The 121,896-nt window shown below is 43.7% G+C and overlaps 1 long non-coding RNA gene across 1 annotated transcript; it reads left to right on the forward strand.

Annotated features, from left to right (window-relative positions):
- Nucleotides 1-53,066: 53,066 nt before the first annotated feature.
- On the forward strand, nucleotides 53,067-116,529 carry LOC119512439. Its single transcript, XR_005212379.1, has 3 exons — nucleotides 53,067-53,093; nucleotides 115,013-115,027; nucleotides 116,059-116,529. It is a non-coding gene; the product is annotated as an uncharacterized LOC119512439 (long non-coding RNA).
- The last annotated feature ends 5,367 nt before the right edge of the window (nucleotides 116,530-121,896 follow it).

Consider the following 121,896-nt stretch of genomic DNA (forward strand, 5'->3'; position numbering starts at 1 on the left):
AATTCCAAGAGTCTACAAATATTTTTTATATATTGTTTTTGAATGTAAAATTCCAGTCCATCTAGCTATTTATTTTTGTATACTGTATAAGGATTTAATTTGAATTCCATATGTATGGATAACCAAATGTTTTAACGCAGTTTACTGAATAATCCTGAAGTTGTGACCTTTACCATTTACTAAATCCCTATATGTAATTGTGTCTGATTTTATATTCTATAACTGGTTCCACTGATCATTTGTTTCTTTGTCAGTACTACACTTTTAATTGATATTTGGTACAGTATGACCATCCTCATTCATCTTATTTTTGGTACTTTTCTTGCCTATTCTTATTCTTTTATTTTTATTATTATTTTTTTTAATCTTCATTTTATTGAGATATATTCACATACCATGCAGTCATACAAAACAAATCGTACATTCGATTGTTCACAGTACCATTACGTAGTTGTACATTCATCACCTAAATCAACCCCTGACACCTTCATTAGCACACACACAAAAATAACAAGAATAATAATTAAAGTAAAAAAGAGCAATTGAAGTAAAAAAGAACACTGGGTACCTTTGTCTGTTTGTTTGTTTCCTTCCCCTATTTTTCTACTACTCCATCCATAAACTAGACAAAGGGGAGTGTGGTCCTTACGGTTTTCCCAATCCCATTGTCACCCCTCATAAGCTACATTTTTATACAATTGTCTTCGAGATTCATGGGTTCTGGGTTGTAGTTTGATAGTTTCAGGTATCTACCACCAGCTACCCCAATTCTTTAGAACCTAAAAAGAGTTGTCTAAATTGTGCATAAGAGTGCCCACCAGAGTGACCTCTCGGCTCCTTTTGGAATCTCTCTGCCACTGAAGCTTATTTCATTTCCTTTCACATCCCCCTTTTGGTCAAGAAGATGTTCTCCGTCCCACGATGCCAGGTCTACATTCCTCCCTGGGAGTCATATTCCACGTTGCCAGGGAGATTCACTCCCCTGGGTGTCTGATCCCACGTAGGGGGGCAGGGCAGTGATTTCACCTTTCAAGTTGGCTTAGCTAGAGAGACAGGGCCACATCTGAGCAACAAAGAGGCATTCGGGAGGAGGCTCTTAGGCACAATTATAGGGAGGCCTAGCCTCTCCTTTGCAGCAACCGTCTTCCCAAGGGTAAAACCTACGGTAGAGGGCTCAACCCATCAAACCACCAGTCCCCTATGTCTGTGGTCATGTTAGCAACCATGGAGGTGGGGTAGGCCAATAACCCTGCATTCTCCACAGGCTCCTCAAGGGGGCACTACATATTTTTTTCCTTTTTTTCTTTTCCTCTTTTTTTTAGCCTTTTCTTCCTTTTTAAATCAACTGTATGGAAAAAAAAAATTAAAAAACAAAAAAACAAAAAAACAAAAAAGAAAAACATACAATAAAAGAATATTTCAAAGAGACCATAACAAGGGAGTAAGAAAAAGACAACTAACCTAAGATAACTGCTTTACTTCCAACCTGTTCCTATTTTACCCCAAGAAAGTTACATAATATAGCAACATTTCTGTGAACTTGTTCCTACTATATCCATCAGAAATTAACAGACCATAATCATTCCTGGGCATCCCCAGAACGTTAAACAGCATATCTGTTCTTCTTGGATTACTGTTCCCCCTTCCTTAATTGTTCTCTATTGCTAGTTCCCCTACATTCTACATTATAAACCATTCGTTTTACATTTTTCAAAGTTCACATTAGTGGTAGCATATAATATTTCTCTTTCTGTGCTTGGCTTATTTCGCTCAGCATTATGTCTTCAAGGTTCATCCATGTTGTCATATGTTTCACGAGGTCGTTCCTTCTTACTGCCGCGTAGTATTCCATCGTGTGTATATACCACATTTTATTTATCCACTCATCTGCTGAAGGACATTTGGGTTGTTTCCATCTCTTGGCAATTGTGAATAATGCTGCTATGAACATTGGCGTGCAGATATCTGTTCATGTCACTGCTTTCCGATCTTCCGGGTATATACCGAGAAGTGCAATCGCTGGATCGAATGGTAACTCTATTTCTAGTTTTCTAAGGAACTGCCAGACTGACTTCCAGAGTGGCTGAACCATTATACAGTCCCACCAACAATGAATAAGAGTTCCAATTTCTCCACATCCCCTCCAGCATTTGTAGTTTACGGTTTGTTTAATGGCAGCCATTCTAATCGGTGTGAGATGGTATCTCATTGTGGTCTTAATTTGTATCTCTCTAATAGCTAGTGAAGCTGAACATTTTTTCATGTGTTTCTTGGCCATTTGTATTTCCTCTTCAGAGAACTGTCTTTTCATATCCTTTGCCCATTTTATAATTGGGCTGTCTGTACTATTGTCATTGAGTTGTAGGATTTCTTTATATATGCAAGATATCAGTCTTTTGTCAGATACGTGGTTTCCAAAAATTTTTTCCCATTGAGTTGGCTGCCTCTTTACCTTTTTGAGAAATTCCTTTGAGGTGCAGAAACTTCTAAGCTTGAGGAGTTCCCATTTATCTATTTTTTCTTTTGTTGCTTGTGCTTTGGGTGTAAAGTCTAGGAAGTGGCCGCCTAACACAAGGTCTTGAAGATGTTTTCCTACATTATCTTCTAGGAGTTTTATGGTACTTTCTTTTATATTGAGAGCTTTCATCCATTTTGAGTTAATTTTTGTGTAGGGTGTGAGGTAGGGGTCCTCTTTCATTCTTTTGGATATGGATATCCAACTCTCCCAGCCCCATTTGTTGAATAGACCATTATGACTCAGTTCAGTGACTTTGGGGGCCTTATCAAAGATCAGTCGGCCATAGATCTGAGGGTCTATCTCTGAATTCTCAATTCGATTCCATTGATCTGTATGTCTATCTTTGTGCCAGTACCATGCTGTTTTGACAACTGTAGCTTTATAATAAGCTTCAAAGTCAGGGAGTGTAAGTCCTCCCACTTCGTTTTTCTTTTTTAGAGTGTCTTTAGCAATTCGAGGCATCTTCCCTTTCCAAATAAATTTGATAACTAGCTTTTCCAGGTCTGCAAAGTAAGTTGTTGGAATTTTGATTGGGATTGCATTGAATCTGTAGATGAGTTTGGGTAGAATTGACATCTTAATGACATTTAGCCTTCCTATCCATGAACATGGAATATTTTTCCATCTTTTAAGGTCCACTTCTATTTCTTTTAGTAGAGTTACGTAGTTTTCTTTGTATAGGTCTTTTACATCTTTGGTTAAGTTTATTCCTAGGTACTTGATTTTTTTAGTTGCTATTGAAAATGGTATCTTTTTCTTGAGTGTCTCTTCAGTTTGTTCATTTCTAGCATATAGAAACATTACTGACTTATGTGCATTAATCTTGTATCCCGCTACTTTGCTAAATTTGTTTATTAGCTCTAGTAGGTGTATCGTCGATTTCTCAAGGTTTTCCAGATATAAGATCATATCATCTGAAAAAATGACAGTTTTACTTCTTCTTTTCCAATTTGGATGCCTGTTATTTCTTTGTCTTGCCGGATTGCCCTGGCTAGCACTTCCAGCACAATGTTGAATAACAGTGGTGACAGCAGGCATCCTTGTCTTGTTCCTGATCTTAGAGGGAAGGCTTTCAGTCTCTCACCATTGAGTACTATGCTGGCTGTGGGTTTTTCTTATATGCTCTTTATCATATTGAGGAAGTTTCCTTCAATTCCTACCTTTTGAAGTGTTTTTATCAAAAAGGGATGTTGGATTTTTTCAAATGCTTTTTCAGCATCTATTGAGATGATCATTTGATTTTTCCCTTCTGAATTTTTAATGTGTTGTAATACATTGATTGATTTCCTTATGTTGAACCATCCTTGCATGCCTGGAATGAACCCCACTTGGTCATGGTGTATGATTTGTTTAATGTGTCTTTGGATTCGATTTGCAAGTATTTTGTTGAGGATTTTTGCATCTATATTCATTAGGGAGATTGGCCGGAAGTTTTCCTTTTTTGTAGCATCTTTGCCTGGTTTTGGTATTAGATTGATGTTAGCTTCATAAAATGAGTTAGGTAGTGTTCCATTTTCTTCAATGTTTTGAAAGAGTTTGAGTAAGATTGGTGTCAGTTCTTTCTGGAAAGTTTGGTAGAATTCCCCTGTGAAGCCATCTGGCCCTGGGCATTTATTTGTGGGAAGATTTTTGATGACTGATTGGATCTCTTTGCTTGTGATGGGTTGATTGAGATCTTCTATTTCTTCTCTGGTCAGTCTAGGTTGTTCATATGTTTCCAGGAAATTGTCCATTTCCTCTACATTATCCAGTTTGTTGCCATACAGTTGTTCATAGTATCCTGTTATAATTTTTTTAATTTCTTCAGGATCTGCAGTTATGTCACCTTTTTCATTCATTATTTTGTTTATATGGGTCTTCTCTCATTTTGATTTTGTCAGTCTAGCTAGGGGCTTGTCAATCTTGTTGATCTTCTCAAAGAACCAACTTTTGGTGATATTTATCCTCTCTATTGTTTTTTTGTTCTCTATGTCATTTATTTCTGCTTTAATCCTTGTTATTTCTTTTCTTCTATTTGGTTTAGGATTGGTTTGCTGTTCATTTTCTAGCTTCTTCAGTTGATCCATTAGTTCTTTGATTTTGGCTCTTTCTTCCTTTTTAATATATGCGTTTAGTGCTATAAATTTCCCCCTCAGCACTGCTTTTGCTGCATCCCATAGGTTTTGGTATGTTGTGTTCTCATTTTCATTTGTCTCTATATATTTTGCAATTTCTCTTGCTATTTCTTCGTTAACCCACTGATTGTTTAGGAGTGTGTTGTTTAACCTGCAGGTATTTGTGAATTTTCTAAGTCTCTGATGGTTATTGACTTCTAATTGTATTCCATTGTGGTCAGAGAATGTGCTTTGAATAATTTCAATCTTTTTAAATTTCCTGAGGCTTGTTTTATGTCCCAGCATATGATCTATTCTGGAGAAAGTTCCATGAGCACTAGAAAAGTATGTGTATCCTGGTGATTTGGGATCTAATGTTCTGTATATGTCTGTTAAATCTAATTCATTTATCAGATTGTTTAGGTTTTCAATTTCCTTATTGGTCCTCTGTCTGGTTGATCTATCTATAGGAGAGAGTGATGTGTTGAAGTCTCCCACAATTATTGTGGAAACATCAATTGCTTCCTTTAGTTTTGCCAGTGTTTCTCTCATGTATTTTGTGGCACCTTGATTGGGTGCATAGACATTTACGATTGTTATTTCTTCTTGTTGAATTGCCCCTTTTATTAGTATGTAGTGGCCTTCTTTGTCTCTCAAAACATCCCTGCATTTAAAGTCTATTTTATCTGAGATTAATATTGCTACACCTGCTTTCTTTTGGCTGTAGCTTGCATGAAATATTTTTTTCCATCCTTTCACTCTCAATTGCTTTGTGTCCCTGTGTCTAAGATGAGTCTCTTGTATGCAACATATTGATGGTTCATTTTTTTTAATCCATTCTGCGAATCTATATCTTTTAATTGGGGAGTTTAATCCATTTACATTCAATGTTATAACCGTGAAGGCATTTCTTGAATCAGCCATCTTATCCTTTGGTTTATGTTTGTCATATATATTTTTCCCCTCTCTCTATTAATATCCTTTATTGTACCCATACCGAATCTCTTTAGTACTGAACCTTTCTCCAAGTCTCTCTGTCCTTTCTTTGTTTCTCTGTCTGTAGGCCTTCCTTTATTATCTCCAGTAGGACAGGTCTCTTGTTAGCAAATTCTCTCAGCATTTGTTTGTCTGTGAAAAATTTAAGCTCTCCCTCAAATTTGAAGGAGAGCTTTGCTGGATAAAGTATTCTTGGTTGGAAATTTTTCTCACTCAGAATTTTAAATATATCATGCCACTGCCTTCTTGCCTCCATGGTGGCTGCTGAGTAGTCACTACTTAGTCTTATGCTGTTTCCTTTGTATGTGGTGAATTGCTTTTCTCTTGCTGCTTTCAGAACTTGCTCCTTGTCTTCCGTGTTTGACAGTGTGATCAGAATATGTCTTGGAGTGGGTTTATTTGGATTTATTCTATTTGGAGTTCGCTGAGCATTTATGATTTGTGTATTTATGTTGTTTAGAAGATTTGGGAAGTTTTCCCCAACAATTTCTTTGAATACTCTTCCTAGACCTTTACCCTTTTCTTCCCCTTCTGGAACACCAATGAGTCTTATATTAAGACATTTTATATTATCTATCATATCCCTGAGGTCCGTTTCAATTTTTTCAATTTTTTTCCCCATTCTTTTATGCTTTCATTTTCCATTCTGTCATCTTCCAGGTCACTGATTCGTTGTTGAAGTTCCTCTAGTCTTGTACTATGAGTGTCCAGAATCTTTTTAATTTGGTCAACAGTTTCTTTAATTTCCATAAGATCATCTATTTTTTTATTTAGTCTTGCAATGTCTTCCTTATGCTCTTCTAGGGTCTTCTTGATATCCTTTGTATTCTGTACTATGGTCTCATTGTTCATCTTTAGTTCTTTGAGTAGCTGCTCTAGGTGCTGTGTCTCCTCTGATCTTTTGATTTGGGTGCTTGGGCTTGGGTTATCCATATCGTCTGTTTTTTTCATATGCTTTATAATTTTCTGTTGTTTTTGGCCTCTTGGCATTTGCTGAACTTGGTAGGGTTCATTTAGGATGTGTAGACCAATTGAAGTCCTTATCTCTAATTTATCAGATCTACAGCTTCGTGGAGTACACTTTCTCTAACTAACCAGCAGGTGGCGTCCACGAGCCACCTGTTCTCCACAAGCCAGTTCTCCCCTGCTTTGCCTTTGTGGTGAGTGGGGGAGTGAGTCTTGTGGGGTCCAATTGGTGTACCAAGCTTGCGTGTGTAGTTGGTGTTGCCCGCCCTGTATATGGGGCGTGTTTCTGGGCAGTTATGGAGTGGGGGTGGCTCTAACAATCAAGTCTCCCTGGTGATCCTGGAGTTTTAAAGCTGCTGCAATAGTCTAATCCTTCAGTTCACTCCTGCCACAGTTTGTCTCTGCCACTGACCCACAAGTCCTTGGTATTGGTGTATGGCTCCTGAGACTTGCGAGTGGATCCCTCTTCCAGGCCGTGCAGCCCCTGGTCCTCTGTTGAGGGATGACTGTGCTATGTCACAGGTGAGTGCCATCCCCCCAGGGCGGTTCTGGGCTGCTGGGCTGTGTAGGGAGGCTCCCAGTCTGCTGAAATGATGGCTGAATGGGGCTTTGTTAATTCACACTGCTCCACCTTCCCAACTCTGGGACAATCAGCTGAGGTTGCAGGGAAGGCTAATGTCCACGCCCAGTTTTGTGGAGTGTGCCTGTTATTTAAAGCACTTCCTTCACACTGGGTTGTCTGGGGCAGCTCTGGGCTATGGGGCTGGTGATGGGCAGGAGTGTTTCCTGTCCACCAGGATGATGGCTGTGAGCGGACACCCCTCTTTTCTTGGGAAGTTGTGGTGTTTAGTGAAATTTCTCAGCCACTGGATTATTGCCTTTTGTCTCAGAGCTCTCTTAGTTCTGCTCTTGTCTTGACCTGCCCAAATTGCAAGTCTTTGAAGCTTTCTGTATTGGGCTTCTTAGAGTAATTGTTTTAGAAAAAGAAAAAAGGATTTAAAAAAAAAAAAAGGGGCCCTCCTCACAGATCTAATGGGTTATTGAAATGCTAAGAGACAAAGCAATTAGGGCCATTAAGGAAAGGTCCACAGGGCAGAGAGATCAGCTTTTCTTCAGGATTTGCATATGAGCCTGAGGGCCTGAGCTCTGCCCTTCCCCTTTCTATGTTCACCAGAACTCCAAAAATCCTCTGCTTTTATTTTGGAGTTTTTCGTGCTGTTTTTTTCTATGTCTGTCTCCTCTCTGCTGTGCTGGCTGCTCTCAGATTCTCTGGTGTCTGGTCTCAGTCTATCTATGGTTGGAGTTTGGATCAGTAGAATGAGTTTCTGATAAGGGCTGCCACTGCAGTTCTCCCTTCTCCTTCCCGGAGCTGACAGCCCCTCCTCCCACGGGACTGAGCCTGGCAGGGAGGGGCGCGGGTCCCCTGGCTGCAAAAACTTAGAGATTTCGCTGATCTCAGCAGTTCCACGTTTTCATGAGTGTTGTATGAAGTATGCCCAAAGTCAGATTGGTCTGTGGTGTCCAGTCCACGCAGTTCCTGGCTTTCTACCTACTTTCTTGGAGGAGTAACTAAAACATACAGCTCACCAGTCCGCCATCTTGCCCCGCCTCCTTCTTATTCTTTTAGATTAATTTAAGGGTCAATTTGTTAAGCTAGTAAAAAAAATCCCTGTTTTAATTTTGAAGAGAATTGCATTAGATTTATAGATTATTTTTATGAAAATCAGCATAGCTTTTACAGTTTCACTTATTCTATCCAGGAGATTCAGGTCTCCTTTTAAATTCTTCAGCAAATTTTCTGGTTTTATGTAGTGATTATATATTTCTTGTGAAACTTAGTCCTACGTGTTTTATAGTTTTTTTTTTTTTTTTAATTCTTGTTATTGTGATCTGGATCTTTTTCTCCTATTGTATTTTCTGACTATTACTGCTAGTATAGTGTACAGCCATTGAATTTAGAGTATTTATCTTTAATTTTGCCGTGCTACTGAATTCTCTTTTGACTCGTGATAATTTTTCAGTTAGTTCTCTTGGGTTTTCTTAGAAAGGCACTTATTTATATCATCTGCAAATAATAAGAGTCCTTTCTAATATTCTGTCCTGTCATTTTGTTCATGTCTTCTCCCATTGACAAATGGCACGTTGAATCACCTCTTATGACGTCAGAGACACTTTGACACAGCGTGAAACATAAATCGCTAAATAGTTGTTTTTCCAGAATCAAATAATAGCAGCTAATATATATAAGTGCTTATGTGTGCCAGGCATGTGCTAAGCATTTTACATATATTAAGTTTTTAAAAACTTTTAACAATCTTATGAGGTATTATTACACTCATTTTAATGATGGGAAAACTGAAGAAAAGAGACATCAAGCAACTCACCGAAGGTTGAACTAGGATTTTGGTTCCCAAAATCATACCCTTAACAACTGTTCTACTCTGATTCTATGTGAATAAAATGAAAGCTATTGAAATTTGTTAATTTTTCAGATTATAAAAGTAAGACATGTTTATTACAAAAGATTCAGTCAAAGTAAAAGCTATAAGCAAAAGAAAATAATCTGTTCTCCACTATTTAAAATTTTTTAATTGTAGTAACATATTTACAATGCAAAATATCCTATTTTACCCACTTTCAAGTATACAGTTCACTGGTATTAAATTCACAATGTTGTGCTGCCATCACCACCATTTGTTCCGAAAATTTTTCCATCACGCCAAACGGAAATTCTGCACCCATTAAGCTTTAGCTGCTCATTCCTCCCTCCCTCCAAGCCCCTGGTAACCTGTAAATCTACTTTCTGTCACTGAATTTGCATATTCTAATTATTTCATATATGTGAAATCATACAATGTCTCTCCTTTTGTTTCTGGCTTATTTCATTCAACATGTCTTCAAGGTTCACCCATGTTATTGCATGTATCTGATCTTCATTCCTTTTCATGACTGAATAATATTCTATTGTGTTCATATACCGCATTTGATTTGTCCATTCATCTGTTGATGGACGATTGGGTTGCTTCTGCCTTTTGGCTTTCAGGAATAATGCTGATCATTGATGTGCTAATACCTGTTCGAGTTCTTGCTTTCAAATTTTCAAGGTATAAACCTAAAAGTGGGATTGATGTGTTGTATGATAATTCTGTGTTTAAGTTTTGGAGGAACCACCAAATTTTTCCACAGTGGCGCACCATAGTACATTTCCACTAACAATGTATGAGGGTGCATAGTTCTTTACATCCTCACCAACATCTATCATTTTCTGTCTTTAGTGATAGCCATTCTAGTGGGTGTAAATTATTACCTCATTGTGGTTTTGATCTGCATTTCCCCTGTTGCTACTGATGTTGTGCATCTTTTCATGTATTGACTGGCCCTCTGTATATCATCTTTGGAGAAATCTTTATTCAAGTCCTTGGCCCATGTTTTTAAAAAATTCAGTTTTATTGAGATATATTCACATACCAAACAATCATCCATGGTGTATAATCAGCTGTTCACAGTACCAACATATAGTTGTGCATTCATCACCCCAATCTATTTTTGAACATTTTCCTTACACCAGAAAGAATAAAAATAAGAATAAAAAATAAAAGTAAAAAAGAACACCCAAATCATCCCCCCATTCCACCCTATTTTTCATTTAGTTTTTGTCCCCATTGTTCTACTCATCCATCCATACAGTGGATAAAGGGAGTGTGATCCACAAGGTTTTCACAATCACACAGTCACCCCTTGTAAGCTACAAAGTTATGCAAGAGTCAAGGCTACTGAGTTGCAGTTTGATAGTTTCAGGTATTTAGTTCTAGCTATTCCAGTACATTAAAACCTAAAAGGGTTATCTACAGAGTGCATAAAAATGTCCACCAGAGTGACCTCTCGACTCCATTTGAAATCTCTCAGCTACTGAAACTTTCTTTTGTTCCATTTTGCATCCCCCCTTTGGTCAAGAAGACATTCTCAATCCAATGATGCTGGGTCCAGATTCATCCTGGGGAGTCTTATCCTGCGTTGCCCGGGAGATTTACATCCCTGGGAGTCAGGTCCCATGTTGAGGGGAGGGCAGTGAGTTCACCTGCCAAGGTGCTTAGCTAGGGAGAGAGGGCCACATCTGAGCAACAAAGAGGCACTCAGGAGACGCTTAGGCGCAATTATAAGCAGGTTTAGCCTCTTCTTTGCAGTAACGAGCTTCAAAGGGCAGGCCCCAAGATAGAGGGCTCAGCATACCAAGCTATCAGTCCTCAATGTTTGTGAGAACATCAGCAACAATCCAGGTGAGGAAGTCCAACACTTCTGCATTTTCCCCCAGCTCCTCAAGGGGGCCCTGCACATATATTTTTATTCTCTGCCCAAATTACTTTGGGATGTGTCACTATTTCACACTAACCTGTACAAACCTACCAGATCTCACTTCCTATTCAAAGTTCCATGTAATTGTGGTGTTTGAACAAACTGTACAAGTTTTTTTAGAAAATATAGATCCTACACCAAATAGACATCTCTTACCTTGGTCTTACATGGAAGTTGAAGTTTTAAAAACACGGTATCGTCCTTTACCCTTTGTTGGCCCATTTTTAAAATTCAGGTTTTTGTCTTTCTTGTTGAGTTGTAAGAGTTCTTTATATATTCTGGATATTAAACCTTTATCAGATGTATTATTTCCAAATATTTCTCCTTTTCCATAGATTGTGTTTTTACTTTCTTGACACAGTCCTTTGATGTACAAGAATTTTTAATTTTGAAGAAGTCCAATTTACGTTTTTGTTGTTGCTCGTGCTTTTGGTGTGAAGTCTAAGAAGCCATTGCCTAATGCAAGCTCCTGAAGAAGTTTTCTTATATTTTTTTCTAGGAGTTTTAAAGTTTTGGTTCTTACATTTAGGTCTTGATCCATTTTTAGTTGATTTTTGTATGTGATGTGAGGTAGGGGTCCACCTTCATTCTTTTGCATATGGATATCCAGTTTCCAAGCACTGTTTGTTGAAGAGACTGTTATTTCCCTATTGAGTAGACATGACATACTTGTCAGAAATCATTGGCCACAGATTTATTTCTGAACTCTTAATTAGATTCCATTGGTCTACATGTCTGTCTTTGTGTCAGTACCTTACTGTTTTGATTACTGTAGCTTTGTAGTAAGTTTTAAGTGACTCCTCCAATTTAGTACTTTTTCAAGATGACTTTGGCTATTTGAGCCCCTTACCCTTCCATATAAATTTGATGATTGGCTTTTCCATTTCTGTTAACAATAGTCAGTCTTCCAATCCATGAACATGGAATATCCTTCTATTTATTTAGATCTTCTTTGATTTCTTTTAGCAATGTTTTCTAGTTTTCCCTATACAAATGCTTCATCCCTAGAGATTCTGACTTAGGTCTGGGATGGGACTGAAGAATCGGTCTTTTTCATCAGTACCTGGGTAATTCTGATGGTGGAACTGGTGAGGGAAGGGAGCCTAGCCCAGAGCAGTGTCAGTTTGACACCACCACTAAGCAAGAATTGGCTGATCTTCATGGATATGCTTACTGGATTTTCCTTTTTTTTTTTTTTTTTTTTGAGTTAACTACTCAGAAATCCATCTGTTGCCCTTTAAAGGATGTAGGAAAGCATAGTGTTTAAATGAATGGTCTTTGGAGTCTGGCAGAATTGTACCAGCTTTAGCATTTATTAGCTGTGTGACATTATTGGGTATGTTTGTTTTCTTGTTGGTAAAATAAGAGTATAAATAGACTTGTTTTGAGAATCAAACAAGATAATACATTTAAAGCACTTAGTAAGTCTCAATAAACAGTAGTTATGACCATGGTTATTATTGCTATTGCTATTGTTGAGCAGGCAGTGAACACACTGTATTAACCCAGGAAATGCATAGAAAGGAGGGTGTCTTCTGGAAAGCAAAACGAACACCTCATACCTGGCCTTCATGGATGATTCGATTTCTGAGTGCTTGGTGAATAGCTTTTCACTGCACATCTTCCCTGACAGCCCCCTTAGAAGTCTGCAGAATAGTTGCCTAAGTCTTTGGGCATGGGAAACCTACACAGCACAGCCTGCTTCAATATTTTACTCTGAAAAATCGAGTCTGGTTACCACGCAGTGGAAAGCTAAAGATAGGAATTAGGAGGAGATACTCCAGTATTTTGAACTCTATTTAATCCAACTAAATTGAATCTATTTCTATTCAACATAAGTCTAAAAAGGTTCGATGGTTAATTTCATGTGTCAACTTGGCTAGGTTATGGTGTCCAATTGTTTTGGTCAGGCAAGCTCTGGCCTGATTGTTACTGGGAGCGTATTTCATGGATGGATTTAAATCATTAGTTGATTGCATGTATCTATGGCTTGTTACATCTACCGTCAACAAAGGAGATTGCCTTCAGCAATGAGGAGAATCTCTTCAGCCAATCAGTTGGAGGCATTAAAATGAGAACTGAGAATTTCAGCACTCAGAAAGAAGAATTTCTAACTCTGCTTCAGCCAGCCAGCTTCTCCTGGAGAATTTGTCACCTTCATCAAATTTCCAACTTGGGGCCTGTCCTACAGAATTGGGACTTGCCAATCCCTTGGTCATGGGAGCCAATTTCTTAATAAATCTCAGTATCGCTGGAGAATCCTGACTGATACAAAAGGCAATAATTTCTTGGCAGCATAACTGTTGCTACTTAAGGGAAGATACTTCATTTTAAAGATTCCTCCAAGTTTTCTTGGCAAGTGGAAATGTCTGTGCTCGACAGGTGCTGGGTGCTGTTATTGTCTTTCCTGGGTTTGTTCTTTCCATGGAAACAAAATATCCATAGGGAACAATTGGCTGGTTCCATCCCTATTTGTACTCATTTTGGGGGTTTGGTTTTGTTTGCATTTTTTGCTTTGCTTTGTTTCTCTCTTATGCTTCCATTCTGTATCACTATTACCCATATTTTTTGAAAAGTCAAGATGCTTCATTTGACACAAGGTCTGATAAAATATTTGAAACAGGGACTGTCCTGCAGACTCTGGGACTTTGGGTTGCAGTGTGTAATACCTCACGGAGGGGTCTGAGCAGCCCTGTTCCTCTACATGTCAGGAGTGAGTAAGGGTGCCCTAGGCATGTCTTAACTACTCCATGTAAGGCCCAGAGGCAATTTTTCAGCATCCCTCTCTTGCCAGGGCCTGGCCCTTTCTAAGGCACTGAGAGGGATCCTAGCAATGTGTTCATATTTTTTTTTTTTCTTGTAAAATTGAAAAAAATAAGATATTTTATTTTTTCCCATAGGGAGGGCTTCAAAATTTTGTAAACTTTAGGCCCCACAAGACTTCCTCTCTGGTCCTGCTGGCTGGATTTCACCTTTACATAACCAGATAGTGAGCAGCCTCTACTCCAAACCAGGGCTCACTGGAATGCCAAGGGCCATGTGGGAATCCGAGGAAAGAAAAGCATTCACCACTCAGTCAGCTGCTGGTTGCAGAGAAAACTGCAAACCAGAGCAAGACGAGACCTCCTGGGGAAAAACAAGCTCCAGACTCGGGGTCTGGTGGAAGGAGTTCTTTCTTCAGAGGGATGGGTGGCATATGGCACTGATCAGTTACCTGTTGCGGTGTCTCTGAAAAAAATAATGACCTACTTTAAAATTCTCCTCAAATAAAAATATCATTGCCTATATGCCATGCCCCAACCGCCTCCAAGCCCGGGAGGGGCTGTGTCTTGTCCTGCAGAAAGCTCTGGATGGGTTGTAGCGCCAGCTCCTCTATTAGGTTGCCAAGCAACTTTGGCCAACTCATTAATGCTGTGGCCCTCACTTCGCTCATCTTTAAAATGAAGGTGCTGGATTAGGAAGCCTCACTCTGACATACGAATAATTTTATGGTAAGGAGGTAGACTTTAAATTATTTCTTAAGTGATAAAAGGGTATTATCGCATTGGGAAAATATGATGCATGTGTTGGGTGGGAGGTTGGCATATGGAGAAAAGTTGGACCATATGGGATTAGGAAATTAAAAATGATCTCCTGCTCAGTAAGAGTGCCAAATAGGATCTTCTCAACCCAAGAACTGTCTTCCTTTTAGCAAATGAGAAGACATTATGAGCATTTTGAAAATTAACAGGATTTTTATGTCACATCCAATGCATTATGTGTGGAGGCAGTGATGTGTTAGGTTTTTGGAAGGAAATTTGTATCTAAGACATGGTCTTTGTGTAGGAGATTACAACTAGTTCATATGAAACAATTAGCAAACAAGCCTGATAGCATGTAACCATAACCCATGATTAATGATGGGCTGATTTAATAAATTATGGTGAATCTATTCTATGTAAATATGCTGCAACCATCATATAGAAAAAACCACATTTGTATGTATTGACTTGGAAAGGTGCAGAATACATTAAGTGAAAATAAGTAAGTGATAGAATAATATAAAGAGTATGATCATATTTTTGAAAAAGCAAAAATCAGACTCTAAATAGATGATTCTATGTTTGTGTAAGCAAAGAAAAAATATGGAATGATACACACCAAAATGCTAGTATGAGTTGCTTTAAGAGAATTGGCTCAGGCAGGGAAGGAAGGTAATATTGTTATTATTATTATTATTTTTACCTTTCTATAATTCAGTTTGTTACAATGAACATGTTTTATAAAATTTCAAAAAATTGCATAACCTTTAGTTTCCTTAGGCCTCATCAGTCTGTGGATGTCCGTTGGATCACATAAAATGGTTATAACCAATGTTTCACTGCTTTTGCCAGCCCTCTCTTGTTTTTCCTCCCTGGCCACCTCCTGCCAGAGCAGCCACTCCAGGCTGGGGCCTCAGCTCAACCACGAGGCACATGCCCTCCCTGTGCTTGAGGCTCTGCAGAAGCTTGTAAGTGGTGCCATTTTCCCTCAGATGCCCAAAGTGGGAGCAGCACCTTAGTCCTTCAGGAGGGGCAGGTGCCTTCACCTTCCCCCATCACCCTCTGCTGGGTGGCCACCAAAGAGGTGCTGTTTGGGCTCCTCATGTACATCAGCTCCTCTAGGGGTCCAGCTCTTCTCTGGACCTGCCTGGGCCCCTCTAATGGAGCTCAGCCTCCAGTGGGGACATCCACACACAGTTGTGCTAAATTATGTGGTGGAGGCAGAAAGTCAGTGAAGGGAAAAACCAACTTGGACAGGGCTTCTCAGGAAGACCTGGGTTGAAATAGGGCTGTGTGAGGGACAGGGAGATAGGGGACACCAAATGTGTGAATGGTAACACCAGTGAAACCAAGAAGGTGGAATGAGAGTGAGAAAGAGAAAAGCAGCCCTGACAGCAGGAGCTGGCAAGGCACTATCAGCAAGGCTGTGGTGTACTCCTGATAAACAAACAATTGCATAGAGCATCAACATCAGACAAAGCCACTCTGTGACAGTGATGAAGGAAGACAAGAGCAAACCACACTGTATCAGTGTCTGAACAGAGAAAGGATGAACATTGTCTAAACCACAAAAAGAACCAAACATTCCTCTATCTTGAGAATATGTGTTACTGCTGCTGCTTTACTAATTACAGCTGTAGGCTCGCTTCGTGGCTCCTGCCTTGGAGATGAGAAGTCTCCTGACAGCTTCAGTCCACAGCAAGGTCACTTCCCTTAACCCTCCCCAGTCAGGTAACACAGCCCAAATGCCAGAATCAGTCCTTTTAGCACCCTCTTCCTGAAGGTGTGTGAGCTCCTATAATGCAACAATCAATAAACCCAAATTTCTTTGACTCCAGCTGCCATTCCTGGTGGGTTGGGGCTGGAGAGCACTGGCAGAGGCAGGCACTGAGGTGGATGGGTGCAGTGAAGGCAGAGGCCTAGGGGTTCTTTGCCCTGCCGTTTTCTTTCCCAGTTGTTTTGAGAAAGTCATTTACTTACTGGTATCAATTACTTGACAGTAGGAAAGTATTTATTCACTGCCTGAATGAGCAAGTTGTGTGAGGGCCTTTAAGAGAAGTACTTTGGAAAGTACTGGAAGATGACAGCATGTTGGTGCAGTGGGCACCAGTGAGGAGATGTTTAAATTCCAGGATGCCTTACCAATCTATTCCACCCTCACAGGCAATTGGTGTGAGGAAAAGATGTGGACTGTAGAATCAGTCCTAGCTCTACTGCTTATGGGGTGTGTGTCTTAGAGCAAGTTTCTTAAACTCTCTGAGTGGCAGAGCTGGCATCTGAGAAATGTATATAACTTACCTCACTGGCTTGAATAGCATATGTAATCGCCCAGCAGTCTCTGGCAAATAGGGTAGTAGACACTCAACACATGTGTGCTCTTTCCTCTCCGGGACAACCACTGTAGATTCCTGAACGAGAAGTGGCCTGAGAAGAGTGGGCATTTTAGGAAGATATACCTGATGGTGGTATGCAAGAGGACCTGAGAAGTGCTGGGACATGACAGCTACCTGGGGCGCTGGGCTGGCTACACAACACAGTTGTCCTGGCTGGACATAGACAAAGCATGAATGATGGTGATGTGGCACTGCAGCATGTCCTATACAGCAAGCCTGAGTGGAGTAGGGTAGTGGGTCAGGGTCCCAAGACCACCCCCAGGTTTGATGATTCTCTAAGAGGACTCACAGGACTCAGAATAGAGTTGTACTCAAGGCCACAATTTATTACAGCGAAAGGCTACCAAGCACAATCAGCAAAGGGAAAAGGCACCTGGGGCCCAGTCTGGGGGGAAACCAGGCATAAGCTGCCAAGTGTCTTCTCCCTGTGGAGTCTCACAGGACACGCTTAGTTCCTCCAAAATGAGTTGTGATAGCATGTGTGAAATGAGACCCAGTACCCAGGGTTATAATTTGAGGCTAGTCATATTTTCACCCCCTACCTAGCATGCACTAAAATTCAAGGCTCCTCACATGCACTAAAATTCCAGGAAAGCAGGGGAAAACCATATTGTTTTCATAAATAGGCAAAGTAAGCAACTCTTATCCATTCTGAGAATGGTAGGAACCTTCCCAAAATCCAAGTACCCAGACGCTAGCCAAGGGCTAACCTTACAAGCAGGCCTTTGCAAGGATAGCTGTCAGGCCTGTTATGTTAAATCCTTTATGCACAGATAGAAGAAATGCTTAAATTAGAGACATTTCTAGAAGTACAGCCTAACATCAGGCTGGTTGAGGCATCAAGAGAAAATGCTCTCTGAGTGCAACAGACAGCAATGGAGTGCTCATTTCTAACAAAAAGTCCACAAGCCATAACATCTTCCTCTTGTGGATTGTTGCCAGGGCTTTGCAGTAATCAGAGAAGGTCTGCTTCAAATAGGAAAGAGGGCACAGTTCTCAGCCCATACTTTCTTCTACCTATTACATATAGGTGAGTGAGCAGGGCAGGCCATTCCATTTTAGCCCAAGGGCAAATGACCCCAAGGAGGAGATGATGGATGATGATGTCAAGAGCTAAATTTTGCAACCACGTTTTCCTTACCAGCTCTACTTCTGGTAGCTCTTAAATATTATATGTATATATTAAATTATATATACAATTAATATGTTAAATTATATATATAATTAATGTTAAATTATACATATAATTATGTTAAATTATATATACACATATATAATTAATTTCTTAAATTATATATATACATATATATGTATGTATATATACAGTTTCATAGACCCAGTGAATCTCCAAGTTAGCACATCCCTCACTTTACAAGGAGCCTTTGGATTTGGGATATTTGTATTAATAAACAAACCCCCAGGTGATTTATGAATGATGTTTTAAAAACACAAGACAAAATATGTAAGTTAGCTGTAAGATGGTGTAAGAGAGAGCAAGGTTTTGGTAATAGCACTTTTTCCCAATGATCTGAATAGTCAACTCAGTCACCATTTACTGGGAACCTGCCTTCTGTGAGACAGGAACTGAGGAACATAAGATGACGAGGCTGATCTCTGCCTTTGTAGAGTTTGTCACCTAGTGGGAAGGCTGACAAGTATAATTGACAGTTCTAATCCAGGGGCATAGGAAATGTGCCCAAACTGCTATTGTGATGTGATGAACAGGTGAGTACATCCTCCTGGAAGGAGTAGAGAATTTAAGATGGAGTTTAAAGAACAAAAAGGATTGTGATGTGAGGTGTTCTTCCCTGGGTTTCAGATCATGAGCCAACAGAAACGGACATAATAGTCACCTCCCTGCCCCTCTCCTGCAATTGTGTGAGGCTCTTGGTCCCTAAAAGACTTTCCTTCTCCTGGTCTTTTGTGTCTCTGGCTTGCATGGCTATTGCCTGATGGAAGAATTCAGGAGAGGGTCAACTGCTGTTGAACTCTATTGAGCTCCAAGGTGTCAGAGACCTTAGGAGCTGGAGACCTATTATCATGGGACTGTAACAATGCTAACCAGACACTGGAGAACAATGGTCAGAAAAAGAGTTCACTCATATCAAAAGTGTTAATTGTGCTAGATAACTCATTAAGTTTGCTAAAAGAGAATGGAGGAAATTGGGAATTATGTACATAGGACTAGCCAATCTCTCTGCTTGATACTGTATGACTATACTTTTTCCTGTTTTGAGAATGAGAGGAAGGCAGATGCCTACTTTATAAATATAATGAGAGAAAGACACCAAGATTCACAGACCATATTCAATGAGAGAATCCACTTAACCTATTAAACTACAAGTTGGTGTGAAGTGGAGGGGAGTGGGGGGATCTCCTGGATTCCCTTGCTTTTTGGTTTTAGTGTCCTTTGTAAAATGGGCATGTTAATACCAGCTAGACAGGGTTTTGAGGATTAAATACAGTCTTGTCTGTGAAAGTGCTTTATCCACACCAATATAAATGTCAGCTGCTGCTGTTACTATACCAGAAGATAAGATAACCCTCTCCCGAAGAAGCTTAGAAATATCCCAAATTGGTATTGTCTGTCAGTCAGGCAGTGTGCAAGGATATTTTTAAAACATACAGTTTTATGGGGACCTTACTATTTGTCTAGTTTTTATTCTTTCTTGTCTCAAAGGGCTCTGAATATAAGGAATTTAAGGTAGGTGTTTTTGTATGTGTATTTCCATCTTACGTCAGTAATTTAAAATATTAACATAGTTCTGAAATTCCTTGGGGAAAAAATTGGTTAAATTTTCAGTGTTCTGAAAGCAATACTGGCACTGTGTAAGGAACACTTCAGGCAGACAGTTTACCCCTGAAGTATTGGATATATATCCTAAAACTATTTCAGGGGTCTGGAGAAGTGATTTCCTTCTGAAAATGAACCTATCATTCCCTGAGTACAGGGATCTGTCTAATTAGGAGAAATCTTCCCTGGATGAGATAATTCAGTCTTAGGTATGTCAAGAGTGGATACCAGATTCTCACCATGAGGGGACTAAACAGTAACATCCCCTCTTTACAGAGAACGCATCTCTTGAGAAGTGGAAATACTTCCAGCAAAGAAACTGCTGCACCAAATAGTTCCTAAACAACTCAATATTCAGTCTCAATTTCTGTGTCAGATGCCAATGTGGAAGAGATTTTTAGTGTCATGAGAAATCTATGCACTGATAAGCACAACAGATTTCACACGGAGGTAGCATTAAATAAACTTTGAACTTTAAAACATACTGTATTCATACTAAATGACATGGCATGAGATTTGCGGTTTACTTTAAAATAATCCAGTTGACTGGGGGAGAGGGGTTGTGGGGTATAAGTGAGGCAGAATTGATCATACCTTGATAATTATTGAAGCTTGGTGATGGATACATAGTTATCATACTATTTTCTCTACTTTTGCAAATGTTTGAAAATTTCCATATAAAAATGTAACAACAACAAAACACCTGTATGATTTTCTCTTGCTTGAATGAAAGAAGTAAGGTTTTTAAGATTAATAATTTATACAGCTTGTTAGAGCAGGTAGCACACATAGTAAACATCAAGAATGTTAGCTATATTTTATAGAGAATGTTTTTATATGGAAATTTTCAAACGTTTACAAAAGTAGAGAAATCTAGTATCAACTTATTTAATTATTCCCCATTAATGAAGTTCTGTATAAATTATCCGCATTTCCCAGAAGAGGTAATGGTTATGCAGAGGTTAATGTGGATACAATCAGTAAACAGGATTTGAACTCAGTCATTTTAGACTTCAGAGCCACACTAGCTTCTTAAACGCTCCTCTCCACTGCTGCCTGTATTCATGCTGTTCTGTACCTGTTACATTGTCACCAACAATTCACATATTACAGTTTATTGTTAAGTTGATTTGGGGGTGGTAGATGGAGTGAATTTTTTTTTTTTTTTGCAAGACTGTCCATCAGTTTTGCTGAACCTGCCTGTCAACCTTGGCCCCGGGACCGAGCATTCTACCCGCCCAGCGGGCGGTCACCGCGCCTCTTGGGCCGCGAGGTTGTGCGGGTTTGCTCCAGGCACCCCGCCCGCCTCCGACAGTCGTGTGGCGCCACCTGGTGGCCAGGGACCCCGGAGCGGGATCCTGAAAAGGTGAGCGCGAGGGTCTCGGGGTGGGAGGCGCGGCCCGCCGCGGTCAAGGCTGCGCCCACCCAGCGCCCTCCCCGAGCGCGAGGCTGCGGAGGGCCCGAGGCGCCCCTGCCCCTGCCCCTGCCCCCGCCCCTGCGTGCCGCCCTCGGCCCTGGCGTCCCGCCGAGTCCCAGCTGAGCGGAGGTCCTGAGTCCTTGCAGTCACAGTCGCAGGTCAGGTGGGTCTTCTCCCGCGGAGTGGGCTTCACGAGACGCGGCTGGGACCTAGGACAGGAGCGAGAGCCCCTTCCAGGGGCCGCGCAGGGCGCCGGGGCCTCCCTTCCCAGCCCAGAGGCAGGTCGCACTCGGAAAAACCCTGGCCACCTTGAGACAGGGGGAATGAGGTTGAGAAGGCAATGGTTTTACCGAAGGACTTTTAAAACGAGCTCTTCAACATTTCTAAGCACGTGAAATTCATGCATTTATGTATGAGGTCTATAGGTATGATGTATATTCTTTATATTCTCATCTCTTTCCAGAAAGGATATTAAGGCTGGAAATCCTTCAGATAATCTTGGTTTTCTTCAAAACTGCCTCCAAGGCTTGCGAGGAACCCAGTGTAGTGGCCCCAGGGTCTGGTTTATTTGTGAATGGTTTGTTGCTGTGTTGAGGTCACACTCCTCCACGGAGGGCCGCAGTCCTGTCTGAGGGTTGAGGTCATGGATGGAAACGGCTAGGTCCTGGCCAGCCGTCATGCCTGGGTGAGCTTCGAGCACTCCTTTTTCATCAAACCTAAGTCCAGGCTCAAGGAAGGCAAAAAGTCTCTTTGCCCCCCTTTATTTGACCTTTTGAGTCTACCGTTGGTGGATGAGCAGAGGAAAAGGGACTACAGTGTTTCTCTCTAGGCCTAGAGAACCAGATCCCCTTTGTCTGGCTGTCAAAGGCAGGGCCCCTTCCCAAGCGGTAGGTAGTGCTCATCCTTTTGACAAGACCAGAGGCATGTGCTTCCCAGAGGCAGAGATCCTAACCGGGAGGAGAGTGGGAGAGGCCAAGAGAATGTTTGCCCAACTCTGTATGTACTTTTGCCCGGGTTCCAGCTGCCTACCTAGCTAGGGTGGAATAAGGGAACCTGAAGCTTTCCCTAGAAGGAACCTGGTCCACCCTCTCTCTAGAATGGCCTGTGGCCCATCAGCATGCTGTTAGTTAAAAGGGGATCCTGATGGTCCTGAAACCCTGTTATTGGGTATATACTTGGAAGAACTGAGAGCAGGGACGTGAATGGACATTACAGAGTGGTGTTTATGTTGGCAGTATTCATGATTCACAATGGATGGAGGTGACCTAAGGGTACATCAACCGATAAATGGAATGGTGAACTGTGATGTATATATATATACAATGGAATATTGAGCGGCAGCAAGACAAAATGAAATTGTGAGGTATGCAACTAGGTGAATGGACCTTGAGGACAGTATGTTGAGTGCAATAAGGCAGAATCAAAAAGACAAACATTATAATGCCTCACTAATATGGACTAACTATAATGTGCAAACTCTGAGAATTGAATCTGAGAGTATAGGTTATCAGGAGAAGGCTTATGGTAAAGTTCCTAGATTGTAAGCTCTTATAGCAGTCACATCTATTCATAAGTTGTAATAGTTATTTCTAAATCCTGAGAGGATGAGCCATTTGTGTATAACCTGGTCAGTCCCTGGAACTTCAGGTATCTGTGTGACACCTGAGACTCAGAGCCAGAGTTTGGTAGTTATGAATGTCAGCATTACCCCATACAGCAAATATTAAAGAAGCCGAAAAAGACATCAGACTTTAATTAGAGATATGAACAAAATGTGACTTGGTTCGGACTAAGGTAAACCAGACTAAAGGGAAAAGGCTGATATTGACTGTGTTTTAAAACTTTGACTTCTGTATAAGACCAAAGGAAGAGATGTTTATTTTGAGTAAATGGTCAATTTACTCAAACACTGTGGGGAACTGAGTCTTCCATGTTGCCTGAGGCATATCTGGGGTGGTGGCTTAGAACGCTGAGCCGCAGGCCTGCATAGAATACCATGCAGGCCCGCCCTGTAAAGATGTGTGTCTTGTGACTACCATTGTCTTAAACCTAGATTGTGTGCACCTGATGTAAATACACCTGATGTAAACATAAGTATCTGGTGGGCTCTCCCCTACCTGAGCACCTTTAGCATATACACCAGATCTTCTGAAATAAATAGCTGGCGCAAGGCTGCATTGTCGTCCGCTTAGCACGAGATGCAAGTGGGCCCCCTGCTCCCTTAATTCTTAGCTTTGTGTCCGTGTCTCATTCCTGCATCGCCCTGTCAGCAATAAAACACCATAATTACATGAAACCTTTAATAAGGGGTGAGATCTAGTTGGTTTGTACAAGTCAGCATGGAACCCTGATACGTCCCAGAGTAATTTGGGCAGAGAATAATAAGTATTTGCAAAGCCCTCTTGAGGGACTGGGAAAAAATTAGAAATATTAAACTTCCCCACCTGGGGAATTTCTGATATTCTTGCAAGCACTGGGGACTACCATCGTAGTAGGCCAAGCCCTCTATCTTGGGGCTTGCCCTTATGAAGTTTTTACTGCAAAGGAGAGGCTAAGCCTACTTGTAATTGTGCCCAAGAGTCATCCCCAGAGAACCTCTTTTGTTTCTCAGATGTGGCCTCTCTCTTTAAGCCAACCCTGCAGATAAACTCAGTGCCCTCCCCCCTACATGGGACATGACTCCCCAGGGGTGTAAATCTCCCTGGCTATGTGCAACATGACTTCTGGGGATGAGCCTGCACCTGGCATCATGGGATTGAGAAAGACTTCTTGACCAAAAGGGGGAAGAGAAATGAAACAAAATAAAGTTTCAGTGGCTTGAAAGATTTCAGATGGAGTTGAGAGGTCATTCTGGAGGTTATTCTTGTGCATTATATAGATATCCCTTTTTAGTTTTTAGTGTATTGGAATAGCTGGAAGGAAATATCTGAAACTGTTGAACTGCAACCCAGTAGCCTTGATTCTTGAAGATGATCATTTAACCATGTAACTTATATGGGATGACTGTGTGATTGTGAAAACCTTGTGGATCACACTCCCTTCATCCGGTGTGTGGACAGATGTGTAGAAAAAAGGGAGACAGAAAGTAAATGGATAATAGGGGAAGAAAAGGAGCATGAGATGTTTTGGGTGTTCTTTTTTACTTTTATTTTTGTTTTTAATCTTCTTTCTCTTTTTCTTTCTTAGAGTAATGAAAATGTTAAAAAAATTGATTGTGGTGATGAATGACAACTATATGATGATACCGTGAACAACTGATTGTACACTTTGGATGATTTTATGGTATGTGAATATATCTCAGTAAAATTGCATTAAAAAAGGTATCCTAGATGACAGGCTTGGGAACCAAGAAACAGTTGAAGGAATTAAGTGTGTTTGGTCTGGAGTAAAGAAGACAAGCAAGGGACAATCTCTCTTCAAATATTTGGAATATTTGTGTAGGATTAACAGGCAAAATTGGGACCAAGGAGTAAGTTATTGGGAAGCAGATTTTTGCCTCAATAAAAGGAAAAGCTTTCTAACATTAAAACTAGCTCCCCTGGCTGATACTAATTTGTGCAGAATTTTTAATTAGGTTGATTGTAAATGTTTGGAAATGGATAGAGGGGATGGTAGCACATTACTGAGTATAGTTAACAGCATTGAATTATGTGTGTGAATATGGTTGAAAGGGGAAGTTCAGGGTCATGCGTGTCTCTGAAGGAAAGCTAAAGGGTAAAACATGGGACTGTATAACACAGAGAACTTGGTTGTGGACAGTAAGTCTGGGTAATAGTATAAGAGAGTTCTTTCATGAACAAATGTTCATCACTATTACAAGGTGTTAGTAATAGGGTGATATATGGGGAAAAATACACCTAATGCAAACTATGGACTATAGTTAAAAGTAATATCTTAATATTCTGTCATCAGTTGTAACAAAGGTACCACACCAATGCTACGTGTCAATAATAGGGGGTTTAAGGGGTGTGGGTTTTTTCTTTTTAGAGCAGTGAAAATGTTCTAAAATTGGTTGTGGTGATGAAAGTGCATCTCTGTATTGATACTGAGAGCCGCTGATTGTACACTTTGGATGGATTGTATGGTGTGACTATATCTCAATAAAACTGCTTTAAAAAAAAAAAAAAACTAGCTCCCCTGGAGATATTAAACAAAGTGCTGCGAACCGTGATATTCAAGAGGTACTTGGGAAAGGAACATACCAGTTGAAAGGTGGCCCATTCCTGTAACTCCATGTTACAGGGTTTCTGAAAGTCTTGCTTTCAATATTTTGCCAGTGACTGTGTCTGTAAACAGTCACCTGTCCCAGAAACGCCAGAGCTCACAGTCACTCCACATCCCCTCTAGGAGGCCTCTTGCTTTTGGAAAGAGCATAAAATATTTTGTCTAAATCATGTTCCTGGTTTGTTGGCTCATAAAACGATGGGCAAGGCACTAGGGCTCCATCCAACTCTGAAGATCTGTAACTCCACATTTATCAAATGAAATGAAGTAAACACCCAAGGTTACCTGGTGAAGTGGTGGCAGAAATGGGGCCAGAACCAAGGAGCTGACTTCTCCCTGGATGTTATTCAAGACTTTTGTGAATCCTGACTCAAGCAGGCTGGCTTCCCGTGATGAGATCTGAGATGCATTGCTTGATTTAGAACAAGCTTCCCGTTTATTTCTGTCTGCTCCATTCTGCAGGTCTTCCACTAATCCTTCCCTCCCCTAATGCACCTCCATACTGAATGCTTTTTATGTGTTAGCTTGTGATGCCCCCAGTAGTTTGAGACAGAGCTTGCTTCTGGGTTGAGCTGGTGTTTTTCTGGAGATTAGCTCTCTTCTGTGTGTATATCGACCTTTGGCCAGGACAGGCCCTGTTATAATCTAACGTCCTTGTGCTGGTTGTATATTTGGAGAGTCTGCTGTTGCCTTAGAGGCTTTAAGTCCTTGAGGGTAGGAAGCAGGAATCCTTACCTTGAATCTCTAGGCAGGTAATAAGGTTTTACATCCCGTGGGTATTTGATAAATACGTTGGTGCTTGCTTCTCTGCTTCTACCACATCCTGTCTCAGGATTCCATCATCTAGGGAGTCGTTTCCACCTTGCCGTTCCTCTGCCAAGCCCACCTTCGGGAGACAAGGCTTCCAAAGAGGAGTGTGTCTTCCCACATGTGGCTCTGTTTTAAACTTAATGATCTTATTTGAGTACCTAGATACCATGGAGATGGGCACCATAGAAATAGAAGGAAAGAGCAGGGAGGTGGAACAGAGAGAGGGAGGAGCCAAAACCTCAGGGGGCTGGAAGCAGTGTTTCTGTGGCAGCGATATTTATTTTAAGCTAGCAGTATTACTTACCATGTCCCACGTGCGTCGATAGTCCCACCTTCACCAGAACGTAAATACTTTCTGCTTCCTTATGTCCTTTTACTCTCTGGGTCTAGAGAGGAGTAGAAGTGCTGCATCCAGCATATAGAGATGCACATCATCATCATCATTTCTTACATTTCTTAAATGTCAGTTGACATTTTCAATGCACTTGCACACATATTACCTCCCTCGTTTGATCCTATGTCAAAGCAGATCTTATTCACCCTTATGTTTCTGATGATGATTTTGAGGTTCAGAGACTAAGTGACTTTTCCAAGTCATGTGGCCAGAGCTAAACTCCAGCTCTTCTGTTTCCTTGAGTGGTAGGCCTCCTGATACATGATTGGGCAGTGCACTGATGGGAATCCAGGACAGGCTGGACAGATACTATTATGGATTGAATCATGTTCTCCACAAAGTCACATTCAAGTCCTAACCCCAGGCCTGTGGATGTGAACCCATTTGTAAGTAGGATCTTTGAGGATGTTATTAGTGAAGGTGAGGCCAAACTGAATCAGAGTGGATCGTAAATCCAATATGACTGGAGCCCTATAAGCAGAGGAAATTTGGACAGTAAAAGGAATCAGAAAGAGACAGATGGCCATGTGATGGAGGCAGAGATTGAGTTATGGCTTGCTGGCCAGCCACCACCAGAATGCTGCAGACTTCAGAGAAAGCATGGCCTTGCCAACACCGTGATTATGGACCTCTAGCCCCCCCAAACTGTGAGACAATAAACTGCTGTTGCTTAAGCCAACCAGTCTGTGGTTGTTGTAGCAGCACCGGCAAACTAAGACAGACACCAGTGCATTTGGGATCATGTTATTCAGGCTAGAATGAACTGTGGGAAACTCTGGCACTTCTGCAGGAGGCCCACAGAAAAATATGATCAGCTGCAGAAGAAATTTGCTAATTCTATGTCCTGAGACAAAGGAAGAAAACATAAGACACAAATGTACCCTGATTTCAAGGTTGACAGCAATTCAAAATAGCTCCTTGCCAGCACAAGTGAACTCCAGTCCTCTCAGCTTAATCAGTCTGTGCTAACCCAAACACTGGTCCTAAGAATTGCTGCACAGCTGCCTTCATCCTCCTCAAAGCATCATGGCAGAGACTGAGCTCACACTGAGCCAAATGCAACATGAAATAGAATCCTGCGTATGGTTAGGTGTGTTTCTGTTCCGATTTGCTAATGCTGCCGGAATGCAAAATACCAGAAATGGATGGCTTTTATAAAGGGGGTTTATTTGGTTACAAAGTTACAGTCTTAAGGCCATTCAGTGTCCAAGGTAAGGCATCAACAACAGGGCACCTTCACTGAAGGATGGCCGATGGCATCCGAAAACCTCTGTTAGCTGGGAAGGCACGTGGATGGCATCTGCTTGCTCCCAGGTTGCATTTCAAAATGGTATTCTCCAAAATATCAATGTCAGCTTCCAATGTCTTCAAAATGTCTGTCTCAGCTGCAGCTCCGAGGTCCTTCTATTTGTGAGCTTTTATAAGACTCCAGTGAACGAATCAAGGCCCACACTGAATGGGGAGGGCCACACCTCCATGGAAACATTCAGTCAGAGGTCACACCCCAATCCAAGGTGTCACTCACAGTTGGGTGGGTCATATCTCCATGGAAACAAGCCAATCCCAATATCCCACGAGACTGGATCAAAGATCATGGCCTTTTCTGTGGGGACGTAATATATCCAAACTGGCACAGTTTCCAACCCATTTCTACAATCCCCCTTCATGTATGTCTGATGTTGCTAAACGGTGAGACTTACATGTCCTGCCACTTGTTTCTGGGTCCTTGCCCTTGCTGTACCTACCATCTAGAATGCTCTCTGCTTCCTTCTCCCTCTCACCCCACTATTAATCTCTACATTGCACAATCAGACCTATCCTTTAAGGCCTAGTTCAAATGTCCCCTCCTCCAAAAAGTTTTTCCTGGCTTCCTGTAATTGCAAGTGACCTCTCTTTCTTCCACCCACCCATGACACCACTGGTTGGAGCTAGGGTCTAAAAGTGAGGACCAAAGGTGCAAGGTTGTCCACACTCTCTGTTGAGAGTCACCAGTAAGTCCCCCAAAGTTGGAGCCTGTAATCTCCCCATAAGGCTTACAGAGGGGAGTCAAAACTGGTCTCACAACCACCACTCCAAGCTGCTCCCCCCTCCCCTGGTTGATAGAAGAGGAGAGGATTGAAGAAGGAGAGGGTGGGCTGCTTGTGGGAAAAGAGGCTATTCACCCCCCTCCCTGAAGCCTCTGAAGGGGGTGGGGATCTAAGAGACTCATAAGAAAAAATCAGAGGTGTTTGCAAGAAGGGGAGTCTGGCATTGTACACCCAGATAGTCCTTTGCTTGGCTTTCAGATTTGTTGATCTGCCCTTGGGGTGTGGAGCAGGGACCAGAGGATGGGAGGGAGAAAGTGGGGAAGGATAGCACCAGGCAGAGAGGGCCCAGAACTGCCGCCTTGCATCCTTGGCTCCTGAAGGGTGAGGAAAAGGGAGCCGTGCAAGCTGCCAGCCTTGAAGTTGACCACAGAGGGTAGGTGAGATGAGGTGTTCCTGGGTTCACCCCAGGGAGGAAGGCAAAAGAGAAACATATCAAGGGGCTGTAGCATCCATGCTACCAGATGTAAATAGCCTGGAAGAGGGGCCAGACTCATTTGGGGGCAGTGACCTGGGGAGCTGCCAGGGAGGGGATTCCTTATCAGCACTGCACATCCGGGTCAGCCCAGCCTCACGGGGCCTACAGGTGACCAGGTGGGGACAGCAACCAAAGCAGCCTTGCCCCACCAAGGAAGGAGACATCCACCCTGGAGACACCTTGGAGGGCTGGCCCTACAGAGGGGAGGGAGAGGGGGTTAAAGAGAAGCCCAAATCTAAGCTAGGGCCCCAGACAGATATGGCCTGCATGGGTGGAAGGGGAGATGGTGAGACTTGAAACTTCAGAATTAATAGGACTGACTGAATCTGAAATCTGAAATAATAGGAGGTAACTGGAAGGCTGTGGAAAATGGCAAAGATGTAATTAAGGAAACTTCTACTTAGGGGGAAAAGGGAGGGGATGTCAATTTACACTACTTGGGGTATTTATAAGACCCCAAATCATGTTTTTACCCCAAAGTAGTTTAGAATAAACTGTTCAGAATTATTTTTGATCCTGGCTTATCTCTTCTACCAGTTTGAAATTTTGGGGAGCAGGGTTGGATTTCAGGGATGTCCTCAGCAAATGATTGGAGCAAAGCAAGGAGCATACACTGAGGGTGATTAGGCCAGCACAGTTCTGATGAGGTGGGGTTTAAGTTTTGATGAATGTGGCAGATTCAGTTATGTACCCCAGAAAGAAAAGCATGTTCCTAATCTTAATCCCATTCACGGGGGTGTGAACCCATTGTAAATTGGACCTTTTGAAGATGTTATTTTTAGTTAAGGTGTGGCCAACTGAGTCAGTATAGGTCTTAATCCTATTACGGGAAACTTTATGGAGAGAAAGCCATGGGGAAGGGCCGGAAGCTGGAAGAGACAGGAGAGGAAATTGCCATGTGATGGGAAAGCACAGGAACCCGAGGATTGCTGGCCCTGGAAGGAAGCTGCCTCCCAGCCTCTGACACCATGGGACAATAAATTCCTGTTGTTTAAACTGAAACCAGTTTGTGGTATTTGTAGTAGAAGTTGGGAAACTAAGACAATGGACAAGGCAGGTCCCAAGTAGAAGTGCAGACCGGCGGCTGGCCTGTAGCCCACCTTTTCTCCCCCCACCCTCTTCTCCCATCTCTTTCTCTCTGCTCAGGCCCTAGCTCCTCCATGTGGGCCCCTAACCTGCAGGCTTTCTGCTGGGTGCCCCAGTTCAGGCCAGCTGCACAAGTGCTTATCAGACACCGACTGGGAGCCAGGCCCTGTGCCAGGGGTTACAAAGGAGAGCAAGGCCGAGCCCTGCCCTCACATGTGCAGTCCTGCGGGGGAAAGGAAACAAATGGGAATTTCAGTAAAATGTGATGAGTGCTGCCTTGGGCAATGGTAACCCACAGTAGGAAACAAAAGCAAAGAAGGCACCTACGTTGGAGAGAGGGATGAGGGAAGGCTTCCTGGAGAAGGAAGCTCTGAGGTCATCTTGGCACCTGGTCTGGCCTGCCCTCCTCCACTCTTCAGACTCCAGTGCCACCAGCTGGTGTCAGCGGGAAGAGGAGCCTCCCAGGACTCACCACTGTGGGGGACCAGCTTTGGGAAGAGGGGGGATGTGGAGGGCGGGGTGGGGGGGTGGAGATATAATGATCTAAAGTGTTATCTTTCCCTAATAATGTGTTCACTTTTAAGAGTATGTTCATTTAAGAGTAAAAGGAGCAATATACGGGGCTTATTAATTTATTCTAAAAATTAAATGCTAAAGCAGATTTATTGTATTTAATAACACATATTGTGCTTCGCATGTGCCAGTCACTGTTCTAAGCACTTTACGTATATTTAACTTAACTAATCTTCACAACAACCCTATGAGGTGGGTATTACTACTGCCCCCGCACCCTGCTTTTGTAGATAGGGAAACTGAGGCACAGGAGGCTAAGTAACTGGCCCAAGGTCACAGGGTAGGAAGTGGCAGAGCTGGAATTCAAACCTGTGCTCTTGGCCTTGATGGTTTAATTCTAGATACCAGTGAAGTTTCTCCACTTCAGTCAACTTGCTCAAACAGAATATTTGTTATAAGCTCTTTCCCTTTAAGGCTTCAATTCCTTGCTTGCACTTTCTGAAAATTTCACCTTTGCTTTAGGTGTTTGATGTAGGACTTACCATCAAAGAACCTCAGGAACATCTCTCTTGGGCCCTCAAAGTCACCACTGAGCTTCTGTTGTCCAGATGTCTAGGAGCTCACTTAAAGCCACATTAAAAGAAAATCTCTACTGAGAAAGGGGTAAAAAATAACCACAATACCATTATCGCACTCAATAAAATTAATAATAATAATAATTCCTTAATATCATCTAATACTAGAGTTCTATTTTTTCTGGTTATATCAACACCATCTTTTTACAACTGATTTGGTTGTAGATCTCTTAAATCTTTTCTATTCTATAAAAGAATATCCTCCTTTAAATTTTATATTTGTTGAAAAACTGGGTCATTTATCCTGTAGAATAACTTTGGAAGACTGATGAACATGGTTTAAGGTTGTTTTGTGATTCCCTTTGTCCTTAGGCTCTATCCCACTTTGGATGTTCAGTCAAAATATGCTTCAAAGACGCTTGGAATAATTCTCCCTGTGATTCGGAAACCAGCTTGTTATATTGTTAGTTTCACTTGTTTCAGTGTGCTTTGGAGAGATAGGAGTTGCCATTTCTAAATAAAATTTTGTTTTTTATTAATGTAGAATATTTACATGGCTGAAAGTCAAAGTTATAAAGCAAGATTTAAGCAAAGAAGATTTATCTTCCATGTCTGTTCCCTTTCTCATTTAACCAGCATTCTCTTCTTCTCCCTAGAGATAACTTTTTAAAATTAGTCTTTGCTTTATCCTCCCATTGTTATTGATGTGTGTATGTGTACATCCCTCCTTCCCTTCTAATAAAAAAAGATAACATACTCTATGTACTCTTCTGACTTTGTAGTTCTCACAGTATATTCAGCCCGTCGTCTTATTCCTTTTACAGCGGCATAGCACTTCATTGTATGCATAATTCTTTATATGTTCAATGAGTCCTCTATTATTGGACATTGTTGCTATTTCTAAAAATTCTACAATGACTAACCTTGAGCAAATATCATTTTGCAATTTGGGATAGACTCCTAGAAGTATGATTGCTGGGTCAAAGATAAAAGTCACAAGCAATTTAAAAATTTTCAATTCTTATTACAGAAGCTGTAGGTTTACAGAAATACGCAGAAAATACAGAATTTTTATATACCACTGCACCCAAAGCACAGTTTTCCCTATTATTAACACTTTGCATTAGTGAGGTGCTTTGCTATGATTGATGAAACAGTATTATTTTAATTATACTATTACTATAGCCCATTGTTTACATTAGGATTCCTTTTGTGTTGTGCAGTTCAATATTTTCTTTTTCTTTCAAATTTTCATTCTAGTAACATGTATACAACCTAAAATTTCCCATTTAAACACATTCACATATATAATTCAGTGGTGTTTACATTCACAATATTGTTCTACCATCAACCACCACCCATTACCCAAATTTTCCATAACACCAAACAGAAATTCTGTACCAACCAAGCAATAACTCCTCATTCCCTATCCCTACCCTGGCCTCCAGTCACCTGATTTCTCATTTCTGACTCTTTGAATATGCTTATTTTAATTATTTGATATGAGAGAGATCATACAATATCCTTTTGTGTCTGGCTTATTTCACTCAACATGATGTCTTCAAGGTTCATCCATGTTGTTGCATGTATCGGGACTTCATTCCTTTTCACAACTGAATACTATTCCTTTGTATTTTGTTTACCTAGTCATCTGTCGATGGACATTTGGGTTGCTTCCATTTTTTTGGCAATTGTGAATAATGCTGCTATGAAGATCAATGTGCAAATATCAATTCCTGTGTGTATATACCTAGAAGGAGGATTGCTGGGTTATATGGTAATTCTATACTTATTTTCTGAGGAACCCCAAACTGTTTTCCTCAGCAGCTGCACCATTGTATATTCCCACCAACAATGAACAGGTGTTAACATTTCTCTACACTCTCTCCAACACTTGTTATTTTCCATTTTTTTTTTTAAATAGAAGCAATTCCAGTGGGTGTGATATGGTATTTCATGGTGGTTTTGATTTGAATTTCCCTAATGACTAATGATGTTGAGCAACTTTTTCATGTGCTTTTTGGCCATTTGTATATATTTTTTGGAGAAATGTCTGTTCGAGTCATTTGCACATATTTTAATTGGAGTTTTGTCTTTTTGTTGAGATGTAGGATTTCTTTATATATCTTGGTATTAAACACTTATCAAATATTTTCTCCCATTCTATAAGTTGTCTGTTTACTTTCATGATGAAGTTCTTAGATGCACAAAAGTTTTAAATTTTGATGAAGTCCCATTTATCTATTTTTTCTTTTGTTGCTTGTGTTTATGGTATAAAGTCTAAGAAATCATTGCCTAATGCAAAGTCCTGAAAACACTTCCCATTGTTTTCTTCCAAGAGTTTTATGGTTTTGGTTCTTATAATGAGGGGTTTGGTTCATTCTGAGTGCTTTTTGTATATGCTTTGAGGTAAGGGTCCACCTTCATTCTTTTGCATATGGAGATCCAGTTTTCCCTGCACCATTTGTTGAAGAGACTATTTTTTTCCTCATTGAGTAGACTTGGCACCCTTGTCAAAAATCAGTTGGCCATAGATGTGAAGGTTTATTTCCGAACTCTCAATTAGATTCCATTGCTCTATATGTCTGTCCTTGTATCAGTGTCATGCTGTTTTGATTACTGTAACTTTGTAGTAAGTTTCAGAATCGAGAAGTGTGAGCCCCCCAACTTTGTTCTTCTTTTAAAAGATGGTTTTTGATATTTGGGACCCCTTTACTCTTCTGCATAAGTTTGATGATTATCTAACCTTGAGGGGGAGGAGGCCATGACAAAAGCTAAATGAGAGGTGCAGACAGCGAGGGCAGAGAAGTCACAGTGGGCTGGGCTGACCCAGGAGGCTTCTGGGAGAAAGTGGCTTCCAGCTAGTCTTTGATGGATGAATAGGATTTAGACTGGCTGGGCAAAACAGAGATGCATCCAGGCAAGGACAGTATTGTGAGTAGAGAACGTGGGACCCCCTGAGGGTGTTTGGACAACCAGTTAGGCAAGGCTGGTCAAAGAGGATACTCCTTGAGCACCCAACACTGTTCCACTGTTACCAGGGAGTAAAGTTCTCTGCTGGAGAAATGAAATGGGGCTATCTTCAGCCTCTAGTAGCAGAGAGCAAAGAACCTCTCCCCAGAGAGCACATTTCTGGTGGTGAACTGCTTGCAGATGCTGAAGCCCAGGGGCAAAGAGACTGTCAAGATTTGGATTTGATTTTGCTTTTATTCATTCCGTGCTTGGCTGACATCCATGAGATGGGGTGCCTTGACTCTGCAGCAGGACACAGCCAGGCCGAGGGGGACACAACAATTGCCTTATACCTACTGCCTGGCCTGGCCCTTGGAGGGCTAACACCCAGGCTTGGGTGGGCTTCTGCCTCGTGGGTCTTCTGGGCACAAATCCTCCTCCCACCTGCCTCTTTTTCTTCCCTCTCCCAACCCCTGCCCCCAAGAAGAAGGAACAGCATTCATCTTGGGATGGGGAAAGGGTCATGAGGGAGGGGCAGGCAAGTCTAGTAGCCTAAAACAGCCACTTCACTGCTTGTCATTATTCACTAACAGCCTTATTCCTTTGAGTGTTAATGCTAAAGAAGGACTTCAATTTTCAGTTAATCTCTTTGTTTCTTTGGGTGTGTATTTTGTTGCTTTCCCTCTTCTGTTACTCCCCAGAACCACTTCCAAGCCCCACATGGTGGCTTTTCCTCTGGACTGCCCTTGAGTGCAAAGCCTCCTCCTTCACCTTGCATCCTCTCACTTCAGGGCAGGGTGCTGCCGAATCATCCTCCAAAAGAATTTCCTTAACTTCCTGAGAGAATCCGTTTCCATTTTTAATAACTCCCACTTATATCTAACCTAAAGCTTTCATGCTGCACAATAGAGATTACCTGATGTTGGAGATTGAATCATGTCCCCCACAAAAGGCATGTTCAGGTCCCAAACTTTTGTCCTGTGGGTTCAAAATCTATTTGTAAAAAGAACCTTTGAAGATGTTAGTAGTTAAGGGGTGCCCAAACTGAACGAGGGTGGGTCTTAATCCAGTATGTCTGAAGTCTTCATAAGCAAAGGAAATTGGACACAGTAGAGGAGCCACGGGGAGCACCCAGAAGCTGGGAGTCAATGGAACCTGGAAAAGAAACGAGAAGATGCCTCCAGTTGCAGCGCCATGTGACGGGAAAGTCCAGGCCCAGGGACCTCAAGCATCAAGCCCCAGAATGCCACCATCTTCAGGAAGAAAGTATTGCCTTACTGCTGCCTTGATTTGGCCTCAAAACTGTGAGATGATGAATTCCTGTTCTTTAAACCAACCCACTGGGTGGTATTTGTTTTAGCAGGTAGGAAACTAAGACACCTGAGTACCACCTTTTTTCTTAATTATAGCCTCTACTGCTGCCCCCTCTTAGGGGGCCATGTGGTGGGGTGGACAGAGCATGGAAGGAACACTGGCTCTGTCACTACCAGGCAGGTGACCTTGGACAGGTGACTTAACTCCAAGCCAGTTTCTGCACCTGTGATAACAAGGACAACAATCCGCACCTTCCCTGGTTGTGGCGAGGAATAAATGGCACAGGCAGGGCTCGATGAAGATCAGTTTCTTTGATGTGTTTAAAACTCTCTTTTGATGTAGCCTTAGCCTTCTGGGTTTTGAGTCTCCCAACCTTACCCCTCTTGTTCTCCAACATTTTAATCAGTTCCCCTTTTGAGAGCATTGTCCTTCCCTAAGGCACTGAGCTCACTCCGCAGCCTCTTCTGAGCCTATATGATGGAGATGTTCCTTTCCAGGCAGGGTTTCCATGCCAGGAACTGGCTCTTCAGCCCGAGTAGGCTGCTCCCAGGGGTCAGTGCCCCTTAGACACTGCTTGCGGAACGGGAACGGACAAATGCAACTGTGTTTACGATCTTGTCCTCAGTTACCTGACACCAGTCTCCATGGGAATTAGCAAAAGTCATCTCAGATTTCAGGGTACCTATTTCTATCTGAGGCTGAGCTGTCTATCTTCTCCCTCCACGGACCTCCCAGAAATAAGTGACCCAGCCTCCTTGTGGAATGACCTACAGAAAGCTTGCCTTCCTGGGGAGGGCAAGAGAACTGGGACAGCACAGAAGGGCTCTTGTGAATTAAACAGGGCACACGTGACTGTGAGGAGCCACATCGTTACTCTTTCTGCTGATTTCCCTTTGGGCTAGTCAGGAGCTGCTTTTCTCTCACCTTCATGCCTCTCTTTTGCATTCTGCAACCTCTTCGATAACCAAGATGGTGGTACACAAATCCAGGTATCATGACACATTCCCTTAACCCTTAATTCAGTGACTCCCTCCCTCCCTGATCTTTGGCAGCCACTCCCAGACCCATGTCTTCAGGCTGCCCTCTCCTCACTTTCCCCTATAATTATGACTGATTTTAGCTATGGTCCTACCTGTGGAATTTCTTTGCATTTTATTATTTCAGGACCAAAGCATTAACAAACGAATTTAATGTTTCCAAGCTAAACGGGAGAAGGCCCCAGGGCGACCTCAGCTTCCCTCCTGAGTCCTCTGTGTAGGTATAGACACACCATCCCTGACTTTGTGATTCTGATTTTGGAAGCTTCTCATAAAGGGGGGCAGGGGGGGGAAGGGAATGCTTTTGTCCAATGGATCATTCAAGGACCATCAGCTTATACTGGATACCAGTTCTCCATAAATTAAAAACAAAATTGTGAGATGACACTCATGCTCATAAACAATAAACTGAATACTGTGTGCAGGTGATCAGGACCGTATCAAGTGGGACTTACAATAAAGATGATTTGACACCTATTTAGTGATATTATTTTGTGTTTCCACCAAGCCCCGATTATAATTAGGCATTAAGGGAAAAATACTTTTCAGACTGACTCCTCCATGATAGTGTCTAGCTTCTGATACATCATAGTTTCTTTCTCCAAAGTGTAAAACAGGGGTCCTCAACCTACGGTCCTGGAAGCGGCAGCATCAGTATCACCCGGGACTAGTTAGAAATGCAGATTCTCAGGCCCGACCCCAGACCTACTGGATCAGAAACTCTGATCTGTGTTTTAGCAAGTCTCCAGGTGCCTGTGATGCATGCTCAAGAGAACCACTGGTGTTGAGTAATCCATTAATCGGTTAATAGTCTATTACCTGCTTGGTTTAGAGCACTGGCCTGCCCCTCTTCAGGAAGTCTCCCTGAGAAAACCACATTCTTGCCAGCCTGGTCTCCTTTTAAATCAACTTGCTTTATTTTGCCTGGAGTGGTAAGTTGAGGTGGGAAAGAGGGAACCAGCCTTAGGAATAGCCAGAGATGCAGAGAGAACCTTGGAAGAAACCTGCTTGGGCCAGCTGAGGGCTGCAAGCAGAAGGAGCATCTGCGATTAAGTCCTGCTGAGTGTAACCTGAGGAAAGGGGGGGCACATGCACCCCATGTGCCCACGAGGGCTGCTGGGCCCCACCACCCCAGGGGCAGATTCTTGCCTGTTACGTCTCTCCTCATTTATCAATGAGACGAGAAGAGTCGTATAAACATCTCTTATTGTTGTGTGGTCTGGTTTTAAAGTGAAGCAGGAACAGGACTTATCATAGGAAACATCTCCAAGGATACAGGCTTCCTCCTAAGGGGTGATAAATAGACGGAGAGAAAAAATTGGAATGATTCCTGCCAAAAGGAGATGATACTTACAATGATAATGGTTCCCATGGAGTGTTTCTTGTTATCATTATGGCCACAACAGCTGCTGAAGCTGGGAAATGCCAATGACCTCACTGTATTTGCTACTCACAACACTTTGAGGGAGATAATACTATTATACTGACACATGGGGAGATGGAGGCTCAGATAGGTTGAGTCAACTGCTCATTAGAAGAGACAGAACTGGTGCTTGAACCAAGACCTAAGCAGCTTCAAAGGCCCATGGATTTTAGCCACCAAGCTGGTCTCCCTCCCATGGATTCAACAGGCCAGAAAAATCTTTATTAATTTCCCATGAAATCCTAGCTTCTCCGGTTTCCCCCCATCTCTCCTCTTTAACCTCTTGTCCTTCTCCCCACTTATTCTCCCTGATCTTCTTTAGTTTGTTGACAGTCTTTCCTCCATTCTAACTGTTTTCAGGGGTCTCCATGAGCTGGTCTTTGCCCAATCCATTAGTAATTAACCCTCAAAAAATGATCAGGGACAGATACATGCATTTTTAAAATCTTTATATTCACTCTTGGGCTTGAAAAATAATAGATTCTTAATAATATGTATTCACTGAATGGAAGACCAACTAGTGGGTCCCTCTTGGATGTTGATAGTTTTGGGCCAAGGTGGATATTATAAGTGAACCAGTGGTTTGTGGATCCCCAGAGCAATAATTCTCAACTGAGTTTGGATGGGTTGGCCAAGACTTCTAAGGGCTTTCACTAGAATCTGAGACTGGCTTTTTCGACTATTCTCTCCTGCTCTGATTCTAAATCCCCTGGAATAGGGACCAGGAAATCAGTCTTTTTAAGAGTTCCCCAGAGATAGTTATGATTTGACCATTTTGAGAAATGCTGGACTTGAAGGAGTAAACCACTGGTTTTCTCCTTTCATGCATCTCCAAATCACGCAGCTCTGGAGTTTTGGGATACGGTCTATGAATTGAAATATTAATAAACTCCCTCTGCAGATCCTGTGGCAGGTGGCTCCAGACCCAAATTTGAGAACACTCTTCTAGAGCAGAGGTTTTTCTGATGTGAAAGAGCATTAGAACCACCCTGAGGGCTTGCTGAAGCACAGATTGCTGGGTCCCACCCCTAGAGTTTCTGATTCACTAGATCTGCAGTGAGGCTGGGAGTTTGCGTTACTAGTAAATCCCCGGGCGATGCTGAGGCGGCGGACTGGGGAACCACACTTTGAGAACTGCTGCTCTAGACTAGTCTGTTACATTAAAGAGTAGCCTGACCTCAGACCAGACCAGAGACTTCTCCTCACTCCCAGCCAGATGTATAACAATAGCCCCTCCTGAGATGCCAGGCTTTCTCACAAATCCCCAGCCTCCTTAATTAGCGCAGAGCTCTGCTCCATTAAGGAACAATGAAGTCTTCTAGTTACTCTTTAAAACCAGGTGTTGGGAAACTTAGGCCGAAGGATTCCAGTTATAATGCAGACACTCACCTTGTGAATCACCACAGGGAAGTCATTTGCTTTTCTCTGGCCTATTTCCCCTTGTTTGCCAAATGCAAGTTGAGAAGATGAAATGAGAGAGTAAATTTGAAGACATTCAGAGAAAGTTTAAGGCACAAGATATGAATACTGGCTGTTATTTTCAGTGTCCGCATGGGGAGAGGAGGAATGTGGTTTCTGCTTCTTGGTTTTTCACTAACTTGCTGGGTGATGTGGAGTAAGCGACGAGGCCTCTGTTTTCTCATCTGTAAAGTAGAGGGATTTATCTGGATGTCATGTGCGACCTAAAGATCAGGTGATTTCAATCCTGTCCCCAGCACCCGGGATTGGCTTCATTCTTAGGTCACACTTATACAGGGTTTATTTCTACTTTTCTTCAGATTGTGGTCTAGCTCTGGAGCACCTGACATTCCATTTAAAATATCTGGGATGCTTGGAGGAGGTGGAAAGAAAAGTGTCAGGGTCAGTTAAAACAAAACAAGGCTAAAAAAAAAAAAAGCAAGCAAAACTTGGGCTGCCAGCCTTCTGCAGAGCTGCCCAACTTTCAAGTGTGCCCTCTGTAAGGCCTTTCAGAGACAAGACAATCATTCGATGTCTTGTGAAATCAGATCTGTAACCTGAGAAAAGATGAAATTGCTTTAACTAGCTTGACTCATGTCAGTTTTTATGAGAAGAGAAAAAAAATCCCCTTGAACAAGAGAAGTACAGCAGTCCTTATCTGTCTAGCTCCTGTACAATCTTGTATAAAGCAATGTTGCAACATAATCCTACCACTATTTCCAATGAACTTTCCAGAAATCTGTTCTCTTTTCCAACCCTTGCCGTCATTCTCACCTGAGCTCTAACTCTGCCTCCGTGTGTTACTTACTGGGCAAGGCCAGCTGCTCTCTGCTTTTGTGAAGGAAAGAGTCTCCACTGCATAACTATCCTGACTTAGAGCTGATCCTGACCAGGGTCGAGCCTAAAGGACGCAGGTGAGCACAGAGCAAAGGTAGCCAGGTGTCCCAGCAGAAGACGGTATGTGCGAGGAGGACGAATCTCTGCCTCTACAGTTCACAAGGGGCCGAGGCTCACGGCCAGCCTGGAGAGGAAGGCAGGACAGGGAGCAGGATTCCCGTTTCCTCAGGAAGGAATCTCTGGCTCTGAGAGGTCAAATGATTTCACATAATCCTCTGGGAGTGACTGTTATCCATCTGGCTTGAGACCAGTGCTCTTTGATGCAGTTTGGAAGATCAAAAGAACCAGGGTCTCTTTGGGACTGAATGCAGAGAAGGACCTGGATAATCAGCACCTTCTCGGGGACAGGGAGAGGCCCTGGCTTGCACAAGGTGGGGGACAAGTGAAACGCAGGCGGCTTACCTGGAGCCAGGGACAGAGACCCCGGATGGAGAAGCATTGGTTCGGGGGGTGGCCTGGGGAGTACAGAATTCCTGAGTCCTAGTCAGTCCTTAACAGGAGTTTATTAAATTGAATTCTGAAGGAAGTCTGGTGATCCAAACTAAACAGAATTAGACCCCAAATGGAATCTTTGCAAGTTTTAGCTGCTTATCCATGCTTACTTGTAGTTTGCAGCTGCATTTAAAATCATCTACTGATGACCTTAACATTCATTCTCATTTAAATGTTTGTTAAGTTCTTTCACTTATAAGGGGAGAGCTCCGTTCTGGGAGGGAAAGCAGGCTGTTGGGCAGCAAAGGCTGACAGTAGGGGGCAGGTGGTTGCTATAGCACCCTTAATCTGGGGAGCACTATTTGGTGGTTGAGACGTGATAGGACCATCAGTAAGATGTCACTAGAGTACAACAGGTCTGAAAACTAACTTTTGCATCAGTGTAAGACAGTAAGAGACTATTTAGCCAGGTTGCAAGTTAACAAGGCTCTCTGACATGCAGTTGTATTGTAATTGTCTGTTTACTTGTCCACAGCCTCATTGAGATTACCGGGTACCCTTGGGTGGGGCCCATCCCTGCCTTGGCACTGACGTTGTCTCACTGCTTTATTAGAGTTAGGCATTTAGTAATTATTTGTCGAATTAAATTATTGAATGCAATTGTTGATAGAAATGAGTTAACTTAAATATGCCATCATCTGAATACATTGGTTTCACCTTAAATTCGTTTTGTAACAAAGGAAGGATAAATAAGTATGTTAATGAATACAGGATTGAATAAATAAGTGATCAAAACAGTAAATGAGACAGACAAATAAAAAGCAAATACATCAGTAGCCTCTTATCCTGTCCAGGGAAATTGAGGTTCTGAACATCCCCCACTTGGAAGAGTGTTTTGGGCTCTTCAGAGGTCTCTAGTAGTCGTGACCAGTTTTGATGGAGACCAAAGGGATGAGGGCAAGGTCGTCAGCTCGACTTGGATACGAACCACTCAGTGTTGCTCTGCCCTGCAGCCCAGGCTGCAGCATGGAACCCAGACCAGACTAGTCCTGACAGAATGGTGGCGTGAGCAATCCTGCCTCCTCAGAGATCCTCTTCCTTCCCGCAACGGCTGGAGCTGTGCCCCATGTCCCAGGAGAATGTTCCTGTGAGGATCCCTCGCAGGACTGACCACACCCTGTGCGCCAGCTTCCCCCTCAGTTCTCTCCCTCCGAGTCCCCAGCCTGTGGTATTCTGCTCTGTGAGAGTGAGCAGGGCTGGGCTAGCCTAGCTAAAAGGAGCAGTCTCCAAGAGGCGGAGATGCTCCTGGTGAGGACGCAGAACTGAGAGCCAGAGGAGAAGGCTTTCTGGGAAGATGGGACACCAGATCCTGCCCCTGTCAGTTGTTTATATGCTAGAGACCATCCCAGGCAGTGTAGATTAAACACACACACACACACACACACACACACAGCTTTTCCTCACCAGAACCTTGCTAGACAAATGGAGGAGGCCATCAAATGCACAGGTGATTTTGATAATGGCAGTGTCTAATAAGAGCATCACTTTTTGTTTAAATACTGATTTCCTGATTCTTATATCCTGGTAACTTATAAATTGCCTCTCTTGATCCTCTTTTATGTCCATTAACCTTTCTTTCCTCTTTACCTTTATCTGATGGCACTTCCCAATTCATGGACAGTTACACAGAATGGCAGTTCCTGTGAAAAGCAAGAACAAGAAAATAACTTTTCAATCAATTCTTGTTAGGTGGAAAACACTTGGGATTGGAAGGGCCATGGGGGTCAGTGATCTGTTGCTGCTCCTGGCAATTGAAATAATTAGTTTATACTCTGAAAAAGCTCAGATAAAAACTGTGGGGTCACCTGAAGCCTGGGCAAGGGTGTCAGCACAGGAAAAGGCTAATGACCAGATGGGGTCCAAGTATAGAAAGGACTTTAGGTTCCCGGTGTGCACGCAGCTTCTGATCTCTGTTCTTCTGTGCACTGCACATGGCATCAGGAAGTCACGCTGCCTCTCCAAGCCTCAGTTTCTTCATTTGCAATACAGCAGAAATGTCTGCTTTATCTGCCTTACAGGGTTGTTGTGAAGATAAAATGAGTCAACCTATAGCATAAACTCCACCCGGAGAACACAACAATGTACTTTCGGGAAAATTCAACAGACCCTACTGGCCTGGAAGGTCTCTTGGGCTCTCATGTTTCTTGGTTCATTGGAAAAGTGGTGAGATTGGCACATACCCAACACTCCATTAAATTGGAGAAGCCATTCAGTGATTTCCCCACCATCTTTTCAGGAACTCAGAATGGCCTTATCAGGCATCCTCTCTGGTGTTACGTACATGATTTTATTTTAATTTAATCATTTTAACAACCCCCACAAGGTGGTGTTCTCTTCCCCCTTAGAGGAAGAAACTACTGCTTGGAATAGTTCACTATCATGCCTGAGACCACACAGGGATTTGAACTCAGATCTCTCTGACTCAAAGTGCACTCCTTTTTCTCTCTGCCTGACTGACATTCTACCTTGATGGATTTGGAAATAAAACCTAGACCCTCCCATCAAGCCATCAGAGACCAAAATACCTAAGAGGGCTGCCGATAAATGGGAGAACAGATGATGGGATCTTTCAGAAAGACACCTCGCATCAGGAGCATTTGGTGGGGCCAGCTGGGGGCCTGTGAGAAGCCTGTGTCTACTTTCTCCACCATCGCTCAGGCTGATGCTGCCTTATAGACCCCAAAGCTGGCAGCCCACAGAGCCCGTCCTCCCGGTCTCACGCAGGTCTCTTGAAGTTGTCTGATTGCCCCCCAGGAATCAGGCCAGATGGACATGTCAGGTAGAAGCCTAGCCGGGGAGCAGCGTGTGAGCAGAGCAGGGTGGTGGTTGAGGGGCGGGCTTTACTCTAACTCCCTTTCTTGATGCACTGCGGTCACATCCTTCTGGCCTGCTTTCGGATGTCCCCAAGGCCTTTTCAGGTAGGGAGAGTTGAAGGACAGATTGGATCTGGCCAGCCAAGAAATGACATTCTCTAATCAGGTCAACCAAGCAGCCCCTTGTCTAACCCAGCTGGTTTTTTGTCTTTTGCCTGGAGATCATTCTGTTTTGCAACAGTAAAACTGACCTCCAGCTCTGCCCCTCTGTCCTCATCTTGTTTGATCTAAACAAGCAGGATAGCTATCTCCAGAGTAGTTTTCTCTTGCTGGCGGGTCTCCAGAAGGGGGTGTTGCTGTTGTAAATGTCAATGTAATAGTAAGAGATTTTTGAACTGGCTGTAGCGGTTTATTTAGCCAGGGAATCAGCAAATGGCATCTCCCCCTGCTCAGGCTGCTTGGGAAACTAAGGGTAAGTACTTGTCAATGGATTTTCCTCATGTACAGAAGCATCCAGATTTTCTAGAGATGTGCAAAAAAGAGCCTCATAAAATCCATAAGAGAAGGCATCAAGGTGCTGCATAGAAGAGCATTATACAAAAATCAATTTGCATTTTTCTGCACCAACCAGTTTAAAAACAAAAATTTTAATGGCTAATATTTATAAAAGAACCAAAAAACTACAGGACACCAGAAATAAATCTAATGAAATATATGCATGACCTTTAGAGAGATAATTATAAAGCTCCATTTATTCAAGTATTCTTCAATTGTTAGATATGTTCATAACAAGAAGATTCACTGTCATAAAATTTCAATTCTTCCTGAACTACTCTAAAAATTCTATGTGATTCCAACCAAATTCAGACAGGGGTTTTTAAGGAACAAGATATGATGACTCTAACATTGTGAAAAAGCAAAGCACCAAGAACAGGTAAGGAATTTTGAAAAAAATAAGATGAGTGACTTGCCTTATAAGATTCAAAGACTTATTAAATTAAGACAGCGTGGTATTAGCCCAGAAAGAGACAAATAGACCAACAATATGGGATAGAGAGCCTGAGCAGAGTCCCTCATTGTTCAGACTTGATACATCCCATAGGTGACAGGCAGATCAGGAGAGAAAGGATGAACTATTTAATCAATGGCACTGGGAATTTGGTGACTCACATTGGAAAGAACCCCACAAAACATTAAATTCCAGGTGGAAAATGTGTAAAGCAGAACTTCAAGACTTTGGGAAGAAAATATAGAAAACTGCTTTTAAGATCACAGTAGAGGTAATATCTTCAATAAAACACAAACATTACAAACCATAAAGAAAAATTAGTGGTAAATTTGTCTGCATTAAAGTGTAAAGCTTCTTTTCATCAAAATACAGTACAAAGGCAGAATAAAAAACATAGACACACACACACACACACACACACACACACACACACACACACACACACTCTGGGAGAAGGCATTTGCAGTGTGGCAGCCAGGGAGCGGGCTGCTTGGTCTCCCCCATTAAGAGAGGAGCACCTGGGAGGAGTGTGGGCGCTGAGGCCAGGCTCTCCTGGTCCTAGCCAATGGCTGGGCATCATGGGGGTTCAGGCCGGGCCATTCCTGCCCAATGTGTAACTCCTTCAAAGGGCAAACTTCCTTCTGGGGCCCCCCCATTGGCCCAGCCGAGACTTGATCAGAGCTGCCCTTCAAACCAAAGCTCTCCCCACCAATCCTCCCCCCTTCTCTCTCTCCTTTCACAGGGGTCTGAAGGTCGCCCCAATATTCCTGCTCCCTTCCGCTTTATCTTCACAGGCACTTACCCCAGTTCGTCTCTTGCACACCTTATTCCATCTTGGTGCCTGTTTCTTGGAAGAACTGAACAGGCGTAGTTTATAAATGACAAAGGGTTGGTATCCCGAATGTGTATGTAGAAACAAAGAAAGTACAGATTTATCAGAAAAAGACAAACAACTCAATAGAAAATGTGGCAAAAGACATGCACAGGTAATTCCTGGACAAGGAAATCTGAAAGGCTAATAAATACAGGAAAAGATGTTCGATCTCACTAGGGTCAGGGAGATGTTAATCAAAGAAAAATGGGATTCCATTTTATTTCCATCAGATTAGTGAAAACCAAAAACATTTGCCAAAGTATTAGGGAAGATGTGGAACATGTGCTGCTGAGTGTAAACTGCTACAACCATGTTGGAGAGTAATTTAGTAATTACTCATCTAGTAAAGATAAAGCGGTACTAACCTACTACCTATCAAATCCACTTAAGAAACTCTTCACATATGAGAATGCAGCATTCTGAATATACTGCAGAATTGTTTGAAATAAGCCAAAGCAAAACAAAAAACAGAATAAATGCCCAAGAGAAAAATGGATGAATAAATTGTGGAATAGCCATACAATAGAATGCCATACAGCTGTGAAAATAGATAAACCAAGGCGAAAATGTCCACGTAAGTGAGGAAGTGAAAAACTGAATTTGGCTATTAAAAGTTCTAATAATATTTATTTTTAAATAGTGAAAAAAGAAAGGGAGAAAAAATAGACACTTGAATTTCCTCTGGTCTACAGGAACTAAGTTGGCAAATATTTTTGACGTAATTCCTATTGGCCAGACTAACTCCTAGAGGAGATGAATTATGATTTTGTAACAGTCCTGGCAACTGTTGAAATTGCTGGAAGTTTGGTGGTACTCTCTTAAATGTCTGCCTTGGGCCTGGCATTCAGAAGTACAGACGGGAGTGAGGGGTTTGCTTTGGAATGGGATGTGGGTGGGGGCCGGAGCTGTGGGGTCCCCGGGTGTGTGCCCCTGCTGGGGAGCTGCCTTCATCTAGCAGGAGGCTCACAGCCTGGCAGCTTCCTCACGTGGGCCATCGTGGAATGCTTATTAAGTCACAAGAATCTGGTGCTGGCCTGCGATGAAATTTCAGACAGCAGGGCCCAGCCTCGCCTGCGTGACCTGAGAGGGGAAACCTCTTCTGGATCCCGGCTTTGGAAAACCTCCCAGGCTTTTCTGCCAGGGCTTTGTCCCCAGTTGCCTTCCTGATTTGGAACTGACTGTTCACTGTCCCCTCCCTTCCCATAGGAAAGCTACCACTGTCACCACTATCAAGTCAACTATGTATTAAGCACTAATAAAGAGAAGATCTGGGCTAGGGTTGAGCAAAGGTGTTTTGTATCAGGCCTGGCACCCAAAGGGTTCCCAACACAGGTTTTAATAAAGAGGAGCCTTTTATCTTGTTCAGCTAATATTTGTTAAGTTTTACAATGTAGTTGGGGGACCACATGGAGTAAGGTTTCGACCTTGTCCTCAGGGCACTTAAAGCTCAGAGAAGACAGACTGTGAGCAGGCAGTTACAGAAGGCTGCGATAAGGGCTCAGAGAGATAAGAAAAGGGTACCATAGTGTCCACTGGAGACAGATCCACTCTAAGCCTGGGAAGTCTGAGAAGGCTTTCTGGGGAGGTGACATCCCAGCTAAGCCCGGAAGGCCCAGGACTTAGCCAGGTGTTCTGGGTAGAGGGGAGGGTGGGGTGGGTGTGACTGTTATGAGGTGCACGGAGAACCTTCCAGGCAGAGGCTGGAAGCGAAGGCTTGGAGGGCAGAGAGCAAGGACAAAAGGAAGAAGCAGGACCAAGGACGCCTGGGCCGGAGAAATCCTGGGGTCCGGAAACGAGGCGAGACACTGGGCACAAAAGGCATTCCTTCCTTCAGGGAGTCTATGGAAGACTACCTTCCCTCTCCTTCCTCTTTTTCTCCATCCTCCCTCCCTCTCCCTCCCGCCCCCCACCTCTTATTAAATACCTTGTGATTCTTCTATGCACTTGGGAATTTACTGGTGATTCCAGATGAGAGATGATGGTGGCAGTTGTGTTGCTGGGGTGGGAAGTGGTGAGTGGTAGGCAGAATACATACCCCCCCACCAAAGAAGTCCCAGAACCCATGACTACGTGACCTCATGTGGCAAAGCGGACTTTGCAGATGCCAAGTATCTTGACATTGGGAGATTCTCCTGGATTATCTGCAGAGGGTGGGGGTGGGGGAATCACAAGTGTCCTTAAAAGATGGAAGAGGACAGCAGAAGGTCAGAGTCAACAGAGATTTAAGATGCTGCTGGCTTTGAAGGTGGAGGAAGGGGCCACATGCCAAGGCAGGCAGACAGCCTCTCCACGCTGGAAAAGGCCGGGGGTGGGGGGCAGGATTCGCCCCTAGAGCCTCCAGAGGGAACACAGCCCGGCTGGCACCTTGACTTCAGCCACTCAGTGAAACCCATTTCAGATCTCTGGCTTCCCAAACTGTAAAAGGAATCAATTTGTGCTGTTTTAAGGTACCAAGCCTGTGGAAATTTGTTAAAGCAGTCATAAGTAACTCATACAAGGTGGACAGGCTCAAGAGTGACTCAGACAATATACTGTTTGGAGGGAAGAGGTATGAGAGAAGCCTCACTGGATTTCTGGGTCGGGCATCACGCTGAATTGCAGCCCCATCCCTGGAGCAAGGGCCCCGTTGGAAAGAGCTTGGGGGAAGAGGGGTGTGACCATGCGGTCAGTTTGGGACCCATCAGGTTTGGGGTGTGTGTGTGACTCCAAGGCAGGGATGTCGAGTGAACATCTGCCTGCCAGGGGGGACACTGGCCTGGAGATGAGGCTTGACCTGTGATCCAAGTCCTGGGCTAGACTGAGGTGACCCCTGGAGAGCGACACTGAGAAGGAAAGAGAGCTGAGGGCAGAGCCTGACATTTGAGGGAAAATCTCTTTGTAGATTTTACAGACCCCCAGTGAATTCATTTTTGCTCTGTAAACCTTTCTACTCTTATATCCTCTTTGTCCCCCCAGATCTTATGAAACTTCCTCTTGGGTACAAATAAGCAGACTTTGGTTCTCCACTCCTGAATTCTCCCCCTCATCCCTGCCAATGTCCCCCCAGTCACAAAAGGCCATGTACAGGGGCTTTAAATTGTTCCTGGCTCCAGCCCCAGCCCCTTGCAGCTCCCCTCTTACTGGTTGTGACTACTAGATGCTGCATACAGCTGTGCTGGTGTAGCAGCAGTTGTACCCTGGCCACCTAAGCTAGGCCACTTTCCCAGCATCATCCCTGCTGGCCCAGAAGATAAGCTGCAGATGCTAGCTGGCTGGGCAGTCTCCCCGACCCCCTCCTTCTCTGTCCATCTGGCCCCGACCTGTTCCTACTCTGTTTTGAGCTCTGCTGCCGGCCCTGCCGGGAGGTGGCAGCCTCCCTGACTTTGATCCGGGCATTTGAACCTTAGCTTAATTTTACCATTTCAGGATTAGAGAACCCAGGCCCCTTCCCCCAGCTTTGCTTTTGCACACATTGTTCTCTCTGCCTAGAATGCCCTTCGGAAAAGAACCACCAGATTTGCCTGCCTTAATGTTCAAAGCAGTTCTGCAGGATTTTTGTCCTCTGGAGATAGTTTTGTTTTAGGTTTTATATGGATTGCAACTAACTATTTACTTGTCTGTGTGCTGCTTCCTGATCATGAGCTCCTTGGGAGCAGGGACCCTGGTTTATTCATCTCAGGGTTCCCAGCACCTAACATACTTTTTTTGTTGTTGCACTGAACTGAACCCTTCTGAGTTGCATCTCTGTGTCTTCTCCACTCCGGCAGCTCGGTGAGCTTGTCTATTCCGTCTTCTTGGCAGGTGGAATTTTCCTTGCTTGAGTCCTGACAGGCAGTGCACTAATTAGCAACAGATGACTAGCAGTGCTTCGCTTACATAAGGACACCTTCTCGCCTTCTCCTTCTCCGTGAGCTGAATGCAGGCGTGTTGTAAAAGCCCCAGCAGCCTCCCTCATGTCTTGGCCTCCCTAACAGGTACCTGTCCTTGGCTTCACACATCTTGCTGCCACCGTGAGCCAGACGACCGTCAGAAGGGGACTGCCTCTGTCCTGGGATGTTTTGGCAGGCCCTGATCCACACCAGAGAGCCAGATGGAATGCCGGGCTGGGAGGGGGGCTGTGACTGAGTCTCCAGGGCTCTGAAGGTGGCATTTTGGGGTGGAGGGAGAATTGGTGTGGAGAAATGCTGGGGTAATTGCATTTAAAAATGAAAAGGAAATGGGGAAGCACATGAGCAAACTTAGCTGCGATCCGTCACGTGCCACCCTCTGAACTCTTCTGTTTCCAAAGACAAGAAGCAGCTGGAGCAGGTCTGAGGGCCACTTCCCAGTTGCCTCGCCAACTCAGGCAGCTCTGAGGAGTCAAGCGCTGCCAGAGCCCCATTCTGTTTACCTTTCCGCTCTTTCCTTAGCCTAGAAAAAGAAGGCAGAGTGAGTGGGTCAGATTACTTTCTGGGTCTGTGGTGCCCTCACCCCCAGGTCAGCTCAATGCTGTGCACCATGAGCCCAGAAACATTGAGCTTTAAGTCATGGAAATCCTGAATATTTCTGCAAAGAAAGTTTTGACAACAAATTCTCAAAATAGATAAGCAAATGGCAAAAGTGTAAAATAGTTAAGACTTCTCTAGCTCACTGGGCCTGCCATTCTGCTGAAAGCAGTGGTTTTCAAACATGAGCATCACCTGGAAGGAGGGCTGGTTAAAACGCAGAATGCTGGGTGCCACCCTGATAGTCTTGCTTCTTGTAGGTCTGGGGTCTGGCCGAGTTTGTTTAACAGAGTTCCCAGGTGAGGTTGATGCTGCTGGTCCAGGGATCCCTGCTCTGAGAACCACTGTTCTTTAACAGCTAAAGAAACTTAATTGGAGAGAGATAAAAAAAATAAAACAAATAAGCACAAACAGACCTGAAAGGTGCTTTGTGAAAACCTGGCCTCAGGGCAATCAGATATAGAAGGCTTCCAGGTGCTTTTCATTACCTGTTGTATGAGTTGGCCAGCGTCTTCCAGAAGCTTCCAAAGTCAAGGAGAAAGGGCTTTTCTAACCGGGGTGCCCTGGAGTCACAGCCTTTCCCTGCCTGGCTCCTGTAGTGCTCCTCCCACACGGTGCCCACCGGACCCCACCTCTTGGCACACACTGGGTGAAGAAAATCTCAGGGCTCTGGTCCACCTAAGACTGTGGAATTCAGAGGCTGGAAGCCTAGCTTGGGCTACCAAAATGATCACCGAGTTATTTCCAAACCTTTCTGGTTTCCTGCTTACCCTCACTCCCCCGATCTTGACCTTGGGCCTCATGTCTCCTAAAGCAGACTTGAAAAGCCCATCTTTCTCTTTGAAAAATTCTTCCCCTTTCTCCCCCAAGAGCTTGCAAGCACACACACTGAGTTATTGCTTTTGTCCTCAATTTTCTGGATGAATCAAGGTAATTTTCTGCTTGGGTCCCATGTCTACCCTCTGATGTCACTCCAGTATTACTCTCCCCATAGCTGCTTGAATGGCCTTGGTTCCCTTCCACAGAAACGTCCTGAGTTGTCTCTGCCTTCTCTTCCCCACCTGAGATGACAGCAGCCTGCTCTGTACCTCTGGAGAATTCTCATTCCATCCCCAACTAGCCCCCTCTCAACTCTGATGTCTAAGGAAGTCTCTCTCTCCGCTCAGGGAGATAACCTGGGGTGGGGGCTGCTGTTGTCAATTACAGCACAACTGTCACTCAAATGCCTCTCATTTTGTGCAGGTGCCACCCCCATCCCACCAAGACTGAGTTAAAATTTGGGTAGGGGAAGGAGGGTCACTTACTAATGAAATATTCATCAAGGGGAAAATCAGATCCCTGTTCTCCTTCCCTTACACACACACACACACAATGCAGTTTGGTGATGTTTTTCTTTAGAGCTACATATGGGGTGAGGCTCCATAATCAGTTCTATATTTATGGTCTCTAAAGGTCTTATTGGGGCTCCAGCCACCACTGCTGAGGATCATCTCTTGTGACTACAGGTTGTGTTTTAGTGAGAGAACCTTGAATATGTTGTTTAGCAGGCTGTTTGGGTTTTATACCGGCTCTAATATTTGTTGACGGAAAGAATGAATTGCATTTTTGTGATACTCTGGGCCTTTGCTGAGCTGTATAATGGGATTTGTAATAAGAGTATCATACCTCGTGTAGCCCTCACCTCAACCATCATTGTAAATTTAGAACAACAACAACAAAAATATTGAGGTTAACAAAGGGAAAATTTTAAAAATAATTTTTATTTTATAATTTTTTATTGTAGAAGTTGTAGGTTTACATATAAATCATGCAGAAAATACAGTTCCCATATACTTCCCCCCCCATTGTTTACACTTTGCCTTAGTGTGGTACCTTTGTTACAATTGATGAAAGAATATTATTATCATTATATATTAACTATATTTACATTAGGGTGCAAAATATTTGCAGACTCCACCAAGAAAACCTCAATGCCTGCTCCCCTAACTCACATATGAAGATAGGGTAATTCTGTCCTCAAGGAGCGTGACCTCGTATAACAGGGCCATGCAAGCCGGATAACGGGCTCCCAGTTGGACTTTCTGGGATCGTGACATTGGCGTCCTGGGTAAGCCTTGAGGATGGAGCTGAGCTATTTCCTACCTCTGATCACACGGAGCAATCATTAGGACTTGCTCATGAAACAACTGTTGAAGCTGGGGTGGCAGAGTCCAAGGGCTGGCTTGGAATCTGGTTGAGGGATAAAGGTCACCATGCCATCTGAGCAAATATTGGGACGTGGTCACTGCTGTGTGCAGTTCACAGCTCCTACCACATCTGAGGGTTAGGAAATCCAAAGTCAGACTCAAGGAGGTTGGAGACTGGCTGGACATGAATGTTGCCATTGATGAGACACTGCAGCCAGGTGTGGAAATCCAACCAGCAGCTAACCAAGCACGAGTCACTCAAAATGCAGTGGGCACCCTGTTTCTCTCCAGCCCTCCTGCTCTGGGGAAGACCCTTCTGGGGTCACCTGGATGGTCATCTTTGGAAAGTTTGAGTTAGAACCAATGCAGAAATGACTGAGTGATGCCTGGCAGGGTCTCCAGGCTTTGGGGGCTTGCTTGTTGGGGATGCTTCCTAAGCTATGGCAGTGTAGGGTCCCTGCAGGCTGGGTGCATGCTCTCCCTATTTCTGGTAGAGTCAGTGACAACCGCAGCTCCCAAAAGCTAAAGATATAGCAATAAATGGCTTTGCAGAGAACCATGACCTGCCTTGTGGAAATAAAACTCCTTTTTAAAATTTCCACCTTATTCTGAATTCCAGGAGGGGGATTTCTATGTTCCTGACCAGAAAAATTAAAGGCAAGTGAAAAGTTGGGGAGTACCTTCTTCAAAGCTGTCTAAAGCAAAAATAATTCTTCATGGCTTCCCAAAGGCGTTCTTCAGGCCCTGAGTTGGTTGCTTGACTTCTCCTTCTGAGTCTGTGGCATGGGTATGCCTGTGTCCACCAGAGAAATCATGGCGTGAAGGGTTCTTCTGGGGTCTCACAAATGAAGCAATCTCGAGGTTGTTTGTCGGACAAGTCCTGATAGTTGTCTTGCTTTTTCTAGGTGAGGTGATATGCTGGATATGTCAAGCTTCTCTTCAAGAATGCCAAAGTCCACAGTAAGTGTTTCATTCCCATCTGCATGGGAGGGCCACAGGAGTCCTTGAAATGGACTTCTGGCCAGAGGAATGTGTTGTTCTTAATTGCAATAAACAGTTATTGATCATTTACTGAATGTGAGGACTATTCTAAGCATTTGACATGTGTTGACATAATTAACAAACCTATGAAGAAGGTGCTATTGTGGTCACCCCCATTTCACAGATGAGGAAACTGAGGCACAGAAAGGCTAGGTAATTTGTCCAAGACTGTCTGTCTAGGAAGTGGCAGAGCCATGAACTGAACCCAAACAAGTCAGATTCCCAAGCTGGTATTCTCAATTTCTATATTCTGCTCTCTCATTCCCTTCACTGTTTGGGTATTAAGGACAAATATTTATTTAGTACATTGTATACTCCTAAGTATGACCACATACATGAGCACATTTGAATTCTTTTGCAACATCACCCGAAGGTAGATAGGTTGAATAATATTGTTCCCATCATACAGCCATGGAGACTATGACAGGGGTCAAGCACCTTTCCCAAGGTCACTTTATTTTAGTTAGTAATAAACTACTCAGGGCTCCTCATTTTGAAGAAAATGTTTGCTCTTTTGACCAAAATGAGTTAATCCTATGTGTTGGAGTAGGAACAAGCAGTAACGCCAACACCAGATACTCAGGGTATCTGGTGACTTATGACCCAGCCCTTACCCATGGTAACCTGCTTTTACTCACTTCTTGTGAGCAAAAACGGAAGAGAATGGAATCATCGCCTCGAGGGGCTTTTGCATTACAAGGAAAAGGCAGGCCCAGCTCTCCTCAGGTGATGGGTGTTGGCTGTCAGGTGCCATGGACAGCCATCTCATCATCAGCACAGCCATGCTCCCACAGTTGGCACATGGGAGTGCCCTGAAGAAGCAGAACAATGGTCAGCCCTGTTTACAGGACCCTATCTTCCTGTGGTTGCTCTGGCATGTTCTCTGCAAGAACCTCACATTCACCCTCTTTTTACAAGAGGATCTGAGGATCTGATCTCCATCAATAGGAGGGCCTCTTTTGGATGGAGTTGCCGTCAGCCACCTCCCTGGATCCAGCATAAGGGTTGCTTTTGGCTTTGGCATCTGTAATGGTCCAGCAAGCACTGGCCTGATTGTTACTGTGGGGACATTTCGTGGACTTAAATCATCAGTAAGTTGATTAATCTCTGGCTGATTACATCTACAGTCAACTGAGGAGAGTGACTTCAGTAATGAGAGAAATCTCATCCAATCAGTTGAAGACTTTAAAAGAAGTGATGATTTCAGCAGTCAGAAGAGAGAATTTCCTTTTCTCTTTCAGCCAGCCAGCTTCTCCTGGGGAATTCATCAAAAATGTCATCAGAGTTCCCAGCTTGCAGCCTGCCCTACAGTCTTTGGGTTTGCCCACCCCCACAGTTGCATGTGACAATTCTTATAAAAATCTCATAATGTTTACATATATCTCCTGTCAGTTCTGTTTCCCTAGAGAACCCTGGTCCTGGGCAGGGTTGCAAGGCTGGTTTTATTCCATTACGTGGGACACTATATGGAGGAACTTCACTAAGTTGAAGCTGAGGATTTGCTGGGCACGATCAGAGGTCTGTTAAAAACAAAGGTAGAGTTAGAAGAGTCCTTAGAACCACTTTTTAATTTTATTGAAAATGTAGACCAAATTTAGAGTTCATCCAGTTGCCCTAGGTCACTGGAATCATCTGCGGCAGAGCTGGAAGCAGAGGACAGATCCTGATCTGGGTCCAGCACCACTTCCCACTGTCCCCAGGGGACCTCAGGAGTCTACCAACCGCTCTGCTGGAGGTTTGCTGAGTGCTGCCCAGGAGATAAAAAACTACTGGGACTTTGTTGTGTGCCAGTATTTCCATATCGTCTCTCCTCCCCGCGAATCCCTACTGTCTAATTTGAGATGCTTCTCTGATGCAGACTCAAGACGGAAGGAGCAAGAGGACGTGAGGAAATCCTGCATAACAGAGCTAGGGATCCATCTGCCAGAGAGAAGGATCAAGCAGGTGGGCGGGCATCAGCCACCGCCATCTGTGAGCCAGCGGCCGCCACCGACGCCTGCTCCACTTCCTGGCGCTGTCTCCGGGCCCCCCAGGGGGATGATTCAGCCAGAGGGCTCACTAGAACCTGTTAGGCATGGGACACCAAGTAAACAGCCCCTAGGAATTTGTCTCACTTGAATTTCAGCTCATTTACTTGGGAGCATCTGTCCTCTCTGGTTAGGGGAATGGGGAGTGCGGAGGTGGGGAAGGCTAAGATGACAGTGTCCTTTTGTCTGGAGGAGGCTGCCTGGTCTGCAGATGCAGTGGTTTCTAAAGCTTGTCCCAGGATGCTAGGTGGGGGTGCTGCAGGGGCAGAAGGCAGGGAACCGGGAGACTGAAGAGCAAGCTCTTTTTCTGCACCCCACACCCCACCTCCCACCCCCACCTGCTAGGCTTCTATCTGCTTTAAACAGTGGGCTTCTGCATAAGATGTTGTTTCCAGTGAAGATTCTGTGGCTAAATTTGGGGTGGGATGGGGGTGGGGGAGCAGTGCTCTAGTGGGAAGGCTTAGGATGGAAGAGAGCAAGGTGTTGGGCTCCTACCTTCTCCGAGTGGCTTTTATCGGGGCCACCCTCCTGCCCACCCCAAGTGCCAGAGCTTGGTCATTTCCACTGAGAGGAAGCTTTGCCTCGGCTTTGTCTTCTCTTCCCTCACCGTAAGGAGGTCAGGGTAATGGTCTAGGCAGGCTCCCCTGCCTGGGGAATGTTCTCAGACTTCCCCCATGCTCTCAGGCCAGCCCCACAGCTCACTGTCCTCCAAGCTCCCACCCAGCACCAGGCCCTCTCCAGAGTCCTTTCTCAGATGAGCAACGAGGAGTGACACTAACTGAAAAGATAAAAAGGATGATTAAAATCAAGGTATTATTATCACATAAATTGACAAGGAAAAAGAATGATGGAGAAAGAGGGCAGAAAGGGGGAGGAGGAATTCTGAATCTGTGAACATTTTCGGAGCTATTTCAGCAGTTAACATTTTTACAGTCTAGTCAAACAAGCTCCTTAGATTAAACTGAAAGAGATGTAGAGTTTGAGGCAGCTCCTGCTGGCTGTGGTTAGGTAAAGTATGCTAATCAGAATGGGGTGGGGAGCCAGAAAAGGCATAATTACGCATCTGATTCCGAAGGAGACTCGTTGAACCAATGGGAAGCTTGCCACGGCAACACGCCCTTCTGGGAAGGTCAACATCACCAAACCAAAACTGCTAGCCGACCCGGAGTGTACTCTGATACTCATCTGAGGACTGACAGGTCTCCAAAAACAGGGCCGACACCTTTGCTGACAGCTGAATTCCCAAACACAAGCTTGCTCTCCAAATTCCGTGACGAGCGTAATAGGCCGCCTCCCCCATGCGCCTCCCTGCTGTTCTGCATGGTTATCTATTAAAAGAAAGATGACTTTAAAGCCAACATCCCCTGTAGGTGTTCAGGTGGGGGGCACTTAAGTGATTTGGAGATTAATGACGATGACAGAGAAGATGAAGATGAAGAAGCAAAAATAAGATTATAAGCAGATGAACAAATCCAGATATTTTTTAATGTTGGTTTTTCAGAAGAGCTAGTCTCAAAAAAAAAAAAAAATTGAGGTGGTGGAAGAAAAGAAAATCAGGCCTGATCTTTCTGTTATGATTCTTGTGGACAGATGGATTTCAGCCCAAGGGGATGATAGCGTAGTAATTCAACTCCCTTGTCCCCATGACTAAAAATAAGGGATGATTAAAGAATGGAATCTTAGCTCCCTGTCGTCCTACGCAGCCAGACCTTGTCTCTGGACTTGCAAATTGAGCAAGGTAAGCACACTGGAGAACAAGAATTGCCTTTATAAATATCTTTTGAACTCTATTCACCCATTATTAAGGCAGTAAGGTTGAGGACCATGAGGCCACCATCAGGTCCCTGGGACTGCTCGCTGTCTGTCCTTCTCCATCTGACTGCTTTCTGGGTGGATCAGCATACATGCTTGAAATGACTCCTAAGTCATGTGCCCTCTCCCAGACCATTCGGCCACGTGTCCCTGAATCTTCTGTAGCCTGCCCTCCAGAATTTCTCAGGCTGGATCTCCAAATGCGTCTTGTACAATTTGGAATGGTACCCTCATTTCATTGCATGTTATCTTCCCCTGAGAATTTCTGCTGTGGTGTGTTCCTTGTGTTTTCATTAACACACTCACCTGGCCACAGCCGTGTGGAGGAGCTAGGACCTGTGGACAACTACAACTTCACTTCAACAACTTCTCAGACATAGCAAAATGATTCCAGGAAACAACAGAACCCAAAGAGTGTCTCTCTTTTATGGAGACTGGTCAGTGGGACATACGAGTCCTTAGAGGGAAGTCTTAAGATTTCTGAACAGGGTCAAGACAGTAATATGGCCAAATGGGGGAGTAAATGACTCTGCCCAGGGCCAGGCAGAAGGAAAGGTGAGAAGGAAAGATAAGGGATACAAATAAACCGTGAAATGTCCTGAACCAGGCCAGTGGGAGAAAAGTCAGATTTAACACAATCTCATGACTCTGTGTGTGTTTAAACTGCTCTTGTGCCTCCCTGTACTAAATTCTATGAGTCTGAAATTATAGCAAGTATAGAGTATAAATTGCTCTGTGTTCCACTTGTCTTCTCTTAGAGTTGTATGGTTTGTGATAGTCTTTGCTCCCTTTGGGTTGGCCAAAACCAAATGGCAGAGAATCCTGTGAAAACTGAGAAATGCATTCACTCACCTCTCCTATGAGGCTTTCCTAACCACCCAGGGTTCTACACACACACACACACACACACACACTCACTCACTCTCTCTCTCTCTCTCTTTCTCTCTCTCTCTCTCTCTCTCTCTCTCTCTCTCTCTCTCTTTCTCTCTCTGCAGGACTTGATTATGTACATTGAGCTAATCCTCAGGCAATTTACCACAAATGTTTCTGCTGCCTGGGAAAAAGTAGAAGAGGTGTTAGTGGTACCTGTACTTACCTGAGTAAATATAGTTTTTTTTCCCCAAGGTTTGCCCTGGAAACTAGGAAATTAAATTAAAAAGAAAGAGAAAGAGAAGTTATCCCACCATCTAGAAATCTCAAATAATAAGTAGCACAAAGTGAACTTGTATCACTGGTATACTTAAGTTGTCTTCTTGGCTCCAGTCATTCTGGAGAAACAGGATGTTATCTCTGAGGAGAACAGGAACCCCCACCCCCTATAAGCCTGAGACCCCCACTGGTGGGCTGAATCCATGGGGCCACTCCAGGAGAGAATGGGGACCTACACATAGCTACTGAGGATCGTGGGTTAGACAACAAGGATGCTCATGCAGTGTGGTGTGGTGGAAAGAGCCTCATTTAAAATCCGGTTTCTCTTACCTTCTGGCTGTGTGATCTTGCCCACATTTCTTAAACACTCTGAGCCTCAGTTTCCTGAATTGTCCAAAAGTGACTCCAGATGCTGACGCTAGGTTGCTTGGACATCAAGCCAGTGGTGGTGGTGGGTTTCCCATCTTCTCCCTAAGGAGATGCTGCAGCCAAACTAAGTCCATGGGTCTGATGGTCCTTTCCCTGATGAGAGGTCCTCTAATGTCCCATGGGCCCCAAGGTCCAGCAGCTGGCATTTTCGGTCAGCTCCTGTTAACAGCTGGCAAATCCAGGCTGCCTGGAACACTGTGATGTTTGTTCTTGTACTATGACAAAAAAGAGTGACAGGTGGGGTGGGGGCCTCCATTGCCACATGGACCCACACTGTGGACCCAGCAGTGCTCCAGCCCCTGCACATCTCCCTGTGGGAAGATGGGGGGGTGAGAAGAACCCCGGCTTTCACTTCTTTTGTCTATCTGTAGCTTGATAAGTTTGCCCTTTCCCCAGTGAAGCATATTGCTTAGCCCATGTGTTATGACATCCTGGAATTTGTCTCAAACCCCGGTAATAGAGACCTACCTTGCATGACATCCTGCCTATGGAAACGAGGTTAATAACACTTATCTTAAAGGGTTGTTGTAAAAACCCATTTGACATGCCAGGCACTGAGGCCGTGGCCTGAATAGAAGCGTGAAGTTGTGCCTGGGCCTGGCTGATTCAGGAGATGATGATAAATGCTTTAGCGTTGAGTGCACCATGTGGTGGGAGATAAAGGTGGAGAGGGATAGCTAAGGAACCTATTTATTTCCCTGAGGGTAACTGGATGTCTACAAAGGCTGCTGCTGCTTCTTTTTTTTAATGCAGTTTTACTGAGATGTATTCACACATCATACAAACCATCTGACGTATGCAATCACTGGCTCACGGTATCATCATATAGTTGTGCATACTATATGATCAATTTTAGAACATTTTCATTACTCCAGAAAAGAAATAAAAAAGAAAAAGAAAACCCAAATCCTTCCATACACCTTATCCCCTCCTATTACTGATGCATAGTATTGGTGTAGTAATTTGTTACTGTTGATAAGAGTATTAAAATATTACTGTTAACTATAGTCCATAGTTTGCAATAAGTACATTTTTTCCATAAACCTCTCTATTATTACCTCCTTGTAATAGTGTCATACATTTGTTCTAGTTCATGAAAGAACCTTTTTATATTTGTCCAGTTAATCATGGGCATTGTCTACCTCAAGATTCACTGTGTTATACATTCCTATGTTTTAACCTCTGACTTTCCTTCAGGTGACGTATGTGACTCTAAACTTCCTCTTTCCACCACATTCATCCACCATTCAGCACTGTTAATAATTCTCATAATTATGCTCTACTGTCACCTCTGTCCATTCCCAAAGGTTTAAGTTCAACCTAGTTAAACATTCTGCATGTATTAAATAACCGCCCCCCCCATTCTATATCCTGGTAACCTGCATTCTATATTTTATGTTTATAAGTTTATATATTATAATTAGTTCATATCAGTGAGATCATACAATATTTGTCCTTTTGTGTCTGACTTCTCTCACTTAACATGTCCTCAAAGTTCATCCATGTTGTTTCATGCTTCAGGACTTCATTCCTTCTTACTGCTGAATAATATTCCATAGTGTGTACACACCATATTTTGTTTATCCACTCATCTGTTGATGGACACTTGTTGTTTCCATCTTTTGGCAACTGTGAATAATGCTGCTATGAACATCGGGGTACAGATGTCTGTTTGCATTCCTGTTTTCAGATCTTCTGGGTGTATCTCGAGTAGCAGGATTGTTGGATCGTAAGGCAACTCTATACTTAGCTTCCTGAAGAACCACCAAACTGTCCTCCACCAGTAGCTGTACCATTTTATGTTCCCACCAGCAGTGAATGAGTGTTCCAATTTCTCCACATCCTCTCCAAACACCTGTAGTTTCCTGTTTGTTTAATAGCGGCCATTCTAATAGGTGTGAGATATTATCTCATTGTGGTTTTGATTTACATTTCCCTAATAGCTATTGAAACTGAGCATGTTTTCATATGCTTTTTAGCCATCTGTATTTCCTCTTCAGAAAAATGTCTATTCATGTCTTCTGCCCATTTTTTAATTGGGTTGTTTGTCTTTTTATTTTTGAGTTTGTAGGATTTCTTTATATATTCTGGATATCAAATCCTTAACAGATATGTGGTTTCTAAATATTTTCTCCCATTAAGTTGGTTGCCTTTTCACCCTTTTGACAAAGTCCCTTGAAGCACTGAAGTACTCGATTTTGAGGAGGTAATTTCTTTTGTGGCTTGTGCTTTGGGTGAAAAGTCTAAGAAAGTACCACCTATTGCTAGATCTTGGAGACGTTTCCCTGTATTTTCTTCTAGGAATTTTATGGTATTGGTTCTTATATTTAGGTCTTTGATCCATTTTGAGTTAATTTCTGTATAGGGAGTGAGATAAGGGTCCTCTTTCATTCTTTTGTTAAGGATATCCAGTTCTCCTAATACCATTTACTTTATCTGTCCCAGCTGAGTGGGCTTAGGAGCCTTGCCAAAAATCAATTGACCATAGATCTGTGGATCTATTTCTGAACTCTCAATTCGATCCTTTTGATCAATATGTCTATCTTTATGACAGTACCATGCTGTTTTGACCACTGTGGCTTTATAATATGCTTTAAAGTCAGGAAGTGACTCCCACTTCATTCTTCTTTTTCAAGATGTTTTTAGCAATTCAAGGCCCCCCATACCCTTCCAAATAAAATTGATAATTAACTTTTCCATGTCTGCGAAATGGTCTGTTGGAATTGCTTTGAATCTGTAGTACAAATACTGTGGTACAAAAGCATGAGAATGACAGTCTCAGTCTTCTCCCACCCCCCACCCCTGGAAATATTTCTGGTGGGCAGTGTGAAGACAGGCTGGAGGAGTGGGGAGTAGTCATTTGGGAGTGTGGCAAACTGCGATGCTGCTGCAAATGGAGCCATGATGGTGGGGATGGAGGGAGGAGAAGTAAAAGGATTTGATGACCCCTTACCTGTGGGCAGGGTGGCACTTGAGGGAGCTGTGGAAAGGAAAAGGAAAAGCAAATGATGCTAATAGACATTATTTTTCTTCCTTTATTTCCTTCTAGAGGAACCCAAGGACCTTAGGGTCCTCCCTAAAGAGAGGGCTGAGCAGCTAGTTTTGAGGACCAAGATGGAAGCTCGGCCCTTTGGGTGTTAGAAACTTCCCTTGAGCCCTTTCACCGGCGTGACTGACCCCTTCCTGGCTGCCCACCTGCCCACCTGTCCATGTTGGACCCCAACCTACACTCCTGCCCTATCTTTCTGGACACAGCAGCCATACTGAGCCAGTCTCCTCATCCCAAATTGTGTGTGCCTGACCCCAAATTGTGCTGTCCCTGAGGGGACTCAGACCCAAGAAGATCACTGGAAAGGACCCAGAATGGTAATAAATCATTGGCATTTAGTGGGCTCTTTCTTGAATTAATGTGGTTATGTCTATGGGTTATGTCTTGTTAGTATTCCCATATTCAACTGAGGAAACTGGGACACTTGCCCAGGGTCACCCAGCAATTGTGTGGCGGAGTGGGGTTTGACCCTATGAGAGCACTCCAGAGCTCATGCGCTTGACCTCCGTGCTCCAGTTCTACATGGGTGGGAAGGCAAGTGCAGCGAGGAGAGAGGGGGCCCTCACATACGGGCACCCATGGTGTGCTGGGCTTTGTGCAAGTTCCAATAGCTGATTCCGTCTCCCCCAGCTGACAGATGAGAACCTGAGGTTCAGAGATTCAGTAGCTTAGTCAACATCTGGCTGCACAAGCAACCGTGAAACTCAGAGCAAGGTGTGTTCGTCAGCTGGGGAGACTCGGGTTCACTGTGTGTTAGTTCCGAAGGAAGTGAGACGGTGCGTTTAGAGTCCCGGAAGCCCCGTGCAGGAGGCTCTATTGGAGCACCCTTGAAGGCTGGGTGGATTCTCAAGCCCAGAGGAGTGGGGTGAGTCCTGGGTGAGGGGAAGGGCAGAGCCGAGGCCCAGAGAGAGAAAGTGCAGTGACTGGGGGACTTCAGAGCAGGTTGTTGCTCTTTTATTCTACTCCTTGCTAAAAGGGAAAGAATGCCAATAACCATTATTTTGAAACCTTATAAAATTTATCTAAAAATAGAATCTGTGCTCAGGAAGAAGGGGAAGAAGGGGAATGAACTACTCTTGAATAAAGAGCTGAGGTTTGGCAGAAGAAGCAAGTCTACTTATCTGTATCTGTATCATCTCCATCTCTACCTATAGATAATATTTTCTTAAGTTGGACCAGCTCAGCAAGTACGAAGCATGGTCCACTAATATAAAATAATTAGAATAAGCAAATTGATAGAGTTGGAAGCTACAATACAGGTTACCAGGGGACGGGGTGGTGGTAGGGACTGGTAAGTTAGTGCTTAATTGGTACAGTTTCTATTTGATGAAAAAGTTTTGGTAATGGGTGGTGGTGATAGTAGCATTACATTGTGAACGTAATCAACAGAACTGAATTATATATTTGAATGTGGCTAAAAGGGGATATTTTAGATTACATATATGTTACTACAATTAAAATAAAAAAAAAACCCACATAGGACTATTCAAACAGTGAACCCTAATGTAAATCCTGGACTATAGTTAATAGAACAGTTATAATAATATTCTTTCATCAATTGTAACATGTATAATACTAATGCAAGGCATTAATAATGGGTGGGAGGTTTATGGGAAGTCTATTTTCTGCATGATTTTTTGGTAAACCTACAACTTCCCAGTTTAAAAAAAGAGCGAGAAGTGTAGGGGCACAGGGGACAGGCTCAGCGTTTGTAGCCTTGTATTTTACATATTTGTGGCCATCTAGTTTAATCTCCCAAGGACGCTGTGGAAGGATTAGTGTTCCCATTTTGCAGTCCAGGAAACTGGCTCTGAGGCTAAACAAGTGGCCATCTCTTCTGGACGCTGAAGTCCACAGCCTGCCCCCAAGAGGCATTCCTGGGAGGGGCAGGGAGTGGCCGGTGGTTCTGGGTGTTATTCCCACAGGGACGCACATTCTACCTGCTGTCACTGGACGCTGCTTTCCTGACAGCCCTCAGGTTCTGTTGAACCCAAACCAATGAATTCTTAGTCCTCCTCATAGGCATTATCAGGAGAATCAATATGATATTAAAATGATGGTTGAAAAACCGTGACATCAAGATAAATCACAGCACAATGTCCATCTGTTGGTAGGGAATTAGCCGGCGGCTGTCAGGACATGAGTGTTCATTCAGCGCCTGTGCGCACTGATTCCCAATCGCGACCAGTGTCATAAACAAATGCCACCAACTAGCCGGTCACAGGCTGGATCTGGCCTCCTGGAAGGTGGTTTTAATTTTCTTTTTTTAAAATATTTTTTATTGTGAAATATAACATATATACAGAAAAGTGATAACTTTCAAAGCACGATTTAACAAGTAGTTATAGAGCAAATTTCAAAGAATATTATGGGTTACAGTACCACCATTTCAGTTATTTCCTTCTAGTTGTTCTAATACCCTAGAAACTAAAAAGATTCAGTATTCTTAATAGGATTTGTTAAATCCTATCTTGTGTGTTGCTACTCCTCCCTCTTGTTTGATCACTGTCTCAATCTTCAGGGATATCTGAGCAGTGACCACCCTAACTTGTTCATATTGAAAAGGGGTGTCAACATTATGGGGAACGGGGCTGCATCTGGTTGATGTTGTTGAAGAGGCTGTTGCCTCTGGGTTTTTGGATTTATCTGGCATAGGAACACTCTGGAGGATTTAAGTTTCTGAAAAATAAACTTAGTGAGTGAAATTTTTATAGAGTTTCAGATAGGAAACTGAGTATTCTTTTAAGGACTACTGTTGATTAGGGCTTAGCATACTGTAGCCATTTGCAATAACTAGCTGAAGCTTCTTGTATAAGAGTAACCTCCAAGACAGCCTCTCGACTCTGTTTGATATCTCACAGCCACCTAATTAATTACTGATGTCAGATTGAGTTCACCCTATGAACACTTGTGCTACGGGAGACATGCCTGCCCCAGGACCTGAGGTATGTGTGTTATGTGTGAGCTGGTTGTGGGAACCATGGTATAAAAAAGAGAGAAGAGATTTGGACACATAAATCTTGCTTGCCATTCTTGCTTGTGAGATCTTGGCAGTCCCCAGAGCAAGGCTCTGAATCCCGAGAGCAGAGAGCACATCGTGGCTTCCTGGAGACCCCTACCCCCAACCCCACCATATCCAGAAGCCAGCCTCTCCCTCTGCTCCTCACCACTGGTAGTGTCTGTCCCAGGCCTGTTCTTCCTTGGGGGGTCTTCAGCTGCCAGATGAAAGAACAAGATCCTGAGACTCTGCTGGTGTCTGTGCAGGCCTGATAACTGGGTATCACGGAAAAGTCCAGAGAGAGACCATCGCTGAAAACGACACCTCTCTTAATCGATTATGGCTCTCTCTCTTTTTTTTTTTTTGTCTTCTAATTTATACAGTTCTTTGAATTTGCCCCAGATTAAACAATTATACTAAGCATCAACTACTTTTAACTACCTCCCCCATCCTGGCTACCAAGCCAGAAAATCAACTCTGATCCTAAAAATAGACAGAGATTTAGATGTTCTAGGGCTAGCTGATTGCAGTGTGACCACTTAGGAGTACCTTTGTTAGTCCTGTCTCCTCAAAGCCACAAATGATGTCACCCCACCTGCTTGCAAATCATGGAGCCCACCTGGAGGACAGTGGGAGTCGGGGGTCAGACACCCTCTCAGGAAGCCAAGTGGGGACAGAAATGTCCTGAAGGGAGCTGGCTCCCTGAAAGAGCAGAGACAGTCCAACACCCCGTTGTTCCTGAGTAAGGTGCCCCGTCAGGGGGAAGGAGAGAGGGAAGTAGCCTGCTGAGCTTTCTCTGTGGGTTGGGTGCTGGGCTAGGTGCTGGTGCCGTTTGCTCACTCAACCCTCAGAAGCATCCTGGTTCCCATTTTAAAGATGAGGAAACTGGCTCAGAGAAGCTCCTCACTGATTCAAAGACTCAGTTAGTTGGTGGCAGACACGGAAAACAAAATTTCGACAATACAAGCAGAGATGCATCCTGAAAGACACCTGAAATGCTCTGGGAGTCCAGGAGAGAGAGAGAAATCACCACTGCTGCGGGGTTCTGAGGAGTTTTTGTGGAGCAAGTAGGCCGTGAAACTGGACCAGGAAGGATGATTTCATTTCCACAAGAACATGGGGTGGGTTGGGGGTCGGCAGGAATAGACGCTGGAGAGCGATATGTAAATTAGTCTGGAATTCTCTTCTGTTATATCTGGTTAAATCCCAAAATCCAGGAGCTCCTGTCCCATACGACACTGTTGCAGACGGGCTTCCTGGGAGCAGCCTCTGAGGTGGAGATTAGCATGCGGGACGTTTATTAGGAAGTGTCCTCGGGATGGACACCTGGGAGAAGGAGGGGACAGGAGCAGGAGTGGTCAGTGGGGGAAGCTGAGCTGCAAAACAGGCCCAAGTGAGGCCTCAGCCGACCCAGGGGGAGCTCTGGAGCTGAGCGGGCCTTCCAGGGGGCCCTGGTCCGGCGAGGAGCCTGCCTGGCCTTTCTCCTCAGCATTGATAGGGATTGGATGCGGGTTGCCCTTGGAAGGAGGCGTGACCTTGGGTGAGCCACTTTCTGCAACCAAGATAATTCCCAAAGAGGGTTGACAGCTGAGACCTGTCAGCTGACCACCTTCCTAGCATCAGAGGGTATAAGTTTTCATCCCCAAAGGGGCCTCTTGATGGCTCACCACAGGCTTCTCTGTGTACTGCTTCCGGGTCGGTGCTCCCTGCCTTGCTGAGCGCTGGAGGCTGAGAACAGTCGGATTCCTGGGGACCCTTGTCTCTCTTCCTCAAGGCTGTGTTTAAAAAGAAGACAGCTCGAATGTTTTGGGTGGTTCATATGTGTAAAATATTGGGCAGGAAGACCAAAAGTATTAGGTCTTACTAATTAGTTTGGTTAAAATAATACTCATTACTCCAAAATGCAAAATTTTAAATATATATTTGAAATATATATTTAAAAATATAATTAATTCATCCTGATATTATTGTTACTTTTAAATAGGGTAGGATCTTGGGATCCCTGAAGAAAATGTCAAGAAGGCCCCTATAACCTCTTAGGACAAAATTAAATCCCCAGCCCGTCGGCAATTCAGGCACATGAGTGGTTTTTTAATCTATGTGGAAAACAAAAGGCCGCAGCTGTTCAAACTAAGCCCTTGCTCCAGCTGCTCACATCTCTCCATTGTCACTTCAGTCCACAGTTGTGCGAGTAGTTGACTCCTGAGGAGCTGGGCAACTGATCTCAATGAGCCAGCGGCGACCTCCTGCATGTTCAGGGAAATGATTTATGTTGACCCTGGATAACATTCCAGTATCGGTTTTTCTTGCAAGTGATAAATCAAATTGGCTTAAGGAACAAGAGAATATATTGGCTCCTGTACCTGAAAAGCCTGATGGTTTCAGGCATGGCTGCACCCAGCGGTTCAAAACTGCCAGCGGATTGCAGCTTCTGGCTCTTGGCTCCGCCTCACCCTGCTTGGCTCTGCCTCACCCTGCTTGGCTGTTCTGTTGCAGTGGAAGATGGATGTGGCAAGATGCTCAGCTGGAAAGGGCAAGACTCTTTTCCAGGAGCTTGGACCAAAGTCCTGGTTTTCTCAGTTTGAATAGCCCTGTCAGGAGTCTGCCTGAGCCAATGACTGTGACCAGGGGAATGAGATCCACTGATTGTAATGTGCTGCACCCTGGAGTCAGGGATGGCCCTATTCCCCCTCCTCTCCAAACATAACAGTTGAAAAGTGAGGGAGGGGGACCCTAAGTTTAAGTCAGAAGCTGTGACCAGAAGAGTGCAGTAGATCTTATTCATTGCTGTGGTGGATTTGGCAGGTTGGAGCTCGGTATCTTCCATCCTTCTGGTGGGTCTTCCTGTATCCCAGGGGATTGAAAGCTAACAATTACATTCCCTACACTCTCTTACAGCTATTATTTGATTAATATTTTGCTCTTTTGGGAGGCGTGGACAGCTGCATTGAGGTGGGGCCAAGAATCTGCTGGCAAATTCGGTTGGGGAGGTGTTTGGTTTTCTGCAGTCGCCCGGGCAGAGATCTCAGTGGCCAGTCCCTCGCCTTGTGGGTGCCGAGAGGCAGGGCGGGCATTGCTGTGCTGGGTGGTCCCCAGCAGAGATGCTGGCCCTGGAGCTGCAGCGGCCCTGGAGGCTTCCTGACCGTGGCTGCAGGCATGGGGTCCGGGAGCCTTGGGCTTTCTGATCCCACGCGAGCAGCAGCTTACTGGGTGGCCCAGTTCTGCAGGGGAGCTTAAGACTATGGAAGGCACACCCTGGAGTCTGCTTCTTCAGCCCTCTACAACCTTTTTTTAGGCCAATTAATCCCTCAAACAAATTCCTTCTGCTTAATTTAGCAAGAAGAAACTCCATTCTCTGCATCCAAACCATGTCGCCAACCCTCCAGTTGCATTTGTCCCACCCCCCTGGCCCCAACACACACTTCTTCCTTGTTGGCAGTGCCCACTCCCACTAGAGGGGCTGAGCATCGTTTCCAGCCTCTTTTGCAACTGGGTCTATGTCAGGTGTGTATGTGTGTGTGTAAGGGAAGGTATGTGGAAAAGGTTTCTGCCCTAATGAAAAGAGACATTTAAGAAAAATCTCCCCTCCTGCCTTTGGATAAGGTTGGGGGGAAATGTGCTGTATGGCACTGATGCAGCACTGAAGGGCCCTGTGACAATAAGCCTGGGGGTGCAGAAAGAGAACGTGAAGTTGAAGGCGGGGGGAGGAGAGGGAGGGAGAAATGGAGGTGGAATGGGGGAGGGCAGGACAAACTCCAATTCTGCGAGTGCCCCTTTGGTGTGGGCAGGAAGCCACAGCCTTCATTTTGGGGGAAGGATTCAGACATTAATTTTTTGGATTCTCTAGTGCTGGGGGCATCAAGTTTGATGGAGGGTGGGTGGCAGTGACTCCTTTGCTGGGGCGTGACATGGGGATGACCCCTGACACCTCCGCCTCACTTCCATTTAATGAAACAGTATGGCTCTTACACATGCTTTCCCAAGGCCTTTTCTGCACATTTCCCCATGTGATCTTTACAGAAACCTTCAAGGAAGGTAGGGCAAATATTATTAGTTCTGTATTTATAATGAGAAAACTAGGACACACACATTAAATTACTTGGCCAATCTCACGCCGCTAATTAGGGGAGGGACAGATTTTATGATCCTTGCTCTAGTTTCATTTCTACTATACCACATTGCTACCTCATAACTTTGGCAAACTGGTTTAAGAATATATATATATTAAGAGCCTAGCAGGAAACAGAGCCTATGAAGAAAGAGGGTTACCATCTTTCTTCTAAAACCTGAGTGTTAGGGCAAAGGGCCGTGTGAAAGCTGAGACCTTTCACCCTTTCCAGGCAGACCTCACCAGTCCTGCCTGCGGCCTTCTGTGCTCCACAGAGGCAGGAACCTCGTGCAAAACTGCTGTTTGGCTCATGCATTTGCAGGGAACAGAAACCCTCTCCAGCACACTCAAGTCAGGAGATTTTGGGGGGTAAGCATCCATGCAGAGCAAGAAGGAGCAGCTCACAGTTACACAAGAAGGGAGCCAGGATGGGGTGCAGCCTCACAGAGGAGGAGCTGGAGGCTGGCTCTGGACCCACTCTGGGTGCAGGGACCTGAGGTCATTGTTGACCATCGTTCTAGGCTCTTCCATGTGACTCAACTGCCTCGGTGTGTCTGCTTCCTTCTGTCCTACTTCCTTGGCTTCCTCCTGTTTCTCTCTCTAATCACTTTCTCTTGCCTTTGGCCACACACAGCCTCTCCAGCCTCTAAATCACCAGTAGAAAGCGAGAGTCAACAGAGCAGGGGTGAAAACAGCAAGAGGCGAGAAATGACAGTATATTACAGTCATGTGTAGGCATGTGAGACTGCTTCCCAAACTGCCGCCATTGCCCTGATGGAAGCCAAGTGGCCCAGCCCATGTTTGCATGCAGAGCCTTAGGTTGTGGGTTGCTGGCCAGGCAGACACCACTCCACTATGGTTGGTTGTGGAGGTGGAGGGGCAGAAAGGGTCCAGAGGGTTCAGGGTCAGAGGGTATAAGACCCAGATTCTGGACCCAGCCCTTTCCCCAGGAGCTATTCCCTTGGAAAGGCCTGCAGGCTGCTGGAGCGATGAAGCTTCTCTCCCACAATCCCTTCTGTAGGCTCTGACTCCAGCTATCTCCCCTCAGCTGTGGGGTTCCCTGGGGAAAGTGTGCATTTGCCAGACTCATGAATGAGCTTTGAGGATGGGATTTGTTTCTTGGGACTGCTGCCCTGGTTACGGCTGAGTGTGATATAAGCTTTCTGCCTTTGAGGCCTTGCTTCATTTGTTCCTTATGTCCCTTGGGCCCAGCTGCCTGAGGGTCTGGCACACAGGAAATGCCCAGCAAATGCTTGGGAATTTTACGGATGACCCTACTTTGTGGTTCTAACTGCATTTCTTCTACGGGAAACAAACCAAAATAGAATTTTACAAGGCTTACTAATTTTCCCTTTAAGTCACTCCTAAGACCTTTTTCAACTCCCAGCAGCAACATGTGCAATGTGTTGTTTCCAGGCTCTGGAACTCTCAGTTCTTGGGCTCAGATTCGGATGATGGGCCAGTGCACAGATGAGTGAAAGATCATGGAGGAGACCCTCTTCCCCCCCAGACTTGGTCTCACACAGTTGAAGGAGGCTTCAGACAAGTTGTGAACCCAAATGAACACGAAACCTAATAGGGTCTGGCCACTGGATGGAATTAGACTATTTTTAGAGGAACTATTTTAGTTTTATCCCCACCTGCTTTGCATTCAAATTTTTGCCACTTCTCTGAAACTTCCATTTGTCGATACTCTCTCTGTCTCATTTAATTCCAAACTACTGTTAAAGGTGTGACGTGAGCACGTGGCCTGCCCAAGTTATTGTGGGACCAAATGCTGATTCACAGGGCTACTCTCCTGTTGTTGATGTAGGACGGAGTGCCGTTTTAGCTCACTTGTCAAACTTTGCTAAACTTCCTGTTTCATTTAGCTCAGCTCAGCAATAAGCCCAGGAGCAGACATATTGTAGGTATGGTAGGTGCTCAATAAATGCTTTTTGAATGAATATAAATGAGTGAGTTAGAAAATGGGGAAGTAGCTTTAGTTTAGACCCTCTGTGGTTTGCCTCCCCTTTCTCTCCCCTCCTCTCTTCCAGCGGTGGCTTCTCCCCTTTGGTGCCACAGTGTTGTCATGGTGACCCCTGGCTAACTCCAGGCCCTCCTTTTAGGCACACCGTCCAGGCAGCCCTCCAGGATCACTTTTCAAAAGGGATTCTGTGAGAGTGGAATGTTTAGCCCAAAGAAGAAGGAATCTTGTAATGGCCAACTTTCAGGTATTGGAAACTGTCAGAGGACAATATTTTGGGGGCAAAGAAAGCTTTCTGAGATTGTGGCTCTGTAAGGATGGCCTTGGCTGCCTGAAACCCAAACCCCAGCTAGTGAAAGCAGTGATACTTGTTCTTATCCAAGCCCTCATTCTGATGAGCTAAGCTACAGAAAAAATACAATCATGGATGGAAAATCTGAGACCTGGGGTGCCGGCCCTCACAGAGTGAGTGGAAGGATCAGAAGATGCCAAGTCATTGGACTCTAATTGGGATTATAGAGCGTACCTGCCAAGTTTAAAAACACACACTCTAGAGTGTACATGTCCACACGAGGGCTGTTCTATAATGGAGGCACATCACTTGTCTAGGAGATTCTACCAGGGTTTTATACGGAAAACTGCAACTGGAATTGAGAGTTGCCTTCAAGTCAGTTTGGGAGACAAGCAAGAAACGTTTTCTCTTAAATTTTCATTTTTTGCTAAAGAGAGATTCCTCTGTTTGATGATGAAATTTAGTCACCAGAGTTTGCTGCAAATAAGTGTTCAGAAAACAGCTTTACTGAGGTAAATTTGACATATGACAAACTGCACATATTTAAAGTGTGCAGTTTGATGAGTTTTGACATGTATCATCCATGAAATCTCACCACAATCAAGTAGTAAACATAACGATCACCTTCCCCAAATTTTCTTGCCCCACTTTGTTATCCATCCCTTTTACCCCATGCCCCCACCTACCCTGCCCCAGGCAACCACTGATCTACTTACAGCAAATGACCTTTTATCTTTTCTAAAAGCCAATTTTTGCCTAAAGAATGAGAATTTTCTAGCTCTGGGGATATAGTCACAAAGAAGTTCAAACATTTCTTAGCAGTGGAAGCACCTATGGGAATAATTGTCCAAGGCAGTAATGCTCATTTGGATACCATGTATGGCTTTTGAAGAATTAGCCACATTCTTTCATATCTTATCTTGTGTTTTTTTGATATTCTGCAGTTGTAATCTACTAATCCAAATGGTTTCTTTTAATTGGCCAGTTCTACAATGTCAAAGCCAATGTCTGTGAATATAATACTCTTTGCCTTTATTATAATGATATCAATATATAATATATTCCAAACAGTTTCAAAACCTAGTTTTTGTCTTCTCACTGTTCCTATGAAGGAATAATTCCCCTTTCCCCTACACCCGTTCCTTTTGCCCATCACCAATTTGTGGCAATCCTGTCTTCTCAGTAGCCTTCAAATTCATAGCATTCTTTTGAGGCTGCTGCAGTGCCTTAGGGCAGGCCCTGAATGTTTCCCATCTGGATTACTCTGGGCCTGTCAGGCTTCTCACTGGTTCTCCTGCCTCCAGGATCCCCTCTTTTCATGCTTCTTCTTTACAGAATGCAATCTTTATAAAATGCAAATCTGATCACATCATTCTTCTGCTTAAAGTATTAAAATTTTTGACTTCACGATATGGCTTTTATCTACCTCTCCAGTAACCCCTTTTTTGGCTGCAACCAGGAAACATTTTAGTAGCCTCTTTTTTTGGGAATCACCCATATGTAGCCTACCCTCCAGCTGCACCAAGCAACCTGAGGATCCTGGAATGCACCATCCTTTCTCTTACGTCTGTGCCTTTAAGCCTGCTGTTTCCTCTGCTTGGAATCCCCTCTCTTCCCCTGATTATCTTCCATTTCAGGGAGACTTTCATGGTCTTCCCCACTCCTTTGCAGCTCTCTTACTGTGATCACAGCACTGACCACTTGGATAGTGACTCTCTGTTTGGTCACTAATCTTGAGGGGAGGGATCATTTGTATCTTTCACCATAGATTTCCTGGCACTAGGCACATATGCTTGTTGACCGAATGAACCAATGCAATTTGTCTTATCCCTATATCAACATTTAATGACCTTTAGGGCTGTATCATAGGTAAGGAGGATTGAACGAGGCAGACATCACTGGTATGTAATGGAAAGTATTTGTAGCCTGACTCTTAGAAATGCTCTTTTCTCTGCCGGAGCACTTTTCTCTTAGGGGTGGCATGCCTCATTCCTTTGCCTCCTTTAAGCCTCTGGCTCTTGACTCACAAGGCCTTCCCTGACCACTCGATATCGAATAGTGACCAGTCCACCCCAGGCTGTCTCTCTTCCCCCATATGCTGCTTCTCTTTCTCCTTAGCACTGCACCATCTGGCAACCACATGTTTCCTTGTTCATTGGTTTACTGTCTAGCTCCCTGCATTAGAATGCAAGCTTTGTAATGGCAGGGATTTTGTTGGTTTTGCTCCCTGCTGCCTCCCTATTGCCCCCCACAGTGCCTGGCACACTGTGAGTGTTCGTAGATATGTGTCGAATGAATGTCCATCAAGAGCAGCTCGAGCCACTGGAGGGCAATGCTGTGCATTTTGGTTGTCTGGGATTTATTGTCAAAGTGATGGAACTAATTAAACAATTCATGAGGGAATAGTAGCAAATTGTAATAATAGGGATGGCTTAGAAAGTTCAAAGAGTGAAAACAGCCTCTCTCAGCCTCAGGCAATATAAGAAAATATATTTTATTAAAAAAAAATGTTTTTTGCCCTATGTCTGGAACACCAATGTGAAGAAAGAAGATCAGAGCAAACAAAGAGAAGTGAATTCTAACAATGAAAGACAGGGAGATCGAGTCTTGACCACTCCAACCTTTTGATGGAACCAGCAGATCTTTGGTATTTGCTCTAAATTCAGTAAAACCAACTCCACTGACCTATGAGAAAAAAAAATGGTAACAGACAAGCTGAAAGCTGGTCTTTATTTTAAAAAGCAACCCCAAAAGTTACAGATGATTTCCCTCAGGTTCAGCACAGTCTCACAGAAGATCTGAGCAGACCATTTGGGGGCCTGGGTCTTAACTTGCCCATCAACTGGCCCCAGGGTGCAGTGTAAGCCCCTTCCTCCTAGGCCTCAGCTTCTGCCCACAGGAGAGCGAGGGAGTTGGTGAAAACTGTTTTCCAAGGTCTCTTCCACTCATTAGGTTCTATGATTCTAAGTCTTATCAAAGGTTTTTCAGTTTGCCCTCAGTAATGCAAAAATCCAATTAACCAAAACATTGATTTCCCTGAGCATTCTAGTTAATTGGAGCTTGTCTAAAATAGCTTCAAAACTTTGTTTATTGCATTAAAAATAGCAAAATATTTTTTTTGTAGAGTTTTTGCATCTGCAGAGAATGTAAAAGCATTTAACTATAACAGCCAGAAGTTCGGCTAGAAGTTATTTCTTAAAACAGTTTCCAAAACCTTTTTGACAGTGACCCATGGCTAAAAAAACATAAACTTTCTACATCATGACCCCATGGTGCACATGTACACACACATTGTAACAAAGTTTGGCAAAACCATACGATTCCTTGCCTTCCAATGCAGTGTGCTATTTTCTATTCCATTCAGAAATGATGGTCAAAACACTAATTGATTTCACGATCCACAGTTTGAAATTCATAGCCTTAGTGTTCCACAGAACTCTACCTGCTCCTCGTGGAGCCCTTTGGGGTGTCTGCTGTAGTAAAATGTCCAAGTTGTCCCAGGGCTGCCGTTTTGAGAGCTGTCATTCAGTGCTGACATCTCTTCATTTATGCTGGTCTACTTTGGTATCTTGTACCAGCGTGTTGTAGTTTTTGACATACAAATACTGTGCAAATTTTGTTAGATTTATTCCTAAGTATTTGATGTTTTTGGAGTTATTGTAAATGGTGTTGTTTTTAAATTTTTGGTTTCCTATTTTTCATAGTAAGTAAATAGGTATAATTGATTTTTCTGTGTTGACCTTGTATCCTGTAATCTTGCTAAACTCACTTGTTAGCTGTAGATTTTGTTGTTTTCTTGTGGATTCCTTGGGTTTTTCTATCATGTCATCTGTGAATAGGAATAGTTTTATTTATTCCTTTTTACTCCTTATGCCTTTTATTTGTTTCTCTTACCTTGTTGAACTGGCTAGAACTCCCAGTACAATGTTCAATAGGAGTGCTGAGAGCACACACAGTTGCCTTGTTTCTGACCTTAGGGGAATAGCATATAGTCTTTCACCATTAAATATGACGTCTTCTATAAGTTTTATGCAAGATGTCCTTTATCAGGTTGAGAAACTTCCATTCTATTCATGGTCTACTGGGGGTTTTAATTTTTTATCATGATTGAATATTGAATCTTGTCAATTTTTTTTTTTTGCCTCAATCTAGATGATCATGTGGCTTTCTTCCTTAGACTGTTAAAATGGTGAGTTACATTGATTGATTTTCAAATATTGACTCAGCTTTGCACCTCTACAATAAACCCTACTTTATCATGTTGTAGTTTTTTTTCTATATTAATGGGTTTTATTTGCCAATACATTGTTAAGGATTTTGCATCCATGTTTATGAGAAATATTGATCTATCATTTTCTTCTCTTACACTGTCTTTGTTTTTGGCATCAGGGTAGGGCTAGTCACACAAAATGAGTTGGAAAAGTGTTCCCTTCATTTCTATTTTCTGGAAGAGAGCATGTGGAATTGGTTTTATTGCTTCTTTAAATGTGGTAGAATTCACCAGTGAAAGCATTTGTGTCTGAAAATTTCTTTTCTGAAAGGTTGTAAACTGTGGCTGCAATTTCTTTAATAGTTATAGAACAGTTTATGTTATCTGTTTCATCTTGTGTGAGTTTTGATACTTTGTTGTTTTTGAGGAATTGGTGCATTCCATCTAAGTTGTCAAACCTAGTGCATAGAATTGTTCATAGTATTTCTTTATTATCCTTTTAATGTCTGTGGAATCTGTAGGGATAGCCCTTCTTTCATTCCTGATATTTGTCTGTTTTGTTAGAGGTTTATCATTTTTACTGATCTTTCCAAAGAATCATCTTTTGGTTTGATTGATTTTTCCCTATTATTTTTCTGTGTTCATTTTCAGCGTTTCTACCCTTACTCTTATTATTTCCTTGCTTCTGCTTGCTTTGGTTTATTTGACTCTTCTTTTTTCTGTTTCTTAAGGTGGAACCTTACATTATTGATTTGAGATCTTTCTTTTTTCTAATATAAGCAGTTAATTCCATAAAATTTCCTCTAAGTACCACTTTAGCTGCATCCCATAAATTTTGATATGTTTTATCTTCATTTTCATTCACTTCAAAATATTTTCTAATTTCCCTGAGTCTTTCTCTTTGACCTATGGATTATTTAGAAGTGTGTTGCTTAATTTCCAACTGTTTGGAGAATTTTCAGTTATCTTTCTGTTACTGATTTCTACCCTAATTTTATTATGGTCAAAAAACATACATTGTATGATTTCAATTCCTTTAACTGAATTCCATGAAACTCCATTTTATGACCCAGTATATAGTTTATCTTGGAGACAGTTGCACGTGCACTTGAAAAGAATGTGTATTCTTTTGTCGTTGGATGAAATCATTCTATAAATGTCAATTAGATCCAATTGGTTATTGGTGTTCTTCTGTGTCCTTGCTGATTGTCTGTCCATTGATTACTGAGAAAGGAGTATTGAGAGCTCCAGCCATAAATGTGGATTTGTCTGTTTCTCCTGTTAGTTCTGTCAGTTTTTGTTTCATTTGTTTTGAAGCTCTATTGTTAGTTTTATACACATTTAGGATTGTAATGTCTTTTTGGTGAATTGATTCTTTTATCACATGTAATGTCCCCTTCTATCCCTGGTAAGTTTTTTTGCTTTGAAGTCTACTTTGTCTGATATTGATATAGCCATTCCAGCTGCTACTACTTCTGCTTCTGCTTCTGCTGCTGCTTCTTCTTTTTGTTTAGTGCTTTCATGGTATACCTTTTTCTATCCTTTTAATTTTAACATGCCATATCATTATAGTTGAACTGAGTTTCTTGTAGATAGCATATAGTTAGGTGATATTTTTGTTTATTTTCTTTTGTTTTTACCCATTATGATAATCCCTTTTAATTGGTATGCTTAGAACATTTATATCCAATGCGATTGAATTGAAATTGGATTTAGGTACGTATATGCTTTATCATTTTCTTTTCTGTTTGCTTCCTCTGTTTTCTTGTTCCTCTGTTTTCACTTCCCTGCCTTCTTTTGGGTTATTTTAATTTTTTTTTTAATATTCCATTTCAATTTTGATGTGATTTTGACTGTCTCTCTTTGTATGGTGTTTTAAGTGGTTCGTCTCTACAAACTTAATTTTTCACAATCTGCTTGGAATCACTTACAGGTCCCTTTAACTTCTCCCTTTATGTTGAAACTGTCCTATGAGTACATCTATATGCATTGAACCTCTTCAGACAATGTTATGTTTTTTCTTTCAACTGTCAAACATATTTTAGAGACCTCAGTAGATGAATAGCCTATTGTGTTTCTCCAGCTTTTTATGATTTATGTTGCTCTTCCTTAAGTCGTAATGTTTCCTCTGGCATCATGTACCTTCAGTATAAAGAGCTTACTGTATTAGTTCTTTTAGAGCTGGTCTTAGTTTTCCTTCCTATGAGAAGGCCTTTATTTCACCTTCATTCCTGAAGGATATTTTTGCTGGATAAAGAATTCTGGATTGACAATTCTCTTCTTTCAACACTTTAAAAGTAGTGTTTCATTTTATTTTGGCTTCCATGGTTTCAGTTTTAAAATCTGCAGTCATATGGATAGTTGTTCCCCTATAAGTAATATGTCCTTTTCCTCTGATTTTTTCCAAGATTCTCTTCTTTCAGCAGTTTGGTTATGATGTGTCTGAGCTTTTATTTCTTTGGATGTATACTGTTTGTGGTTCACTGGGCTTCTGAATCTGTAGGTTTATGCCTTTTGCCAAATTTGTGAAGTTTTCAGTTGTTATTTCTTCAATTCCTTTGTTCTGCAACATATTCTTCTTTCCTTCTGGGACTCCTATGAAATGAATTTAAACTTTTTGGTATTGTACTATAGGTCCCCGAGGCTCTGTTCATTTGATTTAAATATTTCTTTCTTTCTGTTTTTCAGATTAGATAATTTTTATTGATTTATCTTTATGTCCACTAACTCTTTCCTTTATCATCTTCTTTTTGCTATTGAGCTCATCAGCTGAGCTTTTAAATTTTAGTTATTGTATTTTTAAGTTCCAGAATTTCTCTTTGGTGCTTCTTTATGTCTTCTATTTTTATAGACTCATTGTATTTTTCCATTCATTTCAACAGTGTTTGCACTTATTTGTAAGAGCATTATTTTAATACCACTTTGAAGTCCTTTATCAAATAATTCTAAATCTATGCCAACTTGACATTGGCATCTGATGATTGTCTTTTTCCATGTAAATTTGAGGCTCTAAGCCTTGTTTAAATCTTACAGAAAATGTTGATATTTTGTTTTCACAGTCAATTGACCTGGTAGGATTCAGATTGCAAGCTCCAACCAGCATTTTGCGGGTTGTTTTTTCAGTATCAATTCAGTTTTCAAAGCTTTGCAGTGCTATTTGGATCTGTCCCATGTGTATACCATCTGCTTGCCAGGCTGGGAGCTGGTCAGTGATCTATCCTGTAGTTTGGTTCTCAAAATCTATGATGCTGTTTAGGGACAGATCCAGGCACAAGCAGCAGCTCTTGTGGCTAGTCCAGAAGCTAGTAAACGACTTCAGGGGGTCACTTTCCCTAGCCCCTCAGGTCATGTGATCTCCGCAGGACTTTTCACTTCCCTGGAGCTCCCCTTTTCTGCCCTACAATCAGAACTATCCAGTTTCAGTTACCCCACTGTGTTGTGCATGTCCCATGGATGTGTCTGTGCCTAGAGTCAAACACAGGGGGGACAGAAATGGAAAATAAAGCAATGGGGATTTGTACTACCCTCTTGGGGCACAGCTCCTCAGATCTTAGAGGAAGGTACAGTTTTGAGACTGATAAAAATGTCCAAATCCATGCATAATCAGGGCAATGCTTTCTTTCCAAAGACCAGCTGCTGGGGATCCTTGACTCCTCTGCCACATGGCAAGGCACATGGCAGTGTCTGCTGGTCTCTCCCTTCTCTTCTGGGTTTAATTGACTTCAGCATCTTGCTTCCCTGGCTTTTCTCTCTCTCTATGTATTCATCCTATTTATAAAGGATTCCAGTAAGAGGATTAAGGTATGAGATGGGTCACACCTTAATGGAAGTAGCCTCATCAAAAGATCCCAATTATAGTGGGTCCACATGCACAGGAATGGATTAACTTTAAGAACATGTTTTTCTGGGGTACAGTTTCAAACCACCACAGTTCCCCTCTGTCAGAGTTTTGACTCATGTGGTCTCCTATTGCCACCACTGCTACTGTTGCCACGGAATTGCTTTGGGGGCTGGAGCATATTAGAGTGGAGAAAAAGAAAAAGAACAAAATAGTAAAATGGGAGCTTTCCCTTGCTCTCTCTGGACATTAGGAATTCCCTTTTCTGCTCTTCGAGCCAAAGCTACAGAGCTTTTTCTGAAGCTCTCACAGTCTGTACTCCAGTGTCCACTTCTGGGTTTTGAACTGCATTGAGTTCAGGCAGGGAGATATTGGAGTAAAAATTAATGGTAAACTCACTACCGGTTGGGTGGTACTTTAAATTCTGGTCTTTTCCCCAAGTCTACCTGCTACTGTTTACTTTTCAGAGTCCTCAGATATCTGCTCTATGCATTCATAGACAGAGTCGTCCCAGCCTGAGTCGAGAGATCTGGAACTTTCATAGTCTCCCACCCTCATTTGTCGGTTAAGGGCCATAGGGCAGGGAGTGTTAAATTGCCAGGCACTTTTGTCTATTCTAGAGGCAGGCAAAGTGGGTCCCCTTAACCCTAGAGCAGTCCTCCAAAACAAAGAGAAAACACACTGAAGGGAGGGTAAAGAATCCATAAAATCCAGAATTCAAGAGGATACGGAAGGAGCACCAAGATTATCTACTACAGGGGCATACCCAAGTTGGGAAGATCCTAAAACAGCCGGTAACCAAGAGGTCCAAGAAAAGTTGCTGTTTTCACCTGTGGGGGAGGGTGACCTGCTGATCTGTTCCAACCACTCAGGGCACCAGGATAGTGATTATAATTGTGTTTTGTGTCTAACTTGATTAGGTTGAACATAAAGGATTATAGGGAGGTCATTTCTAAGAAGGTAATTGTTCCAGTTATCCTGTTGCTGTGTAACACAAAATACCCCAAATCTTTGTGGCTTAAAATGAAAGTTTATGATTATATCTCATGTTTCTGTGAGTCTCCTGAGCTCAGCTGAGTGGATCTCACTTGGGACCCCTCATATAGTGTCATATAGTGGCAATCAGATGGAGAATAGGGTTGTAGTCATCGAAGGCACAGCTGGGTTGGATGTCTTAAATGGCTCTGGGACCACAGCTTGTCCACTTTATGCCCTTTTCGTACTGTGCCACAGTCCTCAAGGTTTAGCTTGCTTAGCTTTTTTTTCCAAGGTACCACCACATCCTCCATTTCTTGACGTTTTCCCATGACTGTCTGCTGAGAAGGATGCAATAACCCTGAATTTCAATTTTTTGACCCCCAAAACAAATGCACTTGCCCATTTGGGGTTAAAGCATTTTGGATGGTGGAGAAATCTTTGCTGAAACTAATTCCAAAGTTTGCTCAGTCAACCATCTGTTTACCTTTTTAGGGAAGGTTTATCATATCCCTACTGAAGTTTATTTTAAATGCCAGCTGGTTTACAAATGCATTCTTTGTTGATAGCTCTTATTTGAAATGTTTGGACTCACTTTATTCTGGGTAAAACATGTCAAGTCTTTCTGTTAATCCCTCTTGTTAGGTAGTTTTTCTTGTCCATTTGGTGTCCATTAACCTTAAGAGTCATAAAAGCTTAGAGATAAAAGTGTTAAGTAAAATAAATTGGTGGTCTACATTGGTCTTGCCAGGAGTGACCCTCTTTCTGAGAAGTGACCGGGACTTTGCAAAGAGTTAAAAATAAAAGCAGAGGCTTTCTAAAAAAAATAAATGGAACATACCCTACCAAAGTTGCAGTTTAAGCAATGTTTCAGTTTCCTAATGCTGCCCTTTTGCAAAATACCAGAAATGGATTGGCTTTTATAAAGGTTTATTTGGTTACGAAGTTATAGTCTTAAGGCCATAAAGCGTCCAAGGTAACACATCAACAAAGGGTACCTTCATTGGATAAAGGCCTGGCATCCAGAAAACCTCTATTAGCTGGTAAGACACATGGCTATCATCTGCTTGCTCTCAGGTTGTGTTTCAAAATGGCATTCTCCAAAGTGTTACTCTTGGGGCATTTTGTCCTCTCTTAGCTGCAGCTGCTCTTCCAAATGTCACTCTCAGTTGCTCTTGGGGTATTTGTCTTCTCTGAGCTTCTCCAGAGCAGAAGTCTGCTTTCAACGGCCATCTTCAAACTGTTTCTCATCTCAGCAAACATCTGGGCCTGTGTGGCTTTTTTAAAAGTACTCCAGTGATCCAATTAAGATCCACCCTGAATGGATGGGGCAACACCTCCATGAAAGTAATCCAGTGAAAGGTCTCAGCCACAGTTGATTGAGTCACATCTCCATGGAAACACTGAGCCAATAGGTTACAACCTAATCAACACCAGTACATCTGCCCCCACAAGATTGCATTAAAGAACATGGAGTTTTGGGGGACATACTACATCCAAACCAGCACAAGCAATAATTGGGAATAACTGATTTCAGCTCAATAGAAATAGCCTATCAGAAATAAACAAATATATTGTAATAACCAATCTCAAACTTCTCTCAATTGGCTAGTCCTTTCTATCAATTAATCAAAACTTCAACTCTTGAATGATTGCAATGAAAGGAACAACATAAATGGACTTTTATTTACCCTTGGGAGTTCTTATCAAAAGCATAGAAGTCAATAGAGAACTACCATCTGCCAAGACAAAGACAAGAAGTCACCACTTCTATATAATTTTTGTTTTTTTGTGTGTTTTGTCTTTTTGTGTTTTCAGAGCCAATTTGTTTGACTCATGGCTAAAAAGTTTAAATTATAAGTCTTTTTATTATTTGTCTGAATGTTTATGTGTATATGTTATATGTATGTATTTCTTACCTCCAGATGGTGTTGCCAAAATAACTTGTAAAATTACTTAAAGGAAATTTGTTCAAATGTGCTTAAGGACAAATAAGCACTTATATAAATGAAATACTTCTAAAACCTGGGAATTAAAATAAATTAAACTTTTAGTCCTTGGAATATTCTTAAAGGCTAATCCAAATGTTTTTAAGAAACCAAGTTAATCTGGATAGATCTTTAGCAAATGAGACTACATTGTTGGTTGAATTATCAGTGTTAGTTAAAAATGCAAGCAGGTTTTTTGTTTTACTTGGGTTTTTTGTTATACAGGTTTACTGATCAAATAAGCTAACATTATGATTACTGAATGTTTAAGATGACCAAATTGAGTAATTATTTTGAGAAAGTTTATTTTAACAAAAGACAGTTTTTGTAATCTTTTTGGTAACACAAGTGTGTTAGATATACAGAATGTGTTTTTATTAAGGAAAAAAAGAGAGTAGTTTTGCCCTAAAGGAAAAGGACTGGTTGTTGCAAATTGAAAAAGAAGAAAATGTAAGTCAGAACCTGAATGGATCTGGAAAGTTGTAGAAGGTGTGCAGAAAAGGAATTTTATTTCATTTGGTCAAAGTTGGGTAGGACTTGATGGGCTGACTTCCAAGGGTATTAGGAGCTTTCTTTTAACAGATGGGACCTTGGAAGTCACCTGTCCAACTTCCCATCTAATGAAAGATATTTTTTTATTCCCTGAGACATCTCTATTTACCAGCTTCTGGTAGCTTCCTTTTTAAGGGCATTGCTGTTGGAACAAACAGTAGCCTAGTTTACAAATTCCCTACAACATTTTGCATGAGGAAAATTTTGTATTTGAGAATCACAAATCAGCATGAATAATTCCAACTTTGTTAAAGAGCACTCTTGCAAAACCAGTTCTAGAGGTACAGCAGGCCTTAAATGGCCAAAGACACTTTTGATCTTCTTACAATAATCATCTCCTGGATAAGGAGGGACAGAGAGACAACAAAGGAGTTGGACACATCTACACACTTAGAAGACTTGGCAGCAAAGCCAGGGAGATTTGGCTTATCGCCTGGGAGTCCTGCGTGCATGTTTTCTTCTGTCCTCTTGACTCTGCCTTCTTGCCTCCTTAAAGGTACAGCAGTGAAGAACCTAGACATTTCCTTTCCTCCATCCACCCACCTCTACCCTGTGACTTCTCCACCTCCTGAGTTGCTGGTTACCTCTTCTCATTAGGCTAGACCCACTCCAGTTTCTGGATCCATCCAGAGATGTGATGTGTGTTAATGTTATCATTACTAATACTATTAACAATAATTAATAATATTCATTAACAGTTAGTAGTTGCCTCCTCCACCTATATCTCCACCTTTTGTTTTACTCTGATGGAGCTTGGCTCCAAGTCCTGACCTCAGTTGCCATGAGAGTTAAGTGGATTTGGGCCCTGAGACATACTGGGATCTGGTGGCACAGGCCCTTCAGGGTGAGGGAAGGAAGGCAGGCCTGGAAGAGACCAAAGTGATCCCACTGGGCCAGAGGGTTGTTTCAGGCTTGCTCCCCTCTCTCATGCAAGCCAGGGAAAGTTTTTGGACTGAAGAGGGTAGCTGCAGATGTTTTTTAAAAATTGGGGACAGGAACCTCAAGTGTGGATGAGAGGGAGTGATTGAAGTTGCTGACCCAGCGTGGACATGCAGTGTGTAAGGTCCAGTGGGCGTGGGAAGCCAGGCAGGGTTCAGTTGGTTTAGGCCCTCTCCTGTTTGGTGGGGCAGGGCCTTGTGGCAGCAGATGCATAGAACTGGGGAATGGGACCCTTCGTAGCGGGATGCCCCAGTCAGAGCCTGAGCAGGTGGGAGGAGTTAGGGTGGCAGTAGGGGACAGGGTTCAACCCACAAGGCAGGGGCAGGCTAGATCCAGGCAGCATGTCAGGGCCACAGCCTGATACTCAGGGCAGCCCAGTGTGCCCCATCAACGAACAGGGGCAGGAGCCACCTCACAGGCTGGGGTCCTGCGAGCAGGGCCTCTCCATGCACCCAGGTATCCCCTGGCACATGGGGCCCTGGAGACTGGTGCTGGGCCCGTGCACTAACAGACCCGCTTGGGCCAGTCCGGGATCTGAGGTCACAGAGAGAAAGCTGGGAGGGGCCGAGGGAGGCTGGGGCTGACATTCTGAACTGCTGGGCTCCAGGTCCCATCCAATCAAATCAACTCGCCAAATACTTGTCTGGGTATTTGTGTGCCAAGGAATTGTGGTAGGATAAAGACAAGGGGTTGGGTGACCAACTGGGAGGTAGATTAGGAAATACCGATAATACTACACCACACAGATTATACAACAGATTACAAAACCAAAGTATACTCCCACGTCGGTCAATACAGGCACCCATTTGCATGGGGATGGGGGTGGGGGTGAGGGGAGAATTTTGCTTAGATACAAGGCAGTGCCAGGCTCTGCTCTTGCCTCCAGTAGGGAGCAGCTGTTTTCAGTCTCCCAGTGACAATGAGGAGCCCCTGTGCATGCCTGTGCAGCAAAGCACCTGAGTAGTGAGGCCAGCCCCTTGCTGGTTTGCATCTTTGGTGTAGTGGAAGCAATGCCCTTGGCAAGAATCTGGGTGGGTTACCAGAGGGAGACTCTTCCCACAGTCCGAGAACACCGCTGGGACTTGAGTGGGGCAAGAGGGCCTGCGTCACGCAGGTAGAGGCAGAGCCAGGAAAATTCTGGATGCAGCTATTAGATCATCCGGCTGGTGCCCACAGGCCTGGGAGACCTGGAAGAGCTCCAGTTATGGGTGTGTATGAAGCGCCCTCTCTGTGCTCTTTAATTTTTCACCTTCACAACAGCCTTGAAGAATTCTACCCACCCCCCTCTCAAATTTCTTAACACTTTTCTGAGTCTGTAGTTATCTTGTTTTATTTCCTTTAGTCCAGGGTTCAGTAAACTGTTTCTGTAAGGATCAGATAGTAAATATTTCTGGCTTTGTGGGCCATACAGTCTGTATTTTACCTCCTGAATTCTGCCATTGTAGCACAAAAGCAGCCACAGACAATACGTGAACAAATGAGTGGGCCTGTGTTCCAATAAAACTTTATGGATGCTGAAATTTGAATTTCGTATAAGTTTCGTGGGTTACAAAATATTATTCTTTTGATTTTTTCAAAAATTCAAAAATATATTTATCTTGTGGGGTACAAAACCAGACCGTGGGCCCTAGTTTGCTGCCCTCTGTGAGAGCAGGAACTGGCTCACCAGTATGTGCCTCGTGCCTCACACGACGTCTGAGATGTACTAGGTGCTCAAAAAATGTTTGTTGGAGGAGTGGAAGTGTCCCCTTTACGTACAAGGAAGGCATGACTCAAGAGGCTAAGCGACTCGCTCCAGTGTGGGGGTGGGACTCAAACTTGTGGAGTAACTGGATAGTTGGGTAGTTGGTAAGTTCCTTTGGCTCCAAATCCTTTGCTCCTATTTGTCACAGCTTCAGCCTTTGCAGAAAGGAGTTTGGGGTTGTGAACTTCACTTGAGCAACATATCGACGGAGAGATTCTGTAGTGCCACTTTTCAATATGGTCAAGCTGTGGAAAAGTGACTTCAATTACTCAGTTTCTTTTTTTTTAATCTGCCAAATGGGGATCATGCCATTGCTAATCTACCTTGGAAGAAGGCTGTGAAGAATAAAGTTAGGGGCTTTGCAGAGATTAAAAAGTCACTCTGAGGGCTAAATCATATGCATACTCTTCAGATTGGGTGTTTTCTTATCATCAAAATGAGGATTGTTTTTAAACGGTGGCTCTGTGTGAGTGGGGGCTACGCAGACCTAGAAAAGTCCAATTCCCTGTCCAAAAAAATGGTTCTCCTTCCAAGTCTGCCCGCGTGAGTCTGTATCTCTGCCCCATCTCTGTCAACTTCTATAGTGTGTTTCAGTTTAAGTCTCCGTCTTGATGACTATACTTTTCTTCATCTCCCGTGAGTCACCCCCACACTGTTCTCCCTTGGCCGGAGATCTGTCCCACTCCTCAGGCTCCGAGGTCAACCACACACCGCCCAGCATTTCAAGAGCATGTGCTCTCCTCTCGGAGTCTGGCCCACGTTTCTCCCTCAGCTTTGAGGGATATATATTTTTTTAATAAATGCTCCCCTTTACCCACCCTCATCTTTTCCCCATCTCCCCATAAACTCTAATCTGCTTTCTCTCTCTGCGAATTTGCTATTTCTAGTCATCTTTTATAAGTGATATTATACAATGTTTGTGCTTACGTGCCTTGCCTATTTCACTAGCATGATATTTCTGGTTTCTTCCTTGTTGCAGTATGTCTCATAACTTCATTCTTTCTTATGGTTGAATAATATTCCATTGTGTATATGTACCACATTTTGTTTATCCAGTCATTTGTTGAGGGACACTTGGGTTGTTTCCAGCTTTTGGCGCTTGTGAATAATGTTGCTATAAATGCTGGTATACAAGTATCTGCTTGAGACCCTGTTTTTACTTTCTTTGGGTATACACCTAGAAGTGGAATTGCCAGGTCATATGGTAATTCTATATTTAAGTTTTTGAGGAGTCACTATATTGCTTTCTACTGCGACTGCACCATTTTACATTCCCATCAACAATGCACTAGAGTTCCAATTTCTCCGCATCCTCCCCACCACTTGTTTTTTTTTTTTTTATAATAACCATCCTTGTGGGTGTGAAGTGGTATCTCATTGTGGTTTTGATTTGCATTTCCCTAATCGCTAAATATGTTGAGCATGTTTTCATGTGCTCGTTGGCCATTTGTATATCTTCTTTGGAGAAATTTCTGCTGAAGCCCTTTGCCCATTTTTTAATTGGGATGTTTGTCTTTTTTGTTGTTGCATTGTAAAAGTTCTTTATATATTCTGGATATTAAGCCCTTATCCTATATATGGTTTGAAATTATATTCTCCCATTCTATAGGTTATCTTTTCACTTTCTTGATAATTCCCTCCAATGCACAAAGTTTTTAATTTGGTGAATTTATTTTTGTTGTTGCTTTCTCTCTTGATGTCAAGTCTAAGAATCTATTGCAAAATCCCAGATCATGAAGATTTACCCTTAAGTTATTGTCAAGAGTTTTAAGTTTTAGCTCTTATATTTAAGTCTTTAATCCATTTTGAGTTGATTGTTGTATATGGTATGAGATAGGGATCTAACTTCATTCTTTTGCCTGTGCATATCCAGTTTTCCTAGCACCATTTGTTGAAGAGACTATTCTTTCCCCATTGTATACATTTACCATCCTTTTTGAAAATAAATTGGCCATACATGTGTGGGTGTATTTCTGGACTTTCAATTCCGTTCCACTGATCTGTCTGTCTTTATGCTAGTACCACACTGTTTTGGTTACTGTGGTTTTGTAGTACAATTTGAAATTGGGAAGTATGCTCCTTCCAACTTTGTTCTTCTTTTTCAAACTTGTTTTGTCTATCCAGAGAAAGGTGGTGGCAGAGGTGGGAAGGTATCTGATGTATTTGGCAGAATGGTAAAAAGATTAACTTGACTGCAGTGGAGAGTTCATAGCAGATAAATCTGGAGACATAGGTTAGGTCCTACACTATGAAACAGCTTTGAAAATCAGGTTAATGAATTGTATTTTGCTCCTAAAGCAATTGAGAGCTATTGAAAAATTTTGAGTAGTAGAATAAAACAATCAAAAGTATGCTGAGTATACGCTACAACATGGATGAACCTTGATGACATCATGTTGAGTGAAATAAGCCAGACACGAAAGGGGGACAAATACTGTCTTGATCTTACTAATTTGAAATATCTAGAGAAAGCAAATTTGTAGAGGCAGAAGGTAGATTACAGGTTAACGGGGGCCAGGGAGTGATTATTGGGAAGTTATTTCTTAATAGGGACAGATGAAAAGTTGGTGATGAGAAAGTTTTGTTAATGGATGGTGGTGATACTTGCACAACATTGTGAATATAATTAATACCACTGAACTGTACAGTTGAAAGTAGCTAAAATGAGAAATTTTGAGTTATATATATGTTACCACATTGAAACTTAAAAAAAAAAAGTATATTGAGTGCCTAATATGACAGATACTAGAGTTGGAGCGACCAGGTGGGAAAAATAAAACCATGTGTAAGGTGGTGTGTTACACCATGTGTAAGGCATTATACGTTATACCTAAAGTGTGCTGTGGGCAATGTTGAATTCAAGATACTGGTAAGGGAGAATGAATAATACCTGGCGAGCAAGTGGTGTGTGATCCCAGGGAGAGGCAGGTGTCAGAGGTGGGTGCGACGTCTACTGCCTGGAAGACGAAGTCTGAGAGATTTTATCATGGTTTAAAAACATTTACTGTCCATCCCTATGGGCACTTCCTTTTGGAAGATTATATATCCCACCTCAGTTATGTCAGGCTTGATGACAAGTTTCCTTTGACCAATAGCACACTTGTTGGAAGTTTTAAGAACCACAGAATGGCCCACCGCCTTCTCTCTGGTCCCTCTGCCGCAAGCTGGGCAGTCTCAGCTCGGGGCTGCTGTCAGTCCGGCTTCCAGAATGAAGAGGGCGTGGAACAGTCTCAGATGATCCACATGGGTAGGTAACATGGTAAGAAAATAAACCTTTGTTATTGTAAACTACTGAGATTTGGGGCTTCTTTTTTACAGCTGGTTAGTTTAGCTAAGCTAACTCAGGATGGAGGTACAATGAGAGAATAGAAATGTTAGCAAGAGGAGGAGTAGGTGGAGAAGGAGGAGGAGGGGGAGGAGGAGGGGAGGGGGAGGGGAAGGAGGAGGAGGAGGAGGAAAGAGGAAAGGGAGGAGGAGGGAAGGAGGAAGGGGAGAAGGAGGAGGAGGGCGGTAAGAGGAGGGGGTAAGAGGAGGGGGAGGAGGAGGGGGAAGAGGGGGAGGGGGAGAAGTTGCAGTTTGGGGGAAAAGAGTGAGTTCAGTGTAAAACGATGATTCTGAGGTGGTATTTGAATATCTTGGTGGGGTGATTTACAGATGATGAAACAGGTTGAATGAGGTCATTCACCGAGAGGTCATGCAGAAGTTGGAGACAGAGATTTGGAAACAGTATGTGTCAATATTGTAGCACTCAGTGGAGAGGAGGCTGGGAACAAGTAGGAGCCACCGCTGGGTCAGTCAGAGAGGTTAATGAGGAGCCGGGATGTGTCATGAAGGTCAGAGGAGGCAAACATGCTAAGAGGATAAAATGCAACAGAAGTTTTCAGGCACTGAGAAGAGGCCTTGGCTACGGCAATTCGAAAGTCATCGGTGACCTTTGAAAAGTTGTTTTTGTAGAGCGATGACGGTGGCAGCCATATTGCAGGTGGTTGAGAAGAGATGGAGGGTTGAGAAAGTAAAGGACCTTTTTTGGGGGGGAAGTTTCTCTGTAAAAATGAAAAGTATTTAGAATAGGTGGGCAGCAAGGTCAAGTGGGAAGTTTTAGGATGGACATCTGTGTATATTTCTTGGCAAAGGGAAAAGAACGAGGAAAAAGTCAGAGACTGAAGACATTGGTGCCCTTGAGGGTAACTGGCTGGGTCGGAGTTGACCAGATGCAGCAGCAGGGGAGGCTTTGGGAGTTCTGGGGGCAGCACGGCCTGGAGGCTGGGGCGCCCCTGCCTAGGAGGCACATGTGGTGTCGGGGGGAGAGGGGCAGAGAGGACTTGCCTGGCAGAGGGTGGAGGGCAGGACAGGGTGAGGTCGGGGCTTGGGGAAGTGGGAGAAGAGATGGGACACTATCAGGGGTGGGGTCGATCCAACGGGGCGGAATGGAGGAGCATTTAAAATGAGGCTGAGCCAGTGGTAAGGGCCTGTGGTTTTCTCTGGCTGTCCTCCTCCATCTGGGAGCAGAGATCAGAGAATGTGTATGTGTGTGGAGGGGAGGCCCAGATCGAGCCTCAGCCTGATACAACAGTGAGGACACTGGAGCCTGGGCAGCAGCCGGTGCAGAGTGGAGGGACGGTCCGCGTTTGCCCGCATTTGTATGAGGCCATGGGGGCTAATGGAAGGGAGGTGTCGGGCTAGCAGCTGGCCCGGCTGGAGGAGTTAGCAAGGAGCTGTGGCCTTGGTGTCCTGGAACTGACATGGAAAGCGGATGGAGATTTGTGCAGTTCCTCAAGTTTGAGGAAACCTGAGGCTCAGGGATCGATGAATTAGGGAACCACCGAAAGCCTCTGGGAGTCATGAGCCGGGTTGGTGGGAGAGGCTCCCCCTGGCAGGTAGAAACCAGTTCAGGGGCTGGGACCCGGCATGAAGGGTTATTTGAATGAAGTTACCCAGACTGCTTGCTCAGCACGCAAAGGAGGAACAGAGGGGGTTGGTGATTTTCCAGAAGAGTCATGAGAACATAAAGAAAACCGGCCTCTCCTTTCCCATGTGGGTGGGTGAGGGGAGCACGTTGAGGGTAGTGATGTTTTGTTCTGTTGTTTTCAATTACTAGTTTTTTTTTTTTCCCGTGTAGGTAATGTATGCACACAGAACGAAATCCAAATATACAAGAGGGTAGACAGGGACAAATCCTTCCACCTTTGTCCCCACCCAGCAAGTTCCCTTCCCTGGAGGCAGCTGTATTAACAGTTTCCATATATCTCACTAGAGCAGTGTAGTCCCTGGACTAGCAGCAAGATAATCACCTGGGAACTTGCTAGAAATGCAAATTCTGGGTCCCGCTCCAAATTTGCCATAGGAGAAGCAGCAACCTGTGTTTGAACAAGCCCTCGGGGTGATTCTGCTGCATGCTGAAGTTTGAGAACAGTGCTCTAGCTATATATTTTATGCATATACACACAAATAATACATTAATACCCCACCCCCTTTTATATAACTGTTTAATGTTTCTGGCGATCATAGACCTCTTTAAAATATTTTTAGTGCTATGTACTATGTTTAAAGTTTTGCAGATATTTTCAGGGAGTTCACAGACCTCTTTGGGGGTACTCTGGGCTTCACTTTTAAGGGCTTTTATTGCGTTGGGAGAAGGGGGCAAATGAAGATAGTGAAAAGGTGAATCTGGGATATAGTGAGTTCTTTTCAGAGGGGGCCAGGACTTTGGTCAGGACTAGAGGCAAGAGAATGGAGTGAGCAAAACAGGTTGGGTGGAGAAAATTGGGTCTTGTTAGCACCAGGGCTCCTGGAGGAGAGCTCTTGGGAGGGCCAAAGGCCGAGTGTGAGGCAAGCACGGGGACAGGAGTGGAAAGTGGCAGGTGAGAGAAGGATGGGTGGCAGGTGGCAGGAGGGGCCAAGGTGGGCCAGGAATCAGGGGTGATGGAAGCCTGGAGGAGATGCTCACCGAGGCTGGAGAAGGAAGCAGTGAGGCGAGTAGCTGCTGGAGGTTGCAGATAGGTGGGGAGAAGGAGCAGGTTCCCTGAGAGTCAGCATCCAGGCGCTCGGTGCTGGAGCATCAACAAATGTGGACACACACATCCGCGCCCGGATGGTCAGATTCACTGCAGCCTTCCAGACTCAGCAGCCGTGTGGCAGCCATCCTGCCCTCACAGGACCAAGTTTCAAGCGGGAAGCAAAGGGGCAGAAAGCAGCTCCTCTCTCCCATACCTCCTATCAGAGAGGAAAATCTTTCCCAGAATCTCCTGCAGACTTTTTTTTTTTTTTTTAACAGAATCATGGTTTATTTTCAATATCCACACTTTAGAAATCAATGCAATCAATACAAAAATATAATGCAAAATTTATTGTTTTTTTTTTATAGCAGATTTAACAACCTTTAGAGTGGATAGTACACTGCGGATAGAATTTAAAGGTGATGGGTCAAGATAAAGTTGCAGGATGAACATCACTCTCTGTGATGGTAGTGGTTACCTTATTGGGAGAAAGGCAACTGTAAGGATGTTTTTGGAACTTTTTATTGTGATAACATACATACAACTCACATTTTCCCATTTTAACCACTTGCAAGTGCATGATTCAGTGATATTAATTACATTCATTGTGTTGTGCTACCATCCCCGTCATCCATTACTGAAACATTTTCATAACCCCAAAGAGAAATTCTGCATCCATTCAACAATAACTCCCCGATCTCCACCCTAACCTCTACCCTTGGTAAACTCTAATCTATTTCTATCTCCATGAATTTGCTATTGTAGGTATTACATATAAGCGAAATCATAAAAGGACAGATAATGATTTTTCCTTTTGTGTCTGCCTTAATTCACTCAGCATGATGTCTTCAAGGTTCATCCGTGTTGTAGCATGCATCAGAACTTCATTCTTTTTTACAGCTGAGCAATATTCCATTGTGTGGACATACCACATTTTGTTTATCCATTCGTCTGTTGGTGAACAGTTGGATTGTTTTCACCTTTTGGCTATTGTGAATAATGCTGTTTATGGACACTGGTGTACAAATATCGGTTTGAGCCCTTGCTTCCAATTCTTTTGGGTGTACGCCTAGAAGTGGGATTGTCGGGTGTGCCAGTTTGAATGTATTATGTCCCCCAAAATGCCATTATCTTTGATGTAATCTTGATTGTAATTCTTTGAGTGTTTCCGTGGAGATGTGACCCATCCATCTGTGGGTGATGACCCTGATTGGATAGTTTCCATGGAGGTGTGGCCCTGCCCATTCAGCATGGGCCTTGATTAGTTTAGTAGAGCACTATATAAGCTCAGAGAAGGAGCAAGCTTGCCACAGCCAAGAGGGACATTTGAAGAATGCACGGGAGCTGAGAGAGGAACTGCAGATGAGAGACTGAAGACAGCCGTTGAAAGCAGACTCTTGCTCTGGAGAAGCTAAGAGAGGACAAACACCCCAAGAGCAACTAAGAGTGACATTTTTGAGGAACTGCAGCCTAGAGTGGAACGTCCTGGGAGAAAGCCATTTTGAAACCAGAACTCTGGAGCAGATGCCAGCCACGTGCCTTCCCAGCTAACAGAGGTTTTCTGGACACCATTGGCCATCCTCCAGTGAAGGTACCCAATTGTTGATGACTTACTTTGGACACTTTATGGCCTTAAGTCTGTAACTTTGTAACCAAATAACCCCCCTTTTATAAAAGCCAATCCATCTCTGATGTTTTGCATTCTGGCAGCATTAGCAAACTAGAACACCAGGTCCTGTGATATTTTATGTTTGACTTTCTGAGAAATGCCAAACGGTCTTCCACGGTGACTGCACCAGTTTTCAACACCATGGACAATCTTCCAGTCTCTCCACATCCTCACCAATAGCTGCGAGCATGTGCACTTGCTCAGGTGGTAAGGCAGAGTCCCGGGGCAGCACCCACGGTGGCCGTGTGATGGGTGAGCTGCCACACCTGAGCTCAGAAGCAGCGGCAGTGGCGTTGCCACAGGAGCAGTTCTGTGGTGTGATGTGGGGATTATTCCAGCTGCCCGGCCTCTAAGCCTACTTCCCCATCCCTCCCAGAGATTCTGTGAGCTACCTAACGTTCTCAGTAAATATCTTTTCCACTGGACTTAGCCAATTTGGGTTTCTGTTGTTCAACTAAGAACTATGAATGATGCAAATGGATCTTTTCGTCCTAGCTCCACCTCTCCCAGTGAGGACCAAAAAGGAGGTGCCAGGCTGCTTTCCAGGGACAGCAAATTTGGGGCCAAGACTGACTCTTCTGTTCAGACTTCTGGATGGAAGCAAGTCCAACAGGGAGAGAGAAGAAGTTGGAGAGCAACATCTGGCCCTTTTACCAATTTGGACTAAAGAAAGAAAGAACAGAAGAAAAAGAAAGTATACCACATACTCTGAGATTGGGCAGTGACTCCACCTGCTCAATCAGAGGCCAAGCAAATGCCCTCAGAGAGAGCAGCCCTCCTCCTAGGGCACCCAGGAACCCAACCCATCCCTGGGGAGGAGGACACTTAGGTTCCCTCAGAGGACAATGCTCATTTGCAAGTTGGCTTTGAGGCTGTAATCAATGCAAAGCACTGTAGGCACTGATTTCCAAAGTGTGTTTACTGGGCACCTATTATGTGCCGGGCACTGTTTTTGGTCCTGGGAGGAGACAGTAAACAAATAAAAAATAAATGACAAAAGTCAGTGCATTCTCTGGAGAAAAATAAAGCAGGGACAGGAGAGAGGGCATGCTGGGAAGGGGTGGGGAAGCAGCACTTTGAATTAGCGTGTCTGAGAAGGCCTCGCTGAGAAGCTGGGCCTGAAGGAGGGGAGGATTTGGTGAAGGGATTGGGTTCTCGTTACAGAGCTTTTCCCAGAGCTGGTTCCATGTCCCACTCTGGAAACACTTTCTGTCAGACACAAGCCTAATTGTGGGGACTGTGGGTCACATGATTGACGTTACTCCTGTCGTGGGGACTCTGGCCGTGGCAGGGGGGAGGGCGCTTCATCTCCTGGTGGGCAGAGGTCAGGAGCTTCCTGGGTGTCCTGGGCCTGCTAGCTGGATGGGGTCAGCCAGAGCGGGCTTCCCAGAGGAAACGACTTCCGGAGATGGGAGGGGCAGCTGCCCAGTTGTGCCCACTGAGCCGGCGAGGCCTTGCTTTCAGCCCCTGAGGCCCTGCTGAAGGCAGTCGCTCTCCCTGATGGGAGAGGGCGTCTCGACCTTGCATTGGAGCCTTTCTCCCCCAAGTAGTACATCTCTGGGTGGAATTGAGAAAGTTTCCCTTGTCTTATTGCTCTTACAAAACAAATATAAACAAACAAAACCCCACTCTAGAATCTCTGTCTGGGATTCTGATTCCCTCAGAGACATTACAAGCCAGGCTAGGCCTTTAGCTTCCTTTTCAGCCAGACGCCTCTTTTTATACAACACCCCTGGACTGAAATAAACCTGTCATCTCCATCTACCACCTGCCCTCCCCAGGCTGTCCTTATCACTCTATGATCCCCCACAGCCCTGCAAGGAGAGGCACAGTGGCCATTCTCTGGGATGCTGAAGAAAGAGACCAAGGCACTCCTGAGCTGTGGGGGCCTTGCAGACTTTTATGACTGGGGGACTCTGTGCCTTGGAAACTCTAGTCTATGGTTTTTCTTTGCTCTCAAGAGAGATGCCTGGTACACATATTGTACACAGGGAATGATCTGACCTATAGTAGAGCCTAATCCAAAGTACCAAGCAGTGGTTTGCAACAAGATTTTAATGTATTTTCTCTCATTATCCAAGAGGAGCCTGTATATGAGCACATGTTCTCCCCAGAGTCTGTGGCAGGGAGCCAGAAATAAATCCAGGGGAAGGCGATAGCCTTGAATATGTTTTTTATTGCATTCCAGAGATTCATTTAATCTTGTTCCAGCCAAAGTTCTTAATTTCTTTGCCTTGCACATGATTATTGCTGAGGGGACTTTGTGGCTTGGAAGTCTTCTGAGAAGAAGGGAAACTGAGATGCAAATTGGTATGATGTATCTTTTTTGCTTAGCCAAATTCTCATCGGCAGCCGAACCCAGTCATGCAAAGCAGCAAGATTGACTTTGGATTTAATGCTTCAGGAAAAACCGGTGGCAGGTAAGGGAAAACGTTAGTAAATGTTAAACTCATGTCTTCCCAGCCTTGGCCAATATAGTTCCTGAGTCCTGATACCCATTAGCCCCAGGATTCATGTGCACAGCCCTAAGTATCTATTGACTACGTAATATGTAGAAAGATTCTGCTGACCACTGGGACCTCATCCATGTCCTCAATTAACCTTATGATTTGGCAGTAGCAACAAACAGACAACCAAGAAAGAAGTGCTAAGTAAAGGTGAAAGAGATGTAGGGATTTCAGTTGGCAGAATTGTTGCTTTCTCAGTTTTCCTGCTCAATAGATGGTGACGTCAAAGGGATACTATTGTCATTCACCCACTACCTCCAGACACTAATGGGCTGTTTGTTGAGCACCTATTATGTGCCTCACACTCTGACACATGTTGCGTGTGCTGTTTAATTTCATCACATCAATTCCATGAAATAGGGACTATTGTTTACTTCATTTTACAGATGAGGAACCTAAGACCTATAGAGAGCTTGCCCACGATCACATTACTGGTGGTAGCAGAGATGATAGTCGCACCCCGGTCTGAGACCAAGTTCCGAGGATTGGAACTCGGTGGCCCAGCCCTTCACTGTTGCAAACCCAATCACCATGAAGAGCAGTGCAGGACCATCTGTGGTTCACACAGTGCTGCTGACTGGCTGCCATTGGTCCCTGGAACAACCAGGAATTGGTGCCCCAGGCAAGAGACTGAGGACTGGAACCATCTGTAAAGGAAGGGTGTGCCAATACTGTTAATTTACCCATCCTGAACTTAATGGCTTAGACTTTGATGTTTGCGCCAACCTTTCTGTGTTTCTTGAGGGAGAAGGAAAGTGAGTTGGTTTGCAATAATTCCTCCAAGTCTTCAGTCTGGCAACACAGGAAAAATTCTAAGAAGTGAGAGCAAACCTTCCCCACAGCAAACTCGGTGGAAGATTAGCTCAGCTGCCTGCATCGCATCCTCAAGTTACAGCTGCAGGACCACTTTGGCAGCGTTGGCTTGGACCCCTTCAAAATTGGGTCAGGCCCCTCAGGCTGGTTTTAGCACTGTTGTTATTCCCAACCCCCTCCTTCAGGGGAAAGGGAGGTCATGAAGACTGCAGTTGTGGGCTTTGGAGATGCTGACACTGCTGAATTACAGGCAGAATGCAAGGGTGACTTGGCCTTCCCCACCTGTTAGACCCTCTTGCTATGTTCTCTCCCAGCCTTAAAGATGTATGTCTGTGCCAGGAGGAAAACTGCAACGGAATTTGGCTTTGTTGTCATTGGGGCAACCCCTACAAGGTTAACTGTAGTAAAGGGAGAAACTGAGGATGAGAAAAGTCTGAGAATGTGCACAGTTTGAGAGCTTCCAGTTAAGCCTCTCAGAGGGCCGGTGTCACACTTCATGGCCACTCTTCCACCCTTAGCAGAGTAAAGAAGCTTCTGGCTTGCTATTTCCTCTAGTCTTATTCTTTTTGTATTCCAGTGCCTAGCAAAGCACCTGGCACGCAATGGGGGCTTAGCTAATGTTTGCCAAATGAGTCCAGAAGGAGGCACTTAGAGGGAAGCTTCAAGGCCATTTGAGAAATGGCCTTTCTGTTGGATGGGCTATGCCCTAGAAAAGAGACGAGTCCCTGAATGAGGCCTTGGCTCCATCCCAAGCCCCACCCTGGGGCAAGTTCCCATGAGAGACTTTCAGTGGACCCAGTCCAGTAATGCTGGAGGCCAAACTTCTGTCCTAGTGCAGAAAGAAACTGGCCTGATTGGGCAGTCTGATGGGAACCAAATTCTGAAGGCTTCCCAGTATTATCCTGGAGAGAACACACCCACTCATTCGAGCAACAGGTGCTGCAGAAACACTCCAGATGCGGGTGCTGTGGTCTCCATTTTGATTAACTTCATTTTAACTTGCCCTCAGCATGATTGCATTTTGGCATGATTCACCCTTTATTTCCAGCTGCTTTCAGGGTGTCAATCTGAAATTGACCCAGAATTCCTCTAGGTGATTAGAGTTGATGGGTGTCCCAGGAAGAGCTGCTCTCTTGCCCAGGGTTTCCCATGAGACCTCATTTCCAAGCAGCATGGCCGTCCTGAAAGGAGGCCCTCCAGTCGGGACTTGCCCAGCTCAACCTGCCCTGCCCTTGCCCAACCTGTAAATCTCCTCCTGTGGCAAATGCATCTCCTGCAGAAGAGGCAGGAGCGTCCTGCAGAGCCAAAGCCTCGGAGAATTCGACTGCCTGGTACAGGCCCGGCAGGTTCCTAGGGAGGAAGACGTGGCCTGTCAGAAGTGGAGCACCTGGTACAACTCCGCGTTGGGGAGGGGGCTTTCCCTCCCTCCTCCCTCTCATCCTCTTCCCCCACCTTCTCCCCTCCCCTTCGCCACCGAGCGTACAGGGCTTTAACCTGAATATCACAGGGGAAAAAGAATGTGCCGAGAGCTGCCCCAGATGAAATTATCCCGTTGAGTTTCAGCAATGCTGCCCTGAAGCAGAATTCTGACTGCTGTGCTGATTCAAAGTCTCTTCCCTCAGTTGCCAGATCTGGATTTCCTCGCCTGAATGTGTGACTCTGGGGAGCTGGGATGACTCTCAAATATGTCTCCCTCGTGGCAGGGGAGAATGGGTGGTGAGGGATCACTGCTGTGTCTAAAGTTTTTCCCTTCAAGTTACTTCAGCACCCGAAATTCCCATCAATCTTCCAGCACTTTAAAAAGATAACCCCCTGGGAAGATTAAGATAGCGATCCCTGATGCATACCCTAATCAATTAATCAGGAGCTTTTTGTAACACCCAGCTAGAACCCGAGGTTTCTGGAGGAAGATGTGCTTCTAGAAGATGTTAGTTACCCGGTGAGGTCAGGGAGTGGGCCTGGCTCTAGGGAGAATTTCCCAGATGACAACAACCAGCCTCACCTTTTCTGGGCAGGGCAGGCTTGTCCCCCCTCCCACTCCCTGCCCTGCCTAAAGGCTCCTTTGAGAGAACACCCATAGCAGTTCTCTAGTAAAAGTGGTCTGATGACTTACATGTGGTTCATGGGTATAGAATGCCAATCTCTTGCTCCAAATGATGCTGACAGTGAAATCTGAGGTGGCCTGTCCTAGGGGAAGGATTACAGCACCCTGTAACCATCAACATCATCATCGTCATTGTTGTAGAACATTTCCCTGGAATTCATTAATTCAGCCTTTGGCATTCATTCATTCAGTAAACTTTAATCAGGGTTTTTTTGTTGTTGTTTTTTTGGTGCTTTGTGTTAGGAGAGGAGAGAGAAAGAAGACAGTCCCTGTCTTTCAAAGAGCTTACCTCTGCATAAAGTAATAAATATTGACAATATGGAACAATTCTTAAAATACTGACAGCAGAATACAAAAGTGTAACAGGAACACACCTCTTCCCAGAGCAGATGACTTTGAGCAGTCTTGAAGGAATAATGCAAGATGCAGAAGAGAAGGAAATCTTTTCTCAGGAGCCAGGAGGCACCAAGTTACTCTCAAGAACATGAACTTTCTCCTTATTTCCTTCATTTAAAAACCAGATTTTTGAAGGAGGTGGCATTGATCTGAGACGTAAAGGGTACAACCCATTTGGACATTTGGAGGTGGGTGGGGGCAGACATCCTAGACTGAGAGAATGGTAGGAATCAAAGGCAGAAAGGGAGATGGGAAATGAGTTGTTCAGTGCAGAGTATAAGTAGGAGAAGAGGGAGAAGTTAGGTGGGAATTAGACCTTCCCACCCCTTGACCAATTCATTATCTCATACTATCAACTCTGCCTTTGAAATATTTCTTTTATCTGTCCTCTGTTCTTGGCTGTGTTGCCACTGCCTGGCTCATTCAGGCCCTCCTCATCTCTTTGTCTCCCCTTTAAAATTGTCTCCCTGCCTCTGGCTTTCTCCCCTTCCAATTCATTATCCATGCCATCATTAGGGTTATTTTCCTAGAATGCAAATTTGGCTTTTTCTTATTTCTGCATAACGTAGCTTATGGGTCATCATCATTTCAGCAAAATCCCCAGCTCTTCATATGACTTCTATTACAAGGCCTTTCGTGATCCAGCCCTGCTAGCCCTGAATCCACTGCTCCCACATTGCACCCTGCTTTGGATATACTAAACTTTAAATGTGCTGTGTGATTTCATGCTTTTGGGTCTTTACATTTGCGGTTCCCTCCTCCTGGAAAACCCTTCCGCATCCACAATTCATCTTTGAAATGTGGACGCAAATACCTCCTCCTTCAACCTTCCCCTACAGGGTTAATCCCTCAGTGCTATTGCTTATTTGTTTCCATATTGTTTCTCTTGTCACTCTGCTGTTGCAATGAGCTCTTCTCAGTATCCTCTTCTGCTGGAGGCTCAGCAGCTTTAGGGTGATGACAGGGATTGAATCGTGTGCCCCACGCAAGACATTTCCAAGTCCTAACCCCTGTTCCTGTGGATGAGAACCTATTGGTAAATAGGACCTTTGAAGATATTGTAATCAGTTAAGGGGTGGACATATTTGTGAATAGGATGTTTGAAGATCCTATTTAGATGAGGCCAAATTGAATCAGGGTGGGCTTAATCCATATGGCTGAAGTCCCTATAAGGAGAGGAAATCTAGACAGAGACCCAGACGGCCGAGCTGGAGAAGTAGAAGCCAGAAGTCAGAAGAAGCCAGAGAATGAAGGAGATGGCCATATGACAGGAGGCAGAGATGCAGGCCAAGGAACACCAAGGATTGCGGCAAGCCTACACCAGAACTCTCTAGACCCTGGAGAAAGCATGGTCTGTCGAGACTTTGATTTTGGACTTCTAGCCTGCTTCAGCCAACTAGGGTGTGGTATTTGTCATAGCAGCCCTGGCAAACTAAGACAGGCAAAAACCAAGTCTGATTCCTTTTCCCAGATCCAGCCCCTAGCACAAGGCTTGGCTCGTTGTGGGGTGAAATGGAACAGAATGTACTGTGGGGCAGCAATCCCAGCTGCACATGACAATCACCTGAGGAAACTATAAAAATACCCACATCTGAGCCCCACCCCAGGTGGATTAAACATGGACTGGACATGGGTATTTTTTAAAAGCTCCCCAGGTAATTCTAATATGAAGACAAGGTTGAGAACTACAGGTGATACAATGCAGATGAATCTGAAAATCAGGAGACCTGAATACTGTACTCGGCCCCTAATTCATCATTGCATGATCTTGGGCAAGTCAGTTTTTCCTCTGGTCTCATTTTCTCATCTGTAAAATGGGAGTTCTGAACCAGATGATCTCCAAGGTCCATTCCACATCACAGCCCTTCTCAAAATGTCATGAGGCCCTCATTCCTAGGGCAGAGTGGGGAATGGGTACTGGGCATTTGATTTTGCTCCTTACCTTACAGGTGGAAGAGAATGAGCTTACTTTCAGCCTTTGCCCTTTTTTCCCTCAGCTACTTCACCTGTCCTACCTTTACCCTGTGGGGCCGCAGGCTTTTCTGTAAGTGTATCTCATGGTCAGGCAGGAGCAGTTCTGAGAGCAGGCAGCCCCCCAACCCCTGGTTCTCTCTGAGCTCATAATGCTCAGGATTTCACACTGCTCAGCTGGAGTCACCAGGGGGATGGCTGGGTGGGCCTGTTCCTTGTCACTGTCTTTTCTTGGAGATTATTTCTTTCTGGAATGAATGGGCTGCACCTACTGCATTTCCTTTTCAAAATTTCATGCTGCACTTTTTGAGAGCACATGTAGGATTATATAATTAAAGCATTAATAGTAAAAAATAAATCGAAATGGTGCTTCCCTGTACTTGGCTGACTGATCTGGAGGAGCAGGATTCTGGGTGGGAATCTTTGCTGCTGTGCAATTCTGGCTTCTCAGTTTGGCACATGGCGATGCGCCAGCACTTAGGCATTGAGAACAAGAGTGGCCTCTTGTAGCCCCGGCAGTTTCTTTCACCGGAGAGCCAATGTATCCTCACCGGCAAGACTTTGTCTGATGGTAACGAGCACAGGCATTGCCCGTGGTGCCTCCATTTTCATTTGAGAGAAATCATGTCAGCCTGCTCCTGCAGTCAATATGAATTTGATGTCTTGCAAATAAAAGCAGCTCTAACTTAGGAAGGCACAATCCATTATCCTGCCATCTGTTGTGCCCTGGTTTCCATATAGGGATAATGAAATGATGGGATTTTCTTTAAAGCCTGGCACTATAGGAGCAGGGGAAAGCACTCTGTATTTTAAAAATATTAAACTGGCCCTCTTGGATTAAATACCATGAAATCCAGCCTAGGGACCATATAATCCCTGAATTGCTGAATTTTCCTACTTCCACTATTTTGTATCCTCCATGTTGATTAGGGAGAAGTAATGAAACCCCTTTTTCTTTTTTAGTTACCTGCCACTTTTAGGGATTTTTTTTGTTCCTAACCCTGGCTGCACATTAGAGTCCTCTGGGGTACTTTGAAAATATGCTGATGCCAGGATCACCACCACCAGCCCCCTCTGAGTTTCTGATTTAATTGGAGTAGGGTAGGATCTGGGCACCTGTAACCTTGAAAAGCTTCCCATTCTAAGGTACAATCAGGGTTTTGAGAATCACTAGACTAAGCATTGTAAAGCTTGGTCTGCACTTATTTTACTGAAATCATTCATAGAGGTTGAATTTGCTCTTGTGAATCTTTTTTTCAAATTCGACATTTACTGAGTTTGTAGCAGGCACAAGGCATTGCGGATAGACCCTGGATAAGATACCAGGATGAACATAGGCAAATCCTTGCATTCCAGAAATTATAATTTAGTTTGGGTTTTCCTGTATCTTGCCAGCATTGGTGCTCATTTCTTGAAAAAAAAAAAAAAATCGCAATAAAAACCTATATTCTTAAATGCAACTTGACAAAACCAGAAAAACTTCTCTGAGGCTATTTAGTAAAATTGCTTTAAGTATTAAAATGTGCACACTCTATTCAAGAAATTCCACATCTAGGACTCTGTACTGAAGGTGTTATTAAATAACATCGTCTATTCCAGGGAAATGTGGGGCCCACTGGGGGACTGGTTAATAAAACGGAGGAGACATCCACACCTTTTAGAACACTGTGCATCATTAAAAATGATAACATGGAAGATTTTTAATAGATTTGGGAGAAGGGTCACAATATTCTGAGTGAAAAAAAAAGATTCTAAAGCAACATGTATGGTATGAACCCGTCTAAGTGAAAGAACTGTTATACACTTACAGGAAAAAAACTTTGAAATAGAGATATCCCTTTGTTCGCAGGAGGCTTCTCTGGGCTGTGGGTCCACAAGAGATTTTTTTTTTTTCTTTTTTGCAAGGCAACAAAGGCATTTATTTGGGGTCTTAAAATTGCAATTTTGGGAACACAGATTCAGGTAGCGACCCCATCAAGTCCTGTTGTGGCACTTCCAGGCAAGGGTTTTTTTTTTTTGTTGCTGTTGTTTTGTTTTAATAATTAAATTCAACTTTATTGAGATATATTCACATACCATACAGTCATCCATGGTGTACAATCAGCTGTTCACAGTACCATCATATAGTTGTGCATTCATCACCCCAATCTATTTTTGAACATTTTCCTTACACCAGAAAGACTAAAAATAAGAATAAAAACTGAAAGTGAAAAAGAACACTTAAATCATCCCCCTCATCCCACCCTATTTTTCATTTAGTTTTTGTCCCCATTTTTGTACTCATCCATCCATACTGGATAAAGGGAGTGCGATCCACAAGGTTTTCACAATCACCTAAAAAGGGTTATCTACACAGAGCATAAGAATGTCCATCAGAGTGACCTCTCGACTCCATTTGAAATCTCTCAGACACTGAAACTTTATTTTGTTTCATTTCCCTTTCCCTTTTTGGTCAAGAAGATATTCTCAATCCTATGATGCTGGGTCCAGGTTCATCCCCAAGAGTCATACCCTGCGTTGCCAGGGAGATTTACACCCCAGGGAGTCAGGTCCCACGTAGGAGGGAGGGCAGTGAGTTCACCTGCCTAGTTGGCTTAGCTAAGAGAGAGAGAGGCCACATCTGAGCAACAAAGAGGTACTCAGGGGGAGACTCTTGGGCACAATTATAAGCAGGTTTAAAGGAAAAGATTAGACAAGTTGTTGGTAGTAGGTGGCTATCTGGGGTCCTCCAAGTGTCCTTCCAGTTAAATAGTTAACTGAGTTCTTTCTCTTGTGGTTTGTTTCTGGTGTCAGGATGTTCTTGGGATTTTGAGGAACATTGTTGCTTAAGGCTTTGTATGCTTTGGCAGCGTGTGATATCTGGCTGAGATTTGCCAAGAGTAACCGCCAGAATGACCTCCTTACTCTATTTTACATCTCTTGGCCATAGTAATTCTATTTTGTCTTCTTTCTTTCTTTTTTAAACATTTTTTAATTGTGAAATATAACATATGCAGAGAAGTGATAAGTTTCAAAGTACATTTTAATGAGTAGTCATAGAGCAGATTTCAAAGTATAGTATGGGTTACTATTCCACCATTTCAGCTGTTTCCTTCTAGCTGTTCTGATACACTAGAAACTAAAAAGAAATATCTACATAATGATTCAGTAGTCATGATCATTTGTTAATTCCTATCCTTTCTGTTATACATACTCCCTCTCATTTGATCATTGTTCTCAATCTTAAGGGATATTTGAGCAATGTCCATTCTACTTTCTTCATCACAGGTGATTTTACTGTTTTTCCTTGTCTTGGGAAGAAGCTATAAAGGTGGGTCTTTATGACTTCCTAAGGCTGGCCAACTTCAGGAGTCAGAGAATTCTCTTAGGAGAGTTAAGTTCATAAGTTGTTGCTGATGATGAGTGTGAAAGAGCTGGGCTCCCACTCACAATTGAGATTATCTCTTTGCAGGGTGGGAGGTGGATGGAAGGGTGGGCAAGCTGGGGGTCTTGTCTTGAGGCTGCTTTGCATCAGCAAAACCCTTTCCCTTAGATAGGTAAAAAGAGAATTTTTTTTTTTTTTTTTTTTTTTACAAATGTCTTTATTCACAATTTAATTAATATTGAGAAAACACACATTGTCTATGTTAAAGACTCTACCTATTATTATCATCATTTGGAGGCCTAGGGAGAATCAAAAGATTGTGTCAGCCAGAGTTCAACCAGGAAATCAGAAATCACCCAGAGGTTTTAAAATAGAGGAGTTTACTGGAGGGGATTGGTTGCACAGGTGATGGATGAGCCTGAGAAGCCAACCAGGGGCCCAGGACACACCTGGGAGATGGAGCAGTAGCTGGACGCCACCCCTCCCTCATATACTGGAGGGACAAAGGAAGGGGGGAGGTGGCTTTCTGAATCCCAGGAGGCACCCTAAACACAGGCCATAAACGCAGCCCAAGGCAGAGAACAGGGTGAGACATACCCAGCTTTCCCCTTCCTCCTGCCCTCTAGTCTTCCATCAGTGTCTCTCAGTGGCCAAACCCCACTATGAGCCACAGACACAGGAACCTTCCGGCCATACAGAGCAGAGCAGGGAGTGGCAGGAATGGAGCTGAGGTCATGCAGGCCAGGACTGGCCAGGAGATGATGGAAGGGGAGCTAAGGCCCTTCCAGTCAACCCTTGGAGTCCCCACTGGTTGTGAAAAATGAATAACAGGTGACTTCATAATACCCCACTGATAGAACTTTATAAGGGTCTAACTTTTGTTCCGTTCTGTCACTAAACTGAATTCTATGAATCACCAATATTCACCCACAAAAACAGCCATTCCGTATGGTTCCACCTAATACTTTAGACTTGACCTCTCTTCTCCCTCCCATCAGCTTCTAAAACCTGTTTATATTCCATTTGGCAGGTTCTTTGCTTACGTACTTCTTTATTATGTCTCCTTTTTAGTACAGGCCCTGTCTTTTCTTGCCCAATACTACTGCAATCTCCTGCTTCTTTTATTTCTGCCCCCAGAATCCAACTGTTCACAGACTCCAGTGTGTTCCAACATTACCTGGGAGAGGTAGTTAAAATTGCAAATTCCTAGGTCTCACCTTTGAATTAAAATTCTGTAGGCTTAGGGTGGAACTTAAATAATGCTTTTCATTTTAAATAAGCATCTTGGGTGTTTCTGATGCAGGTGGAATGTTTAGCATTCTTTAAGACTGCTCCAATTTTTGTTCCATAGTGCGGCCATTGTGATCTTTCTAAAATGTCATTCTGACTGTGTCACTCCCCAGCTGCCTAAGGATGAAGTCCGAACTCCTCAGCTAACAGGAAGGATCCTCCACAATTAGCTCCTGCCTCCTTTCTGGGCTCTTCTCCTGTCTCCCCACTTCCCCAAGAACACTTGCTCCTATTCTGCCGAATACTGGCTTTTCTTCCAAATAACCCACTTCTGTGCCTTGAAACTCTTCTGTCCTGGCCTGAGCTTTTAAACCAGGCCAGCCTACCGAGAAACAGCCAAGAAACAGGAGCCCCTGACTCTTCCAGCTCTCCTCTCCGTTCCTGTTCTGCCCTTTGATTCTGTCGCCATCTCACCTAGACTTTCTGCGTCGACCTCCCAGCTCTCTAAAGGACTTGGCTGGCCCTTCCCCCTCCTTTTTCAGGCTTTAGGTTTATGGCCAGCTCTCCAGGCCCACACCCTTGAGAGACAGGCCCACTTTGGCTCCTGTGAGCAGGGATTCTCTCTCTCTCTCTTCTTTTTCCGGGAACGCCTTTTCCTCACTTCTCGGCCAAAGAGCTTCTCAAGATTTTGCTTAAAAGACACGTCCTCAAAGATATCCTTTCCAGTGTTCCCAGGAAGAATTAGCCCCTCCTTCCTCTGGGCTCGCCTGCTACTCTGTGCACCCCTGGGACACTATCCTTATTACATTATTGTGATAATAATCCACCTCCCCCTTGGCAGCCCGCATTTGTCTTAATGGGCAGATACTCTGGGCGTGCTTCCTAAATGTTTGCGCAGGGAGCGAAGGCTGTCTGACTTCCACTCTGACCCAGGTTTACCTTCTGGGTTCCATATGCTGGTTACCTAGGGGACTTGAACCACAAATTGCACCATTAGTGACATAACAAAGTTTAGAGATGTGCAATTCCTAACCAGGCTGGGTTAGCTCCTTCCTGGGCTGGGTGATTCAAACCTCTTAGGTATATTTATGCCTTGTTACTCTTGATTACGTTATTAATAATTTTATACACTGCACACTTTGACATTCCTTCTCAACATCACCTGACTTTAGGAATTAGTCTACCTTTTTTGAGTTATGCACTATCCAAGTGGTATTCCCAGATGATAATTACCACAGGTCCCTCTGCAACTTGTTAATAACTATAAATAAGGGGAAGCTTAGCAGCGTTCACAATATGGGTTATTAAACCCAATCCATAATCCTTACAGATGAATAATACAACCCTTACTCCCACAGTTTATCTAAGCTTTTCCTTTTTATTGCTCAATCTCACTAGAGGCTGACCTGTGAAAGCGTAGAACTCACATAAAGCCAGGTTGATCTTATCCAAGTGTTGTTTTTTTTGCTGGCTCTGCCAGGAAGAGCTCATTATAGGAGTTTTGCTTATGACCTGGTCCCACGGCATGGCCTCTAAGGACGGTGCTGGGCCACAGTCGGGCTCTGGGGAATACTGTAAAGTCTAAGAGTCATCAAGGGTGTAAAACTTAAGACAGAGTACCCAAGTCTCCACTTGAGATGCATGACCCCAAACACAAATGATGACCAGAATTGCATCATCATCCAGCCTGGCCTAGTCATAAATTTCCCTTCTAAGTGACCACCCAGTTAGCCCTGCCCTGGGCATAAGCACAATTAGCAAGGCCTGCACTTCTATGGTGGTTTGGATGATAGAGGCCCCTGCTACTGCTTCTCCTGAAAGGCCCCTGTGGCTTCTACCCTCTCACACCACATAATTTACTAGCAAGTCAGGTATCCCATATGGTTTGGAAGAAAAGAAGTTGCCCTCAGCTTCTCCAAATGGCCCTTGCCACATCTGCTTTCTGCACCTCCAATCCCCAGCATTCATGGGAAAATCCTACTGCTCCCCTCTTGGGCACAATAAACACAAGAGCCCAGGACCCACATTTATCACCCCCCACCCATGAACCCTCGCAGGAGCCTTGGTTATGTAAGACAGAACCTCTCTGCCACTCTCATTCTCCCCTCTCCTCCTCCAGGCTCCCGGATCTATAAAGCTGTCCTTTCATGTAAGAAAAAAAAAAAAAGATGACCAGAATTATCTTATAACTAACAGGCAATAATTTGATATTCAGGAAACAGAACTAGCTTTGACTTAGAGATGGGGATTTTTACTATCTTCTGAACAGCAGCCACAGTACTGCCACATGGAAAGAATTTCAATGATTTAGATTGTTTTTGTTTTTGTTTTTTTTTAATCTCAAAATATTTTATGGGCATTTGTTTCATTTGTTCTCTATAGTCAAGTCTTTTCAGCTCTGTTTATGGGCAAGGAAGACAAGGTTAAACATTTTGACCAAGGTCACAAGAAGGAGGGACTTTGTAGGTAGGCTTCCAGTTTGAAAATTCAATATTTTATAGGGCTGTGCTGGATTGTGTTTCCCACTGAGCAGCTGGAAGCACCAGTTGGCTTGTTGTGGCCAAGGTTATGGGTTGTATGCCCAGCTGGCTCACTTAGCCACACAAAGAAAAAGAGACTGTATGTTTCATCTTCATCCCTACCCAAGGCCAGGGTTTCACAAGCATATGTCAGTAGCATTTCAGGCAAGTCAAACTTTATTGAACATCTCCTGTATGACAGGCTCTATGCTCAGTGCTGGAAATTCAGAAATTAAAGACACAGTCTTTCCCTCAAGAAGCTGCGAGTTTAATAGTGGAGACGAGCAAATACAGTGTGATGAGGACTTTGATAAGCTTACACAGGAGTGAATGGAGCCAGGTCAAGCATGTCTATCTCAGAGTGGGGGTTGGAATCAGCAAAAGTTTCCAGGAATCTCCTCATCTCACAAGTCTTGAAAATTAGTTAATTAGGTTGGTTGGAGCTGGCCAAGGGGAAGGCACTCCAAGGAGAGATGACAGTGTGTACAGACAGGCATTGTTTGAAATAGCCTGTAGTGTCTGGGAAATAGCAAGTGATGTGGCATGCTGGGAGCTTAGCCAGACAATGCGAGGTGGGAGAGGCAAACAGGCTTCACAGTGAGAGTGGCTTTGGGTACCATGCTAAAGAGTGCCACTTTATCCTGACTGTTGTAATGAGCCATGAAGGATTTTGAATGGGGGTGGAGTGTATATTTCCTAAAGATCCCTTAGGAAATCTCATGGAGGAGGAACAGGAGGAGAGCTAGCCTGGAGGCAGAGCCCTGGATACCCTGGAGATTGTTAGATGGGGGTAGGGAGATGTCAGAAAGGGATAAATGACATCATTGAAGTCCAAGTCTATCCAGTGTCATGAAAGGCCTTCTGTGTGCAGGCACCATGCAAAGCATTCTTCACGCATTATCTAAAATCATCTTCACACCAACACCAGGAGGTGGAAATCAACTATTCTCATTTTATAGGTGGTAAAGTTGAGGCTGTGTGCTACACAGCTCGTAAATGTTGGGACAAGGGATTTGAACTCAGCCCTAAATTAACTTCAGAGTCTATGGGCTTAACCCTCTCTGTCATACTGCCCTTTGGCTGAGGATTGACCTCATCCAGAATACAGAACAAGGCCTTTTCTAAGAAACAGAATCTTCAAGACTGGGCAACTCAACTTTTTTTCTCCATTACTTAGTGATAGAAAAGGGATCCTCTGTATTACAAGTCAGTAATTGGTAAGAATTCCGGAAGTGGCTTGGCTAAGACCGCAGCCTCTATCTTTTCACTAGCTAGGACACGACAGGGAAATTCTTGATGGAGCAGGATTGGGAGAGCTCAGGAACAAGATGGGGGTAATAATGCCTTCATATTCTGATCAAGGCTAGCAACTCTATATTCTGATCAACGCTAGCAACTCTCTTCTTTGGGAAGTTGTCATGCCATGCTGTACCCCCACTACATCAAGGGCTGCAGTGGAAGCAGCCATACAGAGTGATTAAGACCACAAGCTGGGTCAAGGATTTGGGATGGCAGACCAGAAGGGAGTTGGTGGAGATACACTTTCCAACAGATGAAGCTGCAAGATGAAGTAGTCAGGAGCTGCTGGTGCTTAGGTTTTCTATCATGATGAGAAAGCTGGACTTTGGAGAGAATTAGGAAGTTGACCTCCTGTATTAAGAAGCAGAGACTGGCAGAAATGGAGCCCCAGGTTTTCAATAGTTTGTGAGGCCCAGCTCTAAGCCAGCCTTTCCTAAGACTGGATTCTTTAATTCATCCTGTATTCTACAAATGCCAAAAGGCCTTTCTAATACGTTTTTTTTTGCTTAAGCTAATTTGAATTTGGGCTCTAACTGATTCAATCTTCTCCATCAAAATCCTCTGAATAGCAAATGGGCTGCAAGTGTGCAAAAGTGTAATGATTTGGGGGAGATAAAAAATGATCACTTTGTAGTAAGTCTAACCTCAGTGTGGGCAACTATGTATAAGGGCTCAAACAGGGAACTCCTCTCAGCAAGAACAAATGCTTGTGCCAAGTCTGTTTGCAGCTATTTTTCAAAAAGTGGCTCTACTGTAAGGTGGCGGCTCATTAGTCTGACTGGTAAGATGGGTTGACCACTTCTGGTTCTCTGGGTTGTAGTTGGATATCTGAATGTGGTGAGATTCTAGGAGAGCCAGGTAACCACCCTTTCTGGTTGCAACAACTATCTTATCTTCCATTTTTGTCCAGTCCTCCATGTGGATAGCCAGAACTTGCACATCTGTGGGATTCTTGGTGCCCTTAGCTGGGGTATGGTCATGGAGAAGCTCAAGGGTAAATGCAAGTCCAGTGTTGATAGTCAAAAGCCAGGAAACAGAATTATGTTATATTCTGCCAGGGCTCAGGAACAAGACACAAAGCCCAAAGGATCTCAAGCAGTCTAGACACCAAAATGGAGCAAGGAGTCAGAGCCAAGTGGAAAACAAAGGTAGACAATCTAAGAAAGTGACTGCCAATGGCACTGGCATGCCCAAGGCTCACTTTTAGTGATCTCTGACCTATGTGTAGAGAGGGGTTTACTTAGATTAAAACACTGGTTTCAGGTAGGCAATTCCAGTAACCCCTCAAGGCTTAAGTTACCTAATGTACAGTGAACCTTCCGTGGCCCTGGGGAGGACCTGGTGTGTGCACACAGAGTTGATAAAGAGAAGGGCTACAAATTAAACAGATTCTTACACAGCTGCCCAAATCCTGTAAAGCCTTCACCTTCCACTTTCTTAGCTCTGGAAGCTTCACGGCCATGAAATGGAACACGGCCCAATAGTGTTCCGTTCCATGTTGATTCATGTTAAAGCAACAGATAGGGAGTTTCATACAACATCTTTATTTACCTAAACATTCGGCTTGTGTGGGTGAAGATGACAAGCATTATCTGGGCTCTCCGTGGAGGCTTGCCATGACATGAATAGCTGTAGTCACCCAAAAGAATGATTTTTTGTTCCAATAGCTGTCTGGCACTCACTAATCAAGTCAGTTGAATAAATAATGCTTCTCTGTGACACTCCCTATGTCAGGCATGATGTCTGCATGCGTTTCTCTTCTCTCAGACAAAGAGGGAGTTTTTTTTTTTTTACTCAAGAAATGTTTTTTGCATCAACAAGTCCAGGGCTCTGTGCAGCTTTCTTGTGAAGAACTGAGTGGAGAAGGAGGCAGCAAGTTGACCCAAACAGTGATAGGAATCAAATCGGGTTCTGTGAAAATGGGTTTGGCCATCAAAGGAAAATCAAAGGAAGCCAGTGGGAGGTGTATGAGGAACTAACACAGCAAGGTCTCATTTCCTGTCTGGAAAGCAGACCCCTGCAGTCCAAAGCGTAGCTCCTTTTGTTTTACCCTGAGCCATAGAGATGACTGGTTTATAAATCAAACCAGAGGGAAGGTTTGAACACATTAGGGAGGTAAAGTTTTTGCACTGCCTGGAAATTGAAAGACATCCCTTTGCTTTCACCTTCTCAGCTAGGCCAGCGAGCCCAGTGCTTGGCTGCACATTAGAATCATCTGAGGAGCTTTAGAAATGTGCTGATGCCCAGATCCCAGTCCAGACCAGCTAAACCCAGCACACGGCTGAGGTTGAGAACCTCTACACCGGGTCACCTCTAGAAAACTCCGCATGGCACATGGGCTGAGGCAGCAATCTCTTCAAATGTGTTGGTTGGTGCTCACCGGGCTCAGCATCCATAGAACACACCAGAAGTCCAGAGGGGATTGATAAAAATCAGGAAGGGAATGAAAAAAATCTTTATGCTTTGGATAAGAGCCTGCCCTGTTGTAACACACTGGGCAGCTGTATCAGGATTATCTGCTGTGAGGCAACAGAGCTACCTCTGCCCTGGGACTTTGGTCCTGAGGTCAACTGTTAACTCAACCCTCTGTGGGTTTTCAGTCCCCGAGCTCCAGCATGTGACCAGCTCATTAGGCCCTAATGGCCACTGCGCAGCACAGAGTATTGTTCACTCACCATTTCCGAAGCCCAGGCTGGCCACGTCCTTGTCATACCCAGGTGACCTCTAGTTTAATTGGCATTGGTGTCCTCCCATGAGGTCAAGCCAAGGTTGTTAGCTGACTACCCAAAGGCCTGCCCCACTTTGGAGGGCAGCTGGGTAACTGCATAACGATGAGGGCAACATGGCCGTGCCCTGGGGTGGGAGGTGCTGGCTGCTGAGCATCTCGAGCAACTTCATTTTGACTTTTGAGCTGCTGCTGCAGCTGCGAACCTCTGGAAAAGGGCTTACATGGAAATTTACTCATTAACACTGTCATCCTTGCTGGCTTTTCCCCAGCTGCCTTTTGCCAGGCTGTCAGAGGCTTAATGAAAGACCCCTTACCTCTTTAAAACTTGCAGTCATTTTAATGGGAGCACTTGGATTGGATTCTGTCCAGAGAAGCTAAGTCAAACAGCAGCTAAGGATCGATTATTTGTCAGGATAATAGAATGTTGGAGATGGATCTGAGATATCACCTAGTACAGAGGTTCTCCAGGCTGGTAATATATTAGAACCACTGGAAGAGTTTTATAAAATACTGATGGTGGCCTGGCTAATTAAATCAGCATCTCCAGAGGTGGGCTCAGGCACTAGAGATTTTAAGGCTCCCTGGGGATGCTAATGGGTAGTCAGGGTTGAGAACCATTTATTAATTAGAATTCCTTTATTTTCCATATGAGAAAATTAGGACTGGGGTGTGTGTGGGGGGGGCAGTTCTGAGCTGCAAACCATGCTTGGGTGTCCAAGGTATCTGAGGAGCCAGAACAATAAACCAATGAAGTCTGCTTTTTTCTGCCAACTCAGTCTCCCTGGACATTTGCCTGCTCCCTGACCTTCATTCCCCTCCCTGTTTTTGCAATACCAAGTCTGATTTCAGAGTTGTAGAACCAATCTTCCCCTAATTTGTAGCTTTCATAGGTGAGCCAGCCCCGAGGGTGCCTTGCCCTGGGCCACCTGCTCAGCAAGTGACTGTGTCCAGAGCTCCCTTGGAGGCTCCTCTGGCAGCAGTCCACTGAAGCTGGAGCTCTCGCCAGAGGCAGGCAGAGGACTGCTCCTATTTGGTTCTGTTTCAAAGCTAGACAGTGGGGCACTTAAAACCGCATCACATGTAAGGGGAGAGAAGTTCAAGTTTGGGGATTTGCTGGTCCCCCCTTTCACTTTGTAGGTTCTAAATTGTTGTGACACTCCACGGAGGTGGGTGTTGGATGGGGAGGAGGTAGGACAGGGCTGGGATTAGGGTGAGGCAAGAAAGGGACCCAGGGCACAACATTTAAGGATGGGCTCACTCTCAAGGTCCTGCTACCACCTTGTTAGATTTTGTGCCATAGGCTGCTCACTCGTCTCACTCTAGACCTGGCTCCCAGGCAGGAGGTGGAAGGAGTGGGGAAGAGGAAAAAGAGTCTGTCTTGGCTGGAGAGCTAAATCTAGAATTTATTCCAAGTTGGAATGTCAATGCGTGAGTCTTAGCCTGCCTTAGGCACTGAATTGGGCTCAAAGACGGGGACCTTGTAAGTGGGAAAGACCATAGCTGGGAGGTCCCCAGGGATGCCAGGGCAGCTCTGAGGCAAGTTTGACTTTTCCCTCAGAGCTGCCACTTGCTTCATCGGCCCATGGAGTCTCTGGGTGAAGGTGGTCCATCAGGGGCAAAGAACAGAGAAACTCCTTATTAGCAGCAAGGCTGAATGTTTCATTTCTTTGTATGTGTGTGTATGTGATGTGTGTATGTGCCCTTTACTTGAACACTTGCTTCAGAAATAGGCCTGGGTCCTGAGGCTTCATGTGACTCCCAGCAGGCAGGACAAAAGGTGTATCTCCAGGGCCTGGGAAAGCCTCTCCTCTCATGCCTGGAAATGTGCAACCTCTGGGTCCTCTCTAGTCCCAGAGTCTACAATTAGAGCTTTACACCCTTTGTCAAATGTGAAATGCAAGTTTCTGGGGGCAGTCAGCACATCCAACCATCTCCAATGTCTGCACATCCAACCATCTCCAATGTCTGGAATGCCTCCAATTCTCTCCACCTTCCAACAGTTACACATCCTTCCAGCCCATCTCAGGTCTCCCCTCTTCTGAGATACATGCCCAGGCCTCTCCCATCCAGGGACATGCTCTTTTTACTGTCTGCATCAGGTAATTGTCCTATGTTGTTATCCTGTGACATTTCCTACATTAAAATGTATTAATGCCCAAAGCAATGTGGCTCCTGGAACAAAGGTCATTACTAGAAAAACTAGTAAAATCTGAATAAAGTCTGTAGTACTGTACCAGTGTTGATTTCTTAGTTTTGACAAATGTACCCTGGTTAAGTAAGATGTCAACATTAGGGGAAGCTGGGTGAAGGGTATACAAGAACTCTTTCTCCTATCTTTGCAACTTTTCTGTAAATCCAAAATTATTTCAAAATCTAAAAATATTTTTTAATGTATTAATATTTTGTCCTGTAGTGAAGTTGAAAGAGTGAGTAAGACCCTCAGCCCAACCACTTACTGGCTGTGGGTCCTTGGGCAAATACGTTAACTTGAGTCTGTTCGCTTGGTCAAAAGGTGGGGGGTTAAACCTGTGTGGTCAGGACTGATACTTGTCCACCAAAATCAGTCTTCCCCTTCTTCTATAATCGATTGTGGCTGCCCACCTTGCAGTTAACTGTGGTTGGATGACTATTTTGGCCTATGGCCAAATACCTGACCAGACTCTGGAGGCAGCAACGGAGTTAGTTAATGCCGGGTCCACCTCTCCAGACGCCAGGGAACCCGCACAGGTGGGGCTGGGGTAGAGATTAGAGCTTGGTGCTCCGAGACTTGATGCGCCACATTAACTCACCTGAGTGCTCTAATAACACCCTATGTCTGTGCCACACCCTGGAACAATGAAAGCAGAATCTCTGGGGAGAGGACCATGGCATTAGAAGTTTTGTAAACTCCCCAGGAGACTCCGATGTGTACCAAGACCGAGAACCAGTGGACTAGACGGTCTTTAAAAAGCCTTCCCATCCTGAGCTGCTGCATAGTGCAAAACCCATGGTTTTTGGACTTTTGAATGTGTTTCCACATCAATTGGCAATGGGTGTGTTTAGGAATTTGGAACATTCTGAATGATGTCTTGAAGTCACACACTGAAGGGCTGACTTAGGGGGATTTGGAAATTTTTGTTTCCTCATTCTGACCCCTTTCCAACCTTGCCTTCCTTTCTTCTCCTAGGTGCATGGAGCCGGTGTAAGTTTTCAAGTGGAGGGAATCACCAGGCTTCTGAACCATCTCTTTTTCCTGAGTTGGGAGAAGTAATTAAGTCGGCTCCACGTAGTTTAAGGCAATGGAGAAAAAAGAGAATTAGTGGGGTCAAGGAAGAATTTTTATCACAACAAATTTGACTATTTAGAAAACTAGGCATGCTAGTTGTTAACATGTGGAAAACAGAAAAGGACAAAAAGTAAAATTTAAATCATTCATAATCCCACCTTCAGAGATAGGAATTATTAAACTTTGGCATCTTTGCCTCCCTTTTTTATTTACATAAAAGTGGAAGAATGGTAAATATAAAGTTGTGTATCCTGCTTTGCCACTTAATGGTAATGATTTGCATTAAATAATGCTGAAACCCTGATTTGAGTGACTACATAATACTTTATCATATGGTTGTTCCATATGTTAACTGTTTTTTTAAAAATATCATTACACGTTTTTCCTATTTAAATTTACTTTTATAAATGGATAACTTTGGCCAAAGTGCTTTTAAAAATCTCCTTTTTGTGCATATGCACACGTGTGTGTATCCTTCAGAAACTGAGGACTTGTTTTCACGTACAGCAAAAAGCTGCTTGTGCATATTGTTTGGGAAAGTCTTGCATGTTTTCTTAGAGAGGTGTGGAGCCCCTAAGAAATACCGATGACTTCCTTCTATTCATTTTATACATTTTGTTCCAAAGATTTCAAAATTCCATCCCCACCCTGGCTATTTCCTAGAGCTGTGAGAAAAAAAGAAAAATACTATTTTAAGAGCAGGGATTATATTCTTTTCTTGGCATGTTCCCCTACAAAGCCCTGTGTACACTTAAGGCTCTGTATAAATAAATACACAGATTTAGATCTTATGGGGGAGGGCTCCTGCCTGCTGTCTGTCTGGGGCCCCATGCAATTCTTTTGTTCACATGTTTGTAATTTGAGGCTGGTTTGTGCTTTGAGTTAGGACCAAATAGAGGTTAAAATACATTGTTTTTTACACATGACCCCTTTTATTTGAAATTGAGGGAGAAGATGAGCGAAGGTGAAGAGGAGGAGAATGAAGAGAAGGAGAACAGATAGAGGAGAGATGTTGCATAGTGGGCCCTAAGAAGACTGAGACTCAAGCTAATGTGCATCTGAATCCCCTGAGGATCCCGTTAAATGCAGACTCTGATTCAGTAGGTCTGAAGTGGAGTCTGAAATTCTGCATTTCTAACAAGTTCCCAGGTAATGCCAAGGCTGCAGGTCTATGGATCTCACTTGAGAAGCCAGGCCCTAGCGTGGTTTGCACCTTTGTAGAAAGAGTATGGAGGCACTCTCCCTCACTGCTGCTGTCCTTACTTTCTGGCTCTCTCTTAGACCTGTCACCTCCTCGATCACTAACAATGCTTCTTTGTGCTTCATGCCGAGAATGAGGAAGTTTTTACACAGCTTCCTTCAAAACTGCACGGGAGTCATCTTCGCTCCTAAAGTTCCTCCCACAGCTTCTCCATCCCTTCCACCATGATTTTTGATTTCTCAATCTCGTCCCTAGCCCTTTCTTGGCTTCACTCGCTCATTCATTCAACTCTTCTGCCCTTCTTACTCTGCTAAGCTTAGTTATGTTTCTTTAGACATTCTAATGCCTGTTCTTGCATCAAGAACAGCTGTCCATTTTTTCTTTTGGGTCTCACCTCAGAACAAAATTGCAATATCTCCTAAAGTTGGGTAAGTTTAGATTGGATTTAATTTGTAGCTTTGGTGGACAGCTTTTGTTCAGCCGCCAGACTGCTTCAGTCTGAAGTAATGTTCACCATAATATATGCTTTCCAAAAAGTCTGGAAGAAAACTGATGTTCTTCCTAGAGTGCAGTTTCTATGTCACTGTGGTAAACCAGCATTTTCAGACTCGCAGTCAGTGAAAGCCTTTAAAATTCCCTTTGGACAAGACCAATTCCTGAGGCTTCCCAACTCATAATCTCAAGGCTTATTGTCCAAATGTTTGTTTCTTTTGCCTGAAAACAATGATTTGGGTGTGAATCATTGACCACAGATCCCAATGTCTAACACCATCCCTCTTAACCCACAGGGACCAGCCAGCTGTGACTAAGATGTCAGAACTGGAACAAATCTTTCTAGCTTTTAGTACACATTTAATTCATATATCCTTAAAGCAGTTTATGTGATAACTTCATTAGACTGTTTCATCGTGTGCCGATTCATAAATAAAACAGTATTATTCCAAAGTTGGCTTATGTAGCATTCTATCCAATGGAACTTTGTATTAACTGGTATTTGCACAAATCATGGCATAAATGTAAATGATATTTCTAACAACGAGCCTGAAGGCCTTGGCAGTAGTGCTTTCTGAATCATCAAAGAAAGAATGCAATTTTTGCCCAGCAGTTTTTGGTATTAAATGTAATTGAGTGCTTATTCTTGGGAAACTGGTCATCTATGGCAAATAATACCTTGCATTGACAGATGAATTTACAGTTTATCCAGTGTTTTAGACAAGAAAACAGTATGACCCACATTTTAGAGCTCAAGGAACTGGGGGGACATGACTTGCCCAGAGTGCTTAGGAGGAAAAGTCAGGATCAGAGCCCAGGTCTCCTGCTTTCTTTTATGGTAGTTCTTTATTTGATAAACTGGAACACCCACTTCTCTTACAACCACTGATGAAGAAAGCCAACTGAATGTAATCCTGGAACTAAAGTGTGACTATAAGCTAAGGAGACACATTTGGTTTTACCTCCACGCACACTCTGAAGGAATATGCATATCCAAAATTCACATGGAGGTTGTCCTTTAAAGTAATTTACTTGGGGAAGATGCACACCTATTAATTCTCTCTGTACCTGGGGAAGATGCACACTTATTAATTCTCTCTGATGTTTTAGCTCCTTTGTGCAGAAGAGAAAACTGAGCTTCAGAGTTTAAGTGAAATTGCCCAAGGATGTAAATCAAGCAAGTGGCTGGAGCTACAGCCCTGCTCTTCTGACTCCTGATCCAGAGCCTTCTCTGTGCTAGCTGCAGCCCTGCCCACTGTAGAAGACTGCTGGGGGGATCAGGAGTTAACCAATGAGAAGATGCTTTGTGAGCACCCCCTGAAGTTCCTTGTGGTTAGAAGGCATTATGATTAAATGGGTAATTGATCTATGTGGTGGGAGGTCACCAACTTGAATAATTTGAGCAAGGAGGATATATATTTTTTCTCCCCTGAGTTGTCTACACTGACTTTTTAGGTTTGTACAGTGCTTTTTGAGGACCCCTGGCTTGACTCAAAGTTGCAAGCTCCAAATTGGAGATTATTGATAATCTCCCGGGCCCATGGCTACTTGCCTGAGTATGCAAATGGAAAAGGGAGGCTTTAGCACAGAAAATAAAAGACTTCTCCCTTACCACTCTACCAGAATGAACAGTTAATGAATACTTAAGGGTTCTTAAGAATCAAGGCTGAGGAGGTAACCCAAGTGGGGGAGGACTCCCAACTTCATGCCAAACCATGATAGCGTGGGCCCTAAAAACCCTGTCCCCAGACTGTTGCCAATAGGCAGAGCTCACTATAGGTCCTGGATGCTACAGTTTATGCCCTTTGAGATTTCCCTCATTAAGTTTTCATCAGCCGTGTGTTGAGGGGGGCCTGCCAGTCCCCTGAAGGTAACTGGATCTTATTTAGTTGGGATCATGTTGACCTCTTTGCCTTCTTTTCTGAAGGCTGAGCAGCTATATTGGATTTGGGGACAGTTGCACAATGAAAGAGCTGAAGAGCCTTTGTTGAAAAAAGCCCTTCTTTCAGGGCAGTGGTCAGCTCTTGGTTGGTCTATATTTGCTAACAGAGGGCATTCCATACTCAGCCCATTTGTGCTATAAGGTGTCTGGAGATTAAAGGCATGAGGGCTTAAATGTCTCTTATTTATGTCACTGGCCTGCCCAGCTTGCCTGAGCAGAAATAACTGGTAGCATGCTATTTCTACATAATCTCCTATCCCTTGTTAGCTTTCACACCAGTGAGGCCATTTTTTTAAAGTGGCTCTCAGTTTCTGGGGAGTTGGAGGTGAGCGTGGGGCATGTGTGTATTCCCGCTTACTTACACTTTGATTTTAGAATCACTTTCTGCTTGACCTTGGAGAAGTTTCTTCAGGGTCATGAAGGGTGGGGGTCGACGGAGGAGTGGGTGTAGTTGTAGGCCAATGGGTAAGACGAGGCACAGAAGACAGGGCAAGGAGCCTGGGTTTTCAAGATCCTGGATTTTAGGACCTGTTGATTTGAAATATGGTTTTTATTGCCCAGACTGCACATTGAAGATCAATCCCTTGAAACAGAAAGGGGGCCACTCACTGGAGATGAGATGGGAGCCAAAGAGGGAATCATATCTTTTGAATTTTCTTAACTTTCCTTTTCTCTCTCTCTCTTTTTTTTTTTTTTTTTTTTTTTTTTGGTACATCCTGGGATTCTAGCTGCAAACATCAGTCATCTAGATGTCGTATTTAATGAGGCGTCTGACTAAGGACTTCAGAGAAGCAACGACCCCAAAGCCAGTTGCAAGGAACTCCAAGATTAGAACTGTGTGTTGTTTAGACCTTTGCCTAAGGCATGTGTCCCTGCTTGCTACTCCAAAAAGAACAAGAAAAAAACAAATAGATTTCCTCCTTCCTTTAAAACAGGTAGCACAAAGGCCTGGACTTTCAAATTCAAGTGAATCCTTGGGGGGTAAATCCACTGGATTGGAAACTGTGAGAACAAGAAATTTTGCTTTCATATTCACAGATGTATCCCTTGACAAACAGTAGGTGCTTTATACATGTCTGTCATATGAAACATTTGTTGCTGAATGAATGACATGTCTATGGAAACTGAGACCCATAGATTTGCTTCTGGGCTGGGGTCAGGCCTCTTGAAGCTCTGGTGTGTGGGTTGGCTATCCGTTGGAAGTGTTCTCTGGGATTTGGGAGTCAGGGCAGGAAGCCCTGATAGAACCACAGATGCAGGATCCATCCAGAATATGTGGCTGGATTCTGAAGGCTGCTTGAAAGAATTCATAAAATCCCAGAAGGTAGCATAATTGCTCAAAGAAGTAGGTCCATACTTTGTATTAAGACCAGAATGAAATTTCTCCTGAGGATCCTCATTAAGAGGGTCTTACATGATGAATTAGCCATGTCCTCCACGGCTTCCACGCAGGAGACACCATGGAGATAACCTATGGTTCTTTCTTATGGCAACACTCAGTAGAGGTGGATGGTAGTTTCCAGATGTTCAATTAGAAATCACCAGGCTCAACCTTTGATGCCACTGCAGAGGTGGCTCCCTCTCTGCTTATCCATTCCTCCTCCCTCGCTGACTCCTTGTGTGGGTTTACCCTCTGGGGGCAGTTGGCCACCCTGAGGAGACTTCATTCTTGGATTATTCTAAAAGCAGCACTAGAGAGTTCAATGCACATTGCATACACACCTATGCTCCTCTTGGCCCATTACTCATCCTGAGAGATGCTGGATCCAAAAGACCATTCCACTTGGAGTGAGCCAAAAGGAATTAAAAAGATCTGTTGCTTTCTTAATAAAATGACAGAAAATACAAGATAACCAAGCAACAGCCACCCAGTTTGTTGCTGGTGCCCTTTGTTTTGATGCAAATTTAAGGCAACCACTGTCCAATAAAGACAGATGGGACAGTGCAGGCCCGGATTCCATAGAAATGCAAGTTTTTATTCTGTCAAGTGTGTTTTGCTGATGACGCAGGGTTTTGGAAAAGCCAGTTATTCAAAGCAAACACTTCTAAAATTTTCGAGCCCATGAGGAGTCTTAAAATTTTCTATGGAGAGGAAAAAAAAAATAGTTCAAACCTATTGTTTTGTTGTTTAAAGTTCCAAAATCTAGAGCCAGAATGATTAGGATGCTGGCAGAGTTGCAGGGAAAAAGCTCTTTCCCAAGATCTCGTTCTGTTCCAGTGAGCCTGCCAGTTCTGTCTGTATGTCCATCTAGAGATTGTGTAATCCCAACACTCCTGAGAACCACCAACCCTGAAAGAAACTGCCTCCTTCTTTAACCTGGTCCTTCTGGTCCCCCAAACAAAGAACCACTTTTTGGCCACATTCTGCTGGCTTTAGAGCAATATAATTCACCCACCTAATTGGCTCAGGTGGCTAAGAAGGAGCACTTTTTTATTTGTGTAAGTCAGGATTTCTGAGCTGTGTTTGGGTTTTATCTTTTTCCTCCCCTTTGTCTATAATAAAGGAGAGGACACAGAGGATATGACAAGTGTTGTACATCTCCAGTGAGGGTAGCACCAGAGGTGACCACAGAGTGTGGCATGGCAAATGTAGATCATATTTGAGGAAGCGTCCCTTGCCAGGGCAAGGGATGGTCACTAGGAATGTACTCCTGCTCCCTAAAAAGGTGGGGGAGGTTGGGCAGCTTGGATTTCTCCTTTGAGGCAGACCACACTGCCTCTATGTTATGATCTAAGGGCTGTCAGGGAAGTCTTGTCTCCAAGTATTTATCTTTTAAATATATCCACTGTTAGGACTTTGTTTCTTACTGAAAGCTTTTGGGTCTTAGAGAGCACCCAATTAAAATGCAATTACCTTGTGCAGGATTTTACCTTAAAAATGATGAGTTTTCTAGTTGTGACAATTACTAGCAGGGGGAAAAGACTCTGGGGAAGTTCCCTCAGGTGGGGTCAGACGGGCTAGAGGAGAGGAAGACAAGGGTTTGAAACAGGAGGACACGTTTCATCTTGAGACGGCACCGCCTGAGGGTCCTTCTGTGCCACCAGTGGGTTGAGGATTAGGCAGGTTGAGGAAGGAAATGAAGGAGAAAGAAGAGAAGAGGAGACAAGAAAAGAGAGGGATAAAAAGAAGGCTTTAGGTGTAGAAAGTGG

Source organism: Choloepus didactylus, chromosome 17 (genome assembly GCF_015220235.1).
Source record: "Choloepus didactylus isolate mChoDid1 chromosome 17, mChoDid1.pri, whole genome shotgun sequence".
Taxonomy (NCBI): Eukaryota; Metazoa; Chordata; class Mammalia; order Pilosa; family Megalonychidae; genus Choloepus; species Choloepus didactylus.